The 122904-nt window shown below is 40.3% G+C and overlaps 5 protein-coding genes across 7 annotated transcripts; 2 read left to right on the forward strand and 3 right to left on the reverse strand.

The window, feature by feature from the left end:
- Positions 1-3767: 3767 nt before the first annotated feature.
- tnfrsf19 (tumor necrosis factor receptor superfamily, member 19) lies at positions 3768-25173 on the forward strand. Of its 3 annotated transcripts, none has more exons than XM_022197232.2 (10): positions 3768-4076; positions 4877-4965; positions 5587-5700; positions 10184-10362; positions 10515-10600; positions 19715-19879; positions 22407-22532; positions 22696-22798; positions 23571-23903; positions 24388-25173. In XM_022197232.2, the coding sequence occupies exons 2-9, from the start codon at positions 4900-4902 to the stop codon at positions 23887-23889; spliced, it is 1158 nt and encodes a 385-aa protein (XP_022052924.2). In that variant the 5' UTR covers positions 3768-4076; positions 4877-4899; the 3' UTR covers positions 23890-23903; positions 24388-25173. The 3 variants fall into 3 exon arrangements, with proteins under 3 accessions (XP_022052924.2, XP_022052923.2, XP_022052925.2); XM_022197231.2 differs by having other exon boundaries at positions 3774-4076; positions 22404-22532; XM_022197233.2 differs by having other exon boundaries at positions 3776-4076; positions 22404-22532; positions 23571-23860.
- Positions 25174-27721: 2548 nt separating this feature from the next.
- LOC110953295 (mitochondrial intermediate peptidase) lies at positions 27722-64312 on the reverse strand. Its single transcript, XM_022197230.2, has 19 exons — positions 63878-64312; positions 63353-63526; positions 62513-62601; positions 62234-62320; positions 61992-62055; positions 61683-61865; positions 60820-60976; positions 60500-60548; positions 59959-60019; positions 59662-59714; positions 56850-57003; positions 56588-56665; positions 55795-56002; positions 54901-55010; positions 53839-53913; positions 53170-53286; positions 48719-48840; positions 44075-44148; positions 27722-28078 (listed from the first exon to the last, which is right to left on the reverse strand). The coding sequence occupies exons 1-19, from the start codon at positions 64022-64024 to the stop codon at positions 27978-27980; spliced, it is 2103 nt and encodes a 700-aa protein (XP_022052922.1). The 5' UTR covers positions 64025-64312; the 3' UTR covers positions 27722-27977.
- Positions 64313-65586: 1274 nt separating this feature from the next.
- brwd1 (bromodomain and WD repeat domain containing 1) lies at positions 65587-97209 on the reverse strand. The gene is made up of 44 exons (XM_051957891.1): positions 96959-97209; positions 96786-96844; positions 96639-96668; positions 96371-96430; positions 95169-95319; positions 94745-94843; positions 93472-93632; positions 92989-93210; positions 90156-90256; positions 89238-89308; positions 88066-88166; positions 86273-86313; positions 86047-86148; positions 84335-84488; positions 84091-84225; positions 83417-83545; positions 83069-83217; positions 82703-82779; positions 82256-82480; positions 80485-80668; positions 79489-79579; positions 79046-79168; positions 78836-78906; positions 78364-78589; positions 78114-78230; positions 77086-77193; positions 76770-76894; positions 76336-76418; positions 75878-75989; positions 73553-73614; positions 73276-73431; positions 73004-73124; positions 72744-72869; positions 72548-72614; positions 71858-71908; positions 71563-71688; positions 71293-71445; positions 71017-71177; positions 70617-70789; positions 70101-70220; positions 69808-70002; positions 68561-68881; positions 68283-68438; positions 65587-68179 (listed from the first exon to the last, which is right to left on the reverse strand). The coding sequence occupies exons 1-44, from the start codon at positions 96993-96995 to the stop codon at positions 66753-66755; spliced, it is 6759 nt and encodes a 2252-aa protein (XP_051813851.1). The 5' UTR covers positions 96996-97209; the 3' UTR covers positions 65587-66752.
- Positions 97210-101601: 4392 nt separating this feature from the next.
- si:ch73-281n10.2 (Non-histone chromosomal protein HMG-14A-like) lies at positions 101602-105008 on the reverse strand. The gene is made up of 6 exons (XM_022197226.2): positions 104816-105008; positions 103763-103792; positions 102830-102862; positions 102680-102721; positions 102456-102566; positions 101602-102342 (listed from the first exon to the last, which is right to left on the reverse strand). The coding sequence occupies exons 1-6, from the start codon at positions 104828-104830 to the stop codon at positions 102268-102270; spliced, it is 306 nt and encodes a 101-aa protein (XP_022052918.1). The 5' UTR covers positions 104831-105008; the 3' UTR covers positions 101602-102267.
- Positions 105009-105456: 448 nt separating this feature from the next.
- On the forward strand, positions 105457-108404 carry get1 (guided entry of tail-anchored proteins factor 1). Its single transcript, XM_022197225.2, has 5 exons — positions 105457-105607; positions 106091-106256; positions 107431-107498; positions 107753-107867; positions 108002-108404. The coding sequence occupies exons 1-5, from the start codon at positions 105518-105520 to the stop codon at positions 108073-108075; spliced, it is 513 nt and encodes a 170-aa protein (XP_022052917.1). The 5' UTR covers positions 105457-105517; the 3' UTR covers positions 108076-108404.
- Positions 108405-122904: the final 14500 nt, after the last annotated feature.

Below are 122904 nucleotides of genomic sequence, written 5' to 3' on the forward strand. Positions count from 1 at the left end.
TGAATATGGAATGTATAATAAGCACATATAAAATCAAACAGAATGCCATTAAAAACAGTAGATAACGTCCATTTTACATGGGCTGGAATAAATATGCACTGTTATAATAATGTTACAGTAAACATGATAATAGAAAAGAATGAGTACACTTCAGATGGGTCATTATAAATACATAATGTTCACTAAAAATGTTTCAATACTGTAGAACAGACTAGAACACAGGAGAACTGGACAGAATAAAATCCATTTTCCACCGGATATTATAGAGCACATGCGCAGAAAACTGAGATATACTGGAGAACAGAACTTCGCAATGACGACAGCTCTACAGATGTTTAATAGCAGCCTACATTAAACACATTATGAGTTGAGCAGCAGCCCAGAGACACTATTGAACTCTGACACCAGTAGATGGAGACAGCAGCAAAGCTTGAAAGTCCTCAGTGTGAGGCAGCAGTCTGATGCAGTACCTTCCTCCCACAGCTAGAGGACTCATCTTACACTTTGCAGGTCTCCAGTCTGTAGGTTTGACCTCCATAAATGAATGCATAAAAATATTAGCCGGAGAAACTGGAGTATTTCATGTCAGACTGTACTATTGATGCATGTAGTTTTATGAGAAAGAGCAAAACTCAAAGAAGTGATGAAGGCATCATGATCAGACTTTATCTCAGACAAAGCAACCAGAGTGACATAGTGATTAAATGCTGCGTTAAAGACATTGAGAAAGTGCAATTATTATCACCTAGTGAGCTGAGTTGCAGCTAATTACATTTGCAAAACAGACACAGATTTCCTAGAACTGATATGCGACATGTCCAGACTTGTACAGTAATTGGCTACTTTTACTGCAGTGCTGAACTTTTGTCCTCTGTGTCTTTGCCTTGGTTCTGACACACACCAGCAATGCACACGGCTCAAGTTTTTTTTTTTCTTCGCCAGAGGTGGGTATGAATTTGTACACTTTGTGTCAGTGTGGTTTTTGTCAAATCACTTGCCTCAGTTATTGCCATGATCATCACAAACTGACAGTCATAACAACAAGCTTTTTTGGAAAATGAAGACAGTAACTTATCAGGTTTTGTTAGGGAAGAGAATGTTTGTGGAAAGACTTCAACCCATCTCTCCATTGATGGCATATTTACAGTGAAATTCAATTAAGCATTTAGATTTAAATGGACCAGGACTAATGCATGTCATTCTTCACTGGAGTCTTCACTGTTCATACATTTTCCAAAAAAAAAGGGTTATTCTACATAGATGGTTTCAGTTTCTTTCTCACGCTGTGTTTTGATTTTACAAAATCTAATTTGCACAGAACAAATTTGAGGGCAGGTTGAAAGTGGTCAGAAAGACTATAGAGAGAATATTTACCCTGAAATATTTGTATCTATAGTTGCATTTTCAAAAATTACTTTTGAAATGAAAATGTAGCAAATAACAATGAATCAAAAAGTCTAATAAAAGAAAACCTGAATGAGGCTTCTTTCATTAGCTGTTAGGGAATGACAAAACCAGGCTGTGGTGTTCTGTAGGTGGCGCTGTAGGCGACCAAACACATGACTGCAATAACCAGAGTCGAAGAAACTGGAAACAAAACTGGCTGATTGCCAGCTGCTAAAATCCTCACACAGAATGGAACAAACTTTGGCAATCCAAAAAGAAAAATTGAGAAAAGTCTAAAGGGAAAGTTTTAATTATTCTTTTATATCAGCTGGTATTGGACATGTTTCATGCTGTCTGAAGGAGTAGATGCGGCTAATCAGTCATGTGAGTTACATTTTTTGCCAAATTAGAACTTATTTGAAAAAGGTTTTTTTCATCTCAAATGAAGAGCATTAACTTGTGTTTTGGAAAAAGCCAAAAAATACCTCAAACTAATGCCATTTTTATTTTATTTTGTCTAGCAAAACCGTATTTTTTTTTTATTTCTAATTTTGCCTTTCCAGTTGACCTCTTCTGATGTAAAATTTAAAAATGAGCATGAAAATACATTATGGAACCATGGCTTATGTTGTGTTTTGATTTTCACAGAATGTAACTTGCATAAACAACCAGAAAGGCACATTTTTTGCATAGTTCGTAAGTGGCTGCCATCAGAAGGAAGTCCTAATATTTACTCTGAATGATTTCTATCTATGATGTAGTGTTTCCCAGGTGGAATCTACTCTAAAACTTTACGTTGGATAGTTTATAGTCCGCCTGTGCTGGGCTAATCTAGGAGCCGCACACTGAAGTCCTGATATCTGCTGTTCATGGAGATGGAAGTTTCCCAAATAATCTCATTATGTCACACAAGAGAAGCAGTAAACTACAAATGTTTTCTATTGTCTAGTAGATGACTGGGCTAAATTGCAGTCATTATGATCAATATGACATTAACCTTGTAATAATTTCTTCAGACAGAACGCAATAATGCACCGCTGCACATTAAAACACATTATTTCTAATGGCACTGTGACAATTTGGTGCTACATCACACAAAGCACAGTGTGGCACCTGGCAAACTTTCACACGTAAAGCTGTCAGAGTTCAAATTAGGTGAACTTTGACCACAACTTACTGTGACAAATTCCCACACAGCCAAAAGAAAGGAGGCATCGAGCCAGGCACGCACGACTAAACAACACATACGGTGATGCTGTTTGCCTGAACTGATTCGATACAAGTTTGCGTTTGTTGCAAGATCTTTGAAGAAATTACGATTTTGAAAACATGTTTAAACCACTTTAAATAATCAGTCGTTTCAATAGAGAGGAAGTCTGACTCATCAGATGTAGACTGAGGGTATTAGTGATCATGTTAGAAGGCTTTCTGGTCTTCGTCAGCAATCTGTGTGTGATCATTTTCAAATTTTTATTTACTACAGGAAGCGACAACAACAACCTCTGGACAGCAACCTGCCCCACATGAAAAAAATCATATTTAGCAGAGGATTTGGATTGTGCCGGTGGCAGCTCTGCTAGTTTTGTTTTTGGTGGATTATCGGTTCTCAATCACAGTGCTTGTCTCCACCCTATTTTGAGGAATCATTAAAGTTACACCCTTGTCTTATCTCGGCCGGGACAACTGTGATTGGTTAAAAGTAATACAAACAAACCAGAGCTTTAGTTTCCCCTTATAGCAGAATGATAATGAGGTGCAGTCAGACCATTCTCTACTACTGAATGGGCTGGCTTAGGCAAACTAACAGTCAGGTAGCTTGTTGTAGGTAGGGGTTTTCCTCAATATCTCTATAGACCTACAGTTTCTTAACCCTTTGATGCACAACGTGGGTCAAAAGTGACCCAAATCCAATGGAAAATGGGTATCTGTTGACCCACACCGTGCATCAAAGTGTAAATGGAGGAAATGAGATAAAGAAGCACCACTTTCATGTGCAACAATGTACAGTTAACGTAATCCGGCTATAAGTTTCAGGAACTCCTATTATGCTCTGCCTACTGCAACTCCTGGCAGTTTTCTGGAGCCAGTCAGATAGGACCGAGGAGACTCTGTGGAGGGACCGTTAGTGGTCCACCAACCACAGTTTGGGGACCACCTGGCTTGTGCTGCCGTGAAACAGCAAAAGCACACAGACACACTGAAGAGAGAGGAAGAAAAACTTCCATTTAAGTTTTGACATGTTAAACTTCATCAATTGTGGTTAGAAACTGAATGAAAGCTGCGATCGATCACCGTGAATACCGAGGGTGTGTGTGTGTGTCTCTCTGTGTGTGTGTGTGTGTGTGTCTGTGTGACTGGTCTTTGATGTGAGTCTGGCTGATCACAGATCAGATACACGCTTTCAGATCCATAAAGCCAGCCCCCCTCTCTCTCCGCCTTTGATCTATGTGTGTGTGTGTGTGTGTGTGTGTGTGTGTGTGTGTGGTAGTGTGTGTTCCTGTGTGTGTGCTCCAGCGTTAAGCTGTGCTGTGCTGTTGTGTTCTGGTGTTGTGTTGAGTCGTGCAGGACTGGAGGAGCAGCGCTGACATGGTGTGCGGACCGGTGCGGGAAACACGCCACCACCACACCTCTCACCGGTCTGCCTTCGACTTCTAACAGCCACACTTTGATCAACAGGCTCCGTCTAGCAGGTAAGAACAGATTTGAGTCACTTTTTAACATTGAAACGCTTAAAACAAACGATCCACACTTCGGGTTGTTTCAGATCTCAGCAGGAACAAACGTCCAGTCTTGAAAGCGATCATTGAGGCATGATGTATTTATTGCATATACATGACACAAGCAGGCGAGTTAGTAAACTGACACCTTTACTGTCTTTATTTCATGTGTGTGTTACGTAGAAATGTTGCGCACATGGTGTAAATATTGTGTATTTGACGCGTTTTACGCACAGATCTGATGTTAAATTGCCCAAGATTATAGTCAAAGGTGTTTTTAAACATGTTTGCATCACTTTTGAACGTCTTTCATTTTTTGTATATCTTCTTATCGAAAACTCTTAGCACCTATGTTATGCACTATATAGTAAAAGTTATAACTAAGAATTTTAAGGGGTAATTTGAATTTGAGTGGAACACCAAAACCAGTGAACTCCATGTTCTGAAGGATCTTCTGAGGGAAATATATCTTAGATTTTACACATTTATCTAAAATTTACCTTGACATAACAGATATTTCTACAAAATCTTGTAGTATAAATTAAAGCACTGATAAAGCATGGAATCAGTGGAGTTTAAGTGGTTCAACGAACCCAAACTTTCACATATTTGATGGTGACAATCAAAGTCACATTTTATTGTCAAGCCCCAGAAATGTTGACCCAAGCAAATATGTTTTTTTTCTTTTTCATAAACTGCACATAAAAGTGTATATTATAGAGAACAAACAATAAAATAGCATACTTTAGAGTTTGATTCTCCTCTTCTTTCAGCTGCGAACAAGTGGCTCATCAAAATGGTCTGGATGCTTCAACACACCTTCTCTCTGCTGCTAACTGTGCATGTCATATATTCAGCTCTGGTAAGTGCTTTCTGCATTGTATGTGTTGTTTACTTTGCTCACAACCTTTTGTTAAAATCTGTCATTGCTGTGTGCACGTCCTGCAATCCTGTAAACATTTACAAGGAAATGTGCACAAAGAAGTAGTGATCTGCTGCTTTGAAACTTCTGCAAAGGCTACAAATTTGAAATGTTTACACAAACTGCACATGTCCACTTAAAGTGCACTTCACGCCGGCGTTGCAGAGGCGGCCGCTCACACTGTGGGATCTGTGAAACCCTAGCTGTAGACACTGTCAGTGCTACGTATTGTTTTACCTTTATCCACTGCGCCGTCCTGATTGTGTTGCTATCTAGACTCTAGTCTCTGGTTTTGGTGGTCCCTGTATTGTTGCCTTCGACTCAGATTCTGCTGCAGCTGCTATACGGTTTTCCCACAGGGCTCATTAAAGTTTGATCTTATCTCATCCCAGCAGTATCAGATTTATTTTCAAGAAGGAATGGAGGGGGGTAGACCCGATTGAATTAATATGAGACGTTGTGATGCATAACTCTGGAATGCTTCGTCTTGTTTTGGATAAAAAAGTGGTGATGAAATGTAGGAATCTCTAACTTTCACCAAATCACTGTCCCCCTTCTCAGATTCATGTGAGAGCCGAGGAGGAGACCAGAGAATGCAGGGAGCAGGAGTACAAGGACCGCTTTGGGAACTGTAAACCCTGCAAACAGTGTGATGCAGGACAGGAGCTTTCAAAGGTTGGATTTTTATGTGTTTTGTTTAATTTTTTTTTTATCACTTCACCTGTGCAAACTGAAATTTTGGTTTTAAGCAGATTTCACTAAAGCACTGTGACCATTTTCCATAGAGCCTCTGAGAGGAAAAAGCACTGTCACCTGTTTATTTAGGAAACAGAGAGCGTAGATCCACAACAGATCAGTTGAATCAACTTTCCCAAGCTGGAAAAAAAAACACTGCGAGTTTATGAAAAGAATGAACATCAGTGTTTAGAAGAGTGTATCTTATCCAGGGAACCAACATTATTTATTACTTCCTCTCTTTCATGCTGGGAACAGCCAAGCCGTTATTAGCTTTTGTAAAACACCGACCCTTCTTTAATCAGTCACACCCATACTTCTGACCTTCTGCAGCTGAATGGCTTCCATTGTTTTTCCCCATTGCACCCCGTCCAACTTATTGTCTTCACTGTTTGAAGCAAGCCATGCCTAAGCTTGCTGCTCTCTCGACTGGGAATACAGTTTTTTCCACCACCTTAGCCACAGGTTTTTGTGTGCTTTGTACAAACAGGTCTCTGTAGTGTCAGTTAAGGTTGGTAAGCAAAGGCTTTCCTCTCTGGCAGCCGATACGGACCTACCTACTTTTGCGAGTGTAGGCGGTGATGTAAAGGTGGGTAAAGCACAGCGTGTGATCGTTCTGTGGCAAACAACAATGTTACTATCAGAAACTGATTTAGTCGTAACTAGTGGTACTCTTCTTTTTATTAAATGCAGCTTAGACTGTTGCTGTTAGTGAATAAATGCTGAGATAATTTTATTCCTTAATTAAAAACCTATGATGCACCAAACCATCTCTTAGAAAGCAAAAATTGAACCCACTATAGGATTTATTGCAGGGTAAAATAGTTTAAAAAGGAAGTTTTTGCCCTCATAATCTAATTTCAGCTCTTTTATTACATACTAAGGAAAATGTTTATGACTTCAAAATAAATGGCAGTCTTAAGTAAAGTGTATTCTGCTAATAAAACGTCTGGTAAATGGACTTTACACTCCACTACATCTTTGAGTACTGATGAAAAAAGTCTGTATCACCCCTTGACATCTGCTGCACACATGCATTTAAACCCAGTGGCCTTTAATCTCGGTGCACACAGACATGCACTCTGTGGTTGGTAATACGCTTCAGTAGTCCTCGTGTTCCTCTGCCAGCTCAACAGGCATGAATGCTGCTCGCCACCCTGGGGTCCTGGTTAATAATTGGCTGCCTCATTCTTTCTCTGAAGGTAGCGGGATGCCGGCTCAAAGTGGAGACCTGGGCCTGCACTCAGAGAACATTTCCCAGAGAAACAACTTGTGATCTGAGCTCTGGGTAACCAAGACAATCTGTGCATATTCTGAAAAGGCAGGACTGACTATTGGGAGGGAAGCAGACTTTCGGATTCCCTCTGTGCAGCTGCCATAGATATCCCAGAGGAATGTGGCCCAGTTTGATCTGGAAGTTTGCCTCTGGAAGCTGCTTTGAGGCAGGCAGACAAACATCAATTAGCCCCTCCGCGCTAACTGTAGCTAAAAGAACCACCCGCACACAGCGAACGTCCATTAAAAGCAGTTATTCTTTTTTGTCCTTGACATATTTCACTCTAGGTTTCATTCAGAGGAAGTCAGTCTGTTGTGTCAAGCATGAAGGAGAAGGGACGACTCGCTTTTTCAGTGCACGCTGGAAAACTGCCAGTGACAAAAAAAAGAGGCAGGAACACAACTTTGATGTGTCAACATCTTGTAGTATGTGGCAAGAGTGTAACATTTCTTCCAGCCACATTTCCAGGACAAAGGACGTCTGGCTGAAGAGAAAGAGAGGCACATAAGCAGCAGACGGGTCAAAATCACAGTGATTACATGTTTACTGCAGGATTCTTGTTGTCTAAAGAAGCCTGACAGAAGTAAAAGAGTGCTAGAGTGACAAAAACAAAGGATGAAAGAGCGAGTTCTATCCTGAACAAAGGCTTTAACTGACTTGTTTTCAGTATTGTTTCCCCACCAGGTCAGATGACTGAGCTGCCCTGCCCTTGTGATTCCCTTCTAATCTCAGAAATATCTGTGCATCTGAACATGCTTCAGGTCTCAGCCAGCGCTGCCCCCTCTCTGCTCCACACACTGCTGTTATGCTTGGCAGTCCCACTGCCAGATCAGGAGATATGACAGGGGAACGGATTGTTGAGAATCTGAATTTCCTTTATGTTTTTTTAGATGAAACCTGAGGGATCACCAGATTTGAATTTAATTTTGACATTCTTTTCTTTCAGTTTTTGCTCTTCACTGGACACTAGTCTCCCCAAATGATTTGTTACACAGAATATCATCCAGATCAAACAGAGGTTTGAATCTGTTTGTGTGTGTTTTTGTCAGGATGACATCGTGCACTGAGCCTGAAAATGTTTTTCAGGAAGGTTCAACATAATCAATATGTATGTCTTTGTCGATACTGGTGGCTGCCTCATGGTAATTATGTGTTACACATTGGCTTTACACACAGTGCGTTTCCCTTTTCATGTGAATAATAACTCCAACTTCACAGATTCCCACAGAGTATAGTCTTTCTTGTAGCTGCTAAACAAGTCTCTGTCAGTGAAGGGTGTCAGCTCTGTTGAGCTTTGTTAGCCAGGATAAAAGAAGAAAGAGATCGCTCCTTGATGGTCTGTGCTGCCTGGACCAGAGGGGCAGGAGTTGGCTCCATTTTCCTTTTGTTTCAGTGCTCTGACCTGCTTGTGTTTACATAGAATCAGCCCTTCCTGCCATGCGGTGCCCCATGGACAGAGCTTGTGCCAGTGCTGGGTTGATTGGGGATGAATCATTCCGGGGCCCCTTTTTCCTTCATGTGGAAGTGGGTCACAGAGCCACTGTGAGGTACCCTGCAGTGACAGGAGTGCTTACTTAAAGACCAGTTTCAAGTCTTCCTGCCTCACTCTCTCTCTTGAGAAAGGCAAGCTCACAGGCAGCCAAGTCTTCCTTTATGCCGTCTTTTCCCTCTTTATCACTCATCAGTCGCCCCCATCCACTCCCTCCCTGGGCTCCTGCTCTGCCCTGCTGGAGGCCTTATATGGAGAGCTCATAGCAACAGCTGCAGTAGTCCAGGACTAGCTGGTCCTCCTCGGCCAGGCCTGGCTCAAGGGTTCAGTGTCAGGCTCACATGTGTTTGGCTGGAGGGACCGAATTCCTCATCTTCTATCCCGACTTTGCGGTGCCATCACAAGATCACATCTTTGCCTCCAGGCTCCGTTTTTATTTTCTTGCCAGCCTGCTTCCCCAAACCCAACCCCCATATCAGAATCTTCTGCCCACATTCCAGCAGGACTGCATGCCCAGGCAGTGAAATGGGACACGAGTGAAGAGAGAAGAGTAGAGAGAAGCCCCGTTTGAAGCTGACCTTCACTTTAATGATATATGAGCACTCCACCCCCCTCCCCGTCTATCCTCGTGGATATGGATTGCAGTGTGGCAAAGCTGGATAACAGGAGGGCAGCTGCTACAGAGCTGATAATGAATGATCAATGCATGATGTCATCCCCGCGGGATGTATTCACCCTGTGTGGTGTACAGTAATATTAGCTGTCATGTAAATGTCAGTTTGTCATTGAAGTCACCAGTCTTTCAACATAACTTTTAGTCATGGGAACCAGTCAGGAATAAGATGAAACTAGACGAACAGTGGCAGGTGGATATAACAAGTGATTCAAATCTATACATTTGGGGTTAATTCAGTGTTGAGGTTGGGTTTCTTCAACCAAAACTTCACATTTTTACGTTTATACTTTGACAAACTTCCAAGATTGCCATTAAAGAGCAGGAAAGTGGTGTTAAATCTGAAATATGCATAAACAAGATACATATTTGATTTAACTGAAGCAATGGAACTTATTCATGTGGTTCAAATTCTTATCTTTTATAAATTAGATTTTGCTTGGCTCAGGTGGACAAATTGAAAAGGTGGTTTAGCATTAGATCATTCACACAGTTGTAGGAAGCTGTGCTTTTTAAGTGCACTTTCAGTTGTTGAACACAAAAAGAGTATTCATCTTGTTTTCTCCGTATACCTCTCCATAATCCTTCCTCAAGCGTTTCCTTTGCTTGCTGGCCTCTCAATCAACGGGACACTCACTGAGTCTGCTTGAAGAGGGAGTCACACAAAAACGCAGCAATAAACTTGCAATAATACAACAGTGGGTGTCCCCTAGAGCCTTTATTATTCAAATGCATGGCCTTTCTGGGTCTTGCAGCGGAAGGCCACTCATTCATACTGACAGAGTCAGGGAGATTATTGCCAGTGTAAGATGGACTCTCAAAAGAGGCTGGCCATTGTTCTCCTCTGATCCCGTGAGCCAAGATCATTCTTTAATTCCAGACCCCCGGTAGTCCACATTCAAGCCCTCTTTTCTCCAGCTGCACATCACCCCAAACCACCAACCCCACCTCTTACTCGGTGTATTTCTCCCGTTAATCCCTCCAGGAATGTGGCTTTGGTTATGGAGAGGATGCCCGGTGCGTGCCCTGTCGGAGCAGTCGCTTCAAAGAGGACCGGAGCCTGCAGAAGTGCAAACCCTGCCTGGACTGTGGCCTCATCAACCGTTTCCAGAAGGGCAACTGCTCCACCACCAGCAACGCCGTGTGTGGCGACTGTCTGCCAGGGTCAGAGGACAGACACAGCTCCATCACACACTTTTATGAAACGTTTTGTTTTTGGTTTTTTTGCAATAATAGTGCTGAAAAATAATGAAGTTACTTTATGTTCATGAGAACTTTGTTGGCTAACAAACCTGCAATTTTTTTTTCTCCAACAGATTTTACAGGAAGACAAAACTAAGTGGTTTCCAAGACATGGAGTGTATACCTTGTGGGGACCCTCCACCGTCCTATGAGCCCAACTGTAAGCACCTTTCCTTTCTTTGACCTCCTCAAACAGCTGGCCATACACCAGTTTTGTTAAATGCTCTCATGAATACAGGCTATTCATCCCTAATTCACAATAGCCGATGTTTTAACATGAAACAACAGGGATACAATAGTCTAAAAGCAAACATCGCCATCCCCAAAACACCATTGAACTCCTAGCCAAGCGCTACTAGAACCAAAACACAGGCTGCAGTGCCACAACAAAGCCTGCACACACACAACAAGCCAGCACAAGGCCGTTGGAGTAACCAGAACCACAGCCTTTAAAGGGTGGAGCGAGCCATATTTCATTCACTAAGTCTCACTGAGCCAGCCAGCTATGCTATATGTGCAAATAAATGCTTGGATTTACAAGCTGAGCAGTTGAAAAGCTGAAATGGATACCACTAACATAATAGTGGATTTGCCAACACTGGATTATATTAGCTCAGAACATGTCATTCAGTTTCAGCACTCAATTTGGATTAAATGAGCAAACTTCCTCGAACAAAACCTCCATTGATATTTCTAGACAAAACATATCTCAATAGCATTTTTAAAAAAAAAGCTTTTGTTTCAACACCAACACATCAGAGAGTTCAAGAGGCGTAATTTATGGCTTTTATGCAAAAAGGAGGCAGGAAGTGTGTTACAGTTTGTTCACAAAGCTCACATTCCAGCAGGCTACAGATCCAATTAACTGCTTTCTTCTGGCCTTTATAAGTAGTTAAGTGCAACCTTACGATTTCAGGTTTCCACATAAAACCAACAGGCGAACGAACTTATACGTTTGGTAATAGAGTGTGACTTCCTGATGGCAGAGGATACTGCAGCTGTTTCAGAGGAGGCTTTTGGCAACACTAGCATCAGTGCTGTCCCGGCCAGGGTTAGCACCTCAGTGATGAATAAAAGGAGACAGCTCTGGGATATCAGACGACTCTTAAAAACAAACAACAAGTGTGGCTTCACCAGGCTGTTCACGCTTTGTCTTGTTTTTAATTTTGTGCTTTTATAAAAAATGCCCTTTTGCAGCAGCCCCACTGTATGTGTAACGAACGCTGGCCTTGAGACGACTGCTCTCTGCTCATTTGTCCATCTGTGCAGCTTCCCGTTTTGATACTGGAGGAGGCCTGTGAAACAAAATGGCCATTGTGTTGGAGAACATAGCTGGTAGTTTGCTCCTACGGGGACTCTCAGTGGAGCATTTCCAAACGTTTGAAAGTCTTGCCCCCTCCCTCCAGTGTTATCTTGAGGAGGGTGGTGAAAACTTAAAGGGCAGATCATTCTAATAGGCCACACTGGCCCGGAGGGGCAACGGTGCAGCTGTGCAGGGGAGGCAGTCGCCGTCTGGGGTGGACTGTAAATCTTAAACCACCTCCCCCTCCCTCCCACCTCTCCTTTCTTCTCCTCCTTTTCCCCCAGTGGCTTTTTGGAGCAGAGTAAAAATGAGGTTGTGTTTTATGGATTCCCGCAGCCTCTTTAATGTGTTTCATCTGCTGAAGGTTTTCACTGTCACGGTAGATCTTAGAGGGCTTGACGAGCCCGTACTAACACACATATACAGGCGTGCAGACAAAAGTCAAAAGATTCCTACCTGCTTTTTCTGATCTTGTACACACGTGGACAAAATTGTTGGTACCCCTCAGTTAAAGAAGGAAAAACCCACAATTCTCACTGAAATCACTTGAAACTCACAAAAGGAACAATAAATAAAAATTTATTGAAAATTAAATAATCAAAATCAGCCATCACTTTTGAATTGTTGATTAACATAATTATTTAAAAAAACAAACTAATGAAATAGGGCTGGACAAAAATGATGGTACCCATAACTTAATATTTTGTTGCACAACCTTTTGAGGCAATCACTGCAATTAAACGATTTCTGTATTTGTCAATGAGCGTTCTGCAGCTGTCAACAGGTATTTTGGCCCACTCCTCATGAGCAAACAGCTCCAGTTGTCTCAGGTTTGATGGGTGTCTTCTCCAAATGGCATGTTTCAGCTCCTTCCACATATGTTCAATGGGATTCAGATCTGGGCTCATAGAAGGCCACTTTAGAATAGTCCAACGCTTTTCTCTCAGCCATTCTTGGGTGTTTTTGGCTGTGTGTTTTGGATCGTTGTCCTGTTGGAAGACCCATGACCTGCGACTGAGACCAAGCTTTCTGACACTAGGCAGCACATTTCTCTCCAGAATGCCTTGATAGTCTTCAGATTTCATCGTACCTTGCACACTTTCAAGACACCCTGTGGCAGATGCAGCAAAGCAGCCCCAAAACATTACTGAGCCTCCTCCATGTTTCACCGTAGGGATAGTGTTCTTTTCTTCGTATGCTTGGTTTTTGAGTCTATGAACATAGAGTTGATGTGCCTTACCAAAAAGCTCCAGTTTGGTCTCATCTGTCCAAAGGACATTCTCCCAGAAGCTTTGTGGCTTGTCAACATGCATTTTTGCAAATTCCAGTCTCGCTTTTTATGAGTTTTTTTCAGCATTGGTGTCCCCCTTGGTCGTCTCCCATGAAGTCCACTTTGGCTCAAACGACGACGAATGGTGCGATCTGACACTGATGTACCTTGGCCTTGGTGTTCACCTTTAATTTCTTTGGAGGTTGCTCTGGACTCTTTGGATACAATTCGAACGATCCGTCTCTTCAATTTGTCATCAATTTTCCTCTTGCGGCCACGTCCAGGGAGGTTGGCTACTGTCCCGTGGGTCTTGAACTTCTGAATAATATGAGCCACTGTTGTCACAGGAACTTCAAGCTGTTTAGAGATGGTCTTATAGCCTTTACCTTTAAGATGTTTGTCTATAATTTTTTTTCGGATGTCCTGGGACAATTCTCTCCTTCGCTTTCTGTTGTCCATGTTCAGTGTGGTACACACCTTTTCACCAAACAACAAGGTGACTACTTGTCTCCCTTTAAATAGGCAGACTGACTGATTATGAGTTTGGAAACACCTGTGATGTCAATTAAATGACACACCTGAGTTAATCATGTCACTCTGGTCAAATAGTTTTCAATCTTTTATAGAGGTACCATCATTTTTGTCCAGGCCTGTTTCATTAGTTTGTTTTTTTAAATAATTATGTTAATCAACAATTCAAAAGTAATGGCTGATTTTGATTATTTAATTTTCAATAAATTTTTATTTATTGTTACTTTTGTGAGTTTCAAGTGATTTCAGTGAGAATTGTGGGTTTTTCCTTCTTTAACTGAGGGGTACCAACAATTTTGTCCACGTGTGTATTGTCATTACTGCAGCATCCATCTGGATTTACACAGAAGTCAGACAGGAATTTAATTTTAGTTTTGTTCAGTCAAGGGTTTGAAAAGCAGCCAGAAAACGCCACTTATATTATTAGTCGTATGTGAAAAAATGGGGTCGGTTCTGGAGAGCGGCAGCTACTGTTAACACTTCCTTCTGCTGCCACTTATCGCTTTTACTTGCTATTGTAAAGGTTTCAGAAACAGCTTGTGACAGGGAATAACCAAAGGAAGCATGATTCAACAAACCTCCTTCCCTTTCTGATAACCTCAGCACTCCGTCTTGTAAAAAGTAATGCGTTTTGTTGCTGCTGCAGCCGGCTGACAGACATCATGCTGTCAGTTCTCACTGCAAATGGCACAAAACATAACTGGCTGGTGAGGAAACATTCCTGCCTCCCAGCAATCCATAAGAAAGCCTCCAGTATTCAAAAGCTCCTTCATCAGAGTCACTCAGACGTCAGGAACAGTGATGTCTGCTGATTGCAGAACAGCGTGTCCTCGCTGCTGCCTTAATCAAGCTATCATGCAATTATCAAACCACAACCTCACTGCAATTACGATGTTTGGTGCTGCCACATTACAAGAAGTGATGATTGTAAAATGTTGTACCACAAACACACATCTTGGGTGTTCAGTGTTGGATATTACGAATCTTTCCTGCAGACATATCCAGTTTCATTTCTACAGGATGCAGAATGCTGATTTAATATGTTCCCTACAGCTGCTTTAATACCTGAATGTCACAGGTTTTAAAAGTTCAAAAAGAGTTCCAGAGAAAGCGTTGGAAGTGTGTGGAATATATGTGCGTCTGCACCAGAAGAATTCCATGTGAACACTCTGAAATTGGTGGAAGGAACTGAATTCTTTATCAAAACTATAAGGGAATAACAGATGATAAGATGTGCGTCTCTTTGAACTGAACTCATACATTTCATATTCTGTCTGAAATGGCGACAAATCAAAAAACGACATTAAAGCTGTTCTATTTCTAAATCTTTGAAAGCCAGAGCAAAGCAAGCAATTACTAATTCCTTTAGTTAGTTATTCACTGAATTCCATTTTTGAACATGTTCAGAAACTCCTGCACAGTTTATTGTAACTTTTTCATCACATGGATTTCAACACAGTGCTTTAGTGAAATAACCTGATTTCTAATACAAATATTTATATTTTTATATCACATAAAAGTTTAGATTTAGAGCTGTATGTGTTCTTTAGATAAAAACAGAAAACCCTGTGCTCACAACTCCTAACTATAAGCAGCAAAGAGGTGTTTTTCTTTTCAGTTAGTCAGAGTAAAACAGTCCTCAGGTCTCCTAAAGAGGCTCTTAAAAGAGTTTGAACAGACAAAAGGCAAAGATCCCTCAAAGGTGCAAAGAAGTGCTTCTTTTATTTGGACTATGTGGCATTCCATAAAGTCAACAGGCAGGGAGTCTATGAAAGGCTGTGGTTTATTGGTCTGGTTTGTGTGGAGATAATATCAGCAGGTGAGCTCTCTTCAATGGGCCGCTGTTTATCTGTGTTTGCTGCAGCTGCTGGCTCTCTGATAACAGGCTGCCTTTGTGCTGCCGGGCAGATGATGCTCACCTCAGAGGAGCCGGATTTGACCTTGACAGTGAAGACCAAGTTAAAACAAAAGGACAAATACAACACGGTGATCCCAGATATTAGCCATAATGAGCCTCAAATTGTTTTTTTTACTAGTAAAAAACAGAGTTTTGGACTGTTGTTCTGCCGTGGTTTAAACTTCTGAGCCCTGAGCCTTTCTGTGTGTTTTTTTGTATTTTCCCTCACTGTGGGCTCATTTTCACTGCAGTATAAAGTCCTGCATCTCTATGGAAACTACACAATCATGGCTAGAATCAGAGAGTTCAAAGAAATCTTTTTTGTAGCATGAGACATAAGACGTAAGTGAAAACGCCAGAAATCATAAAAAAGAAAAAACTAAAGTTGAATTTATTTGATTATTTATATTACAAAAAATGAGTTCAAAAAGTTACCAAAAAAATAGTGCCTCTACATATTCCAGATGTTTTATTCACATTTTGAATTAGATTCTGTCTTTTATCTGCTCTGTGTAAACTCAGCCTGCAGTTCAGTCAAATAGTCCCTGAGTTTTGGTCACATTCGTGTTGGTTCCAGCCGGATCACGAATGGTTTCACACTTTGACAGAATCTGATTCGCACAAACAGCTTATTTTAAAATGAGCCATGTAGAATAAAGTGATTTTTGATGAAATATCTATCTGAAGTTTAAACTTGATTAATTTTCTGTTGGAACAGCACATGATGAGGACAGTCAGAAAGTAGAAATCCCAATGATTCTCTCTGTTTTACGGTTTGTATATCTGATAAATGCTGTCGTATGAATTCTTTAAAGATAACATGCCTTTCAAACGTGCCTCTGGGGTTCATATGATTTTGTTGGCGGTTGGTTTGCTTTGGCTTGTTGGTTTGTTGGTCATGACCAACAGGACTGACAAAATATAAAAACTTATCAGCTTCACTGCACACAGAGCCATTAAATATAAATAAGATTATATAAACTGTAGATTATTTAGAGCAGACTGATGTATACTGAGCCATGCTGTCTGTTCCTGCACCAGTTTTTAAGCTCTGGCACCTGAATGTGCCAATAATTTTTCATACCACCTAATAAGTCATGCTTCTGACAAAGCTCACTGCTCACATGGAGCTCATCCTTTATCGTGCCCTCTGGGTCGAACAGTGTTTGGAGCTCTGCTTTGACTTTGTCTTTTCTTTTCTCTGTCTCTCTTTCTGAGAAAGAATGTTAAAATACCCTTATCCCCTATCTGTCTGAATAAACCAACTGCCCAAAGCTAAGGCAGTGTTTACATTGCGTAACAAAGAGCTATTGGATGTGAAAAGGCTGAAACCAGTTGCCTTTATGATTAATATGCTGAAAAGCAAACAGCCAAGCTAACTGGAAAAGATTTTACCAAATAAAAAGTCATTCGTTGTATTTGCTATGATTGTTGGCCATATAGACTTACTTTCATTGTTTACTTTTTTATCAGCCCACACCCTCACTATCACGTATACACTGATAAGGAAATTCAGACTGGATTTGTCAGGTTCAGCGGGAAATGTCACTTGATTTAAGAATTCAGGCTACTGTTTTCCCACCAGCTCCTTCTAAAAGCTGCAAACTGATGCAACATTTCTGATATAACACATATCACCCTGAACAGTCACTATTTCCTTGTATTTCTGTTATTAACCCTTGCTGCTTTAGGATTTTTGTAACAAATTTGTCCATGTAAATCCTGAAAGCCTCAACAATTTGATAATGTGACGAGTCCATCTTATTCCTACAATCCTAAACCTTAGAATGTACAGCAGAGACTTTTACTTTGAAATTATGTAACTGCAAGACACAACAGTGATTTTCCTCTAGTAGTGATTTTGAGGTGGATTACTGAGATTTCCTTACAAATGTGTTGGAGGCTGGAGGCTTCATTTTTTTGACTATATAACTGTGATCTAAATTTAGACACATAACAGCTAAATTTCTATCGAAAATGATTTGTAATTTGAACAAACTGGTCTTTTGTGGCCATATGCTGTTCTCAGCCTGTTGAACACAGTGTTTAATTGCACTAATCATTTTTTTCCTGTTAACGATGATGGAAGTAATTATGTGCAACATGAAAGGAGCTGTGCAGAGTGACTAAACCACCGATAATTGTTTGCCAATTCTGCAGAACCAAGCTCTACAGCGTTTTAGTGTCTTTTAGCTCATTGTTTTGATTTTACTTTTATTTTTGGTTGACCCTCACTGCTCTATTTGACTATGACTTATTGCAACAAGCAGCTGTTTTCTACAAAATGCTCTAAAAACAAACTTATTGCTACTTCTGTGTGCAACTTTTTTCACCCTTTCGTGTTCAGAAACAACAGACACAAAACAAACACTTGATTTAGCTTTTGTTTCTCTATATTAGAATACGTAAGAATATGAATCATAAGAAAAAGAAAGCAGATTAAAAATAGCAGCTGCTGCCTGCTTTTAGTATAGCGCTTGTCCTTTAGTTTACATTGTTTGAGATCAAGAAAATTAGATTTTTTTTCCTCATGTTTTAGTTAAAGTGAGTTAGGATTAACATATTGTGTTACCACACTTAATGCAAAGACAGCATTCATGCTGGCATCTTCATTAAAGTGATCCAGAATAGTCTCATTTTACGGATGATCCATGATGATGAAGATGCAAAAAGACAGAAATACTCGACAAAATAAAAAAACATCCTATTTTTGGATCTCCAAAAATTTCCCAAATCATGTTTTGTTAAGAGGATCTGAGGTCCCACAGGCTCCCCTGTAGCTCGGAACCAAATGTCAGAAACACAAAGTTGGCAAGTAGTTGGTGAACATAGGGGAGCATTTCGCAGTTGAGGAGCCAGAGATTTTACTTGGCAAACGCTAAAAACAAAGCCCAGAGGAGAGTGAACATTAAAACATGACTCCAAATGAATTCTTCTAACGTTGCTCCATGTCTGCTGGATGTTTAAAGAGGCAGCTGTTTGCACAAACTGGCCACAGAAATCATGGAATGCAGCTTTGAAAAGCATCAAAACGATAATAATTAATTGTTCTGCATCCATCTCTGTATTAAATATGTTGTTCAGTCTGATACTGATAAAAGTTTTTCATTTTGCTGCTTTTAGCTTACACATGGATTACGTATTGTGCCTTTATCTCAGAGGAGCGTTTGAAAGAATAATTATATGCGGCAGAAGCCAATTTTTTCGAACAGCGTTGCCAGTTCATCTGTCTTTGATACTTAGTGATAAGCCACATTAAACTCTGACGTTCTGTATTTGTGGGAACTTGTAAAATGAGCTGCATTCCTGAGGCCAAAAGGCTTAATGTGAGTGTGTGTAGATGGTCCTGAAGGCGGGGGCGAGCACTGACATCACGTTTCCCCTCAGGCGGGATGGGAACGGTAACGGCAGCTCAATCCTGATGCTCAGTGACAGATGGAGGTGTAAAAACACACTCGGCGTCAGTGCTGCTGCGTGTTTTCTCCACTCACTCGTATCTGACCAGCCTGACCAGCACGTCTTGATTTCAGCGCTGTAGCATGTGAGGTAGCCTGGGGGTGGCAGGAGGTTGGAGGTTGGAGAGGAGGGGGGGGCACGTCTGTAAATCATCTTCTGCACAGAATGAGACAGAAGCAAATAAAGAGGGAATCCACCACGGGCGTTTTCTCTTTGAACTCCTCGGCTGTATTTCATTAGACTGCAGCAAAGAGATGACTGACTTGAGGCGAAAGGGAATAATTTGTCTCATGTTACCAAACTCTGATTGGCTGAGAAACGTTAAATAATATGAAGGAAAATGCATCATCTTGTATTCTTTGTTTTGCTCCCCTTGTTGTTACTATCAAATTAAGCTATTCTGGTCTAATATTAGTGGCTTGATGGTGGTTAGCACTGTGGCCTCACAGCTAGATCCCAGTTTGCGTCACAGCCGGGGCCTGGGATCTTTCTGTGTGGAGTTTGCAAATTCTGCCTCCCACAGTCCAGAAACATGCTGAGGTTAAGTGGTAACTCTAAACTGTCCTTAGGCGTGAATGTGAGTGTGATTGTTTGTCTCTATATGTATCCCTGTGTTAGACTGGTGACCTGTTCAGGGTGTCTCCTGCCTTCACTCTAAGTCATCTGGGATAGGCTTCAGCCCCTAATGAGGATTAAGCGGTGTATAGATAATGGATGGATGGTCTAATATTAACGGCAGTCATCACCTTTGAAAAAGCTGTCATGAGTCGATATTTCAGGCCCTGCACTTCACACTTCATCTCCTTCTCCTTTGCAGGCAGTGGACGTGTGAACCTGGTGCCGCTGCCCTCCGTAGTGACCAGTCCGAGGGACATGGCCCTAGCGGCGGTCATCTGCAGCGCTCTCGCCACCGTCCTGCTGGCTCTGCTCGTCTTGTGTGTCATCTACTGCAAGAGACAGCTGCTGGAGAAGAAGCCCAGTGGTCAGTCATAAAGCTCTTCACATTTTCTAGTGTGCAAAAAGTAGAGTTTTAGTTCAAGAGCATCACGCCAAGAGCTGGAGGCATTAAGACAGGTTTACATTGTGGTGCTAGAAAGACCTTTAGTGCATCGCTGTGGCAGGTTCTATGCAGCGAGTGCTGAACTTTGAACCTCTCTCATCAGGTGTCGGCATTTCAATCAATAATCAATGAGTTTCTGGCACAATATGTACTTTAGTCAAGATTTCCAAAATAAAGGAAAGTTTATATATGTTCCAAAACTTACTTCAAACAACAGAGATAAGACGGTGATAAGTTATCTCAGATGTGTGCTTTGAGAGGTGCTGAGCAGGCTGTTCCGTCAAAGACACAGTTTGAAGAGCTTTTTTTTCTCCTTTGCAGAGGTTTCAATGCCTTTAAATGTCTTGTTAACCACCAATTTACAGGCACCAAAAACATTGTTTCCTCGTCTGAAAATTATCCAAAAATTCAGCAAAATTTTTTACCAAATTTCTGAAACTTTGCAAAACCTTTAGGAAGAAAATTCCAATAATTCTTTAAAAGTTTCCCTTAAAAGTTTGATTTAAAAAAAAAAAATCCCCCAAATTTGGTAAGAAAATTCTAGTAAATATTTTCAAAAAAATCCTAAAAATATCTCAAGTGATTACATATATCAGTAAAACCTCTAATATTTTCTTTAAGAATAGTCACAGAAAAATCAACCAAAATCTAGCGAATTTAGCTGGATTTTGGTAGATTTTTTTTGTGAATGTTCTGAAGAAACATTTTTAACATTTCTTTTTTCCACCAAAAAATATTCAAAGATTTCCCAAAAATGTTGAAAATGTGGACATCACAAGTTTTCACTGTGAAAAAATATATCTTTTCCCACATTTTCAAAATGGGTCAATTTTGACCTACAATTCTACAATTTCATGTAGCAGACGCTTTTGTCCAAAGCGACGCACAACACAAGCAAGAATTCAGACATAAGGAAAAACCTGTAGTAAGTGCAAAAGTGCTTCAAGTGCGATTGGTCAAAGGTGTTACCATCAAGTCGCAGAATAATTGCCAACCCCCCCCCCCCCTTTTTTTTTTTTTTTTTCAACTTTGTCAGCGCTAAATATGCTGACAACACGAGGGTTAATGCAGCAAAATGTGAATATGTGAAAAGATTCTTCATGATGCAGCTGAAGAAGAGCGTGCATTGCTGCTTTGTTACGTGCACAAACAAGGTGCAGTATTAAACTTCATTAAACCCTGATGGTGCATATTTGCGGCAGGCTGTATAATGAGCAGCGTTCTTGAGGCCCAAAGTGTCTGAGTATGTGAAACGTCCCGGGGCAAAGAAGTCATGACATCATGTTTCCCTGGTAAACTGAAACAAAGAGTGTGGTAGAAGTTACCAAGGCGTTACCGGTTACGTGCTGTTTTGTTTTTACTGGTGTAAAAGCGAACGCTTGTGTTAAATATTCTATGAGGAGTTTCGCTCAGTGGGAACATTAACCCCACCCTTCACCGCCGCGAAACATGAACAGTTGTTTTTTAAAATTATACAAAGGAATTTTAATCGGCCTCACGGACCCGAGGGTTGTAAGTCATTTCCAGTGAATAAGAGCGTCTAAGCGGAGTCAGATAAACACTGGAGTTGGAAGGATTTTAACCTTAATTACGGGTTTACACAACAGTGGGTTAGTTAAAAGATTTCTAAATGCTTGATGGATTCATTCGCTTTTATAAGCAATTAATAAAAACAAATTTTGGGTTGCCATGTAGTTATCCCTTATTAGGCAGTAATGCTATAATCATGGTTGCAAAGTTGCTGATTATTGCATTTCGTTCTACAAGATAAATGCTGGTGAATTTGTTCTTTGTAACCGCTTCAATCTATAAAATTTTGCTTTTGTTAACCACTAATAAATACCTTTGTGAATGTTCCTTGGTTACAATATGCCTGACCACAGATCCTTTAACCCTCCTGATGTCCTCATTTACAGGCATCAAAGAATATTGTTTCCTTGTCTGAAAAAAATCCAAAAATTCAGCAAAAAATTCCTCAAGTTTCTGAAAATTTGCAAAACCTTCAGGAAGAAAATTCCAATAATTCTTAGAAGTTTCTCTTATAAGTTTTATGAAAAAAAATGGCAAGAAAATTCTTGTAAATATTTTCAAAAAATTAGTAAAAATCTTCCAAAAAATTCCTAAAAATATCTAAAATGATTACATATACATCAGTAAAGCTTTTAATATTTTCTTTAAGAACATTCACATAAAAATCAACCAAAATCCAGCGAAATTCGCTGGATTTTGGTTGATTTTTATGTGAATGTTCTTAAGAAACATTTTCAGCATTTCTTTTTTTTCCACCAAAAATGTTCAGAGATTTCCCAAAAATGTGGACATCAGAAGTTTCACTGTGAAAAAAATGATTTTTCCACATTTTCAAGCTTTAAAACAAGTCAATTTTGACCTGTAGGACAACAAAGGGTGAATGTAGTGGTTGACTGTCTCCATCATGTCTCCTCAGCAGCCTCTCTCAGGTCTCAGGACTGTCCCTACAGTGGAGCCGAGCTCTCCTGTCTGGACGCCCGCTGGCTCCACGACTTTCCCCAGAGACCCTGCTGTCAGTGTCACCTGGGCCCCGGACACACCTGCGGTAAGTTGTATTACACGCTAAAGACATTTTATACCACGATGACTACGAGGAAAGTATCGCGTTTATAATTTCTGCAGCCCCAGATCTTTTTTTTTTTGTCTAAGAGGTAATGGCACTTGAGTGAATTCCCATTTGTGTAAACTTGTAAACGTGTGATGTTTAGGTCCAGTCCACCTGATCCCGTCTCTGTGCTGCGATGAGAGCTGCAGTCTGGGCCGCAGCCAGGACATCAGCCCATTCCAGTCCCAGATGAGTCTGAGTGAGGGGTGAGGAAACTTTATGCTCACAAGGACCAACAGGCGCCAAATGTGACAGGAATTTTAAACCAAACTCCGACAACATAATCGGTGACTGCGGCCGAGAAGCTGCTGCTGCTGCCACACCCCGTATTACATGTGCTACATGGATGCTGAGCATAACACGCTGTTTGGCGAACACCTTTATCCAAACGGCCTGGCACCATGACTGCAAACATTTCTCGGCCCAGAGGGAAATGACTATAAAAACCTGCAATGTTTGCACCATGCTCTGCTGACTGAGCTGAAGCTTTCCAGCTGGCTGATGGCTAAACTCAACATTAAGCTTCCAACAAACAAAATAAAACTGCAGTCACACAGTTACATGCCTCTGCAATGTAAATAAGTTTGCATACGGCTCAGCATATAGAAGCCGAGTACAAACTGCATGTAATGTTACACTGTGTACAATTAAACACCTGTAGGAAGGAACATACTGGTGCTTCCACATGTAGGAAAGTAGAAAGATGAAAGAACTTGACAGAGTCATTCCCCAGCCACTTGTGTTTGGTGAGCCAACAGTCAGAGGAGGAACAGCTGCCACGTAAACACTAAACTGCTGCTCCACCGCCTCGAGGCAGCGCTCTAATTTCTGTTGTTTCTTCAGGGTGCTGTAGACATAATTTAATGTGGTTAATTCACTCCTTTGAAGTGCCGACAACAGACAGAGGCCACAGGGTGCGGCCGCGAACAGAGACTGGTGGTGGTAATAACCACAGATTCCTTTCCTCTGCTCCCCCAGAAACACAAACCTGAACGAGGACGGAGCACCGATGCAGCTGGAAGGACGTCCAGAGTCCGTCTGCGAGGGGGCAGGTGGGGTGAGAGGAGGCTCAGAGCCCGCTGAGTCTTTCGGGCGATCTCAGCTCAGTGCTGAACCTGCAGAAAGACTGGAAGTGGAGGGAGAAGAGGAAGATGAGGAGGATGAAGGGTGCAGGTCAAAGGAGAGTTCACCTGAGAGGAGCCAAGGGAACTGCAGTGAAGCTGTGACAGAAGCACTTCTTCCTAAACTGCACAAACCGACTCAGGAAGGTGAAGTGACATGTCTACATCAGGAATGACAGAAAGTTTATAGGTAAAGGTTAAGGATGGTATTTCTGAAAAAAGTTTGACTGATATGCTTCTTTTTGCTTCTCACTTGTCTGGATATAAATCATATTCGTCATAAAGGTTTTATCGGTGCATTAAGGCACTCAAACGGCATTTCAGATTAGTTACCTCAAAGCAAACTGCTTAATGACTCTTAATACCTTGACTGTTTACGTGAAGTGGAAAGAGTCCCTCCAGAAAACACAGAGAATGTGTGAATATACTCTAAAGCCTTTTCGAGAGCTAAAGTTGTTCATCAACTGCTCTGTAACTCCTGAGTTGCCTTTTTATAGACCGGGACACTCCTCTGTGTGTGTCCATGAGGAGCAGCTGGTAAAAGAAACAAGAGACACCACAAGTTATTTGATGTAGACAAGACTATCCTGTTTTAAGTCGGCTCTTGGCCGGCTCTGGGTAGATACGTTACTAATCACTGCATGTCTGTGTTCCTCTTCCTGCTCTCTTCCCAGGATGACATGGATTTCTTTGGCTTGTGTTCCACCCTTGAACCACCGTGGACTCAACAACAGATCCCGTTTCAGATTACTCACCAGTCCCCCCCCCCCCCCCCCCCCCCACACACACACACACACACACACACACACACACACAGACCAGCAGCAGCCACTCACAAGTGTGGTCGCGCTGCCTCTTTGAAATGCCTCCCGCTGACCTCACAGCCCTTCGTCTGATGGTCCAAACAGAATTTGTACATGCATGCAAACAGAAGCACTACTGAGGAACAGGAAAGGCCCACATACATACACACACATACAGAATGTGAACCCATTGGCCCAGAAGGTAAAATCATATGAAGTTCAAACGTCGAGGAGTGCTGACTTATTACCGTGGAACAAAGTGAATCAAAGTGAGCCTCTGCTCTGCCTCGAGAATGTCTCGCATCTTCACATGTAGGAGAACATAAACTGTACCACTCATCTAGCAGCTGGTGTTATGAAGCTTTTGTGTGTTAAAGGTGACAGTTGTAAAGTTTGAAGTGTGAAGAAGAAAAAAGTGTCAAAAGTGTTATGTTGCACATTGAAGACAATCTTGATAATACGGAACAAGAAAAGACGAGGAATGTCGAAGTGATAAATGTGTTGTAGATACTGTAAAATAGTAAATAGGTCAATATTTTTGTAACATAGACGTGAGTGACGCCATGTCTGCTTTTCTCCCCCCAGTTATAGTGTTGAAGGTTGTGAATGGTCACTTCCATGTATCATTGTTGTAAATAAACCACTCGAACAAATTTACACTCAGTTCTCTTTCAATTCTTTTACGAATTCATCAGTAGAAGTGATTTAGTGGTGCACTTTCACCAAGCTGGAGGAGTCACAAGGCAGATTTGAAAAATTCAGATAGAAGTTCGGATGGGATTTGTCTCTTCTCCGGTTTTAGCTTAACACTCCCTGCAGTGCAGCTCCAGAGTTGAAGCTATTGTACTCGCATTTTATGACCCAAACTCTTTAAAGAGGAAACATGCTATGTTGAAACAAGTCGAATTCTCCTTTAATGACCCAATTTCAAAATAAAACTTGATAGAAATTTTGGAGGAGTATTTTATATGTTTAATCACAGTATTAGCTTATTTTCTAGGAAGTTAAACACTGGACTGTGCACATTAAAGTTGCGTAGTTGCATCTTGTTTGAGGAAAGGGATTTTCATTTGCACCACTTATGGAAGCAATTGCTTAGTAGAAGTCAAACTCTGGTGGTAATTTTTCTCAATAGTTTATTGACAAAGCAATTTATTATTCTTCAAAAAGACATTCCTCATGAAAATAATCATAAGCTGCAACTCAGCTTTGACATTCCCTCACTATTAAACACTAATTTTAGGCTGAAACCATGAGTTTGTAATGTAGTCTTTCATTTAAAAGTCCATCCTTTACCTGAGATATCAGTCATGATATCCTGTTTACTTTTTAGTTTTTCTTAAGCAATTTCCACCTAATTAATAGGAACAAAGATAGAGCAGAGAAACTGGAAATTTGGGGAATGAAAGTGGGGAAAGCACATGCAGCACAGGTTCGATTCAGCTGGTTGTAATCTAACCAAGAACTCACTGCTTGAAGGCTTTGCAACCAAGTGGTATGTACCAAACCACTTGGCTATCGTGCCGTCTGTGACATTCTTTTTTTATGTTCACAAGCTCCCATCAAAACCATTTTTACTGCTGTTTTCACACAATGTGCAGAACTCCCCATGACATGCAAACTGGTTTTGATGTTCTAAATTACACCAACAATTACTAACATTTAGATCGTGGCTGCACTTCAGTTGAATTTAGAAACAGAATCTCTTCTGATATAATTTGCCTCAGGTTTAACTGGAAATAGATCACTCAGGTGGAAAACGCATCTGAGAGCAAAGTCGTGTCGGAGAGACATCATATCCACGCAATCAGTCAAAGTGAGGCTCTGCAGCTTCTGTGTGGTTGGAGCCACCCAGCTCGCTCAGCTCTCTGATGGCGTTCACACCTTGGACAGCCACATGAAGCCGCTCCTCAACGACAGCCTCGAGTCTTGAGCAAGGACATCGTTGCAGAGAGCAGCTGCAGCCTAGCCTAGCCACGCTAGACAACCCACGGCAACGAATTTAATTCTCTGCCAGGGTGGGTCTAGTTACCCTCCATAAGGCTCGAGGCTGGATTCTCCTAAAACTGGCCGGACCAATCACCATGAAGTGTAGAGTCAGAAAGCGGGCGTAACAAAGTGACGGCAGAGGAGCGACGATTCTGACAGAAACAACCGGCGCACAATAAACAGTTATCTTTCGACTCGGCTTTGGCCACAGCCCTTAAAGATTTGAAGCTAAAATTCAACTTGAACGATAAACAAAAGACGGCACTGAAGTGTTTCATTGAGAAGAAAGACGTATTTGGACTTATGCCGACGGGATATGGCAAATCCTTAATATACCAGTTGGCTCCGCGGCTCCGCTGGTTGGGAAGCTAATGGGACTTAGCCACAATCCGCCGGTGCTCTAAGAACTACGTCAGCCTATTCGTTGCGTTGATTGGTTGTATACCTACCCAATTGCTGCAGAGGGATTTGATAGACAACCTTTCAGCCCACCTCCCTCCCTGTCAAGCGTGCCTAGACCCTTGTGCCTTCAGAACATGGGTCTAGCATGGCTAGGCTAGCTGCAGCCTCGACTCAGCTGATGATCATCATCCGAAACAGTTGCAAACAGCCTCTCTGTCTGTCTGTCTAAATGTGACGAATTTCTGCTTTACGCTGAACAGCTTTAACAATGTGGTAAAACGCACTTTAAAAAAACACCAACTTCCCACAATAACGCAAGCAATTTTCTGCATTTTGCAACAACTGATAGCTTTAATTGATGAGAATTCTCCCACTGTTTAGGGCATATAGAGTGAAACTTCACAACCCTGAGTTTTAGATTTCAGTCTCCTACCTCCCTCCTCTCTGTGAAACTCCTGACAGACAAAACAGATGGAGCGGTATTAATTGAAAGCCTAAACAATGAGCACATGACAGGAAGAGCAGATTAAGTATTCTTCCATATGCTGATTTAATCAGGAAAAAACAATGTGCTGCGGTTATGTAAGCAGAAAATGGATCTTTAATGAGGGGATATCAGCTGTGTAAGATAAATTAATGAACTTTTGTAGGGAGATGTTATTTTAATGTTTGGTTTTAATGTTTAGTGCTGAGAAAAGTTTGCTGGAGGTAAATCTGTTGAAATATAATTAATAGTGGCACAAAGCAGTGTAGAGGATTAGAAAAGTGTCTGAGAATGGGACAGAATGAAGAACAATCTGCAACAACCAATATGTAGAGATCATCAGGATTCAGAGCAACTCTTTAATTCTGTTCGTGTTAACTTATGCTGACAGGGGAATATACAGAATATTAAATAAGTCAATGTGACTTTAAAGGAGACTACATATATAAAAATGCTGACAATTCATTCACAGACAAAATGAAGAAGCTGAGAATGTGAAGTGTTTCACCTCTCAGCCCAGCATCTTTGTGTGAGTCCTCATTCTCTGCCTTGTAAAGTCCGTTTCCATGCAGCCAAAAAGCATCTTTCAACTTTCAGAGTCCATGATGAAGGTCTCGAAGTTCGGGTTGAGCTCAGACACCAGCGCCTCCACGAAGTCCTCCATTGTGGGCCGTCTCTGCAGCATGCCTGTCACGCAAAAAACACAGTTGGCATTAGAGCGTTAGACGGCGTCAAGGAAAAACCTCTGGCGAGGATGAGGGATGAAATGATTTCCTATTTTCCATCCCTCAATTGCACATCGTTCTAATAGGAAAAGTACAGCTTTTCTGAGCATTTAAATATTTTAAACCTGAAGTCACTGAACTGGTTTAAAAAAAAACAACACAAGAGCATTCTGGGGTAAAAAAAAAGTTATTTTCTGGAGAAATCCTTTAGAGCAAAAGCTATTTTTACTCCAAATGAAGCTAAAATCCCATTAAGTTAATGGATACAGCTGCTGCCTTTGAGATGTATGATGTCCTTCCCTATTCCACATTCTACAATTTTGTCCAAAGCGACATACAACATAAGCAAGAATTCAGGCATAAGGAAAAACCATAATACATTTTTATGTTTTATTTTTAACACTTGTGTATAACTAGTGTAGAATTGACCTCTAATTTGTGCATTTTAAAGTAAAAGGAGAATGAATTTCCTACATTTTAAAGTGATTCATTTATTACACTCAGCTATTAAAGACTATATACACTTTATGTTATCCAAAACACACCCTCACACATTCTCTCTAGACTAAAAACAAGTGACTGGAAAGAGAAAGCAGGCACAGAAATACACTCTATGGACACCTTTAACAGACCACCACACTGAATGCAGTAAAACACAGCTATAAAGTTCTCAAAATCTTCTGTTTCCGCCTCTAGCAAAATGAAAATGTGCCTTGTACATTTGGTAGTCGTCTGTAATGTCAGGAAGATGTTACAAAGTCCCACTGGCCCGCAAAAACGTCTACAAAAAATCCTTTATTCCCACTGCAATAAGCACCCTGAACAAAATAAAATAAGACACTGAGCACTATATATTTATTTATTTATGTGTTTTTATCAGCTGCTGCTTCTTTTTAACATCTACTTTCAAACTTGTGTTTTTCATGTGTTGTTTTTTTATTGTGGAGCCTATCATAGAAGAATTTCTGTCACCGTTTGGGACAGACAAAGTTTATCTGTCTATCTATCTATCCATCTATCTACGGAGATGACAGATAAAAAAAGACTGATTAAAACAGTTGGCTCTGTGGTTGGAATCACATTGAACACATTGGAGGATGAGGAGGAGAGACGGGCACTGAGCAAGATGGAGGCCATTCTGACAAACATGGATCATCCACTTCATACCTGCCTCAGAGAACAACAAAACATCAGTGGATGGCTCCTATCCCTGCGCTGCAGGACTGAAAGATTTAGGAAATCTTTCTTGCCATCAGCAGTCAGGCTATTCAGTTCAAAATTAAACAGATAAGAACCCTGACAACTGAATTTCCCTTCGGGGATGAATAAAGTGATTCTATTCTATTCTGAACCCACACACACATATTTTACGCTATATGTGACTAGTGTCGTGGAGCAAATGTGACTGTGCAGCCGAGAGCCGGCCCTGGGAATGTCTGTGTGTTTTGAGAGCCTGTCTGCCAGCTCATGCGTAGAGGACTCCCTTGCTCGCTTTACAATTCAGCTGCACGCCCGCTTTGAAGTCAGTTCATTTCCCCTTGTGTAGCTGCCAATGTAAATAGGCAGCCTCCCCCTCTTTCCTGCATGGGTCACCTCCACTGAACACACACACACACACACACACACACACACACACACACACACACACACACACACACACACACACACACACACACACACACACACACACACACACACACACACACACACACACACACACACACACACACACACACACACACACACACACACCAGCATGTCTGCACAGGCACGCATGGCTGCAGGCGCAAAGAGTTTCACACAGCAATCCTGAATGTACAGACGCACATCGAGGTACAGACAGCAGGGAGTGGGGGAGTCTGCTGGTGCCACCCTGAAACTGACTCAGCAGGTAGAAACTGAGCGCAGGTTGGGCCTGGAGTGAATCGCCTCGCATGGGAGAAGGGATTATCATCTCCTCTTACCCACCGGTCACACCCCGGCCCTCGGCTACAAGATGACACCAAAACACGGGGGTCCTGAGCACATCGCAAACCGCAAGGCCCCTGGATCCATGGGAACCAGGCAGCAACATGAAAGCAACGATTCCCAACCAGAAATGATAGCCCCTAATCGACGCCGATGGCATCTGATGACCGCTTTAAAGTGGAGACCGAAATGCTCTGAACAGCTCAAGCTGCATTAGGAGATGTTCATACAGAGGATATTAAAGCACGCTTCAAATTACACCTCCAATCAGATTAGTATTAGAAAAGTGCTTGAGTAATGTAATTTAAATCATGAATTTCATCCCAATAAGCATCATGGTATCTGAGGGGAAAAGGGCTGAATTTAGTCCCATATTCCAGCATGGGACCTCTAACACACTGGAGGAACCTGCACTTGCATCATCTGTTATTAAAACACAAAGCAAGACCCTTTTCCAAAATTTTTAAGTGAGACACAATCAATAAAGAGGCCATATTACTGTTATCACTAAAATGGAAGTAGCATTTGTTGTGCTACATTTGTTCTGCATTAAATTTGGTAGATTTGGTTCCATAAAATCAGCCTCTACTGAGCCTTTATGATAAGGTTTTACTCTTTTTTTCCATTTTTCCAAGAGTTTTGTGTAGATGTAGAGGTGGTCTGGTGATAAGGATTACGAGACTTACTGAAATCTCACAAGTGTTTCTTATCCATAGAGCAGAAAAGTTGTTCATTTTGGCCTGACAGTCTGTATCCAACTAAATTTGGGGATGTTTTTAGTGTGTAAGTTTAAAATAATAACCCCAGGCTAGAAGATTAAAGAAACAATTACCGCCAGTCATACTTGTTGCTCTTTAAGGCACAGAAGCTGTCAGCTACATACTGTTCTCATTAACAACTAGCTTCTAGACATGGAAAAACGATAAAATATAATGATGCATTAACTTAAATGCAAATGTTATTAAGCTCCAATGACTAAAGGACAGTCATCGCCCCCTCACTGCTCAAATATGCAGCACAGGACAACAAAGAAACGGGCGCACTAGTACTCATGTCCCGACATGACACTTGTTTACTTGGTTGATTTTTACAGTAAATGTGCAGACGGAGCTGTGGGCTGCTGATCTGAACTCTCTGTACACTGTCTGCTGCATCACCAGCACTTTCTCTAAAGGGTGTAATTTCCTGACTGTGTGTTCGCAGGAGGACCTGACGTCAGGAGCCACAGGTTAGTGTGTTAAAGGGGAACTTCGGTTTTTTTCAACCTGGGGTCTGTTTTCATATGTCATTTCATACATGTGAGTGATGGAGAAATGAATTTTCGACATAGCTCCAGTATTTAGCCAGGCAGGCAGCTTCGCAGCTCAGCTAGCAAAAAGTATGGGGCAACTTGCCCCCCCGCGTCAAAGTCCGCCCTAACGTGCTTTTTGCCACACTGACCGGCTCGGATAGTCTCAACGAGTGTCCCACAACATACGAAATCGTGCGATAGCTTGCGCTGTTTTGGGGCGAGCTATCATGCGATTTTGGAATGAGATTTGCTTTCTAGCGTCCTGAGCTTTGGATACAGATCACAACAAATAGCGATCGCCAAGTAATGTGGAGGTTTTCGTTCACTTCTCATCTCTCGTATGTTGTGGGACACTCGTTGAGACTATCCGAGCCGGTCAGTGTGGGAAAAAAGCACGTTAGGGCGGACTTTGACGTGGTGGTGGGGGGGGGGGGCAAGTTGCCCCATACTTTTCGCTAGCTGAGCTGCGAAGCTGCCTGCAAAGCTGCCTGCCTGGCTAAATACTGGAGCTATGTCAAAAATTCATTTCTCCATCACTCACATGTATGAAATGACATATCGTTAGCCTAATAGCATAGTTGCCTAAGTCATGAAGGCCAAAAAATTATTTAGGCAATTATGCTATTAGGCTAACGATATGAAAACAGACCCCAGGTTGAAAAAAACCGAAGTTCCCCTTTAAACAGGCAACGTTACCATCTCAGGAGTGATGAGAGATGCAGAAGAAGGAGGAGACAGGGAGAGAAGCGATTGGAAAGGGAGGCGTGATCATGAAAGAGGTAAGTAAAGCTCCCTCGTCGGCTTCTCACCACCAGCAGTCGGTGGTATCAGCACTGGGAGCTCACACGGTGCTGACGGTAGATGACGAGAGGTGGAACAATAAGCGGCGAGGAGTGAGTCTTTCCTCAGCCCTGATCCCTGGGAGAGTTTGAGAGGAATGCACAGATAACCTCAGAGTCATAACAACACTGTGGAGGAGTATCTGATCCCAGAAGCTGCTTTTATAGATACACACAAAGAGGAGGGGCCGAGTCAGAGACGAGCAACCGTCAGGGTCAAATCTGCACACTGTAGAAAGATAAGCACTGAGGCTGAGAGACCAGAAGAGAAAACACTTTTTAAATTAGTGCAAAGCAGAGGTAAAGTGCAGAAATGTACAACTATGAATACTTGTATCAAACACACTTTTCATTTGGATTTTCATTTGTTCACCCAGAATGTATTTTCTTACCTACCTCATGATGTTACTTTCATGCGATACATATTCAAGTGAAAGGAATTACTGTTAAGGTTTTGAAGTAGGAAATGGGTAAGTGCTATACAGGATTTTATTTGCCAACTACACAATAATGAATTAGAACTGAATTCAGTTATTATGGTTGTTATGTACGGTGTTAAAGACTTCATTACCAGAAAATCAGAGGCACTGACTTTAGGTTTGAGATATTGGTCAATGAAAGGTAGTAGTAGTAGTAGTAGTAGTAGTGGTAGTGGTAGTAGTTTATTCGGTCAGCAAGGAAAAAAGTAAAGATTGTAACAATTGTGTACTTATGATAGCATCACCATCATCATCATCATCATCGTTGTACACATAAATTGTCGTTGTCAATAAGATCATTGCCATCATCGTCAACATCATCAACAAGATCAACATCAACATCATCATCCAGTGACCGAAGGGTTTAGGCTGAAGTCGAAACTTATTTTGCCTAACCTTTTTCAACCAAAACGAAAAGTTTCTACATTTCGTAGAAGAAAAAAGGAAAAAAAAACCAACAACTAATATTCACAGTTATCATTAACAAGATAAGAGGAGTCCATACAAAATCATTTTAGTTACTTTTAGTTAATTGTTCCAGGGATTGATATTTTTCAAGAGTTAATCTTTTCAACTGCTTTTTGAATGTTTTCAAAGTCTTGCATGTTTTTATTCCCTCATCAAGTTTATTCCACTTGGTAACTCCTAGTACTGAGATACATTTACGTTTTTTATTTGTTCTTACCCTATTTTGTTTTTTTAAAATACAAGAACCCCTAAGATTAAAACAGCTTTTTCTGTGTTCAAACATATTTTGAATACAATTAGGAAGATTATTATAATATGCTTTATACATGACAGCTAATGTGTTGAGATCAATAATGTCATATATTTTTAATGTTTTTAGCGCAACAAAAATGGGATTGGATGGTGCATAAAAATCAGCATGACTAACAATTCTAACTGCCTTTTTTTGAAGTAAAAATATAGGGTCAATATTGACGCTATAATTATTTCCACATATTTCCGCTCCATAACTAAGATACGGAAGGACAAGTGAATTGTATAATAACATAAGTGACTTTTTATTTAATACAGATTTCATTTTTCCTATTACCCCAACATTTTTTGCTAATTTTGACTTCATAACATTTATATGCTGTTTCCAGCAGAGGTTTTCATCAATTGTAATTCCCAGAAAATTACTGGCTTGCACACGCTCGATTGTTGATTCATTGATTTTTAGATTGATGTGGTTCTTTATTGTCTTATTTCCAAAAATAATGTATTTGGTTTTACTCAGATTCATGGACAACTTATTATTGTCAAAACATTCTTTAAGGAGTGTGAGCTCATGTTCCATTGTGGCCATGAGCCTGTGCAGGTCATTACCTGAGCAATAGAGACTAGTGTCATCAGCATACAATAAGCACTTAACATTATTTAATACGTCAGGCACATCATTTATGTACATATTAAACAATTTGGGTCCCAATAAAGAACCTTGCGGAACTCCATGTGTCATAAGTTGTTTTATAGAGTTAACGTTGTTATAATGTACATATTGTTCTCTATTGCTGAGATAACTATTCAACCATGTGGCAGCTGTGCCCCTAATACCGTATCTTTGAAGCTTTTCCATGAGTAATACATGATCGATAGTGTCGAAAGCTTTACTTAAATCAATAAAAACACCTACAGTGTATTCTTTGTTGTCAATTGCGGTTGCAATGTCTTCAACAAGAGCCATGACTGCCATTAGGGTTGACCTATTAGATCGAAATCCAAATTGATGATCACTGAGAAGACAGTATTTTTCAACAAATTTATCCATCCTATTAACAAATAATTTCTCGAGGATTTTAGAGAATTGGGACAATAGGGAAATAGGTCTGTAGTTTGTGAATGAGTGTTTATCGCCATTTTTATATAATATAATTTAATATGAGGTGCTCTTATCATAGACAAATGACAGAAAAATTCAACTATAATGATTCTTTATAACAATAAACAGTATTCCAGTAACTCAGAATAATCCATAGACTTTGCTAGAAATATTTTTCATTTCAACTTTATCTAGTGACATTAACAGGAGGGCTTCAATTCAAGATTATTTCCATATTTGTTTAATATGCCAGTTATTTTCTTCATTAATTCGAAATATTAAAGACAATGAAAAAAATGTATTCCACCATTTATCTTTCTGATTTTGTCTGACCAGAAGCCCAAATGCTGCTCATATTCAATTTATTGTCATATAAGACAAAGAAAATCTAAAAGTAAGGCTGAAATTATAGAAAATTTCAGATTTTTGCTTGAAAAATGACTAAAATAAATCACTGACTTTCAAAATAAACTCAACAAAAATATAAACACAACATTTTTGTTTTTGCTCCCATTTTTTATGAGATGAACTCAAAGATCTAAAACTTTTTCCACAAACACAATATCACCATTTCTCTCAAATATTGTTCAAAAATCTGTCTAAATCTGTGATAGTGAGCACTTCTCCTTTGCTGAGATAATCCATCCCACCTCACAGGTGTGCCATATCAAGATGCTGATTAGACACCATGATTAGTGCACAGGTGTGTCTTAGACTGCCCACAATAAAAGGCCACTCTGAAAGGTGCAGTTTTGTTTTATGGGAGTGGGGTCCACTCCTCTTCAATAGCTGTGCGAAGTTGCTGGATACTGGTGGGAACTGGTACACGCTGTCGTATACGCCGATCCAGAGCATCCCAAACATGCTCAATGGGTGACATGTCCGGTGAGTATGCAGGCCATGCAAGAACTGGGACGTTTTCAGCTTCCAAGAATTGTGTACAGATCCTTGCAACATGGGGCCGTGCATTATCCTGCTGCAACATGAGGTGATGTTCTTGGATGTATGGCACAACAATGGGCCTCAGGATCTCGTCACGGTATCTCTGTGCATTCAAAATGCCATCAATAAAATGCACCTGTGTTCTTCGTCCATAACAGATGCCTGCCCATACCATAACCCCACCACCACCATGGGCCACTCCATCCACAACATTGACATCAGAAAACCGCTCACCCACACGACGCCACACACACTGTCTGCCATCTGCCCTGAACAGTGTAAACCGGGATTCATCCGTGAAGAGAACACCTCTCCAACGTGCCAGACGCCATCCAATGTGAGCATTTGCCCACTCAAGTTGGTTACGACGACAAACTGGAGTCAGGTCGAGACCCTGATGAGGACGACGAGCATGCAGATGAGCTTCCCTGAGACGGTTTCTGACAGTTTGTGCAGAAATTCTTTGGATATGCAAACCGATTGTTTCAGCAGCTGTCCGACTGGCTGGTCTCAGATGATCTTGGAGGTGAACATGCTGGATGTGAAGGTCCTGGGCTGGTGTGGTTACACGTGGTCTGCGGTTGTGAGGCTGGTTGGATGTACTGCCAAATTCTCTGAAACGCCTTTGGAGACGGCTTACGGTAGAGAAATGAACATTCAATACATGAGCAACAGCTCTGGTTGACATTCCTGCTGTCAGCATGCCAATTGCATGCTCCCTCAAATCTTACCACATCTGTGGCATTGTGCTGTGTGATAAAACTGCACCTTTCAGAGTGGCCTTTTATTGTGGGCATTCTAAGGCACACCTGTGCACTAATCATGGTGTCTAATCAGCATCTTGATACGGAACACCTGTGAGGTGGGATGGATTATCTCAGCAAAGGAGAAGTGCTCACTATCACAGATTTAGACAGACTTGTGAAAAATATTTGAGAGAAATGGTGATATTGTGTATGTGGACAAAGTTTTAGATCACTGAGTTCATCTCATAAAAAATGGGAGCAAAAACAAAAGTGTTGCGATATTATTTTTGTTGAGTATAGTGTCAGATTCACTCATCAATAAAAAACTTAATCCTTGCATTGTTAGTGGGGACTTTCTTTATATTCTTATTTTGTATTCTGGGCGAACCACATCAACTCAGCTGAAATCTACTGTACAGATTCACCATCCAGCCGGCAGCAGCACAGATACTGTCTGAGTGGCTCTGCATAGCGTCACAGTGGGCAGAACTGTACACTCACTCTTGGCTAAGCACAGAGGAAGAACCAGAGCCAAACTAAACATAGGCAGTGCTTTGTGTCCATTGTTCAGAGAGCCTTAGGATAGAGGCTTTGCCGTGTTAGTCATCTCGTATTTAAGAGTTTCCATTTCCATTCATAATGGCTCTGACACGGCCATTGAGGAACAGGGCTTCTAGCCGTTACAGTCATCTCAGGGCCTGCATCGGCAGCCAACTCGGCCAACACAGTTTGGGTAAAACAGGAGGTGTTAAAAGACATATAATGAGCTGGAGCCTCATTGGAGCAACTGGTGGTTGAGGACTTTGCTCAAGGGTACTTCAGGAGCACTTGTGTGAGGGAAGTGAACCACTCGGTCTCTTTCCCTGCCCAGTTTGTCCAAGCTGGTGTGGGAACATTCAAATTACAGACCCTCTTCTTTAACTCACCTCCACTGCCTCTTTTTGTCTGCAACACTTCCTTTCTCTAAACAGAACAGTGGTTCATACTGAGAAACAGAGACACATTATTAATGGAGTATCAAGCCTCTCGGCTTTTTCACTTGTCATCCAATCTAATAACAAAGCTACTAAACATGTAAATCCAAATGAAGAGTAAAATCCTTTAGTGCGTTTAACCACGTGAAACGAGTTTCAATTTTACACCTAAAAACCTGCACTAGTGACATTTTTATTGTTGTGCTTGTGTTCAGTCTTACAAAAAGATCTTTCCAATAAACACAGCTTTACCTCTCACATAAGTACGGTATATACACAGCATGCACAGAGAAACTTGTTTATTTACTCAAAGGGTGGTGGACGATGGGTATCAGTCAAATGAAGACCTTTGTGGCTGACTAGCAGCTCTGAGTCTTGGTAATAATAACTCTGGGGACAAGAATTCAACAGAACTGCTATAAAATTGCAGTCAAGCCTGCAGAAACATCTGAGTTACGCCTAGAAAGAGTTTTGCGGCTACGGACAAAGAAATTAGGAGTAAACTACCCAGTGACCTACATATTTCTACAAACTGCTAAATAAAACAGTGCTCCCATTTTTCTATAACAAAATAACATGTTTAACGAGCTCCACTTTGAACGCTGGCGCAATATAAAGACCCTAAAAAGCCCCATATATTGCTTTCTTGGTTCTCTGAAAGTATGTGTAGCAAGCACTTCTATTTTTACCTGTGTTCTGCAATTACAGCACTAATCAGCATTGTTGGAAGTGTTTTAAACCAATCCAAAAGCATAGCTGAAACTGGCTGTTTCATAAGAGCTATTGATCGTAGGCCCACAGGCTCGGCTGTGCTCTGTTCCCTCATGATTTAATTGGTTGCTTTTATAGGACAATTACACCCACTTGCAGCTTGGAGGGAGCAGCAGTGAGCCACATTTGTACACTTAAAATGTGAGTAAAACTGCAGCAAGCAGTAACTCATCTCCTTTCTGGTGTCATATTCTCTGTACATATATATATATATATATATATATATATATATATATATATGTGTGTGTGTGTGTGTGTGTGTGTGTGTGTGTGTGTGTGTGTGTGACAAAATGTTGATATATTGTAAGTTACTTAAATCAGAGGAAAAGTTTATGATGCCGCATTTCAAAACACATCTCAGGCTGCTTCAGTAGCTGTGTATAACTATTCGAAACATGTCAAGGTGTTAAGAGCAGCAACCTCCGCCAGACCTGGAGGCAAACCAGGGGCTCACTGCCTCTGTAATTACACCTTTGAAGTTCAGGAAGCTTCTTCTACAAACCACACTTAAGACAGGCCCAGAAAGCAAGCAAGACAAGGGTGATGACAAACATTAGACTGGGAGGCTCTTTGTTGAGTAAGCGCCTTCACAAAAGAATTAAAAAAGAACAACTTGTAATGTTATTTAGGATAAACCTTTCTAAATTAAGCAAAGCTGCCTCTTAATTTAGGAAAAAGTAAAATAATTTTTATTAACGTGTAAATCAGATTGCTTCAACTTAATATATTGCAAAAAATGGATTGAACTGTATTTTATGAAAGTTTCTGTAAATAGATGATATTTAGTCACCAAACGATGTTGGTCTGTTGTTGATTCTTTTACTTCTTTAATCCAGACTGAAATATCTCAACAACTACTGCATGGATGGTCGTGAAGACATTAATGTTTAGCAGAAGATGAATTCTCTGACTTTGCCTTAGTTTTAGCTGCAAGTAAAAATTTTCACTGATGCTGTAAAGTACCTTATTAGCCATGTGATGGATGATACAGACAATTATGTTTCCAAGATACTGTAGTCTACAACCTTTGGACGGATTACCATGAATTTTGGTGAAGATACTCATGTCTGTCTCAAGTTGCTATAACTATGATAAATCATCACAATCTGTAGACCAAAACATCAGTTTGTCCAGCACTGATTTATCTACATCTAACCTGTTGGTCAGGACCCTCCAGAAGGGCCATGATAGAGTCACAGGAAGTCAGCAGTCAGAAGTCAGATTAATCTAAAATATGATAACACAGAAAAATAAATCTACATTCATAAATGTAACTATGACTAGTTACATGAGTGCATAAAACACTACAAAATCGCACAACCTGTAGGCTGTTTGCTAAAAACACATCGACTACTGAGACAAACCGGATTACACACGCAATTTCACCTGTGCAGCTGGAATATATAGAACTATTTCTAAATAGTGGGATCACAATAAACAATCTAAACAATATAGATCAAAAGTAGGAATGTGACAAAAACTAAGGATGATTACTACAAGTAATCGAGCATAAAACTGTGTCTTTAGTTTGCACAACCACCAACACCAGATACATCAAACATTACAAGAATAACACTAAAATACGCTGCATTAGATGTCACTTTAAAAGAACTAAAAAATAAAGCACTAAACAAGAAAACAGTCAGAGAGCGCAGCACTCCGCCAACGCTGCTCAGTCATTCATTTCCGACGGATAAGTCCCCATAAGTTCACAGCGATGAATTTGTAGTGGGATCGTAATCACGTAATCGGCAGCAGACAGATGATGTAGTGTTCCCTTGTTGTTATAGTTATAATGACGCCATGCTGCTATCTACAGAAATCCTTAACAAATCCGTGGATCCAGACTATAAGCTGCAGCACTGCCAAAATCTAATCAGGTGGTCCTTGTGTCATTTCTGACCTTCCCTGAAAATTTCATCCAAATACATTTGTCTGTTTTTGAGTAATGTTGCAGACATACAGACGTACACCAATTGTCACATAACTCTGCCGTGTTCCTTGGCGGAGTAATAAAATTTAGACGTAAAGTGCTAGATGCATGGGATTCAGAACTATACTGGTAAGTCAATGAGACACGGATCATAAGTTCTGGCTGTAAAGTATGTATTTTCCAGCTTTACCTCGTAGCAGTGAAGTCTAATCCTCTCAAGTTCACACAGAAATGTACATCAGTTTTGCTCTGGGACTGTACAGAATACTGTGCTCTTGGGGTTTATGAGTGACCATGCAAACAGTCAGAAGTGCTATTCAGTCTAGCTGCCTAAGGACAAAAACCGACTGGGGTCCAGGGACTCAGCTACCGAGTCGGAGTGGATCCATTTTCTGTGCTGTGTGGTCGAGACTATGGGAACAGTCTGGGCCATGAAAGCCTTCTCTGTAGCAGGATGTAAGGTCCAGTTCAGCCAGTCGATCACCTTTCATTCCTTCCTTCCCGTTCTCTCATTTTTCTACCCTCTCCATCTCTCCCTCTCATTCGTTCACTCTGTCCTAATGCTGCTGCACCGGATTTAATACCTGGGTTTACATTTCAACACCGTCTTTCCTGGGAAACATCAAGTAGCTGGGCAGAGAGGCATCCAGATAAAGCCCGGCCTCTGATTGGCCTTGCCAGGTCTGCTCCGGTTCCCCATGTGGCCTTGTGGCCCTTCCACCACCTCAGTGAAGGGGAACAGCAGGGAAATGTTACACACCTCCATTTACAAGGGTCTTTGTTTGAAAGGATTATGTGTAATGGGTTGGATCTGGAGTCTATGTCCTTCCTTCAGTCTTCTGCTGGCCTAAATATGGCTCTAGATAGAAAAAGGCTCTTCTAATTCACTTTAAATCATTTTCCATTCTCCAAAAGGAATTCAGGATGGCTGCTATGAACCTCCCAGCCCATCAGTGAACAACAGTGAAAACCTAAATGTTTCAGCACATGCACTGATGCAGTTTCCTAACTCTGACATCAGCTTTCATAATGTTAAGGTAAATTATGAAGATTTATGTAGCCATCAAAATGGTGAGATGGCTGAATAAGGCGTCTTTACAAATGTGAGGAGTTTTTGCTTTATTTTAAACATTTCACCAGACATCCAAAAACTTTTATGAGAAAAGAAAGAAATGGTTCTTAGATGAGCATTACAAATGCAGACGCACAGAACTAAACTCTTTAACGAGACACTGCTAAAAGTATGAGACCGGATCTACCATCCATCCATATAAAGGGTATTTTAATTTGATCTGGCTTTACTTATTTTGGCTGAGCATTATTCCCAGTGCAGACATTTGTAGCCACTTGCTTCTCCAATGACTTATGGCACGGAAATGTAGCCAGAGGGATGTATATGACCCTGATAACTATTCTGCACACAGGGCTTTGGCCTATAATTAGAGGAGCATTCACTTCAAAGAGGGCTATAAAAGAAAATACTGTCAGTTCAACAACAGTTAATTGGACAGTAGATCTTCTAACAAGGATCTGATCTGCTGGTGGTTGTAATTTCAGAGGCTGGGTGCAGTCCTGGTTGGAGCTGTCAGAGGGGACAATCCGATGCAGGAGGGAGGGGGTGACCCTGAGGGAGAGATTTACTGTAAACTCCCAAATGCTACCTGATATCACTACCAACTCCCTGTGTCTGTCTCCTCTCGCCTTCTCTCCTGTTGTCTTGTCCAGACATGGCACAGCGACTGCTCAAGGAGAGGAGGAGGTGAGGATGGAGGAGGAGAACAGGAGGACGCAAGTTCTGCTAAAATGACGGAGCTTGAACTGAACTGTAGATTGATCGTTACAAACTTAAAGAAAAAAATGAAAGACACACCAGAATACTGTTAAATACGATGAAGAGCTATGTGCCATGGCTCTTTAAAGGGGTTATCTGGAAAATTTTGGCTTAGATTCTGCTTATCAGTCAACAAACAAATATCACTGAAGCTAGTTAATTAAAGGCAGACTGCAAACATTTCCATAAATCAACCGTTATCAGTCGCCACCGTTACTCATGTAAACTGAACGCAGGTGTGTCTTCCTGTCTCCTAATGCATTTGTTGAGTGTGAAATTATCCCATTAGCTATTGAGGAGTTGAATTAACAACATAAATTGTGTGATTCTCTCATAACAACTACCAAAATGTAGCAAATGCTGCTACAAAATGCTGTACACAGATGGAACTAGACTCCACAATGATTACAGTAAAGTCATCAAAGAAAACATGAAAATATAAACAAGGAAGAGACTAAGTAGCCACAGTTGTAATTACTTTATCTAGCTTTGTGTTTCTGCTGCTAATACTTAGCCATGGCAAGTCGTGCTTCACACATGGGATGAAGTAGTAACATGAACAAGGAGTTTTATTTTTCCTCTTCCATGACAGCAAACACAACGCACTGACTGTCAGTAACAATCGTGCTTATGGAGGCACGTTCCAGCTGACTAAAGTAACTTTACTACACTTAAAGGAAACCTAGCTGTGAGTGCAGCAACATGCAGGTTGTTCTCACACATAGGAGAGTCTTGCTTCACATAATGAACCTACTAGTCTGTTCCTTCCTTACAGTGAATGTACAGTAAGGCAGTGGGTGCATTGTTAAAAAAAACAGAAGTTATATTAATTCATGTGATTATTAGATATTTGTTCAGTTAGACAAAGATGGGCAATGGTGGAGGAAGCAAAATGTAACCTTTTATCAGAGCAGAAACTGAAAAACACGAAGAGTTGTCAGATTATTGTTTCGATAACCCTTGAGCTACTAATATGTGACATGCTGCTCCAACAGGAAAATCATCCAAATCTAAGCTTAAAGTCATGGCATTTCATCCAAATCACTTTTTCTACATGTTTCATTCGATGATTTTAAAAATAGACCATCTGAACTAACCAGATTTTCTTTAAAAAAAAACAAAACACTCTTTGTTCCTCAGCCAAAACTTAAGCGACGAGTGACACAGCTGTGACCCTAAGTCACGTGACAAAAATGTGGGGATTTTTTGGCTGAACTTGGCCGATCTGCAGAGTGTGTTTACACAGAGTAGTGTAAAAAAATACATTAAAACAGAAAGTATTCAAATATGTAAAGTATGAAGAGTCATCTTCTTTTTCCCCATAATTGGTGACACTTGTGGGCACTTGAAAAAAATGTTGCACGTGTAGACTCATGGATTTATGGAATTATAACTTTGTCATACTGGCCAAAAGACCTTTTTGAATTCACTCAACTTCCAGCCGTGGTTGTGCTGTTTCCATAGAGATGCAGGACTTCAGCTAGCAAGACTCAAATATAGCTGATCTGAAGCGGTTAAACACACAGTGGAATGTACCGTCTGAGTTTTCAGTCCTGCAGAGTCAGCAGTGCTGAGCGCTCAAACCTATAATCAACCACTTCAGTCCTTCCCTCCTTCCTGATTTGTCTGTGCACAAAAAAGCAGCACGATCCATAATGTCAGTCCTTTAAAATGATCTTTTTTTAGCTATACTTTTTAGGCTGATCAAATAAAGGCTGGACTAGCATGAACTTGTGTGCTTGCTGCAGAACGAGCAAACTTGACATTTTATACCACAGCAGGATTGGCTTTGTTTCTGGTTTGACAAAGCTCCTGTAAACAAAGATAAGAAACCTTAGGAGGTGTGTTAAACTGGTGAATAGGTGCCATTGTGGAAGCTCAACCACAACAGTGGCACCTACGAACTACATGAAAAAACAGCAGCTGGACTGGCTGCTTCTATCTATGCATTTTTAATATGTTTCTGCTTTATATGAGAGAGGAGACAAGATAACTCCAAGAGCATTTGACCCTCTAGGCTGTCCAGCACATCAAAATAATTTCAGTGGCATTACGCTGCAGTAATTAGACACACCTTGTTTTACTCATGCTACAGTAAGTAAAGGATTGACACATTGTAATCTAAAGGAATCCTAAAACTCTTAAACCTATAATAAAACTCTTTAACTATGGTACAGATCAATGAAATCTGCCCATAGGGGGTCCTGTGAGAGATGGAATGCCTGTTGCCTAAAGGCTGTAGAGTCAGGCAGTTTAAATAAATGAGGCTTTAAGGTGTAAATCTGAAGTGCTTCATGGACTTTCAGTGGTAAAGATGAAAAGATTATTTTAATATTAACAACAAAAAGGTTGAATCTACCTTCCACCATCAGCATGGGCTCCTTGGCTCCTCCGTGGGCCAACATCTCCCGGCGGTAACGCTCACCCATGTCCCTGACAAAGAGACAGAGGGAAAGACAGACACAGAAGAGAAAGAGATAAGGTTACAGACACCTGTATTCTCCCCTGTCAGCTCTCTGTCAGTCTCTCCACCACTGTTGCTGCCACTTAGAGCCCAGGGCGAAGTCTCCTAAGCCACCTATTCACAGCAGACAGGTGACAGGAAACGGAGATCTGACAACTGCAGGTGGAACTCAAACAATCTCAGAGGGAAAGAGAATACAGGAAGACAGTCAGACACAGAGCAAAGGAAAAGAAAAGGGAAGAAACAGGAGGCAGAGGGAAGATGCTACTGGGCTCGACTCCATGGAGATACGGTAGAGGGTTAGCTTTCCAAAACAAAGCTTTTGCACTTTGTCCAGGGGCAAACACTTGTGATAAGGGAGGGTCGGGTAATGTGACTGCCGGTATACGCCTGTGAATCACAGCAGACACCTGCCAAGTTGGCGGGAGTTTCATATTTATGTCATGTTCAATGTCAGGCAGCAGAGACTTAAACAGTGTCCAGGGAGGGCGGCCTGTCAGGAGGCATCTGTCTCAGTGTTCTGAACGTAGAACAGGTTTATGCTTTGTGTAACTCCTTCACCACAAACACACAGACTGAAAGGAGTGATGACTGTGAGTTAGCGGAAACTTCTCTCATACCTCTGTGAAGGCTTAAGTAAAGGGGCTGAATGAGTGATTTTCTAAACTGTGCAAAGGCCTCAGTGAGCCACAACTTCTCCAAGAGCAGAAACAGAAAACAAACCTATGAAGTCAGACTTGATAGTTACAGATTAGATTCCTTGCTTGCTTAGTGTAATAATCTACAACCAAGACTCGGCAGGAGCTTTTTAGAGGTTAAAGTCAGTATTAAGGAGGAAGTTTAATGAAAAAGGCAACAGACTGTGTGCATGTTGCAGAGCAGATCTCACAGCTGGTCAACTGGCGCTTTCAAGGTAAGCTGCCAGGTACTTTGTAAAATACATTGTTGGAACGTAAATTAAACAGTGACCCCATCATTTAACCCTTTCCAATGTAATTATTTCAATATATATATATATATATATATATATATATATATATATATATATATATGAAAAGGGTCCTTCTACTCAATACTGAGCAGAGGGTCTGAGTACTTATGCCCATGTGATATTTCAGTTTTTCTTTTTTTTTTTTTCCCCTTTATTTTTATTTGGAAATGTACACGCTCATAATGACAAGATGCTTACAATACATATTTCCACTTTTTTTATAATGAAACAAGGAACCCCCCCCCCCAAAAAAAAAAAAAACACAAAAAAAAAAAAAAAAAAAAAAAAAAAACCCAGGACACATAATTCAATGTATAAAGGTTGGCATGACAGAGATAACAATAACTAAGCGTTTTCAGGGGAGGATACACTATACCTTATTTTATATATACAAATATGTGTGGGATATAACTGTTAAATATGCCAAGTATACACAAATAATAAAGAATAAGGTTATAAAACAAGACATGTACATACAAGAAACAGATATAGATAGAATGTTGAGATGGACTGGGATTGGGGTAAGACAGGTACCCCTAACAAAAGGAGCCAGCTAAATGCTGTCAGGTAAGACATCTAGTCCCCCTACATATGATAGAATTGGGTCCCATATTAAATTAAATTTACTCTTATTTCCTTTTAGTGAATATTTTATCTTTTCTAGTTGAATAAAATTCATCAAGTCGCTCAACCATGTGGATAATTTGGGTGGATTTGGTGATTTCCAGTGTAGTAATATTCTTCTGCGTGCAAGCAGTGTTGTAAAGGCAATAATGTTTTTGTGTCTCTTCCTTAGGTCAGAATGTTGTTTTTCTATAATACCAAATAAAGCTACTGTGGCATCAGTCAACAGGTTAACTCCAAGTGCCCCTGACAGCATTTTAAAAATTCCTGTCCAAAAGGTTACCAGAGCAGGGCAAGACCAAAACATATGAGTTAAATTGGCAGGACCATAACTACATCTGTCACATCTATTACTTAGTTGGGGGTATATTTTAGCAAGTTTTTCTTTGGAGAAATGAACCCGATGGAGAACCTTAAACTGTATGATATTCAGTCTGGCACAAGAAGTACTGTCATTTACTCTTTGTAGAGCACACCTCCAGATATCTTCTTCTATGACCTCTCCTAATTCCCTCTCCCAGTCTGCCTTAATTTTTTGAAGGGACACATTTTTAATGGAAGCAATATAAGAGCATATCTTAGAAATCAGACATTTTGAAGTAGCAGAGAGTTGCAGTATGATATCAAGACCTGGGGTAGATGGGATGTTTGGAAAGTTGGGGTCATGGTGCTGAAAAAAATGCCGAATTTGAAAATAGCGGAATAAACTGGATTGGGGGAGACTAAATTTACGTGAGAGATCCTCAAAACTAGCAAATACACCATTAATGTACATGTCTTTAAATTTAGAAATACCATGTCTTTGCCACATTAAAAATGCGGAATCTGATACAGCAGGGGGAAAGAGATGGTTATTGCAAATAGGACTTATTTTAAGAAACTGATGGAACCCAAAATGTTTCCTACATTGGATCCATATTCGGAGGGTATTATAAACAACTGGGTTTTTCGTCAGTTGTGAAAATGAAAGGGGAAGGCTGGAGGTAACCAGTGCTGAAAGTGATGTTGAGATACAAGATGTGGCTTCTAGCTGACACCAATCCATATCTGGAGTGTACAGCCAATACAGAATCTTTTGGATATTTGCAGCCCAGTAATAATGACAAAGACTTGGCAAGGCCAAACCACCCTGAGTTCTTGGCCTCTGCAATAATTCTAACCTAACTCTCGAGTTTTTACCGTTCCATAAAAAGGAGACGAAAGCCCTATCAATCAATTTGAAAAAAGATTTGGGCAAGTATAGAGGGACACACTGAAACACATACAGAAATTTTGGAAGCACGTTCATTTTAATACAATTAATTTTTCCTGCCAAAGTCAGATTAAGTGTTTTCCATTTCTTTAAATCTTCTTTAACTTTTTCATACAGTGACAACAAATTTTCATGATACAGAGTCTGAAAATCTCTGGTAATTTTAATACCTAAATATTTAAAGCCGACTTTAGATATTTGGAAGGGGAAATTATCTTCCTCTATATGGAGAGCCAGGTCGTTAACAGGAAAGTACACGCTTTTACTAAAGTTTATCTTATAGCCAGAGAATATACCAAATCTCTTCAGCAAGTCAATAATACAAGGAACACTTCTGATAGGATCAGTTACATAAAGTAACAAATCATCTGCGTATAAAGATAAACGGTGCTCTACCCCTCCTCTTTGAATTCCACTGATTGATGTTAATGACCTAAGTGCAATAGATAAGGGCTCTATGGCTAAAGCGAACAAGAGCGGGCTGATTGGACACCCCTGACGGGTCCCCCTAAAAAGCTGGAAGAGACAGGATCGTTTATTATCTGTGACTACGGAGGCTTTTGGAGAAGTATATAAAAGTTTTATCCAGGAAATGAAATTAGGACCATAACCAAATTTCTTTAAACATGTAAATAAAAACTCCCACTCCACTCTATCAAAGGCTTTCTCTGCGTCCAGCGAGATAACCACTTCTGGAGACTCACTGGACGCAGGAGAATATATTATATTTAAAAGCCGACGAATATTTGTAAACAAATGTCTTTTTGCAATAAAACCTGTTTGTTCAGCAGAAATCACATCATCCATTGTGGTTTCTAATCTCAAAGCGAGGGCTTTGGCCAAAATCTTCACATCGTTATTCAATAAAGAAATAGGTCGATATGAGGCACACTCTGAGCTATCTTTACCTGGTTTAAGTAGGAGAATAATGGATGCTTCAGTCAATGTTTTGGGGAGTGAGCCCTGCAACAATGACTCATTAAACATGTCCAATAAAATTTAGTTTTTCTTTTTAATAAATTTGCAAAAATTTCTACATTTCTGTTTTTTTCTGTCAAGATGGGGTGCTGAGTGTACATTAATGAAAAATAAAATGAACTTTTTTGATTTTGGCAAATGGCTGCAATGACACAGAGTGAAAAATTTCAAGGGGTCTGAACACTTTCCGTACCCACTGTATATATACTGTATATATACATTATTTTCTTCCTAATTATTTATATTAGCATAATATCAAAAATCCGGTATTTATCCTGTACTCAGTGTTTGGAGGAGTTCATTATTAAAGCCCTGTTTTCTTGGAGGAGCCCTTACGAAGTAAAAAAATCAAACATGTACTACACTCGTGTAATTAGTCAAGTATTTTTATATTGTTTGTATAAAAGCAAAGACACTTGTGACATGTTTTACAGAGAGGTTCTAATGTACCTCTTTCCTTTAGGATCAGACCACTGAGTGTGTGATTTATCAGAGGCTCCATAACACACAACCATAACTCTGCTGCCTTTCTAACGGAACACATTCTTTATGTCACAGCTGAAGATTTATAAAGAATTCAAATAAATCTATATTTCTTGCTGTGAAAAGAAGGATCAGCCTTAATTCATGGCATATATAAAAATTAAGCTTGATCGTATGTTATCTAACTTTTAACGTCGAGCTTGTGTCTCACCTGTTTAAGGGATCCTGAATGAAGCACTGCTTCCACACCATGGAGGCCACGGCTCGTGACATGAGGTAGGAGTAGTACTTGGCTCCGTAGCCAATCAGGTGGCTGAATCTCAGCTGCCAAGCCTAAATAAGAAATCAAAAATGAAGCCACTTTATTATCACTTTCAACTGAGTGAAAAGACAGACAGCCGAAATGAATCAGCTTTACTTCACTCTTAAAGTAACAGAATAGATTTGCTGTGACACCAAAATTCTGGTTCCCAAATAAAGAAAAACTAATTATATAACTGGAATACTTTGAATTAGTTGTGACCAAATGTAATGGGTTTGTTGGATACACTGAGTGTGGTGCGTGGCAGATTCACATCACAGCCTTAAAAGGTTTAAATGCTTCTGCTTTGTAAAACCTGTTAAGAGAAGCTGTTCTATGACTGCTGCTAACTATGCTTGTAAAAGACAGAAAGAAAAGCAAAAACAACTGGGACTAAACCTGCAGCAAGGACTGAAAGTATCTCCAGAAACTAAAAATGAAAAACAAAACTGAACAAAAACAGTATCCATGTTATACGCCTCAAAACCGCTGTTTATTTTTTGGCACTGCAATGGAACTGGATAATATTGGAAAAACTATCAGAGGTCTTTCGAGAAAATACCAAACACTCCTAATCTCTGAAGCTGCATCCGCTTTCTCCACTGATATCGTTATATCGGTGAAATAAATACAGCTTTCCTCTGACAAAGCTTTATAACAAAACATTAAATCACAACCTGCCATGTCCTTCTATTAAGGACAAAACATGGAAATTCCTAAATGGTAGAAAGCCCCGTTCTCCTCTCTTCTCTCCCCTGTCGTTGCCTGAGGGGGCCCCTCTCCATATCTATAAAGACAAGTTCTTTTATGATCTCTGCAAACGGGGACTCTGGGGAATTCAGCTGGCAAACACTCAAACATTCAGCCTGTTAGAAAAGACAGCAGCTGCTGTAGCTAACTAAACCATAACAGACTGCAGACACCTTCCTACACCTCCACATAAAAAGGTTAACTTTAAACATGGTAATGATTTATTCTCCAACTCAAAGTAAAATAATCATCTTAATTGAAGGATGCAGATAACATGTGCACTTAGTTTCCTCACAGATGACCAACGTGTTTCTGTAGCAGTGCCCAAAGAGCCCTCGAAGGTCACAGGGGGCCTTTTTTTAGCTACTTTTTGTCGTCTTGCATTACTATAGTTTCTAGGATTTCTCTTGATTCACAACAACAGCTAGTATGGATCTTGTTCAGAGAGAAGGTTGTCATGCAGCTCAGCCTTCCTCTCTGAAAGTACCAGAGCTAATCTTGACATATTTTTACTGACCTCTGTGATTACAGTGATTTTCATTTTTGGAAACAGAGGTTCCACCTTTAAATGATGAGAATACCGTATACAGCAGCACTGTAAGTATATCAAACTTATTCAGCTCATGAGAATTATTGTTAATGCCCGATGTGAAAAACACTTAAACCATTAAAAGGAGATCTGAGCGCCAGCACTAGCACTGAAAAATAATTCTCTGGAGTCATGACATTAATGCAAGCTGTCACCGTTTCCTTGGAGATGCCCACACGTGTGAGTTTTGCCAGTAAAAACACAATTTGTGCATGCAGTGGAATGGGAGCAAAGTGTCTCTCTTTCACATTCAGGTGCAAACTCTCTTCCAAGTTTAGAAACCACAACTAAAAAGCAGCTACTGTTTGCGGCCTTATTTTCCAGTGTCACCCTTATGACAAGACAAGGCTCTGGTGGAAGAAATTACAGAAGTTTTGGCATATTATATCAGGAATAACGTGGTAATCGGTTTACATCGACAAAAAGCCTGGGTTTAGTTCACTCAAGTTTGACCCACTCAACTACAAAGCATTCAATAATACAAATCACTCTTTAACATCAGAAAAATGCATGGTTAACATAAAAACATTAACTACAGCAGGTTTGGTTAAGTAGTTCCATGGAAAATGAGATAATTTCACTGCACATTATACTATTTATAGTTGTGTTTGTGATCAATAAAGGTCTTGAATCTCAAGGGAAATCAGACTGTGTACTTTATGAGACAATTAACATTACCTGAACAGAAATTGTTTACAAGTTATTCACAACGGATGCTTGTCATTATTATGGCTTAATTCTTTGCTTTTAAAAAAATATTAGCCTTGTTGAAAAAAGCATATGTATAAACTTTCATGATAAATAAAAACAAAATTACATTAGTGGATGACACAGTGTTATGAAATTTGAAACAGCTGTTTGAGAGTTTAAAATCTCCACCACTGGTAGAAGAACTGCATGACCTCATTTAGTCCGGGCCGTCCAACAGCGTTAAAAATACTTAAGCTCCAAAGTGTCGACTTGACAAGACTCTTCTGGGCTGTAGCAACTCTAATAAGAGTGAAAAGCACTCCTGAGAGGAGTCATAGCTCACTAAAGTTTGGGCAAGAGAACGTTGTCTGAGTTTGCTCCGTCAGCAGCAACTCAGACGTGATGCAGGCTCAGGTTGTAGGTTAGAAAATAGTTTGAACTGTTCAGTGTCGAATTAATTTGAAAGGGCAGAACACAATAGTAAGTCCACACAAATACAATTCATTGATATATTGAAAACTGTGATAAAAAAAAAAGCATAAAGGTTGGTTTTGATTCAAGTTTTAAACCTATGTAAAAGCCATCCTTTCATTTGAAGGCTCTTTGATTTTACTGTATTTCTTATGTGGTTTATGCCCACTGATATTTTGGTAACAAATAAGCAGCTATTGAAGGACTCTTTGGCACAGCGTCTCAGTCTTTGACAAGATGCTTTAAGCCCTCATCGCAACATGCCATGAAAATGATTTTTAGACTTCCAAGCTTCTCTTTGTTTTCAATCCCTTTGCTTCACATCCGATGATTAATGTCGACTTTTCTAAGAGAGTGCAAGTGGGTCACATGTCAGCAAGATATCCTTTTGATCCTTACATACAAAGGAGACAAAGTAAGCACAGGCTTTTTACTCTGTTCCTCTTGTACGTGAGATAAAAGACATTTTTTCTTTTCTTTAAACTCAACTAGTTTTTTGTTAATGGTGCAACTCCACATTTTTACAGGAGAATGTGGAACAACGTGATCTGTGGTGTCTTAAACATATTTTAAACAGAGGATCATCGCTGAAAAGAGGAACAAACACGCAGGCATTAAAGCCAAGAATTACCGATTACAAAAATGTCAACACAACGAGGCAGAGCATCTCGCTTTCTGCCATTTATTTCCAAATATTATCTTCGGCTCAAGGGTGAGCATGTGGTCTATGTTTCTCACAGCTGATCCTCTCTCTCTGTACACAGCAGGAACTGATAGCCCCGCTCTATAAACTATACACATGTCAGCATCACCCTAATGTTTATAATCTGTGGTTCTCCGTAACCTATTAGCCACTCAAATGTTCACTTTACTGTGGAAACTTTTCCTGAGCTGTGTTTCCATGAGGACAGTCAAGAGAGAGAGAGACAGATTCGGAGGACGAATCTAAAAAAAGTTTAAGTCTGTCATTGAAGGATCTAAACAAATCTGGTTTCACTTGCTCTGATCCGGTGATGATCCAATACCGAATGCTCAGGCACCGCAATCACCCTCAGTTCAGATGGGGAAAACGATCCTGCTGTGGGTGGCTGTGCACACGGAGGCAAAGTGTCTGTTAGAGCTTTCAGTGTGGTTTGTAAAGTTGAAGAGAAATGACTCCGACAGTGGGAAACTATATAACATAAACCACAACCTCTGGAGAGGGAGCTACAAAGCGAGGCACAAGCAGAAGAGTGGGAGGACTTGTGTGAGAAGGAACGCTGGCCGGGACACTGACGTTTAGGAGAATATGGTGCACAGTTCTGTAATCTCTATTCCTGATGGCACCCCCACATAATTATAACCCAGAGTAGCTGCTGCATGAAGGCCATTCCTGGCTAAATTATGACTGTATTTTTGATTCTCCTCTGCCTCCTGGCCTCATCCCCTCGCCCGCAGCTGCAAAAGTGGGGGAAATAGAGCTCTTTTTTCATTAAAGGGCTGGGACGAAGAGTTTCAAATATTTCCCGCTGGGAGAGCTCATTTAAAAGTATCCCTCTGCTTTGTTATTTTAGCAGGGCTTCAGAAAAGGCTTTAATCCTTTAAATGCTGCTGTGCCTGGGCAAAAGATATAAAACCAGACAAAAAGAGAGGATGGAAAGAGGAGAAAGACAAAAGTGAACACAGGCTAAAATGACTAAAGTTGTGATGTTTCTGTGCTGTGATAAACTAGGCAATGAGAGCAGATTCTTTTGGGGATTGTTGCATAGATTATGATAAACCTGCAACACTGTAACTGATATAAAGACACAGTAATAAAGAGACCAGCTCCTGAAAAATCATAAATACTGTGGGAAATAGCACAAATGTAGTTTGGATCTACCGTATTGGGTGTGTATGGCAAGCCGTAGAATTTCTGCTGCATGTCCTTCAGGATGTCTGTGGTGGAGCGGTTCTGAGGTTTACTGTGGTAGATCTGGTCCAAGACTGCATAGAAAATCTGTCCAGGAAGAATCAAAAAAACAGAGTAGGGTTGAGCAAAACAAATAACCTCATCTTGTGCTGATATTTTACAACATTAGAAAGCTAAAAGCAGACATTCTTGAGGCTACTCTTCCAGATGTTTTGTAGAAGTGTCATTTTAATTGAGTGAGAACTTAATCAGACAGATACACAAGGAGACATAAACAAGAACCCTTCAACATGTAATTAGGTTAGTATGGTTTTATAATTTAGCAATATCCAACAAATTCAGTAGTGGTTTACCAAACACCAAATTCAAGACCTCTGTAGCCCAATCACCTGACAGATGCTATTGTTTGTAACATTTCTGCATCCCTCATCCTTAAAGGACTGAAAGTTTTCCAACATCTTCAGCTTCCCTCAAGACTTCTTCCCCTTTATGTGTTTATCTTATCTTATTTACATGAAATTTCCCCAGCTTTTCATTGCAGGAAGCAACAGTGAAATAATTCTAAACAAAAACTGCTTCATCTGCCGGATGAACACACAAACAGGCATCACAAACTACATCGGAAAAGCTTGAGTTTACCTGCAGCTGGGTGTCTGCGGCTCCACACACCTTCTTTGACTCACACAGGCGAGCCACCATACTCTCAGGTAGAGGCTGATCAGACAGAGGAAAGCAGTCATTTGAACATCAGCTTCATTTCAGCGTTTCACCAGTTTCACCTTTCGAAGTTATGGTTAAAATCTAATTTCTGCTGTCCTCAGCCTTAATATATAAAATCGCAACTAAAATGAAAAATTAAGTTAATATTACTATAATTATGATGTACGAGAAACTATCTCTCCAAAGCGTTAACCCTCTGAACTCCAAGACCTAGTGGTGAGCTTGAAACACTTTAAGTCATGTGTATCTGAAGAAACTGTAAAAACAGAGAGAGTTGTTGAGTTGTGAACTTTCCGACATCCTTGAACATGATATTTTTGTTGGGAAATTTCTACGCTGAAAATCTATGCTTGAAATAGTCGCTTTATTCTGCACATCACATTTAGGAATTCACCAAAATAAACTTCCAAGAACTAGACACTGTAAAAAAAATTAACTAAAATAAAAAAATCAGAACTCCATTGTGCAACAATGAAGCCATGACTGACTCCACTGGATCCAACAGTCACTTTACGAAATGTCAAGGATTTTCAGCTGAACTGCCGGCTGTATTTAACACAGAGCAGACAGGAAACAAGTATGAAAACAAATTTAAAATCTAAGCAGTGAAATATTGTACATAATCATTTGCATATAGTATGTAAAATCAAAGTTTTTTCAAGCATTGGAAACTTCTGTGGACACTTCAGTTTGTTACTTTTGTTTTTTCTCTTTTTAAATGTTTATGGAATTCTAAATTTGTCCCATTGCATGAAAGACATTTTTGAGTTCTCTATTTCTACCCATGGTTGTGCTGTTTCCATATGGAGGTGCCGGACTTTTTATTGCAGTAAAAACAACAACACAGTAAAAAAAAAAAAAAAAAAAGTGATAGGAGTAGGAAAATGCCCAATAAACGCTTGGGGTTTAGAGGGTTAAAAAATGCTTTATTAGTACAAATCTGTCTTCATACTGGTTCTTATTCTGAGAGTTTAGGTCTACCTGTCCAGTTTCATAATGGCGTGCAAACTGGCTGATGACTCGATAGTCAGTGGCAAAGTACTCCATGAGGATAGAGGGAACTTCAGCAAAATCCGTTGAACATCTGGTTCCTAGAGGAGAGACAACAGGCCTTAAAATAACAGAAGGTATGACTGACTTTATTCTTCCTTTGTGGGCCAACACACAGCTGCCACTTCCGAACTTCACATGAGAGCAAAAAGTGAGTTGAAATGAGAAAATCAGGTCTTCAGCCCAAAGCACAGTCAGTAAATCCTATGTGCTATATGTGGTATTTATAGAGATGAAATAGATAATATTAAGTTACCGATAAGGCAATTGCCATGAGCTTTCATACACAACTTAAATTTAACTAGCATGTCCAAACAGGTGTAAACACCGTGTCCACTAAAGAAACAGCCTCCAGTTGAGTGAATGGATACTGTTATTAGCCTAAAATAAATACTTTTAGGATCTTGAATTACTAGTGAAGGTATCCATCAACGTTATCTGACAAGTCAAACAGTGTCAAATGACAGCTTTAGTAGCCAAGTATCATTTAAAGTGTAAGCCCTATCCTCAGGGCTTACACTTAATCGGATTTACCTCCCATTTTCAATTCACCACACTGCAATGAATCACGTATAGCTCTGTACCAAACAGCATTATTCCAGCTTGTGACATTTGGAACTGGATAGCCGTTATTTTAGGATACAGAGCTCATAAAATGTCAAACATCGATCCCGTCCTACATCGGCGGATTGTTATTACTTCCCTAAATCTTTTGTCAAGCCGTCTTGGCTCCAGCGCAACGTCTTAATTTTAGAAGCAGACTTGAATTCAAGTAAGGCCTTTAAGCCTTCCATTATGTTCAGTGGGTGTGTGCTCAGACTGCACCTGTCACATGCTGGTAGCGAGTGCGTCCCAGCATGGAGTGCATGGCGTGTCCCATCTCATGGAAGAGGTTCTCCATCATACCAGGCGTGAGCAGGGTGGGGGCGCTCTTACTGGGGTGTGGCAGGCTCAGCATCAGCACCACAACCGGCAGCTGGTACTGACTCGTTTCCTGACACCAACGGCCGCCGCGGATAGTGAAGTGACAGTCCTGGGAGGACATGAAGAAGAAGAAGAGGCGGTGAGACCAGAGAGGGATGAAATAGATACAAAATGATTCTGTGATTGAGTGAATGAATGAATGATGAATGAGTGAGTTTTTTGGACTGTTATTGTTTCTGTTTTGTTTTGTTTCTTCGTTTGTCTGTTTTTTGTTTGAACGATTTTGTGAATGCAGTATGCTAACCAGAAAAAGGGTGGGGGGAAGCAAGTTAATGGGGTGATAACAAAGACAACTCTGGCAACGGTTTATTATGCTACCCCTACCAATGTTTTTTTCATCTTTTTTCTTATTTGTTGTCTGTGGAAAAAAATCAATAAACGGTTGATCACAAAAAAAGATGTCCAAAAATTAGGAAAAGAACATTCCCTGACCGTTCTGCTTGTGTTTTAACCTCTTATGATCATTAAATTACAAAAATATGACTAATTAATGGTATTATTGTGCATTAACAACTTAGCGTTCATTTTACTATCCTAATAAAGAACATTAGATCTCTAAACTTTTAAAGAGGGAATGAACCAGAGTGTGTGAAAACTACAGTATGTAGCTGAGTGTGTGTGTTTGTTTACATACCTGATGAGGTTTATCTGACCGGTGGAAAAAGTCACAGTAGATGTATCCCAGTAATCCCTCTGTTTCATGTACCACAGCCTAGAGACACACAAACATAACCGAACATTAAACACAAGTGCACTAATTAAAGACCTTTGAAAACTGTCTTTGGTTTTAAAAGGGGCATAAAACAGACTTTGGCTTTTCTAAAAAAAAGGCTCCGACTAACCTCATTAGGACAGAGAAAAAGTGAAAACACTTTTGTCCAATTAGTAAAACTTACCAGTTTGCGGACGTCCTCGCTCCACACCTCTCCGGCGCTGGGATGTTCAGACATGAGGGAGACACCATACAGCTGAGAGAAGAGGTTGTTCAAACCCTCCATACAGGCACCAAGAGACAGGTAGGGACTGTACAGACTGGGCTCTATGTTGTACCTGTAATGAGCAGAAGACAAATGAGAACATGGAAATAAATAAAGCAGACACTCTGAATCTGCAGTAACTTGTACATACAAATATTGCTTTTTCTTTTCTGTATTGTCTTCTAAAATGTTAACATCAATATGTTTTCTAATATCTATATATAGATCAATATTCCTGTTTGTTGCAGAATCAAGGCACACAACTTATTCTGAAGACCAGAGAAAGCAAGAATGACAATGTCCACCCTGTTTTGTAAATGCTGGCCTCACATTGCTCAGCAGTCTGGCTAAAAATCCCCCGACTGTCACATACATGTAATCTCACTGGCAGGACAAAGGCACAAGACCGCCAGGGATCAGAGCTGGTGGGATTGTTTCTCTCCTGGGACCACCCAGGGTTAAAATGGATCCATTCATGCTGCTTATAAGGTATTGTAGATAAAGACCACCAAACCAAAATGGTTGTTTAGCTCCAACACCACATCTATGTATTATCAGTGACGAATAACAGACTGCTGCTGAACACGACTACCAGCTCCGCTTACCGAAAAGACACACGCACACACACACACACACACACACACACACACACACACAATCTTGACCTCCTTTCAATATGGTTTGAACACTCTCCAATTCAAATGGTTTCTGATGGAAAAGCAAAGATGAAAAGAAAACATGTGAGTGACTGAGACAAAAAGCATGAGACTGTAACCAAAGGGGAAAGTCAGTCAGAGTAATTCATAGCTTGTGGGTCTGTAGGTGTGTTAGTGTATTTGTATAGCTATATATGTGAGAAACCATTTACTTTTTAGACCTTGGGAGAGAGGACATTTTGGGAAAGTGTGGACACAAGTGTCCTGCACACATTCAAGGGGCAGTTTGAGGGTTAACACTTGGCTTCAGAGATAAGGTTAACATTAGGTGTAAGGTACAGAGGATGTTTAATATCAGTGGAAATTCAACAAGATGTGTGCATCTTTGTGTGCAGCAGAAAACAGAAGCAGCTCAGAGGAAGCAGCTTTTCACTGCAATCACACTGCATCCCAAATTTTTCAGGGAGACCTGAGGGATCTATAACGTCTGCAATAAAGATTTAGTTAGAACTTCTCCAGAACGTTATTAGCCTCTGGTGAATGATGGGAAGGAAAAGTGCACTTCATTAAGAACATAACTGTAAAATTTGGAGACACTCGACATGAATATGACAGCTTGAATTCCTTTGACTGAGTTGCTAAATCAAAAATGTTCACCGTTCAAATTAGTGTCGGCAAGAATATGAATCACTACATACCATACTAAAACTGCTGTTGGGAACCATTTCTATTGAATAATCTGTTGAATACATTTTAATTTACTGCTCTGTTCAGTAGATGTAAGAAAATTCTTTAATATATGTATTGAAAGGGGAACCTGACAGTCAAGTGGTTACTACACATAATACATGGGCGCCAGTGCCTTTGAGCAATGACTTCCTAGTTTAATTCTCAGCCTGCCAGAACCTTTACTGCACAGTAACTGACCAATAAAGGCAAAAATGCCAAAAAAAGTATAAATATTAAAATATGGATTCCAAAGTTTGATTATTTTTATTTCACGAGCTAGTAAAGGAATATACAAGTCTTGGAAAAACAACAATTCTTGTTTAAAAAAAAAGGATGATGCAGTAAACGTTTGGCATTTCTGCAATGTTAAATAACTAGTTGATCAAAAGTTTCTGTAGATCAATTACCCCAGTGACTAACTGTGTCCCTTGTACAATTTAATGTAATTTAATGCAACTGTTCTGCCTGAAAGTCAGCTTTTCAGATGTTCTGTTTGACACTATCATAGACAGAACAATTAAATTACAACCAAAATGGAGATTTTAGCACTGTTTTAATGTAATGTAATGTCATAATGTTGTATTGTCACTGTAAGATGTTATGTATCAAACTGTGTTATATTCAGAGGGGTATTTTGAACATTCCTGCATGTAAACTGACAGGATAAAAAAAAAAAAAAACGTGTGGTCAGTCAGGAAAAACTCACCAAACTTTGTAAAGGAAAAGTTTTGGGAGCTTGTTGTTGCATAATTGCAATAAATTGTAAAGGTGTACCCAATAAAGTGGCCACTAAGTGCAAACATACATGAAACTATTACAAGCACAAATGCTAAGATTAAAAGAACTACATGACATCAAATAAACAGCCTGAGCCTGGGCTGTTATCGATTTCAATAATGAAAAGAGTAAAAATGCTTTCAAAACAACACATCTCACAAGTAATTGCATAGTAAATGCTGCAGTCACACGTTTTAGCTGTAAAATGCACAAGAACTCAGTGGAAACGCAGGGCCTGCAACACACTGAGAGACAATTTTAGATATAAATACCAAATGCTACAAACACAAAAGAGAAGAACCACAAATTTAACCAGCAGAGATTGGTTTAATCATATTACAGTGTTCTGAATTAGAGAAGGAGTTAGAAAAAACATTTCAACAACTCCCATGCTTCTCTTTTAACGCTTTTTTGTAACAACTGACACCTGAGGAAGTGCTGGTGTGCAATAACAACCTGCACCATAGTGCAATATAGAATTACAAACACCTATAAGCAGCACTAAGATACACATTAAGATGACTTTATCAAATGACAACAGGCAGAAAAATAAAGATCTAAATATTCACCTTTCAGCACGCAACACACCACTGAGGAATGGATGATCCCAAGGCATCAGTTCCTATAAGATAACACAGAGAGTGCTTTATTTGGAAGAGACCATTTAAAACAGATCGAAATAAATTATTGTGAATCTAAAGCACAATGAAAGTAAATTACATTAAAATAAATCACTTTATACCTTGAAGGAATTAGGACTGATTACTTAGTGATGGAAGAAAATGGATCAGGATACGCTGACAGGAATGTTGTATGTTGAGGAAAATATGTATGTAAAGAAAATGTTGTGTAAAAAAATCACTCACAGCATTACGGGGGTTGAGTTTCTTCTTCATGTCTCTCATCATCTTAAAGTCTTTTGCTGTTCTGAAAGGTTAAAAGAAAAACACCAAACAAGTTATGAGCTAAGTGACTGGAGGCAATCATTCCTGGCTTCACCCACCTATCTCTGCTCAGGGTCAACGGGGGCCAGAGCCTATCCCAGCATGCATTTGGCTGAAGGCAGGGAAACACCCTGGACAGGCTGCCATGCTAACAGGCTCACATTCATACTTGCAGGTAATTTAGAGTCTCCTGGTCCACCTGAGTTGGATATTTTTGAACTGTTCGAGGAATTCCAAGAACACGCAACATATTTGCATGAAAACAGGAATAAAAACCCAGAGGTGGAGACGTGACAAGAACCGATCAAATCACTATCACACCTAAGAATAAGTGAAACATTGGTTTAAGTGAGCCTTTAAAGTCACTAAAAATCTAAATCAGGCCATGATAACATCTTCGACTGTAAAATTGAATATTAGATCTGTGTATCTTGTGACAAAAACAGTTAAGAGAAGACCTTACTTATCTGACAGCTTGTCTGTTAACAGCTGAAGAAAGTTCATCACTGTCTCTGCAAAGAGGTAAAAGAAGACATTTTCAGTGTGAAAACTTTCTGAGAATAGTTGAGACAGTCACAGAAACAGCAGCTTAGAACTTCTAGAGCTTTTATTCACCCTCTTAAAGGAAACTTAGTTGCTGTCTGTTAAAATTAATAACAAATGTTATTCAGCCAAAAATGAAATGTGATTCAAACTGATTTTTTAATGCTACTTCTGGTCATACTCCTAAAGCACTAACTAAACATGACTATTCTGAATCTGTAAATAAAGAGAAGCATTAACCTGGTGTTTTGGCCATCGTTCCCTTCAGGGCTCTGTGTCCATAGGACTCGTAGCCCACCAGCTTGGCCAGTTTGTGTCGGCATTTTAGCAGCTCTTCCAGACAGTCCATAAGATCTGCATTGGGATAGAGGTAAATCCTGTAGGCAATCTCTCGCACCTGCAGAAGGAAGCAAGGATAGATTGAAATCCATGATATGATATAAGATTTCATAACAACAAGAAACCATTACAGGCAACAAGTTCAGAGACGGTAGGATGATCATATTCTGACAATCATTTATTACATCTTAGCTGCATTTTTAAGTTCTCATCTTTAATTTGAATTAAACTACACTCTGACTTTGCAATATCTTATCGCTTTCTAATTTTGTCTGAACTGTTCCTATCTATTATATCTATCTCTCATCCTGCGATAGCCTGGAGACCTGTCCATGGTAAACCTTGATTTCACCCTAAGTAAGTTGGGATAGACTCTAGACCCCCTGTGACCCTCATGAGGAAAAATCGATGTATAGATAATGAATGGACGGATATCTATCGCTCAAATCAAGCTTAAAGTGAACTTAAATGAATTCAAATTGTGTAATGGCTTTACAAAAGAGTCAGAAAGTTCCATTTAAATGAATAAATTAAAGGTTGTGACTTCAAAGTACTGCTGAACTGATTTATATATCTAGCAATTTAAACAAAGTTCTAAGTTATTTCAATGTCTTGACATAAAATTTGATCATCAAAGAGGACAGAAACGGCAACTAATAACTTAGGCCAGCCTTTACATCCAGTCTATTGATTTAAGACGTGGCAAAGGCGCCACCTGCTGGCCACAGGGAGAAATACTGCAGTGACCCACACTAAACACATACCAAGTCATCTGGGGAGTCTGCATGCAACCCCGCAACTTGAATGAAGCTTCCTTCACTGGCAAACTGCAGGTGCAGATGCTCAGGAATGGCAGACCTTGCGATTCTGTTCGGCATGTGTGAGCCAACCAGGAACTCATTATTTAGATCCAACAGCTTCACATGGAGCCCGACAGCCTCTTTCCTCTGCAGGGAAAAGAGCAGAGTGGATTATCAATGCTGTCTTTACTTTGTGTCACTCAGCATTTTAACATTTATGTGCTATTAAGCTATTGTGAAATGGGAATGGCCATATATTTCTGACTAGCTCACCCGTTTGTCATCCAGATGAATTCCACTGATTTCAAAGTCAAACATGAACAATTCTGCCACTCGCCTGCGAAGAAAAAAGCATAAATGAATGTTTAAACTTACCACGCTGGACATATCATTGTTAGATATGGATAAAATTGTGGAACAAGATAAACAATGAATCCTTTATTTGCAATGTTCTCAACACTTTCTACGATGTCTACAGTAGAGCTACAGACTAAAGAAGTCAAGAGTAAAGTTACCTCGTATCAGGGTCCAGCTGGGCTACAATGTTCGGGTTGTCCAGCAGATTCTTTAGGCTCTTGCACAGCTCAACGTTGGTGTTCAATCTGAAACAAACAGTCACCAAACCTGAGCATCTGTCAAGAGTGTCTCAAAAACTTAAGCAGGCTGAAAAATCCCTTCAACAACCTGCATTATCTCGATGTTGTAAGCTGTATATTACAACACATTTTCGCACGTTGTTGTGCAGCTTTGAAAAGACATTTGTAAAGGTGAGATCAGTCTACTTTGCTTCTTACTTCTCCACAACCGTGCCAATATCTACGCAGGTCTTCTCTGCAGCCTCTCGAAACGCTGGATCTGGATGAGCTACTTTTATGAAGTCTGCCTGGAAAAGGGAAGAATAATTAAATTAACAACGACAAAGGAAGCAGGTAAGCAGGACATTTAATGGTTGAAATATAAACCACATACATTACAAGAGAAATGAGCAGCATACAATGTTTGAATTACTTTTGAAGGCCTTTTTGTTACAGATCCGCATTGCAAGAGCTTATGACTACAAACTAGTTTGGTTGAAAATGCACATAAATTAGTCCAGCTGATATTGGGTTTTAGATGCAAACATTAATATTTTAAATGAACAGATAGTAATTGAACCCTGACAAACATTTAGTATTGGAAACATTACTGAACAATTAGGTACTGAAGAGGACATTTTAAAAATCAACGCAAGAGTGGTGCCTGGGGGACAACCTAAGTAATAGCGTGACTATTTCTAAACTGCCTTGGCTTTACTGTTTCTGTACGTCAGTTTCTTGCTGGTTATTGGCCATTAAGCATAGACACCACTACATCTAAAATAACCAAGTACCTGTGGATATACTGGTGAAGGTTGATTGGTGATGTGGGTAATAAAAACTATTTTGCATCACAGACATCCTTTAATATAAGTCCTGCCCATTTGATTATAAAGCTCCAGCAAACAAAAGCAGATTATTGCTTTTCTTGTATGAAAACTGGATATTTATCAGCCTGTTAACTTGGGGTTTATTGTATGTAAATAACACTAACAGTCCATTTAAACATTTGCCCAGATATATTGCAAAGACTAGGTCCATATGGAATGTTGAACTCACCAGATCGGCCACTTTACACAAACCATCTGACAGCTGGTCAAAACACTCGACTGTCTCAGCTCCTGGAGGACAAGAACAAGCTTTTTCCACCAGCCGCTGTGTGTTCTTCAGAGCGGTCTTTGCTGCTGCCTGGAAGCCTGCAGGACAGCTGAGCTCTGGGACTCCAAACAAGCCCTGCAGGCACAGGTCAAACACACACAGACTGGGAATGTCATGACAAAACATCACCTCTAACCAATGCAGCACAGTGTTATTACATGGAGGCATTAGTCTAGCAATTTGTTTGTTTGTTTGTTTTTATTAAGATCCCCTATTAGCTTTTGCAAAGCAGCAGCTATTCTTCCTGGGGTCTTCATAATTTCATTTGTGACAACACCAAAAAACAACATGTATATAAATCAAATTACAAAATACATAAACAATACATGCAAAAATACACGTATACAAGACAAATAACATACATATACAAAACTTATACTAACCAAAAAACATACAACACATAATACATTAAAGACAAATACACACCACGTTCTTCTCAAACACATCCAGTCTCCTGTGAGGTTTGGCATTGAAAGCAGCTCCAACAGGCGACCATGTTGTCACATTTCTCCGGACCTGTGCCCAAAGGCTCCTGTGCTTTACCAGGTAAAGCAATCTTTTACACGCAGACATTTTGTATGAAACCTGCGTTAAGTTCAGTCAGTTTTTGTCCACAAAGGCTAACAGAGCTGACAGTAGCTAAACACAGAGGACATGCTAGATTTCAGCTCTGACGTTAGCCCGTTTTCAAAAGCCGGAAATAAAAACAACGTACCTAAATAACGTTTATGTATTTAAAGTTCTCTGTTCGGGAAAACTGAACGCATAAAGTATTTTTTGTCATGTATGAAGCGTAGTTGTAGTAAACATAGCTGCTCACATGTTAGCTCACTCACTGGCTGTCTGTCAAAGTAAATCTACCCAACTGTAGCTGCTGGTACTTTCGCGAAAAAACAAGAACGCATAAAATACAGATTAAAAAATTCTAAATCATAGCAAAAAAGGTAAAAGCATGTAGCTATAGTATTAGGAACAATGAAGCCTTTGAAAATATTACTTCCAATAAAAAATTGACTTTACAATTCTAATCTGTCGAAAGTGCGACTAGAAACCGTAAACTATGGCCGGAAGCGACGCTTTTAAAAAGTAAACAAAACAAAAAAACCTCTTCATAATAAAAACAGCTTGTTTATATGTTGTCTGGGGAAAAAGAGAATAATAAGCCGATGAAAAAAATGCTAAGAAATAACATACAAATTAAGACATCAAAAAGAATAAAGGCAATATGGTTTCTTTATTATTTTATCTGGAAACTGATGGATGCAGGCAAATTATAACGAAAAAAAATAGTTTTGTTCTCTGGAAAGGCTTCAAAATATTTTTCATGGGTATCTGGCCATGGTCCATTTAGAAATGGAGTGGAAAAACGTAATGCAATATGACTGTCTTTATTTTATCATCACTTCTGACTTAAATATATTACAATTAAGATAAAGAAGTGTCATAGGAGACTTGAAAATAGAAATAAATGCATTTAAAATAAATTGCTCACACACATAAAAAAAACCAACAAAAAACATACTAATTGTAACTCTTGGCCCTTTCAGATTCTAGCATCTGAAAACACAGCCAAACTGAGGGAATACACTCTTTTCTTGTCTCCCTATTAAGCCCATCCCATTTAATAGGTATTCAATTTTAAATATTTATTTTTACAGTCTCATCTATACTGCCAGTTTCCGTTTTTTTTCAATTGTTTGTTTTATTCTACATTATCTTTTACATCATTTTTCTTTTAGTATATCAGTTTTAATTACCGTGTAGAATTTGTGTGCACTTTATTCTACTTGTCGTTTTTTTTCTCTTTTTTAGCTTTGCCTATACAGCACTTTTAAATAACTGTGATAAAGTGCTGGACAAATAACCTTGCTTGCTTAGTTGTATTTTCCTGAAAAACAAAAACCTGTGTAAGGTAATGACGATGCTATGGCTGTACAATAGGGATATTTTTTAGGTAACTGTGTTGTCGCAGTAAAAGCATTTGGTTCACATTATATTCAGTTAAATAACACCACACTAATGCTTGCCCAGCAAGAGATAAAGTAGACAGAAAATAATTTGCTATGTTTAATAAATATAAACAGGGGTACTATCCTCATGATGTCAGTGAATATGATTAAATTAAACACAGAATGCACCTTGAAATTATGTCTTTATTAACAGGAAGAACAACTCCTCGCACTCCACGACCACATTGCGTTAATAGTTTTCCTGTGAAATCTGTTTATTAAAGGTGTAGTACGAAAAACATTAAGCAAAATGTCATAAAGCGACTGCATTTAGAAACCTCCCAATAAACAAAATGAAACCATGTGACTGGCAAAACGTCTTTAAGTCAACTCTGAAAAAGAATTTAATACTGAAAGTAGGTAACACAGGACAACAATAAAAGGTCTTCCCAATATGAGAAATGACAGCATTTTGCATTAAGTACTTTTGGTTATTTGTACTCGGCAAAAAGGTACCAATTTGTGACATATGGCAAGACAATGCAGTTACATGTAAAAAACCCCAAAATTAAAAAAAAAAATGAAAACAAAAGCTCAAATTTAAATAAACGCTTTGCTACAAACTGATCGCCAAGCCGTTCAGACAATTTTGTTCTTAATCACATATTTACATCTATTCACTAGAATACAACACAAATCTCATGAAAAAAATGAAATGTATGGGGGAAAAAAATCATTTTCGTTCATTTGGCTCATATAAACTCACAATACAGTCAAGCTTTAAGTGTGTGGATTTACAAAGGAGTGCTGTAGTCAAAAGTCTGAACATGGATTTGTTTTGTCCCAGTGAATGTGCTTGGACATCTGCCGACCTGGAATAGTTTCTTGTCCTTACCTTAGCTCAAAACACAACTGCATGTCTGAGACTACAGTAAACTTAGTTGACCCCTGAGTTTCTAATGCAAAACTAGTGTATGAAATACCTCATTACAGTGTATCTTAGTGCAAGCCAGCAATATGCTTGATTAAACAGAGGTATATTAGATAGCACCCAAGCTGACAAGACTCCCCAGAATGGTTACTCTGCTGGCCAACAAGCACAACAAGCAGTATGGGAGGTGGTGTTTTGCTCTGTATCCTTGTGAAAACCAGCAGTTCAAATGCTTGAATTTGTATTACATCTATAAACATGTTTTTCATAGAAAATATAAATATCCCTGAATGAAACAGATTCACAGCATTTTCTCTCGAGGACTCCAGTGCTACTACCATAACGTGGCCATCAAGTGTCTAAGGTCTCCAGTTAATGTCCGTCTTCCTCCTAAAGCCTGTACTTCCAGCCGCTACGTCCTTCATTCACTGTCTTGATAATTTACCGTCCGCTTCCCCCGGTTCCGGGTGTTCACACGCGTCTTTCGCCGCGGCTGGCCGTACGACTCGTCACTGTCGTCTTCCTCTGAGGCAGCCTGTCGGCGACGCTGCCGTAGCTGGCGGCTGGCGGTCCTTTCACCGATCCCAGACCGTACGTAACTTCTCCTCTTTGGACTGCTGTGGGACCCTGAGCTGGCAAATGAGTTTTCAGAGGCTGAAGACGACTGCTCGCTTTCTGAGTCTGAGCTGTGTTTGCTGCTGCTGTAGCTTTCCTTTCGTTTGTGTTTTGGCTGCCTCGCGGTTTTCTTCCCCCTCCTTGAGCGACCAATATCTTCCTCCTCCTCCTCACTGGAATCAGAGTGGGAAGAAGTCTCCTTCTCGTTGCTGTTACCATCCTCTTGTTTGGATTCCCTTTTGGAGTGCTTCGAGGAGCCTGACCTGCTATTTTTATTGTTCTTGGGCGCTGGCTCTTCCTCGCCGTCTTCAGAATCTGAAGTGTAAATCCGTTTTCTCTTGGAAGACAGCTGATTCTTGGTTTCACTGGGAGAAGTTCTGGTAGACACTCTTGCATTTGACCTGTCTTCCCTCGACTCCACTGCTGTTTTGTTACCATTTCTCTGTCTATCCTGGTTCGCAGAAGCAGAGTCCTCCTCGGAAAGAGAGTTGTCACTGATGTATTTCTTTTTTGGCAGGACTCGGAGGTTCAGCCGCCTGCTCGATGTGTTGTCAGAATTATCCGATTCCTCGTCTGATGAGCCAGTGGAGCGTTTCCTCCTCGACTTCCTCTTGGGTTTGTACTCCTGCTCAGAAGTCTCTGAAGCCGAGGTGTCGCCACGCGGTCGTTTACATTTGCTCTTGTTTCTCGTTGACCTCTTCGTCTTCGTTTCAACCTCATATTCCTCACTGGAGTGATTGCTTTCTACTTCCTGCTCTTCTTTTTTCAGTTTTTTCTTGCGTGGGCTGGATCTCTTTGGAGAATCACTATTTTCATCTGATTCTGCACCATCCAGTTTACTAGCTGAGGCAGACTTTTGTTTGTCTTGGCTTTTTGACGGTAAAACTTTACTTTTTTTCTTGGAGTCCCTGTGGATTACCTCCTCCACATTTCTTCCATTTTGGTGTGGGTGTTTGTGGGAACTGTGGTCTTTGTCCTCGTCATCTGAGCTTTCAGGAGGTTTATGTCTGGTGGTCTGGCGTTCAGTGTCCTCGTCCTCCTCACTTGTAATCCTACTCTTCCTGGCTGGAGCGGCTGCGGCTCTTTTAGAGGATTTCTGAGACTTTGGTGCCTGCACCTCCTCCTCTTCATCCTCAACTTCGCCAGAGCTCTCCTCTGCAGTTTCCTCTTGCTCAGAGTTGCTCTTAGACTTGTGATGTTTCGCACTGTGTCCGTTCACGTGGGACAAAGCATCTGCACAGGAAGAAACGGGGAAAAAAAAAAGCACCTGATTAGAGCAACTTTCAAATCACCACTAGCAAAAAAAGGAAACACGATTGATGAGGACATTTCTCACAGTTTCCCTTTGTCTTGGCAGCTTGTCTTGATGTTCTCTGTTTGATGGACTTTGTGTCTCCATTCTGCTTATTCTGGGAGGAGGATGAAGAATCGCTGTCATTCCCATCCTCCTCATCCTTGGACTCACCACCTGATTCCTTCGTATTCTGAGAGGCTAGAAAATACAGGCAGACCAGAGTAAAAATCTATCCCCTAAGGAGCTGAAAAAAATGAAAACACTCAAAAACGTGTACTTTCTGGTGCTGTACTATTTCTGACTGAAAAGCGTTCGCCTACCCCTCGCTGATGACTCTCCATCTGAATCGGAGCTGCTTTGGATCACTGCAGTGCGTTTGACGGCCCAGGATGTGTGGCGGAGACGGCTGCTGCTCCTCGTTGGCTTCTTGTCCTTCTCCTCCTCATAGTCTTCATCTGACACTTCGAGGAGTTTCATCTTGTTAACAGCTGCCCTTGCCGTCTTTCTCTTGAGTGACCTGCGCCTCGTGACTTCCCCTTCCCTGTCAGAGCCCTGAGACGTGGCTCTGTCAGAGTCTCGGCGGTGACGCCTCTCCCTGCGAGACGACCTGCTGCTGTGGCCGTTCATTTCAGCTCTGCCCTCTGAAAACAAGCCAGCCAGAACAATGATGAAGCACATTTAATGGTGGGTTTTGCGGTTTACTCGATTTGAGGCTGTAGACTAGAGGTGTCAAAAATGCGGCCCGCAGGCCAAAACCGGCTCTCAAAGTGTAAAAGTTACAGAGAAGACATTAACTGCAAAGTTTAAATTTGTAAAACTATAAATTTTAAATAAATTCTGGAAAAGTTGTTTTGATTATAAAGTAAAATAATACATTGCTCATTGTTTTTTTGTCGCTGTGTCTCTTTTTTGTAACATTTTGTCTTGTTTTTTTGTCCGATTTTTGTCGTTTGTCTCATGTTTTTGTCGTTTTGTTTCTTTTTTGTCACACTTGTATTTTTGGCCTTACTTTTCTCATTTTGTATTTCACTTCATTCATCGTTTGTGTATCGTTTTGTGTTTTTGTCTTGCTCGTGTAATTTTGTGTCTCGTTTTTGTCGTTTGTCCATTTTTTTTGGCGCTTTGTAACTTTTTGCCTCTTTTCTGTTTTGTTTTGTCTCTTTTTGTCGTTTTGTTCTCAATGTTGTCATTTCTGCCTCATTTTTGTAATGTTTTGTCTTGTTTTTTGTCTTTTCTTGTTTCGATCATGACTAAATGTTTTGTTCCTTTGTAGACACTCTGATCTGTAAGTTGTCATGTGTAAATGATAAACTGAGGCATAATATTGCTGAAATTGAGTTTATTTTTCTAAAGAAACTTCAGGTTGTTCATAATGTTTTCTTCATTAAACGCTAACGTTTGAAGAATATACTTTTTTGCATGAAAACAAAGGAAAAAATTGGAGTTTTATGGGTTAATATGCTGTAATGTAACTAGTCCGGCCTACTTAAGATCAAATTGGGCTGATTGTGGCCCTTGAACCAAAGTAAGTTTGACACCCCTGCTGTAGACAGTCAGTAGCGCTTACCTGTCCATTTTCTGTCTCCAGCAGCGCTGTTTCTGGTCAGCCGCGTACTCCTGCTGCTCTTATTCCTGCTGGGATAGCGACGATCTGAAGACTGGGAGGACACCTCTCCATCCTCTCCCTCTTCCCCTTCACTGTCAAATTCTTCTTCTTCATCGTCTTCTTCTTCTTCCTCGTCTTCACTGTCGCTTTCAGCAACTAGTAACAATATATTTCCCAAGGAGAATTTACTCAATATACAACTTAAAAGGCACATTTATTTTCTACTGTATCTGTGGAAATACTTCATTCCTGACCTTTTTTCCTTGGCTTGGCACGGTGGCTTCTTGTAACTCTTGCTTTATGTCTGCGTTGATGGTGCCTTGAGGAACCTGGACGTTTCTCCTCCTCCGACACGCTCAGCTCACTCTCAGATTCTGACATAAAAGAGCAGAGAGCAGGGCAGGAAAAAAAACACATTAATGAAAACACATGAGGACCTAAACTGGTTCTTGCAGTGGAATTACAGGTCCTTTTTATCCCAACACAATTAAATGGCATTCAGCAAGTAACAAAAGTTAAACACAGCCCCAAACAAAAGCCCTTCATGTGTCTCTGTGAGCTACAGTATTAAATTTCACAAGCTATTGCATGTCAAGGAACCATTTTCAGAAGCAAAGATTGTTCAAACTGCCTTGAGACAGCTTTGAGTTATCAAACCATTTCAACAGTAGTTCTGATATCTTAACTATGATTGTTCAACTCTGCTGTTAGCAAAGTCATGATAAAGTTACTCAAACAAACCTACTAAAGCATGACAGTTTCTTTCGTACCTGGTGTTGATGAAGCACCTTTGGAGCCGGAGTCGTCGTCTGAGGAGCTGTGACCTGAGCTGCTGCTTCGACTCCTCCCGGCCCTCTCTGGAACAGACACTTTGGCTGAGGTAGATTTGGTCACTGACGTCGACTCCACTTTTTCCTGAGTTTTCAGTGCAGCCCTCTTTTGACTTGAGGAAAGAAAAATCCAACATTTAAGCTGGAAACGGACTAGTGACACGTTAATGGTTCCAAATTAAATGTAATTACTGGAACACTTGAATTGTGTTAGCGAGCTGTCAATGAAGAAAGAAACAAGCAGCAACAAGAAAGCATTTAGGTAAGGTTCTAATGTGTCGCCTTCAGAGTACAAAACATTTTCAAATGATGACTTTTGATAAGCAGAACTCACACAGACCTTGTTGTGGCAGAGGGCTGATCCTGCTGCTGCATCTTCTTACGAAACCTCTGACTGCGGCGGAGCCTGTCATTGCTTTTAACAGCAGTTTTGTACTCAGATATGATTGTTCTGATTCGCTCCTCAAAGAAGGCAGAGAGCCGCAAGGTCATACTGTAAATCTAAAAGCAAAAAAAAAGAGAAAGTTCAGCAGACGAGCTAAAATATGGAGAATAAAGGCAAACCTAAGTGGTTTCAATACATGAACATTCCTCCACACAGCTAATTACATTATACCTTGGAGCGTTTGTTGGGTGTGTAGGCTTTAGCATTGGCAAATATCAGCCGGGTGTCTTTGCACAGCTCAACAGGGTTTTCATAGTGGTCTTCCTCCAGCGTCCTTTTCACTGTGCCGAAGTCCATTGGTGTATCAATGATGTCGTGGTAGTCCTGGACACAAACCAAACAGCATTTCGATTTCCAAAGCACTGGACACAGAACTAAAAACATAATCTGCTGCTGTTTCTTCAGTTATACTTTAGTCTCAAGTGTACGGTGTTTACTTACTGGATAGTTCTGAGGATTCACAGGCTGCCTGAACGGTTCTGAGTCCTCACAGGTAAATATGTAGTTGAGCAGACTCTTGCATTGTTCCTTCCAGGCATCTCTGTCTGGTAGCACCTCTACAGAGCGCTGCACATGTCAAGGAGAAGGAGCGGAAATCATTAACAAGAAACATTTGCAACCAAAATCTAATGTAAAACAATCATATGTTTGACAGTGACAGTACTGATGGCCTGTAGTACAGCTTTGAGCTCCATAAATAGATCCTTGGATGTATCAGTTCTATAAATGCATTTACCTGACGCAGTCTGTGTCCAGATGATGTTCCTGGTGCTTCTGTATCTTCTTCCTGTAGGCACCAAACAAATTTGGATTATTAATTTGTGATAATTGCATTTTCAAATGATACGATCACAGATTAGGACCTTAAACTGGAAAACCGCCTTCTTTATAATCAGCCACAACTGCTTACATGCACTTCAAGTTTACCTAGTCTCTTCTCTCAATGATCCACTTGGTATTTGCTCATACAGAACTGTGCAAAGCTAACTTTAGAAGTTTAGAGTCTAACTCATAGTGCAGTATCATCAGGGAGACAGCCGATTAGTCCTAAATTTATTCTGACAACAGCCGTAAATATCCAGCCAGAACCATCTGCAACAGATGGTATGACCCCCACAGAGCACTGAACGAAACATCATCGAGTGAGGCTGGAAATATATGAAGAGCCATGAGGAGCCAAATCAACTGCAAAATGCTCTAAGAATGAGCACCAACATCCTGAAGAGGATCGGTGCCGGAAAACAATCTCACACCAAATACTGATATTTATTGATTTTTAAAAATCTTTTCTTTACATTTACCGTCAACAACTTATGTATGGTACTGGATTTTTGAATCAAACTCATATTTTGACAGCAGCACATGGAAAAAAAAAAATCTACAAACACATTAATAACATAAAGTTTGTTAATTTATCTAGACTTACCTCATCATCTTCATCCATATCTTCCACAGCACTGTAGATCTCCATGATATCGGTGCAGCTTGGATTACTGAGGAAGTAAGAAAAGGTGACAAATTATTAGCATACAACACTATATATTTGAATGATAATGTGCTTAGAGTATCATCACATGATCTACAGCAGATTATTTTTTAGAAAAACATTCAGTAACACGTACTTGACAAATTTCTGCAGGACATTTGTGATGATTTTTGCAGAGTGGGCTATCTTGCTCCTTGGCTCATTGAAAGTGCGGGCGTTGTGTGCAATATACCTGGCATCCCAAATTAATGCTGAGAGGCGCCTGCAGACCACCAGAGGTGAGTAAATATACAGTGCCTTCAAAAACTGTACAAAACATTAGTGTTTTGGAAAGCACAGAGTTCCATCAGCGGTAAACCTGTTTGGATTATCAGCAAGGCAGAAGGAGGAACTGACCTGTAGAATCTGTTAATGAGTCGAAGTCTGATGGTGCCCAGATCTGTGGGATAGGCGATCACGGTGCAGTAGGTGGGATACTGGATCAAGTCCACAGGACCAGAGAACGGAGCTGCAATCTCTGTAGCAAAAACGTACAAGACGCTGGGTCAGAATAACTGGCGAGAATCTGTTCTACAATTAAAGAAACCCTGATGTGTGAAAAAAAGACTGACCAGAAACGTGAAAGTGAACCAAAGGTAGTTAAAGGATGTCTACTCATGTGTACGCACCGACAGTGATGAGATGATCGATGCCAGCGATGATGCGCTCACACTCCTCATCCCTGCTCCTCTCACCCCACTCCCCTGGCAGAGGCTTGTACATCAGCTCCTTCATCTCATCTGCTGTCACAGGGATACCCCCTCCTTCTGTCTCTGGCTGCGGGTCTGCACAGCGGAGACAGACTTTTTCAATATGACATCAATCCCATTACGACCCAGACTTTGTAAACAGACTCCAGTATGATGTGTTTGTGACAGCAGTAAGCTGGGGAGACAACTTTATTACCGTCATCTTGAATAGGTTCCACATCCCAAGGACTCAGTTTCTCAGTTTCCCCGTTGTCCCATCTGGTAAAAACAAACAAAAAGAAGAGTTTACAGTAACTTTTTCTTCAGTTATCCTATAATTACTAATAGTTAGTGAAATAAAGCTTCTTCCAGTTAAGGCAGCTGGCAAAAATAAAACCTTTTCTCCAGAGACAGCACTTTGAAACAGTGATCCACGCCTTTGTGACCACTCGGCTGGATTACTGTAAAGCACTTTATATGGGGGCTAATGGGTTCTCTATTGTTCATCTCCACTTGGTTCAAAACGCCGCTGCACGTCTGTTAACTGGCACAAGAAAGTTTGAGCACATTTCACCGATTCTAGCTTCACTCCACTGGCTGCCCGTCCACTTTAGAATTCATTTTAAAATTCTTTTATTTGTTTTGAAATCCCTAAATGGTGTTGCCCCACCGTACCTCTGAAAGCTTCTACACCCCTATACACCGAGCCGATCCCTCAGGTCAGCTGCTCCTCAGCGTGCCCAAAACAAAGCTGAAGCTCAGAGGGGACCGAACGTTTTCTGTTGCAGCTCCAAAATTTTGGAATTAACTGCTGATGCACATCAGACAGGCATCCTCACTGTATAATGTCAAAACGTTTCTTATAACCAACCTCTTTTCTTTGGCTTTCGCGTCACGTTAGGCTTGGGCAGTATTACGGTAATACCGTATACTGCCGGTGTTTAAAAATAGCAGCGGTATCAGTTCCAATACCATCATGAAAAAAACGCAATGCTCTTATACAGGAGATAAGTGTTATGAGAGTGTGTGGCTCCGTTATGAGAGAGGGAGAGCGAGCAGCGTGTGTGTGTGTGTGTTTATTTATACCGGTGGGGACTTCAACCTGACTACTGCTATATAGGTGGGGACTCATCTCACAGTGGGGACCTAAAATGAGGTCCCCACGGGTGGCAACAGGGTTTTCTTGGCCATGTTGTTGTTACTAAAAAATGTAAAAGTGCAAAAACTGTATGGTTCAGCCGCTGTTAATTTGCAATAAAGGCTGCAGTATTCTTCAATAAGGCCGGGCTCCTGTGTCTTTGCCTTCTACGACTGCTGAGGAAGTGAAGGGGGTTAACCCTGAAGCAACAACAATAACTTCGACCCTGGAGAACTGTCCTCCCCTAGGCTTCCTGACCACGGTCCGGAGCCGACCAGGAAAGGTTAACATAAGGATTAAATAAAAGTCATTTAATGCCTAAAATTGATTCTCTGTCTAGTAGCACTTATGTGTGGTTGAATTTTCAGTTTTACTTAAAGAGTTATGTTTTAGCCTACTTTTGGAGACTTTCCATAAAGTTTATGGAAAGTCTCCAAGGGGGGGGGATGGCAGATCCCGCACGGTGTGAATTGGTGTCAAAAAAGAACAACTTCTGCAGTTTGGGAGTATTTCGGGTTCCAGGCAAACGAGAGAGAAGAGCCGGTAAACATTGATGAAGCAATTTGTAAATTCTGCAATCAAAAGGTGATTGCGAGAGATGGAAACACCTCTAACCTGAGGACGCATCTCCGAATCAACCACCCACTCACTGCTGCGAGTATTCAATTTCCGAACGTGAAGGCACAAGCCAGTAACAGTAATAGTCACGGTAATACTGTATACCGGTAAAATGTGAAGGAAGTTTGACGGTATCAAAATTTGGATACCGCCCAAGTCGGTTTGTTGTTTTCATGTGCATGTATATTGTATCTGGAATGGCAGCCCAGTCTGTTTAGTCTATTTATTGTTTATGTTTTATTATGTATTTTGTCTTCAGTTCTATTATTTTTATCTTCTGATCATGTTTTTATCCTTCTGTACAGCAACATGGTCAACTCTGGTTGTTTTAAAGTGTTTTATAAACTAATATGACTTGACAATTATCATACAAACTAATAGGACACTGCCATTTCTTATTTGGTCTCATTTAAAAAGCTGATAATAGAAATATTACTGCCATTGCAAGGACAGACATGACGCTGTTATGCTTCTTAACAACCACTAGAGGACAGAGACAAAGCCCAGCTGGTCTCTAAATATAAAAAAAAAAAACACAGATTGTCTATCATTTAGAAATTTGTATTCCTATGTACGCTATGATGCCACTACTGCAGTCTCAGTGAACCTAAAGAATTTCAGCCAATCAGCCTGCTGTCTGGCTAAAGCTTTGATTTATACAGTAAAGACATCAAAAGCACAAAAGCAGTAAGTGTTGGAAACCTGAATAGACCGGTATTAGTGCTGGTGTCATCATCACAGTGTTTCCACAGTGACTCTGTTCCAACAGTTCGGGTGTTTTCCCACCTGACTTTGAAGCACTGGAAGAGACTGTCGGGATACTCCGGCTGGTAGGGCTCCTGACAAACGATGGTCCCAAACCACCAGGCATCGTCTATCACCGAGCGGAACCGGTCATCTGCAAGAAAGAAAATAACGCCAAATCCAGGTGATGGAGAATAAACGCCTGGTTCTGTTTATGCAGGCGACTGCACTGATTCATCACTAGAAGCAGAATCTATGCGAACAACAACAAAACTTTATTTATCCTTGACTGAGAAATCACAAAGTGGAAATAATAAAGAACTCTCAATGTGAAATAAATAATCCTTTCTAACAGAGTAGCTTTTAGACTAAGATGTTTACAAAGTTGTAAAATAAGTCTGGTTTATCCAAACAGGAGCTGAATATAGAAATGCAGAGATGCTACTTGGCAGTGAAAGAAGGAGAACGCATTTCTAACAGGGAGAATCAGGCTCACTTACTCGGCTGCCAGTTTCTTCGAAGCGCCTCATCATAACTTTGCCTCAACACCAGGAAGTCTATCACATCTGGCATGTCATGATACCTGTAGAAAAAAATATGAGTTAATTTGATGGCAAAATACAAAAAAAAAAAAAAAAAAAAAGACTTTGTGTCTATAAAACTGATTCTTACCAATACACAGTAACAGTAGGTGAAATCTAGCCGGCAAAAACAGCATAATCAAAATAAAATAAACACAGCTTATGATCAAAATACTGTAGGCATTATCATTTCTATGCTATAATGACCTAATTTTCTTAATTATATACTTAATATACATGCACTAAATTTAGACATGACCTCGGGAAAAGCCGGCTGCTTATGACATGAAGAAAAGCAACATTTTTTATGTGTTTTTCAGTAAAGAGATGTTTAATGAAGCTGAGCTGCTTACTTGACAGAAAACGACTTGTCTGTGATTTTGCCGGTGCCGTGGTCAATAAGAGTCAGCTTCAGACAGCAAAGTGTCGGAGGGCAGACTTCATATTTGATTCCAGTGATTTTCACAAACTCTTGGTCCTAGGAAACAAACAAGGTTTTTCATTTAGTCTGTAACCCCAATATTTTGAGTCAAACTGAAAATCTACATTACCGTTAGCGTTTGTGTTCTCGGTGAAGACTCAAGCAGCTTTTAAAACTTGATATCTTTTGCTTTAAATTTATCTACTGGACACATTTTATTATCTTCTTTTTTGTTGCCTTAGTCTTACCCGCAGCTCCATTTTCCTCCAGGGCTGTTTTTCTAAGTTGATGGGGTAGAGCTCACTCCGGCTCACGGCCTCCACATAGGCCTCGTGTCCCTGCCGAAAGTAGATCACCTGACAGACACAAGATTTAAAGCTTAGAAAGGAACTTTTGTAGAAGACCTGGTGATTCTAGAGTCCTGCTGAGCCAATAAAACATTTGCCAAAAGTAATAAACTACATCCATATCTGTGTAAGCAAATTCCAAATTTTCCATTTTCTTAATTTAGTTTCTTTAAACACTTTATCTTCATTTGTCATGGCAAATTCATCCACATTTGCTTCTCTGCTATGTGATTGCAGTTCTCTAACTTGGCATAAAGAGCACCATTTCTTGCTGTCCCAGTGAAAGTGTGACGTTGACCATGAGCACTTTGCTCCCAAATCAAACCAGGCAAAGTAAATATACTTCACCTTTTGGCAAAAAACTGAGCAATTAGGTCACATTTGCAAAACCAAAAGATGATCCACTACTTTTTAACTGGCTTACTGAGTATCTGAAGATAAAAAACTACATTATTCAGCTTTTTAATAATGTATTTGCTGTGTAGGTCTTTTTTTTAATCTTGTTCAGCCAAGACTCAAAAGACTACCTTCAACTACCCATGCTGTCCCAGTATTGTTGCTCATAAAGGTGGTTCCACTACTGTTTTTGGTTTATCTTTTTGGGATTCAAATTTGTGAATGCCAATCAGCAATAAAGCAATAAAACGCAGAAGATTCAAATACTCATTTAGTGATGAAAAAAGGCCAACTGAAAAACTGGCTGCTGGGTCAAATGTATTTAATCCCAGAAAGCTTTGCAATGCCATACTTCTGCCAAACCTGATTTCTACTTTAAAAATGTTTCATTAAAAAAACAAAAAACAAAAACAAAACACACATACACTGCAATTTCCCATGTACTCCCGTGAACTGTTTGGAAGGCAGTAAGAAATAAAACAGACCTAAGCCGATCTCACAGGCCCGTAAAAGCCTCAACCAACGCTGCATACCTCATCGCCCATCTGGGGAACAAAAGGAGACTTTCTGGGAATGACATCGGTGATCCAGGGCGACGGTCTGAACTCATTGGACACTTCCCTGTTAATGGATGGTCTGGCCTTTGGACGCTGTTTGGAAAACCATGATGTAAAATGTTTAATACTGAAATATTTGTCACAATATTTCCTGTTATACTTTGTCAGTGACAGAGCGTAAAGCTGTATCTTGGCAATAACTAAGCAGTAGGATCGGTCAACTCACCCTGGGTGACTTATTCTTTGCTTTCTTGGTCTTCTCTTTGCTTTTCTTCCCAGGTTTTTCCTCCTCGTCACTTTGCTGCTTTTCCTCCTCCTCTTCATTCTCCTCCTCTTCCTCTTCAGAGCTGCTCAGTCTGCGCCTCACTCGTTTCCGTGACGACAGCGGGGTGGAGGGCTGCAGGTTTATGCCGGCGTCTGCAGTCCAGTCGGAGTACTCGCTGGAAGTATGGCTGTCCAATCAAAAGCAGTTAGGATTATACTTTAAGCGACATGCAGCAGATGACAACAGAAAACACAACAGACTATCTTGTTGAATTGACGCCTAAGATAACACAAAGTCTTAACATTTAAGTGACTACTTTTTTGGTCTATGCAAACCATGTTTGATTCAGGAAAACGTTTTTTTCAGGTACTTTGGACGAGTTCAAAAAAAATCAAAGAACAATTTGCGGTGACTCATCTAGAGAGCTTCATACCTTGAGCTGTCACTGTTCCACTCATCTTCATCATTGGAGGAATCCAGATCAGTGCCGTCCAGTTCATTGTCCTGAAGAGAAATAAAAAATACTTTAAATACTTTAAATTACTTTTAAATAAACTTTTTTTTTTTTTTTTACAGAAAACTACATGAAAAAATGCCACAGATGCTTGATTACCATGCCATGGGAGAGTAGAAAATATGATACCTCGCTGTGTACTTCTGAACTTGCCGTCTCTTCTCCCTCTTCGCACGACAAATCGATGAATTCCAGCGTATCGCTGCGGCCATGTGTTCGCTTTGCAGAGGATGGCTCATCGTCTGAATCGTCCTGGAGGGACAAATGGGACTGACTCAGCATCAGTGGGGAACATGTATTGAAATAGTTGTGAAGAACAAAGAAAGCAACCTGAAAACACCTGTTTTGATTTCTGAAAATGAACAATGATTCATTTCAGAGGAGACTGTGAATATAGAGTGCATTTTGTCCTTTGAGCCTGCATGTTATCAAATCCATCATTTACTTGTTACGATGATGCTGTAGCGTTCACTTTGCAGACTGCTTCAAGTTTCACACATAAGTCAAAAAACTGTTCACAGCTTTAAACGGAAACATTTTTCAAACTTCTAATTATGAAAAGAGAAACCTACTCGACAGCTGCTGGAGATAATGCGTCTCTTCTTTGCATTGTACTGCAACACCTCCTCGTCTCCTTTGGCTATTCGAGTGTCCTCTTGGTCCCTGGAAAATTATTTCCACATCGTTTAAAATTTATGAGGAACAGTAACAAAACAAAGAAAGAACATAAAATCTCCAAAAGTATGAAAGTCACCACTTCTTAATGGGCTTAGTCATAAATAACTTTTTTAAATAACATTTTTTTGTTAATGTCAACCAGGCTGCATTCACAACACATCTTTAATCTTTCTTAAAGGATTGCGAAAAGACTTTTTGTCTGACTTTCTTAAGACCAACTCTCACAAATTAATAAAAGTATTTCTTGAAAATGGTGAACTCTGTTGGATATTTACAGATTTAAAAGTCAAACATTATTACTACTCCTGAATAGTATCCCGCCAAAACAGCCATGACCCTCCAAGGCATGGGCTGTGCAAGACCTCTGAAGATACCCCGTGGTGTCTGGCAACAGGACCTTAGCGCCAAGTTGCGCTGCCTCATGCCAGATTTGCTCCAACACATCCACCTACAGTCTGTCGCTGGTTTGTTCCTCCTCCGACCACTGTTGGTTGGTACTCATCCCTGCTGATGGTGAGCATCCCGCCATTTCACAGATTCTCTGACCCAAAACAATTTGGCTCTTGTCTAAGTATTCATGTCTTTACACCTGCCTACTTCTCTCACATCACTACAAGGACTGACTGTTCACTTACCATCTATTATATCCCAAACCTGGACGTGTGCAATAGTTCCAAGATAATCAACAGTACTCATGTCTTCTGTGAGTGGTTACAATAGATACTGATCAGATCAAAAATGTAAGTAGGATCCATTTCCATGCAGGTCTTATTAAAATGTGACACTATAAAACAGTTGTATAACACGCTGTGCTTTGGGTAAATAATGTGTCGAGAAAAAAAAAAATCTCACACATCTCATATTTTTGGCTGATTAAGGTAAGACTCTACCTATAGCTGCTGGGTGGCAGTTCAGGTACCACCACCCTCCTCCTCCAGGCCTGCAGGTCTCTCTCGGTGGCCATCTGGCTGCGAGGAGCATTCTGGTGCATCTGCCGAACGCCCTCCACCTGTCCACTGCGACGCAGACCCACGTTAGGGGGCGACTGCACATCTGCTCGGTCGTTCACGGACACTGCAGTCACAGAAAAATGAAACATAAATCACTCTTTGTACATACATAAAATCCACACAGTTTACGTCCAACAGCTCATTCCATCAACATTGAACCTTTATTTAAATTCAGAGGATACTGAGGCGTCGAGGCCTCATTTATAATGTAGCTGAGAAAAGATGTAGGCACAGGAGGCACAAAGTCAACAAAAACGACAAAAAATATTAAAAACGAAGTTAGTTAAGTACCGTATTTTCACGACTATAAGGCGCACATAGAAGTCTTAGATTTTCTTCAAATTGTGCGGCGCGCCCTATGGTGCAGGGCGTCCTGTGTGTGTTGTTGTAAGGCGGACGTAGACCAGGTGGTTTTTTCCACGCATCACCATCGCTGTTGATCTGTGACTCTATGCGTGCCCATCTCACAGCCGATGTGAAAAAACAAGTGAAGCAAATGAACTCTGAGCTTGCTGTCATTCCGGGAGGCCTGACAAAGGAACTCCAACCGCTGGACATCGGTGTGAACCGGCCGTTCAAAGTAAGGCTGCGAGCGGCGTGGGAGCGATGGATGACCGATGGAGACCACAGTTTCACTAAGAGTGGAAGGCAGCGCCGGGCGAGTTACGCCACAATTTGCCAATGGATTGTAGATGCTTGGGCTAACGTGTCTGCTGGCACTGTTGTTCGAGCTTTCGCAAAAGCCGGCATCATTTCCGAGGCGCCACACGGCACGGAAAGTGACTCTGACAGTGAAGAAAGTGAACCTGGCATGTTTGATGGAGATTTAGCGCAGCTGTTCAATTCAGAAACAGAGGATGAGGACTTCCATGGGTTTGATTGATGACGATTACCGGTAAATAAAATGTGAATACCAAACTCAGTTTTGCTCCCGCTCTATTTTTAAATACGCACACTTGTGTGCTTGTTTTATCCGTGTGTTTTACCATGCCCGCGCCTATTGATGATTAAAAAAATGTTAGTACTTTGTAATCAATACTTAAATAAAGCACAACCAAACTCAGTTTTGCTCCCGCTCTATTTTTAAATACGCACACTTGTATGCTTGTGTGTGTGTTGTTGTTGTAAGGCCGACGTAGTAGAGGACACCATGAGAACGTTAAAGGGGGAAGTGTGGGCGTGGATTGTATATAAAACCCTCGCTATATAATCAGGTGCGCCTTGTGTGTGTTAAATACAGTAATGGCACACATAACTGAGACTGCGCCTTTTGGTACAGTGCGCCTTTTGGTCGTGAAAATACGGTATTAAAAAAAATGTAATTAGAGCATTTAAGATTTAAAACCAAATGAATTAATTAAACTAGAGCAGCAAGAAGAAGTAAAATAAGACAAAATCAAAAGCCTGAGCTGCCCTAAGGTTAGAATGTGTCAAGCTTTAAATTATTCTGCAGGTTATTCCAGGTCATAAGCACACAGTGAGTAAAACTGGATTTTCCAATCTCAGTGAAAAACAGCCGGCACCTGCAGTGTAACCCAATTATTTGAGCATGTATGACCTGCGTTAATGCAAAGTACTGAAGTAATGCAAGTGTGCTAAAAATAAACAACAAGGGCCTTATAAATAGGCGATATGTCGACTAAAACAATACCTCTGCGTGGTGTGCTTGGTGCTGGTGGCAGCACTGGACCGTGTGGCTCGGCCTGCCCATCTGCTCCAGAACCCGGCGCTTCCTCTGTCTCGGGCTGGTTGTGTCGGTCCTGTTGCTCCTGAAGCTGTCGGATGGCCTCATCCAGAAGGCTGCTGCGTCTTATCGTAACCTCCTCGTGTTCTGCAGTCTGCTGGCTGATCACCTGCTCCACCACCTCACCATCACCTGAAGATGCAAGACAGAGGGATCACGAGAGGAGTCGGGCTGTCAGAGAGGTTTTATCACATCACCGCAAGCAGCTTTAAGAGGGAAATGTAGAGTTCAACTGTTCCTACATTTAGCAAGCTGATAAAGCAGTGAAAGTGGATTTGTAATTTATATAGTACAAAATACATGTGTCCTCCATTAACTTTACTAGGGCTAGTGATGGTGAAAACATGGCCTTACTGGTGGCTACGTATCCCAGCTGAGGAACCAGGTGCTCAGAAGCAATGTTTTCCCGCCCCGGGACAAGACGCTGGTACCTAAACATCAAATGAAAATTTTAACTCAAAAGCATTGGAGAATGAATCAAGATTTAAAGAAACCAAAGCTGAGTAGTTGTTACTAGTAGTAAAATTATGACTGCTGCTGCTGTGAATTACCTACACAAAAATGAGACATTCAAGGACAATACGACAAAATCAAAGAATTTAATTGCATTACTCGGCTCAGTTTAGACATCAAGAACCCCGACTTAACATTCACACAGCTGAACCCACAGTGAACAACTGAAGACTGCACTGCAGCTGTATAAAACAAAGAGATCTCTACCTTGGAGGATGAGGGTTGCCATCTACATCCACCAAGAACGGTGGGGGCATGAGATGAGGCGCCTGCTGCGTCTGTTCATCAAGCACGAAGCCGTTAGCGTCCCGGATCAGTGGTCTGTAGTCTGTGTGGAAGAACACCTGGTCTGGAAGCTGCGTGGAGGCCAGAAGAAAGAGCAGTTTAGGAAATGACTTCACTTTACAGCTGCTATATTTGTATGTTAGATAAGGAAGTGCTCCTTTTTTTGGATGCCAATGCTGCACATTTATACAATACAGTGAGCATGTAAAGAGCTACAATTCAAGGCATATAACATTTTCTCAATCTGTAAAATATTCCAATTATTCTTGCCTTTTCATAGGGCTTGGAACTACCAAACCCAAAGATGAGCAGATGGCCATGGGAGTCTGTGCAGGCAAAACGTTGGCCATCAGGAGTGAATTTGCAGTCGAAAACAGCTCCGTGACCCTGGCCTTCAATCTGGATGGAAAACACAAAAAACACCCCAGGTAACAAAACTCATTAGCAAGGTGACAAACCCGGCACAAAAGCAGGATTATTAAAAGCAGCACCTGTGTTTTTTTATCTTAGGTTTGTAATATCTGTTCACAATGTGTCTCTGTCTGATTTCTCTCCTTTCAGATTCTGCAGGCCCTCAGAGTAAATGTTCTGTTTCCTTCTCTTATCCACTATCTGCCAAGATTCCAAAAAATAAGAGGAGGTGAAAAGAAAACCGCCTGAAAGGACTGGAGACAATAAAGCAGCAGATTCAGGAGAAACTAGGGGAAAAGTTGCACATTCAAAAACACTTGAGAGCACACTGTGTGACACTGGCGGTAGACCTCTCCTGCCATTCAGACAAATAATACATTAAACTAACTCAGTTTTAAAGCTATGTTTCTGCATATTGTCATATGAGTTAATTCATCATGGCTTGTCTCTAAATGAGTGCTCATCATGCTGCATATTGGTACGTGTACTATTCGGTAAATGTGAGGTTGTGGCGGCGCTGCGTGTCACTGTACCATGTTGAAGTAATGCTGTGTGTTTGTCCCTCGCAGCAGATCCCATATGAACACATTCCCATCATGGCCGGCAGACAGGATGATCCTGGGGTCGAAAGGGTGTGGCTCAAGGACAAACACCTCAGCCTCATGGCCCTGAAAACAACACCCAGATTACTGTCTGGTTTAAAATGAACCAGTTTCAGAGGTAAAACTATTTTTCTTTATTTCTTTTTAAGAGAGACAGAACACTATGCACAATTACTTTAAGGATATGTAGCAGCTGTCCTGTGTAGGAGTTCCACACTTTGAGGAGATGGTTGTTCACAGCCGTGATGACTGTATTGTCATGGCGATCCCACGCTACCATGGTGACTTTGGGTTTGAAGTAGCTCTCCTCTTCACTCATTGGTTCAGCACTGAGAGAAAAAGAAACACCTCATCAGACAATATTCACTACATACATAAATGACAATAAAATATCTGACAGACGCTATTTCTAGAAAGCAGACCCATGTTTTTCACAAGTTATTACAATATGCAGTTTCTCCCCGTTCCCCTTCGACAGGATTATTCTGCGTACTCATGCTTTGTCTTTCACTTTGAAGATTACTACCAAGTTGGTGGTTTCGCTTGTGTGAAAAAACAGTGTCACTCTCACCATTTCATGCCGTAATAATTCATCACATATCTGTAATACGGAACAGACTGGATGCATTACATGTGATGTACCAGTGGCTTCCTCAGCTAAACGAATAACTGAAGCTCTGCGGTCGAGATTATTCTCATATTGTGTCTTTGCCAATTGTGGCTTTCACGCTGCTCCAGAGGATGAAAGTTCATACACAAAACCCTCTTTACGCTGGAAAAATTCCCACCTCACGAGGAATCCATTAATTAGAGTGATTTCCTTTTAACTCAAGCACGGAGATAGCATACTGCTAGGAAAAATGTAAATTATTTTTCATAATAAAAATGACTTCTGAAAGGCAATTTCAACTTTGGTTTACAACCTTTGGCAGATGAGCCAATTTTAGAAACTGACAGTGAGGCTCCTTTTTAGTTCTTCCCAAGACATTAAGTCTGGGTGCACTCCAAAAAAAACATGGAATGAGTTGAAGCTCTGATATACTTTAGCGAATTGCTGCATCAGCACATTCATTTCGTATGTAAAATTCTGTAGAAACTGAACAGTGAAAGAAGGCCATTGTTGTTTGGAAGCACGACTAATTTGAAACTGAACAAACTGTCCAGAAGTATGCTCTGTTGGAAAGCTACAACACAGAGAACACAGAATCTGTCTTATCAGTCAGCTTAGCTAGAGGATTAATACTGAAACATTTGGAAATGTCTGAGCTTTCCCTTTTGTTAGTCTCCAGGAACAAATACTTAGCTTTAGCCTACAGCTAAGTTTTAAGGTTAATGCAGGTACGGATGTGCTGCAAGACTGAATATTAAACCAGGTAACAAATGTGTAAGTGTAAATAACAGAAAAAAGCTGTATTTTAAAAACTGTAGTATATCTGCAAACAAAGGTTTTCAAAAATCTTTTCATATAATTTCATTGCAGTGACAAATTCAGTCAGTCAAGCCTTAGCTGGAAGTGATGCAAAATTTTCACAACCTGTTAGTCACAGTTTTTTAAGCAGATGACAGAGCCAAGACTTATACAATCTGACAACTGAGCAAATAATACATTCGAGCAAATGGATTCCTCAGCTCACATCAGCACCTGGTTTACTTGGACGTGCTCCGGCAGCTCTTTGAGGCAGCTTACACAGCAAATGGTTGCTCTTCATTCAGCAAATCAGATGCATTTTTATTCCAAATGGGATTCTTGCTCTTGCAAATCCGACTGCTTACTCAGTGTACATCCTCGTACCAGTGCACGATTACTGAGGGCGAACTCGAGGCATTCACACCAAGATAAGACGGTTTTCTTTCAAACTGGAATAAAACCACAAAGTGAGTCCTTACCCTGGAAGAGTGGCGGACATGTTGAGCAAGATGCACCTCCACTGCTGCCGCTGATGGAGCTTCCAGATCCGCGCTGTTCCATCTCGACTTCCACTCACAAACCTAAAATGGGACACCGACAAAAACCTTTCACCATCACTTGAAACACTGCTACATTTCATTTAGTTTTACCTCGTGAAATACGTGCATTGTGCAATATTCAATTATATATAAAACGCTTTTATACCTTTCACCTGAGTGGCAAAATTGGATGCTATCAACTTTGTCCTGAAAAAGAGTAGATATACGGAGAATGATAAGTAACAACAGCACACACTTCTCATGTTGAAAAGTAGATTTGCAGCTAACCGTTCATGGCAGTCTACTCTTTACATACAGTGCCCTGTGAAAGTATTCGGCCTCCTTGAACTTTTCAACCTTTCCCCACATTTCAGGCTTCAAACATAAAAGATATAAAATTTTAATTTTTTGTCAAAAATCAACAAGTGGGACACAATCGTGAAGTGGAACGAAATTTATTGGATATTTTAAACTTTTTTAACAAATAAAAACCTGAAAAGTGGGGCGTGCAATATTATTCGGCCCCCTTGCATTAATACTTTGTAGCGCCACCTTTTGCTGCAATTACAGCTGCAAGTCGCTTGGGGTATGTCTATCAGTTTTGCACATCGAGAGACTGAAATTCTTGCCCATTCTTCCTTGCAAAACAGCTCCAGCTCAGTGAGGTTGGATGGAGAGCGTTTGTGAACAGTCTTCAGCTCTGCCCACAGATTCTCCATTGGATTCAGGTCTGGACTTTGACTTGGCCATTCTAACACCTGGATACGTTTATTTGTGAACCATTCCATTGTAGATTTGGCTTTATGTTTTGGATCATTGTCCTGTTGGAAGATAAATCTCCGTCCCAGTCTCAGGTCTTTTGCAGACTCCAACAGGTTTTCTTCCAGAATGCTCCTGTATTTGGCTCCATTCATCTTCCCATCAATTTTAACCATCTTCCCTGTCCCTGCTGAAGAAAAGCAGGCCCAAACCATGAGGCTGCCACCACCATGTTTGACAGTGGGGATGGTGTGTTCAGGGTGATGAGCTGTGTTGCTTTTACACCAAACATATCATTTTGCATTGTGGCCAAAAACTTTGATTTTGGTTTCATCTGACCAGAGCACCTTCTTCCACATGTTTGGTGTGTCTCCCAGGTGGCTTGTGGCAAACTTCAAACAAGACTTTTTATGGATATCTTTGAGAAATGGCTTTCTTCTTGTCACTCTTCCATAAAGGTCAGATTTGTGCAGTGTACGACTGATTGTTGTCCTATGGACAGACTCTCCCACCTCAGCTGTAGATCTCCGCAGTTCATCCAGAGTGATCATGGGCCTCTTGGCTGCATCTCTGATCAGTCTTCTCCTTGTTCGAGGTGAAAGTCTAGAGGGACGGCTGGGTCTTGGTAGATTTGCAGAGGTCTGATACTCCTTCCATTTCAATATGACTGCTTGCACAGTGCTCCTTGAGATGTTTAAAGCTTGGGAAATCTTTTTGTATCCAAATCCGGCTTTAAACTTCTCCACAACAGTATCTCGGACCTGCCTGGTGTGTTCCTTGGTCTTCATGATGCTCTCTGCACTTTAAACAGAACCCTGAGACTATCACAGAGCAGGTGCATTTATAGGGAGACTTGATTACACACAGGTGGATTCTATTTATCATCATCAGTCATTTAGGACAACATTGGATCATTCAGAGATCCTCACTGAACTTCTGGAGTGAGTTTGCTGCACTGAAAGTAAAGGGGCCGAATAATATTGCACGCCCCAATTTTCAGGTTTTTATTTGTTAAAAAAGTTTAAAACATCCAATAAATTTCGTTCCACTTCATGATTGTGTCCCACTTGTTGTTGATTCTTGACAAAAAATTAAAATTTTATATCTTTATGTCTGAAGCCTGAAATGTGGCGAAAGGTTGAAAAGTTCAAGGGGGCCGAATACTTTCACGAGGCACTGTATGTAGCATGCTGTTCTTACGGTGTGCTCATGGAGCTCTGATATCTTTTCTGGACTCCCGCTTCCCACGTAATATATTCTGATGACATCATCAGTACTTCCAGTTGCTAAGAACATACCACCTGAAAAACAAAAGTTAATCAGAAAACAAGCTTTAAGTTTTTAACCCAACCTTCAAAGAAACACGTCTATAAGAATTATCTGCTGAAAAGCTAGTCGTACTGAGAACTGTGTATATACAGGTTTGTTCACCAACAGGACTGCATACACAATATGGATTATTATTCTATGAAAACTCAATCAGGATCTGTTTTCTGTTTTCAGATAATTCACCAGAGAAAACTTTAAAAAGTGCTGTAAGGGTGAACTCACCTTATGATTGTTAAAAACAAGTGATTACATCTGAAAAGTCATTTTACCTACATACTAATACCAGGCTCAACTTCCAGCCATGATGCCTCCTGATTCCAAAATAATTTACTAATATAGTCACATTTGTCTCTTTCTATTACTTTATAGCATAGGCATCAAACTGACCCAATGGGAATTGTTTTCAGATTTGGTTGGTTTGATGGACTGACCTAGCCTAGCCGCGCTAGACCCAGCTCTTAAGACACAAGGGTCTAGGAACGCTTGACAGGGAGGGAGGCGGGCTAAAAGGTTGTCTTTCAAATCACTCTGCAGCAATTGGGTAGGTATACAACCAATCAGTGCAACGAATAGGCTGACGTAGCTCCTAGAGCGCCGGCGGATTGTGGCTAAGTCCCATTAGCTTCCCAATCAGCGGAGCCAACTGGTATATTAAGGATTTGCCATATCCCGTCGGCGTAAGTCCAAATACGTCTTTCTTCTCAATGAAACACTTCAGTGCCGTCCTTTGTTTATCTTTCAAGTAGAATTTTAGCTTCAAATCTTTAAGGGTTGTGGCCAAAGCCGAGTCGAAAGATAACTGTTTATTGTGCGCCGGTTGTTTCTGTCAGAATCGTCGTGCCTCTGTCGTCACTTAGTTACGCCCGCCTTCTGACTCTACACTTCATGGTGATTCGTCCGGCCAGTTTTAGGAGAATTCAGCCTCGAGCCTTATGGAGGGTAACTAGACCCACCCTGGCAGAGAATTAAATTCGTTGCCGTGGGTTGTCTAGCGTGGCTAGGCTAGGACTGACCCACCAGTCTACCTAAAATTGACGGATTACCTGGACTGAATGAGGAGCACACAGTCTGAACTCCTGGCCTCGGCCGCTCTGTAAACTTGTGTGGCCGATCACTTGAAGAAGAGCAAAAAAAAAAATGTTACGTTTTCAGTTGAAGCAGGATTATTATCTGTGACATGCATCACATAGGAGCAGACTGTTTTATAACATCTGGTATTTGTGAGATTTGCACACTCAACCTCATTTGCCTCCATGTGCCCCTTTGGCAACGCGTAATGAAATGCAGCGTAACACCACCACTAACCTTTGAATCTCGGGTTTACCTGTTCGCTCATTCTTCCAACAAAACTGTCAATTATTGTTTCAAACAAACTCACCAGCATTTCAGCTTCAAGACTGCAGATGTGATTACAGCCAGGCCACATGTCTCGATAACATTCTTTTGTCAGCTAAGAATCATCCACATACTTGCATATCTTTTAATACCCATTTTGTCTCTCTTAACATCTTATTGGTGTAACTATATACTTTTCCCTGGTGGTTCATTGTAGAACTCTATGCTTTCTATTTCAATTTTCATCAGATAATTCCATACCCCGACATGAAAAGTTCAGCGTTAGACACAGTAACCAGTGTTGGGACAGAGAATACTTTCAACCCAGTTTGGCTTGTTTTCTAGTTACGCCTCAGGCCTGTTGCTGATTTCAATTAGGAGAACCATTTGAAGTGAACTTTCAGCTCACAGTTAAACTGACACACAGACCAAAACCGTATTTTGTATTTCCTTCAATACCTTAATACAATATCGTCAGTTTGGTTGTTTTTTTTTTTTGTCAGAACTTAAAAATCACAATAAAACACACTTCGTCTGTAGTAAACAACAACCTTCAAATGCATGTAATGGATTAATTATTTGACCAAATGTCAAATCTCACCATTTGTCAAACAAGCAGAGCTCACCTGAAGTTGATGTTGTGGACGTCCCACTGCCAGAAGCAAACAGTAGCATCAGTTCCAGTGGACAGCATGTAACGCTTGGAGCCCTTGGCAAAAGGTGAAAACTGAAAACAGACATTCACAGATCAGACAACTCAAGTACTCACACACTTGTATACATATTGAGAAATTCCTGCTGCATGGCAGATTAAATATTAACATTTCAGTCCCTGTCTGTTCCAGTCAGGCCTGATCTTGAGCCAACATGCAAAAGAGCAGGTTAAGTTTTATATTCTGGTGTTCCAAAAAGCATTCACCGATTCAAGTGAAGGCATGAAAATAGCACCAACTAACAGACTGACTTCAGGACATTAATTCATCTTTAGAATAGGGCTAAATGAAATTCAAATGGCAAACAAATGATAGAGCTTTAACAAGAACTGCAACAGAAAGTCTATTTCTATCAACCCACGCTCATGTGCAAGGAGGGTGTTGTCATAGTGATAAAGAGAAGATGCAATGAAGGCGGAGGAAACCCGTTTTTCAAAAAAAGCAACACCTTGTCAGATCAGCTGTTTTATTTTAAGCTACATATCAGGCAGCCCCTGCATTAAAAATGGTATAGTGCTTGAACTTGTGGAAATAACAAAAGCCTTCACAGGTGGAAAGCAGACAGACATGCAAATACGCCAATGTTACAGATGCTCAAAATTATGCAGTTTCTTTAAAAGTATCTGACAAAAACAAATACCTTAGACAGCCTCTACTGAAAACACTAAACAGAAACTCACTGCACCAAAAATGAATACTGTAACCACTGACACTCAAGTCAGTAAACCTTATCATGACGTGAGACTTCACAAAGATGGAAAAGGATACACTAAAAATCAACCAAAACACAGCTTAAGTACTAATCAGGAGGTAAAGACCGAACCACAGCGTCGCTCGCAGTCGCAGTGGTGTCCTCCAAACATGAAGCCACGGACATTGTAGTGCTTGCTAGCTGTGAGATGGGCAAGTACTTCAGACTTGGCACAGGGATTGTCAATGGAAATCAGATTTTCTGTGACAGCTCAGACAGCGTAAAGGACACTGCATAATGTCAACATCTATGGACGGCATCCAAGAAAAGAAAACTTGCTTGCCCTTCGGCACAAATCTGAAAGGTTAAACTTTGCTACAGAACATGAAAATAAGTCTCATGAGTACTGAGAGCACATTCTTTGGTCAGATGAGACCAGATAAATTTGTTCGGCTCATATGGGGCCCAGAAAGTCAAGCACAAGCCTCAACAGGACTACAACAGTGAAAGCACACTACCGACAGGGCAGCAAGGAGGTGGGAGTGTGATGATGTGAGGCTGCATGAGCTGTTGGGGAGATGACATTTATAGATGGCACCATGAATGCCTGTGGATATACCAAATACTGACTGACAAGATGACACCCAGGAATACTGCAGCATAATTATAATCCACAGCACACTGCCAAAAAATCATACCAGAGTTTCTAAAGAAAGAAAAGTGATGATAACCACCTGGCCAAATATGTCGCCTGACTCGAATCTAAGCAAACACCTTTGGGGTATTTTATAAGAGCCAGGTAGAGTAACACAACCCCTCCAACAAAGAAAACAAGTACAAAAGTCACTGACAAAACATCGCTCCAGAAATCTGTGCAGCAGTGGTATCCTCAATACCAAGGAGGACTAGTTTGATCATCAACAATAAAAGGCGGACGATGAAAAAAATAAAAGATTTGAATCTTAGTAATGAAAAGCACAATGACTTTTTTGGCAACGATTTCCTACAGCTGGGCCGGAATTTTTAAAATAGTGAATCTAATCAGCTTTTAATTTCACATGAAAGCACATACTGAACTGTTCAACTCTGAAGGAATGCAGTTATTGTAAGGCGATACAATGTTGAATCATTTCATTGTACAGGAGCTTAATCACTTCTGCTGTATACTGCATCTGCACCTGCCTGATTTTAGGGGATGCAACACTACATAAAAATCACAGTGAGGTCGAGAAAGCAAATGGAATGCATAAAACACCATCAAAAAGTGGTTACTGAGGTAGTTAATGCAGTCAAATTCTGACATTTTGTAAATAAGAAAGAACAAATAACGCTAATGTCAACAATGCTCTATTGTAAGAGACTGACCTGTACACCCATAAGGTTAAAAATGTCTTAAATGTCACAATGAACAGAAGGGCAACATATTAAAATTTTACTTCAATTATTTGTTACAACTGCAGTGCCATGTTAGTTTTAGAACTGCTCAAAGTATTGCTGACTTTTTCTCCTTTTGTAAACACTGAGGACACTGCCATCTAGTCTGATTAAACTCTACTGGGACTGACCGAGGACCAAACTAACCAGGCAGGTGTGCTTAAGTTAGATTCGGGCTGTGCAGGAAGGCAGTTAAAATCATTAAGTGTGACTTAACACATCTTGCAAGATTAATAAAACTCATACAGTGTGTGGCCAGCTTTCAAGGCTAACCCTGCTGGCATGCTATAGCTGGTAGACAACTACTGGTGCACTGCCAAATTGTTCAAGGTGGAACTCATGTTCTACATTTTCTGTTCCACGAGGCGAGTACATACACTAAAATAGGCTATTCTCACAGCAATACTTTGAATCACAGGATGTACTGAACTGAGGAAATTTCATACCAAAGCGGAAGGCACCGTTACACCCCTATGTCCAGAGTAAGAGGATGCCAACTGTCTCATTCATAGGATGATAAATTATCTTTGTATAGTATGGCACGGAAAAAGGAACCTTCCCTTCTTTGTCTTTACACAAACTGAAAATAACGGTATATATTAACGACAGACATGACTTTACCTGAAGGGAGGTAATGGATCCACTGTGTCCCTGCAGCACAGCCACAGGGGCACAGGTACGAAGGCACCATACACGGATGGTCTTGTCACAGCTTCCTGCAGCAATTAGTGTGTTTTCATAGTTGACCGCCAAGTCTGTGATCTCTGCTGAGTGTCCTCGCAACGTCGAATGAAGTCTTCCATCAAATGAAGACCAAATCTTCACCAAACAGTCATCTGAGCCCTGCAAAGAAAAAGTGGTAACTTCCACTTTAGTGTACATTATAAGGCAAGTTTGGGGCACAAAGTTAAGACAGTAGCCTCAAGCTTGGTTGGTATAATCCACCTGAATTAAATCCTAACAACATTAACAATGTATGTGCAGTCACAGTCAGCCAAGTGTCCAATTCATAAATAATAAAAGCTGAATCAAAAATGCAATCACAGCGCATAAAGGATAGATGTAATTCTCCGTAGGGGGATACATTGATAAAATCCATCTTACTGTGAAGATCCTGAGACCAGTGCGATCAAATGCGATACAGTACACTGCAGACAAATGCCCCAGGATCCGCCTATGCAGACGCATGTGCTCATAGTTGCTGACAGGACTGATGGAGCTGAAGCGCTGCACTCCCGTCAGCTCCCTTCCTCGATGCACCTTCACTGTTGATAACAGGATGCAAACCATCAGAAAAGAGCGATAAATTTACAGAGCTGCAACAAGACAGGAATCAACACAAATACAGTGGGCGTGAGATATATTTACTCTAATGTGGGCAGGAGTGGAGGGGCATTGTCATCACAAGATGAAATTAAAAGTGAGAGGTTTCTACTCTTGGGCTTAACCAAGCATGTAAACGTATTGTGTCCCATTCAAGCTTATGCATCTAAATACAGCAATAAAAGTTAAGTTCCAGAGTAGTTTGCCTCTCTCATTAACTTGCTTTACCGTTCCTTTAATACCAGATATGACAGACAAACTGGTTTGATTTAAACAAGAGCACTAAATGAAACGGACATCCTTAATTCATATTTGAGCCGTAAACAATAACAATATCACTGCTGGTCTAAAATCTGCCACATCTGGTTTGTATCTGTTGCTATGGGAAACAACAAAATATCACAGAAACAAGACCACCATCAATGAGATTTTTTTTGTTTTACATTCTTACACCCTCAAGCTGCAGTTGTTTTTGAGTATTTAATGAGACTGATTTTTAGTTTATTCCTTATAAAAAGTAGCTTACTAAACAGCTAAGTAACTTCAATAACATTTTTGTAAAATTAAAAAAAAAAAACACCCTAAAGGCCTGTGTATTAGTTTCCCTCAAAAATAACAGCCTCCAAATTCAAAACACTAGCAAACAAGTGTAACAACTTCAAGAATCTTTACAGCAGTGTGAAGTAGATGGATGCCTTAACTGCAACACCAAACAGTGAATCCTACAGTATCCAAAGTATTACAATAATTCTGCACAAACCTCTAGATGAATGACTTATTATTTTCACTTAGCTGTAGCTGACTGCATCAAGGCTAAGTATATAGCTAAGTACTGACAAGACACCAATCTGATATTTGTCAAAAACACTCAGCTGAATTTGAACTGAACAGTGAAGTACACTGAAATGTGCACATCACCCAGTTACTCAATGACTTAGCAAACATATAAAATGAATTATTAGTGAAGATGGGCAACAACTCAGCAAGTATATGCAACAAGAACATCATCTCTTACAACACAAAACAGAGAATCTTTGAGTGGGGCCGGACCTACCTATTTGTGGAGGATTCTTGCAGTTCAAAGGCCTCTCTGGTGGTCTGCCCCGGTGAAGGGCTGCATATGATGAAGCTTTACACCGCACACTGTCGCAGTCTGAACATTTAAACAAAAAGCACATAGGACAATACAGCTGACTGCCAGCACTATGAGGGAAACAGATAGCATCAGTTCTTGCAAATGGAAAAACAAAAATCCTAAGTGCTTCAGTAAAAGGCAACTGGGCTCAGCTTTTTGGTTCTTGAAAACATATTTTCTCTCATCCAAGACATTTCTTCAATTCTAACTGACTGGTGGCAAGTCAGGTTTAAACCTTAACATTATGTAAACTAAATAGAGAAGGACATATGATTTTCACTGCACAGACTGCATGGACAAAATAGCACATCATGAGAAATCAACAGAGGTGAAGGCTGTGTACCTTTTGCAGTTCGAAGCATTGACTGCCTTCCTGACCCCAGGAGAGAATGTACTCCTGGGACACATGATGGCACCTCTTTGTCAAGAATTGGTCCAATCTGCTTACATATCTGTAGCAAATGGTCTGGTGCAATATGTCTGTTGGCTGCAACCTGTCAGGCAAAACAAAAACACAGAAGTGGCATGATGATGCTGAACACAGACCACTGCTGAATAGACTGGTCAACTGACTGACACAAAAATCAAAAGCAATTCTGATAATAAGTTATGAAACTAACATTTTGAAAATCAGTTTTCTTCACAAGAGTATCAACCATGGAACATACTTACATTTGAAGTCAAATTAATGATTTATAAAACCACTTGCTGAAAAGGTTAAAGAGTGGCTTAAGGCAAACCAGAGCTGTCACCATTTTCACTATTTGTAGTTGTTTATTTTCCCTTATGTGTCACAATGAAGGGGTTTTGTCATTGTACTATCATGACTGTAGAATTATTGGTGGTTTTATGAGAATTAAAGCTGTATATTTTTGTAATTGGACTGTATGTAAAAGCCCAACTAGGACAAGAGTTCCAAATGAGTAATAGCTGCAAACTCTGTGCAGGACACCAGGTCCATGCTTTGTTTCTTAAATATGTTAAACTGCACTGTCCCTATCAAAAAAAAAGTACACTCCGTTCTACTACTAGACAACCCTATTAAATGTCTGGAATTTGCTTTCAAAGATTTGCAGCAGTTAGGCCACAAATGTCTGACATTGTTGTTTCATGTGCTTCTCTAAACTCCTATTCCGAGAGGTGTGGCTTCTTATGCAAAGTGTTCTTTTTATGGACCAATCACAGCGCAGGTCACATGCAAAATAACGCAGCGACAGTGCATCTCGGCCTCTGATTGGCCAGAGGAGCCGTCTCGACAAAGCCAAAGCCGAACTACCCACCCTATCTGCAGTACAACAGTCGGGGCTAAATAATATAAACTCCCTGTCCAAATACCGTTTTTTAAACGCCATACAACTGTTCGATCTGAAAAATCCAGTCAGTGGGAGCGAGTTGTGACCTTGTCAAACACCTCAACTCAAAGATTTCCAACAGCAGGCCAGCAGGAGAAAGAACAAAGACCGTAAACAAGCACAGAGCATGGACACAGAGTCCCCCTGTCATAAGACAATAACAAGCACCGACAGATATGAAGTTAAAGCTCACCACATCTTCATATGTTCTCGGGTGCTCGTTTCCCAGCCAGTCCAATCTCCCGGGTAAGAGCTGTCGAAAACAGAGTTCGGTTAAGCGGAGCCACCATAGAAAATGCCAGCAGGCACACATTAGGCTAGTAAAAAACCGGGTGATGTCAAACTAGGAGTATTAGAAAGTCCACTGAGTGAAACAAGTTCTAAGCCCAGACTCAGTCAAGACCGACGGATAGCAGCTAGTTAGCAGTTAACAAGCAGACAGACACAGCGGAGATACACACCTGATATTCCTCTAGTTCGCTCGCCAGGACCTGCAGAGGATTAAAAGGCGTTTCAGATTAGAATGCTTCTATTAACTCTATTATCAACTAGCTAGTCAACTATTTAGAAATACAACACAGTGTGCCAGTCAAAGCACGCCAGCTCACCTCAGCCGCTCTCCGACATGGACCCGTTGTTAGAAAACGAGAAATCAAGTAATAGAGCTCTGAAATTGAACAGTGAGGACATTAGTCGTCAGAAAAGCAGCTGGGATATCAATTAGCAACGAGCGATATCGTTGTAAATGAAGCTATCAATTGGGTTTACTTCTGCGGCTTACCCGACTCAAGGAGCGAAATGTTCCGATTTTTGGCCATTGAATCGGCCGTGATTTGGAGAGGTGGAACAAATTTAAGGCTAACTTTATGGCTACGGAGAATAGGATATATTTATTTAATTTCAGTCGCACAGCTCTGACCCCCTCCACGGTTGCTCCCGCTTTCTGTTCAGCCTGTTCGCAGTCGCCATTGGAAGGATGAGGCCTCGGCGATACGGCTTACTTCCGCCACAGCGGAGCAGCACAGGAAAAAGGGGGTGGGGAGGAGCTCTCTCAACAAAAGGCAGAAAGTACACGTTAGCCTGTGAGCTAGTAACGCTCACTTTATTTGAGCGCAACGTCACGTTTTGTCACGCGTTTCAATTCACGCGTAAACAATAATTACCCAATTCTTTAAAAAAAAAAAAACTAACAATGCAATAATCCACCGCCCCCCCCCTTAATCACCAAGGTCGTGAGTTCTACAAATGACGTCATAGATAATGGTTGCCAGTTTGCTTTATCAGTCTATTGACTGTTAATTTGCTGTATCACTTAGTCTACAGTTTTAGACGGTGCTAAGACGACTCCCTTAAGAGCACTTTCTATTTTCTTTTAAAATATATACGTTTATCAAATATTAATATATATGTATGCAAGAAGTATGCTTAAGTGTGCAAATTTGGAAGGTAAATAAATCAACGGAATGCAGTTTGTTAATATAGCTAAATATAACTGTACAGTTTATAAATAATCTTTCCCAAACTTATTTGGGCTATTTATGCATACAAATAAATACTCTTTTATGTTGCTTTTACTTGAATTTGCAACCTAGATTTTAAATAGCACATAGAAATTCCCATAATGGTTTGATTATTGCCAGTTAACTGGTGGGCTTATGACAAAAGTTATAACTTTACTATAACTTTTTGTTGGTCACTAATATTTAAATTCCTTATATGAAAATAATTTCAAATCACCAGGGTTGCTTAGCCTACAGTAGAGAGGAATTTATTCAAGTGTTACATTTTTATATATCACAAAAATGCACTTGTTAATGTTTGTTCAAACTAATGGTCAATCCTCCATATCACTCTCATTTAGACAGTACGAACAAGTTTGGATGCATATTCTACTTTTTAATTAGATTTATTTTGCTTTGTCAGAATGACATCACCCTAAAACAACAGAAAAATGTCCATGCTATATCAAGATTAGCAAGGACACTATCATCCAAGAGAAGACCTGATTAAATGAATGAATCCTACTCTAGTTAACCATTAAACTGAAATTGCCAGATTTTGTCAAGGAACCAAATATTCCATTGCTTGCACTTTGACTTTTGCATAGTTTATTTAAAATAAATAAATAAAATAAAACAATAATATGTACACTTGTGTTCAAAAATTTGTCCTCATTTTTGAAAGTGAATCTTTTTTTCAGTGACGACTACATTAAATTAATCATAACTACAGTCTAGACATTGTTAATGTGGTAAATGAGTATTTTAACTACAATTGAGTGATTTTTAATGGAATATCTACGTAGGGGTGCAGAGAAACATTTCCAGCAACCATCCCTCCTGTGTTCTAATGCTACATTGTGTTAGCTAATGGTGTTGAAAGGCTAATTGATGCTTAGAAAACCCTTGTGCAATTATGTTAGCACATGAATAAAAGTGTGAGTTTTTATAGAAAATGTGAAATTTTCTCAGTGGGGTAGTGGTTAGCACTTTTGCCTTGCAGCAAGAAGATCCCCAGTTCAAATCCCGGTCTGGGCCTGGGATCTTTCTGCATGGAGTTTGCATGTTCTCCCTGTGCATGCGTGGGTTTCCTCCAGGCACTCCAGCTTCCTCCCACAGTCCAAAAATATGCTGAGGTTAATTGATGACTCTAAATTGCCCGTAGGTGTGAATGCAAGAGTGATTGTTTGTCTCTATATGTAGCCCTGCGACAGACTGGCGACCTGTCCAGGGTGTGCGCTGCCTTCGCCTTCGCCAGCTGTGATAGGCTCCAGCCTCCCACAACCCTAATGAGGATAAAGTGGTGTATACATAACACTGGGGAACACTAATTTTGTTGCATTTAAAAAAAGACTTTTCTATAGTCAATTTGAGTGTGCTGATTTCAAGTCTGAAGTCGGTTTTTGTCTGCAAGCTACAGATTTTATGCAATTTGACATTTTTATTTATTTTTTAATGTAAAAGAACACACTTTAGACGGTGTTTTGAACTGTCTGAAAAGAGTCTCCATTCAGCAGGACTATAGTAAGGTACACCCAGTTCTTTGAGAAGCCCTGGGATGTCATGGCAGTAAACAAACTTTCTGTCTTCTGAAAAGAAGGTCAAAAAAAGCTGGTCACGCTTTCTGAAATATGATACTTTAACAGAGTGATCAACACGATTTCTGCCTTGTAATCTTGATGCCAAAAGCTCTGCTGCTTTCTTTGAAAGACCTATATCCCGCACTAAACCATTCAGTTCAGCCTGGGGAAGAGGTTTACACAAGTTCACATTTGTACAATTTCATTAACCTCAAATTGCATACAAACTAGAGCTTGTAGAGAAAAACTAATTTCAGATTTGAAATCGGCGCCTAAAACTCCTTCAGAATCAGTGAAGATATCCAATGCAACTCAAAGTTACTGAAAAAGTGTTCCCCTGTGTAATAGATGGATGGATGGATGGTGACATTTCCTGGGTGACCCTGTTGTGGAAAAATTAATCCACTGCTGTGTGTGTATCTGAGAGCAGGCCCTTTGCCCTCTGACTGAAATGGTTTACAGATAGCCTGTAGGTTGTTTCCTCTAGGATAACTGCCAGTATCAACAAAAGTATTGTTTGGAGATAAGGGTGCAGGTGTTCGTGTGAGAAAATTTGGGGGAGGCTGCCTCCCATGGGGAAAAGTGCCGGCCGCCCACGAGTTTCCAATTAAAATTATTAGGGAGTAAAGATTCGCTCTTTCCTTAAATTATGCAATACTGGCAGCTGGCAGTGGCAAAAAGAGGGATGGGTTAAGGGTGTGAACTGACCTCTGCTCAGAGGGTTTAAAGGGTTTAGTTGTCAGACAGTAAGTTCAGAGGGCTTCCGGAACCTCTCTCAGTGTTTTGACCTGTATTAAACAGAATAAACACTTTTGGCATCTGAAGACTTGACTCCTGGACTCCTTTGATGATTCTATGGTGAGACTTAGATATTTTCAGACCTAGAACTTAGAATTAAATCACAGTTGTTAATACATAGAGTGATCAGGTTAAACATAGATCTTACATAGTGGGGCAACTGCCCCCCCCCCCCCCCCACACACACACACACACACACACACACAACCCCAAACTTTGGAATTGTAGTGTACATTCTAATTTTTTTATGTTCTTACAACTGCCTAATTTTGTGTGTTTAAACCCTTAAAATGGTTAATAATTCAGTCTTGTGAAGAGAAATGTCTCTTTGGTTGAGTTCCTAAAAAAAATTAATCTATTGGTTGTGCGTGTCCACATTAAAGGCTAATGAGTGGTCACAAAGCTGGAGTCACTGAGTACAGATATTGCCTACAGACAATAACAGCATTCTGACATGTATAGGTAGATAAGGTTCTAATGGAAAGATATGCCTTTGTATCCTCAGTATGTTAAATCTATATTCTTCTGGTTTCTATTTTATTTGTCTGTTATTACATAAAGTAAAAGTAAAGGGACAGTCCGAAATAGTAGACTCAAAGTTATATAGAAACATCTCGGATTGGAGCCTGAATTATCATCTGGGCCAAGCAGACAACCACATTGGGGGCCCCTAAGAGCCCAAAAGTTTCTTTACATGACAAACATTTGTCATAATTGACAACTTTTGTAATATGGGAAAATGGTTTATACTAAATAATCCACTGACCATAGAGATTATGAATGGATTTTTCTTCATGACTGTCTCATTTCAAGGCTTTCATTAAATCAGCTCATACAATTCTTACATGATGCATGTTCCTGATCAGTTTTAAATGCACAGAAAATGTAGAGCCATATAGCATTCTTGTGCATAATATCCAGAGAGGACAATAAATGCTGAGTGGCATTTGTTTTGCACAGTCTTGATCTAAGCACAACAATCTGGCTATGCTCTTTTAGCAAAGTTTAACAAGAATATCCATCCATTCTCTATACACCACTTTATCCTCACTAGGGTCGCGGGGTGTGTGTGTGTGTGTGTGTGTGTGTGTGTTGGAGCCTATCTCAGCTGACTCGGGCGAAGGCAGGGGACACCATGGACAGGTCGCCAGTCTGTCTGCTACATATACAGACAAACAATCACACTCACACCTATGGGCAATTTAGAGTAACCAGTTAACCTCAGCATATTTTTGGACTGTGGGAGGAAGCCAGATAACAAGAATATGTAACAACCTGTTTAAAAAAAAAAAAAAAAAATGCATCGACCTAATATGCAGTAATCTCCAGTAGTTCTCTTATCAAGCGAACTGAGAAATGGAACTGCAAGATTCAGTTTAATGGGCATAAAGGATTCTTTTCATATTATCCAGATCTCACTGAAGTGACTCAAAGAGAGCAGCAGTACATCATTCCAGGCAACAGAAAAGAAACATCTGAAATCTGTCCTGGTAAACTGATCAATTCAGGCAGGCTTGAATACAATATAGCTAATGAAAGACAAACACTTAAAAGAAATTCCCCACTTTAATTGGCATTTCATACCATCCAAAAACAAAGAAAACATTTTTTAAAGGAGGAAACTGTACATTGGTAGATAAATCCCAAAACCATATCAAATATGACTAACTTTGTAATGCATTTGTTTTGAGTATAGCTTACGTAGAAGATTGATTAATTTAACCGTTCTCAATTGTACCTTAAAGTGAAAACCAAACCCCAGACTCCTTGTGAAAATGGTGAAAGTGAACACTGTGAACAAGGTGTTTTTTTTAAAGCACAGAATACAAGCTTCAAACTTTGAAATCATTCCATTATCAAACAAACAGTATTTTGATGTGTATTCCAACACAGTACAGGTTACAAAATCTCTTAAGATTCCTCGGGAATGTTTCAGGTATACTCTCCCATTCCTGATGAATGGCATTATTGCATGTCATGCAGAAAAAAAACCTACAATCTAACAACAAAATGACCAAAAGAACATAATGACAGACTTTCTCTTCACACAAGCCATGAGAGTGAATGGAAGTTGTAGTATTTAGAAAAAAAAAAAGAAATCACATCCCTAAAAACATTGTTGTCTTAAGAAAATAGTAGATAAAAATATTCTCTGCATTTTACAACAAAGGAGGTACAGGGAGCATTGGCAAATGAGTTCAGAGGTATCGCTTCTACTTGGCTTCTTTTTCCTCTTCACCATTCGGCTGTTCCTCTTCGTCATTTGGCTGTTCCTCTGCAGCCGTGGTCTGGAGATGGAGAAGACGGCATTCAGCATTTTGTTCTCTTTGCCACAACGCAAATTCTACGCAGCATTGGTGAAGGAAAAAAACAAAACAAAAAAGAACAGAGCTTTTCATACCTCCTCAGCTTTGGCCTCCCCGTTTTCTGCAGGAGCCTCTGCCTGAGGTTCTTCTTTCTTCTCCTCTGGCTTAGCCTTTGCTGTTTTTTTCACATCTTTCTTGGCAGGTGCCTAACACGTAAGCAACAAACCAAGCAGCAAGTCAAACACATGCAACAGAAAATAAAATGTGTATTCTGAATGCATGCAGTGAAATTTTGCACGAGGGAGATTTCTCTTTTTACCTTTTTCTTTTCTGTTTTTTCTGGCTTTGACTCCATCTGTTTCTGTAACACAAACCACACAATTATGAGCCATGTCACAGAAACAACAACAACAAAAAAAAATGCATAGTTAAAGAAGAATATACACACAATTTTATTTGCAGAACTTACCATTTTTATCAATCTTGCAGATTTTCTCTTTGGCTAAAGAAAAACATGGAATAAGATGTTAGTTCCTGATGAATACAGAATCATTGAAGTCACAAAGATTTCGTAACTCACTCTTTGCCATAAAATTTGTGATCAAACAAATTACATATTCCATGTGGGGGTCATATAATGAGCACAAAAGGGAAGTAATGAATGCCTCTACACATGGTTTTCAACACTGGTGCATACCAGAGTGTTAGTTTTACAAGTACCAAAGCTACAGTTAAATGTCTGACTCAGAATTATACTTCTGCCTTGTTTAATCTATAACATATGTGGAATTTAGTTTGTCACATAAAGTAGGAAGTATTGACTATAAAAAAAGAGTTATATTAAACTGCTTATTTTTCAGCTCATCAGAAGTGTCAAACCCATTCCGTTTGTGACATTTCAGATTCTTCAATTACAGAAACAAACAAAATGTCATTTTTTTGACATCTCTGCACAATGCACACTCTAGGGAAGTATGAACAATTTTACTGTTAATGTTTTATCCAGGCCTCTTGTGAGCAAAGACGAAAAATTTGCACTATGAGATTGTGTTGGCTACATTCATGCCACAGACTCAAAGTTTATTGTTAGAATGTTTGAGGGCATCACAGTAGAAATTGCAAACGTGCGCCCCCTACAGGCTGCACAGCTCCTCAAACCCAACAAACTGGACGATGATCTGCAAATTAAAGCAACTGAACAGACACAGTCATCAATAAAACCTCAGTTTCTCATGTGCAGGCTTATAACTGGGTTAGAATTAACTATATTAAAGGCCATCTTGTACCAATTAAGACTTTATCTTTGTCGGGGCAGAAAGTAGAACAAAATGTCCATTTTGGTGTCAGTTGGGCCACTGGTATAAGTTTGGATCAGTTTGAATATTCAGACTTGGATACCAACCTCAGCATTTGGGTCTGCATAAGCGCTAGCCTGTAAAGGATAGAGAGAGGGAGAAATAATAATAATAATAAGCCAGGAGCAACAACCATTCGTGAGTGCGCTAAAGTGGGTGTGTAATGTAAAGGGGGATGGGCACCTCTCCCTCCCCTTAAGTCACAAAGAAAAATTATGCAATCTGTACATGGGGAGGGGTCCGACGCCTTTCGGAACTGGAAAGGTTTGGCCACTTGCTGCTAATTTTCTCATCACTCATGATCAAACATGTCCTCTTTAAGTGAGCGTGGTGCTGCAGCTACTTTGGGAAGAGGGAACGGTTGCTCCACCTCCACATGCGCTCCAAACATCAGTGTCTGTTTATGTCCCCAACGTGACCAAACATGACGATTGTTGCATAAAAGAAAAAAACCGTATCCGCCATTAGCTGCCTCAGTAGTCACGCTGTCTTAAGGGTAGGTGAGCTGCCATGGATCAGAAAAGACTGAACACCTTTAGGAGTGACGGTGCGCACAGAGGTCGCAATCTGAGCAGTGCGCACCGCAAGGACATGATGTAACAAGTCCACGAATCCAAATAGCTACCTGAACAGTTAAGCAGGTCAAATCTCCAGAGGCAATTACGCAAAAAAATTTCCTTGAAATGGCAACCTGTGCATCGACGACGGTGACACCCCTTTGTTTGATCCTGGTGAAATATCACCAAACGCAGCCAGATGCGTATGGATATATATCTAGCAGCCGAAATGTAAAGTAGTTGGAATGGAAAACACAACGTGACGCGCAAACTTGTTCGACGAAAAAGCGTGTTGCGCTAAGTAAAAAGGCGCCACTTCCCTGTATCAACAGCACAGACACGACAGACCTGAGAGCAGCAAAGGTGGACTCCTATGAATGCACACGGACGCACTGGAACGTTTCTAACATTACAGCTCATTTACTGTGCGTAAAAACACACTAACATAGAAAGAACAGCGTGTGCATTCGGAAATGTTACATCGATAAAATGTTAAACACGCCATATGTATCACTTTTCACATAATATACATATTCGACTTACTTGTTTCTTTCCCATCGTTGCTTAGGTTGCACAGATTTTACACAACAGCACAGCTTTTTAGGACAATCAGCGTAACGCGGACCAGCCTTACCACCTCTGTCTTATACACCTCTGGAGCAGTCTGTAACTTAACATAAACGTCCGACCAGTACCAGAACTAGCTCAAACCGGATTGGATCTCCCTCTCGCTATATTTTATCCCTTATCCTACCAACCCAGCAGGAAGAGTAAAACCCCCGCCCCCTGCTCCCAGTGATTGGCTTTCAGGTCGAGGCAGCATATTTTTGAACCATAACATCTTACCTGTGTGGGCAGGACAGTATGCCAATCAGTCAGTCCAGCCAACTCTTACTTTCTGATCGACGGGGTGTGTGCAGCAGCTTGACTTGGTGAATGCCAAACAGTCATGGCGTTGATTAAAGAATGTATGTGGCACAAACATGAAACAACAACAAAGCCTCAGAGCACTGCACTTTCTCAATTTTCCATTTCAAATCCCTTAAATTCAGTCAAATTACACCGATAAACCTGCAGATACAGTGAAAAAAAACAGAAATTTTAAAACCACAATTTTAATATGCTATCTAATACACGTACTACCTATTTTATTAGAGTTTTAACCCAAGGTGTTTTTAAAAATGGCCTGAGTCACTTTGTGAGTGCAGCTGCAACAGGGAGGAGGCTGACTGTACGAGAACAAACATGGCGACCGGCTATGCGTGGTTCTTGGTGCTCGGCTCGGTTTTCCTGTGCAACCTCATGAAGACTCTCCTGCCGAGCATATCATCTTTCGTAAGTTGTGGTTTTTGTTGGCACACGTGATGCGCTTTGAAACGGCTTCAGCTACGTGCTGTAAATATGAGAGTGAAATGTGTAGCCCCGGTTGTTGTGTACTAGCTTAGCGTCTGTGAAGCTAACTTAGTGGATAATGCTATATGGCTAGTTAGCTAGCTCGAAAAAACGAAGCTGTTCGGCCAGAGGGTGGGGTTTTCCAGAGAACCCGGTTGAGTTGCTACACAAAACTGGGAAATATTTTGTCCTCCCTCATTGTTTAAAGCTAATGAAACCTCTGTAACGTCAGGGTGTTGTTTGAATAGCTGTATTTACAACTTAGCTCTACTGCTAAAAGACAGCTCGCTATAATGAAGATCTTTACTCAGTGACACTCTGAAGTCATGTCACCTCTTTGTCTAGCAGGGACATTTAGAAACTCCGTGATACAGCTTCAGTTGTCTACATCACGCATTCTTTAATAATAATCTCGCTTCTTTCCAGCTCTCAAAGATGGTGCAGAAAGATGCTGAGCAGGAGAGCGAGATGAGGGCTGAAATCCAGGAGATGAAGAAGGAGCAGTCGTCTATTAGCATGATGGATGAGTTTGCTAGATATGCCAGACTGGAGCGCAAAATCAACAAGACAACAGACAAACTGAAAACACATGGTGAGCTGTATACAAAGAAAAATAAAGACTAACTGGATTCAATATTGGTTCTTCTCAGGTATGCCATAAAGGAACCATTTTTAGTTCCACTTTGACTGTTTTAGCAAAAGATTCTCTGTTTTTTAAGCAAAACAGTCAAATGTAAGAATTGCAGCATTTCTAGGTCTTTTTCTTATTATTTTTGGCAAGAAAAGATATCAGCTTAGGGTCTGGGAACTTGTAATGGTCTTTTCCCACTGTTTTGTGATGTTTTCTAGACCAAATTTATTAATTGTTACTGAAGATAATTGTTGGTTGGAGCTCTATTTGCTTGCACCTGCCACCAATCTTCATAACTGCAATAAAATGACAAACCTTTCAAGTACGTGAAGAACTGCCCCCTATATACGGAGGTACTTCAGTTGGTTATGGTGCCTTGAAGAACTACGGAGAGCCATAGGGTGATACACTATAGCTTTGACAGTCAAAAGCACACATTGTATGTTCCACACCTGTGCATGCCCGCTACAGGAGATTCACGCATATAAACCGCCAACCCATAGGAAATGGTTGGAGGTTTTGGATACTTGAGTGTTCGTTGAGAACAGCTGCTGCCTGTAGTTGCCTGTTGCTGTCCTTCATCCCCACATTGTGAACAAATAGGATGTGTTTAAGTACAATGTAAATAAAATCTCATGTTTCCAACCTATACAGCCCATATTGTATGGTATATAACTTCAACAAATCATTATTTTCTGTTTGTTTCAATGGCTTATCTCAAACTGCTGAATCCAGCCTCAGTCATTGTATTCATGAAGGGGAACCGTTTGATGTTGGAAGTATTTTTATGAACTGTCCAAAATGAATTACTACTCCGCATTTACAGGGGTGTATTCATTATGTGCATTTTTAAAATGCACTCAGTCTTACTTAAGATCTTACAAAGAATGCATTGTTGTATGACAGAGTGTATCACGTTAATTGGGAATGTACAAAAAAAAAAGACTCGTAGCCTGTTTTCAGATCACTGCCCACATTACAGATGCTTTCAGTGATTCAAGTAATGAAGTAAAACGAAATGGCATTTCAATCTGATTAAAGGCTAATAGCCTCTGGGCTACAGTTAAAGAAAGCCATGTCACCACAGAAATCAGCATATCCACTATAGCAGCTGTGCGTTTCTTTTTCTTTGCAGTGAAATCACGGACAGCTCAACAAGCTAAAATGAAATGGGTTGTGAACATCGTCTTTTATATACTCCAGGTAAGTGGAGATTGTAAACCAAAGCATACATGCATTTAGTAGTAAATTTTAATGTAAATATGAAACCATCGATTCGTCTGTACCATAAAATGTAAGCATGGACCATCTGTCACATACACACAAGACCTCCACTTAATGCTGTTTGAGTAGTTTATTCTAATTATCTTAGATATAAATTAAATTGTCACCATAATGGTACGCTAATTAAGTAGGGATTTCTCATTAATTAATTGTTTCTCTCTGTTATTTGTCAGGCTGCTCTGATGATCTCATTGATATGGAAGTATTACTCTGATCCAGTGACTGTGGTCCCCAGTAGATGGATTGCCCCTGTGGAGCGCCTTGTGGCTTTCCCAACAGGAGTGGCAGGTAATCAATCCCTCTGAATTTATTAGGATTAATTTATAAGCACTACATGCAGAACAACTCATTGATAGAAACATACTACACATAGTATATACATATATATATAACTCATTGACAGAGCTGCTCTTTCCTTTCAGGTGGAGTGGGAATCACATGCTGGTTGGTGGTCTGCAACAAAGTAGTTACATTGGGTCTTAGTGCTGTCAGCTAAAGACTCCAGATAATGACTTTACAAGTTAAAATTGTCGGTGTTCTACTTTTTCCCCCTCAACATTTTTTTAATGATGAAAGCTACAGTTTTGTTCCATAATTTTTCTGTCAGCTGATCCCGGGTCAGAATGTAAAAATGCAGTGCATTTTGTTGATTTTTCAAATGCAACAGTAATTTATTATATAGTAACTTTTTGTCGAAATGTGTTATTTTTTTTAAGATTAATTTGTTTTAAGATATTTCTGTGTATATTCTGATTGTGTATTATTTCAAAACATACAGGTTTTGAAATGCTGTTATTCCCTTTAAATAAAAGATAACACAGGAAAGCTTTGTATTGATTTTAACTTGTAAACTGGGAATTATACATCAAAACCAAGTCAGGTAATTTTGTCAAAGTAAACTAGCATTAAAAGAAAGTAGACAACAGATTATTTTGTGTAGTTTCTAAGGTTAATAACATTTGTTCAGAAATTTATGTTAATAATGAAATGTTTGAGAAAATCCTAGTCTGCTTTTATTTTTTTCTACTTTTTAAACCTTTATCCACTGGTTCACTCAAAGATTTTCTTGTGTAGCTGCTACACACGTGGACAAAATTGTTGGTACCCCTCAGTTAAAGAAGGAAAAACCCACAATTCTCACTGAAATCACTTGAAACTCACAAAAGTAACAATAAATAAAAATTTATTGAAAATTAAATAATCAAAATCAGCCATCACTTTTGAATTGTTGATTAACATAATTATTTAAAAAAACAAACTAATGAAATAGGGCTGGACAAAAATGATGGTACCCATAACTTAATATTTTGTTGCACAACCTTTTGAGGCAATCACTGCAATTAAACGATTTCTGTATTTGTCAATGAGCGTTCTGCAGCTGTCAACAGGTATTTTGGCCCACTCCTCATGAGCAAACAGCTCCAGTTGTCTCAGGTTTGATGGGTGTCTTCTCCAAATGGCATGTTTCAGCTCCTTCCACATATGTTCAATGGGATTCAGATCTGGGCTCATAGAAGGCCACTTTAGAATAGTCCAACGCTTTTCTCTCAGCCATTCTTGGGTGTTTTTGGCTGTGTGTTTTGGATCGTTGTCCTGTTGGAAGACCCATGACCTGCGACTGAGACCAAGCTTTCTGACACTAGGCAGCACATTTCTCTCCAGAATGCCTTGATAGTCTTCAGATTTCATCGTACCTTGCACACTTTCAAGACACCCTGTGCCAGATGCAGCAAAGCAGCCCCAAAACATTACTGAGCCTCCTCCATGTTTCACCGTAGGGACAGTGTTCTTTTCTTCGTATGCTTGGTTTTTGAGTCTATGAACATAGAGTTGATGTGCCTTACCAAAAAGCTCCAGTTTGGTCTCATCTGTCCAAAGGACATTCTCCCAGAAGCTTTGTGGCTTGTCAACATGCATTTTTGCAAATTCCAGTCTGGCTTTTTTATGAGTTTTTTTCAGCAGTGGTGTCCTCCTTGGTCGTCTCCCATGAAGTCCACTTTGGCTCAAACAACGACGAATGGTGCGATCTGACACTGATGTACCTTGGCCTTGGAGTTCACCTTTAATTTCTTTGGAGGTTGCTCTGGGCTCTTTGGATACAATTCCAACGATCCGTCTCTTCAATTTGTCATCAATTTTCCTCTTGCGGCCACGTCCAGGGAGGTTGGCTACTGTCCCGTGGGTCTTGAACTTCTGAATAATATGAGCCACTGTTGTCACAGGAACTTCAAGCTGTTTAGAGATGGTCTTATAGCCTTTACCTTTAAGATGTTTGTCTATAATTTTTTTTCGGATGTCCTGGGACAATTCTCTCCTTCGCTTTCTGTTGTCCATGTTCAGTGTGGTACACACCTTTTCACCAAACAGCAGGGTGACTACTTGTCTCCCTTTAAATAGGCAGACTGACTGATTATGAGTTTGGAAACACCTGTGATGTCAATTAAATGACACACCTGAGTTAATCATGTCACTCTGGTCAAATAGTTTTCAATCTTTTATAGAGGTACCATCATTTTTGTCCAGGCCTGTTTCATTAGTTTGTTTTTTTAAATAATTATGTTAATCAACAATTCAAAAGTAATGGCTGTTTTTGATTATTTAATTTTCAATCAATTTTTATTTATTGTTACTTTTGTGAGTTTCAAGTGATTTCAGTGAGAATTGTGGGTTTTTCCTTCTTTAACTGAGGGGTACCAACAATTCTGTCCACGTGTGTATGAGGAATGAGTAACCAGTTCAGTGACTTCACTTAAACTATCCTCTTCAGCTTTCTGCTGGGCTGCTGTTAACTCCCACTGAGAGCTATCTACACCAGCTCTCCTGGATTTCTCTCCTGACAGATGAAGGTCATGAATCCCACTGCTGAGGATCCTTGCCTTCTCTGTGTGGTATATTTGTGTCTGATTTTGGGGACTGTATCCTTTTTCATTGGGTTCAGCTGAATTTTGTGATTTTGCAAAATGTAGGTCACTGAGCTTTCATGTTGTGTTTCCTGCTTCAAACACCTATGTTTTTTTTTGATGCCTCTTTTTGTTTGGCACAGTCTCTGTGATTTTGGTGTTCTGGACTCTCTTCCGAACAGCTGCTATCCTCACTGGTGTCTGAAAGTCCATCCATCCATCCATTGCTTAATCCTCATTAGGGTCACAGGGGGCTGGAGTCTATCCCAGCTGACTTTGGGAGAAGGCAGAGGACACCTTGGATGTGTCACCAGTCTATCACAGGACTGAATTGAATGCATTTGAAAAATCAAAGAACATGATTCTCACATGAACCTGGAGTTTATGTGAGAATCATGTTCTTTGATTTTTCAAATGCATTCAACTCCATCCAACCCACCATCCTCATAGACAAGCTCCCAGAGATGGGAGTGGATCCTTCCTGTGTTTCATGGATCACAGATTACCTAACAGGAAGGCCACAGTTTGTCAGGCTGGGGAACTGTGTTTCTGGGACGTTAATGAGTAGTACTGGGGCTCCACAAGGAACAGTCCTGGCTCCATTCCTGTTCACTCTGTATACATCTGACTTCAAATACAGCACTGAGTCCTGCCACATTCAGAAATACTCTGATGACACTGCTATTGTGGCATGTATGAGAAATGGACATGAAGCTGAATACAGAGATCTGATAAGTGCCTTCAGTGACTGGAGTCACAAAAACTGCCTCAAAGACAAAGGAAATGATCATAGATTTCCGCAGATCCAAACCCCCTCTTCAGCCAGTGAACACTTGTGGCGTGGACATTGAGATGGTGACATCATATAAATAATTAGGTGTCCACCTTGATGATAAGTTGGACTGGTCTACAAACGTAGACTTCATCTACAAAAAGGGCTAGAGCTGACTTTATTGCCTCAGAAGACTTCGATCACTAGACATCTGCAGTAAGATGCTGCAGATGTTTTATCAGTCTGTGGTAGCAAGTGTCCTGTTTTATGCTGCAGTCTGCTGGGGAGGCAGTATAAAAAACAAGGATGTAAGGCGTCTGAACAAACTGATTAAAAAAGCTGGCTCCGTGGTTGGAATCACATTGAACACATTGGAGGATGAGGTGGAGAGACGGGCACTGAGCAAGATGGAGGCCATTCTTACAAACATGGATCATCCACTTCACATCTGCCTCAATGAACAACGTAACATCAGTGGACAGCTCCTATCCCTGCACTGCAGGACAGAAAGATTTAGAAAATCTTTCATACCATCAGCAGTCAGGCTATTCAATTCAAAATTAAACGGATAAGAACCCTGACAATTGAATTTCTCTTCGGGGATGAATAAAGTGATTCTATTCTATTCTATTCTATTCTATATAGAGAGAGAGACAAACAAGCACTTTTACATTCACACCTACGGACAGTTTAGAATTATCAGTTAACATCAGCATGTTTTCGGACTGTGGGAGGAAGCCAGAGTAAAAATCCACGTGTGCACCGGGAGAACATGCAAACTCCATGCAGAAAGATCCCAGGCCCAGGCCGGGACACAAACCAGGCAATGGTGCTAACCACTGATCTACTGTGCAGCCCATGTCTGAAAGTAAATCCTTATTTTTTTCAAAACTGAAAGACTCCAAAACAAAACCCATTCAGTTTGTTCTTTTTGTTTCCAGCATTTGCTGTCGTGGATTAGTGCCACTAGAGTATTTTTTCCCACAAGCATAGCATAATGCATTGATTAACAATGGTTTGCTATTATACAGCATCTGAAAAAATTACCTTCAGTAGTCCTTTAGATGATCTCCAGTTTCCTCTCTCTATCCTGTACTAGAAGAAACAGAAGGTGTTGTCGGTCTTTAAGACCTGACATTAGATCAGATAAGATAGTATGGAACCATTACCATGATAATTTTAACATATTTTAAAGACTGTCCCTTCAAAATTAGAACTCAGTGTCAGTGGTAACCATCAATGACCATGAAATACACATTTGAACATTAAGCGCTCTGTATCAGCAGCTCACAAATGGACAATCTTCTGTGAAAAACACTTATCCAGATGTCTTTACTTCTCCCATAAATGCTCAGTCTGACTTAAATTAGGATGTTCCTAATATTGTTATTATTGGATGCAACTAAAACTCCATATACTTAAAACAGAAGAATAAATTTGTAATATCATTTTTCTTTATAGTTTGTGCAATATTGTTATTTGATTGTCATGTATAATATTCCAATCTCATGTGCATTTATTCATTACAGTGTGTTATGACTGGCTCAAAGGTGGCAATCTGATTTGAGACACACCAGTTTCAATGCAAGCAATAATTACATTTAATGACCAACAATGATAAAACAATACATAGGGACAAACAAAGGAGGGGTATTGCTTGGAAAAAGGGAGCCAGAGAGAGCGTAGACAGTGTGAGGAACTCCTTAAATAGACCTTACCCCTCTTTACTCGGGCATTAATGTTCCACACACTCAGAAGCTGCACCAAGAACAAAAACAAACAGAACAGATGCAGGCAAACCAACAAAGGACACAAAGTACAATGTTAAAACCCCTTCCCTTAAGATGACAACCTAGCTAGATTGTCAATCTTAGTGACCATTCTTTATGTGGTAGTTTTGGACAATCAGGGCCCAATGCTTGAGTCAGTGGTTACTGTTATGCATTTGAGACAAAAGCACTATATAGTTGTGATCTGTAAAAACAATCACTGGCTGTGAAGTTGAACCAACCTAAGCCTCAAGGTACTGACCAGCCAAAAGCATTGGCAGTGCTTCCTGTTGGATTGTCATGTATTTTCACTGAGCTGCAGAGAATTTCTTAGGAAAGTAACAGAGCAGGTGATATTCCTGTTACATACGGCAGAACCTCCAGTACCAGTTGAGTCAGCATGAATGTCACTGAAAGGTTAAAACTACTGACACTGGGGACTTACAAAGGAACATTTTTACAGTCTGAAAGATCTCCTTGCAATTTTATTTCCAAAAAAAACTCTTATTGGGGCTCAGGAGCACTGTCGAAAGGGCCACAACGGAAGCAAAGTTACAGCAAAACCCTCTGTAATAGCCAGCAAAGCAGAGGAAGTGATGCAATTCTTTCTCAGCAGTCAGAACAGGGAAACTGGTGATGATTGTCACATTAGTATCTACTGAATGCACTTTGCCAAACTTCTTTTCTAGATTGCTGACAGTAGCCTTAACAAACTCGAATTTTACAAGGACCCAGGTGAAAGATGCTCCTCTCAAACGCTTAAACATAGTATACAAGGTCTGTGTATGGGATTGCCAATCAGTAGTGTAGACTGCCATATCATCAAGGTATGCCTTGACAGATTGCGACTTAAGACAGCATCCTCCACATTAGATGTTGGAAGGTAACTGGAGCATTGCACATGCCAAATTATATGACAGTATACTGGACGAACCTGTCTGGGATGACAAATGCAGAGATTTCAGAGGCACAGCTTGTCAGGGGCACCTGCCAATACCCCTTCAGCAAGTTTAACATTGTAAAATGGCAAGCAGCTCCAACCCTATTTATGCAATCATCCAAACAAGAGGAAATACACCAGGCATGGTTACACTGTTTACCTTGCTGAAGTCTGTAAAAAAGCCTGGTGTCCCACCTGGCTTTGGCATCAGCAAAGCAGCTGGAACTTGGAAATGCAAGACCATGTTTTTGCAAAACCTCAACCTCTTTCTGCTTTTGAACTTTTTGGGGGGAGTTTAGGCAGTTGGTGTGCCGCTTGGTAGGGGGAGAATAGCACACATCAGTGTTGTGGTATAAAACAGTGGCTTAGATGGAAACATCTGAATACCATTCATGGTGTTTTTAAATCAACCCAATAATGTCACTTTTGTTGAACCTGGAGAGATAAGACACTGTTTTCTCACTCACTTAAGATTTTTGAGTTTTGCAATGGGACACTTAAAACAGAAGCCTCTCCAAAGGTCAAGTCATTGTCTTGAAAGAATTGTAAAGGCAACACTGATCAAAGATACAGGCCACACTTCTGTTGACTTGAATATCAAAAACCGAATCTGTTTCAATAAGTTCTTTCTCAACCATGTTATGGAGCTGCAAACTAAGAATCTCCCACACACTGCTTATGCAAGACTGACCAAACACCAGTGCTGCAGGACTGAAACCAAGTGAGTCCTAAACTGTTTATCTGATACCAAAGAGCAGGAGAGGTATGTCCTCATTCCATTCCTCACCACTCTCCAGACAATAGGTTTGCAGCATTGACTTGAGGGTTTGGTGGAAGCACTCCAGTGCCCCTTGGCTTTTTGGATGATTGGCACTATGGATCTGATGGTTCAAGCTCACTCTTTCAAGGCCTGAGCAAACACTTTGACATTAGTACTCTGGTTGCTTTGAATGAGTTTTGGCAAGCCAAAGATGGTGCAGAATTTTGCCAACTCCTTCCTCACCGCCTTAACTTTGAGAAGGCAGAGAGGAATTGCGACAGGGAGACAAGTCTCAGAACAAGTCAGATGATACTGGTCATCAAACTTTGAAAAAAGTACAGAATGAAGTGGAAATCTGAGGAATCACTGGTTTTAGTTTCCCAACCATTTGACGTACACGAAAAGACTGACAATACTTTAAAATATTGCTTTTCAAGTCCAGCTAGAACAACTGTTTCAATATACGGCTGTACTTAATTGTCCCCAAGTGACCAGACAAAGCATTGTTATGAGGCATTAGGTAAGCTAATTATCTGTTTAAACAACAGGAACAATGGTACAATGGATTTAGCTAAGGAAAAATTTTACGTCTGCGCTGCTATAAGCTGCTTCTAACCAAACTGATGTCAAACTCAGGCAAAAATGATAGTAAGGACAGGGTAACATCAGTAGACACAGCTGCAGGAAAATGAATAATCTGATTAGCCAATTGAAACTTATTAGTTGCAGTGGAATCGGAAGACACGGGCTCTACAGCCAACTCACCAGATGTGAACTCCATAGAAAACCTGTGACATGTTGTCAAGAGGGGAATGGGACGAAGCAAACCCAATAATAAGGAAGAGTTGAAGACCATTACCTGGACATCCATAACCCTCAGCAGTGCCTTTGGCTGACTGCCTCAATGTCACGTCCCATTGCTGCAGTAATTCAAGCAACAGGAGCTCCAACCAAGAGCGTACATAAACACATTTGTCAGAGTTTGGATATTTCTGCAATACAAACAATTTTTTAAAATTGATCTCTGTAGATCCTGTAAAATATTCTAATATTTTGAGAGGGATTTTGAAGAGGTTTCATGAGCGGTAAGCCGTTATCATCAAAGTTAAAACAAATGAAGGTTTGAAATATTTCAGTTTGTGTGTAATGAGTCTAGAATACATACAATGCTCTGTTCAAGCAATGTCTGATGAAAAATACTGAACATTTTCCAAAAATATTTATTTTCATGTATTATATGAGACACTTGTATTTTGTCTCAGGGTGTCCTGTGCACACAATGAGTTGATAATGATAGCTATATGATGATAACTACCAGAGTCAACCTGTGAGAAGCTGTCCTCTGAATCTTGGAAGAACTGCAATGCCACCGTGTGGCGATGGTGGATGCTTCAGCAGTTTGTTCTCAGTCCTGGCCTTTTTCAGCCACAGCAGCTGCTGCAGATCCCACACCTGGTTCTTCAGCTCCTCAGTGGAGTTCAAACTGGCAGACTGGATCTTTGGCTTTGACTGGAGGCAGCTTCAGGATCTGATGATCTGAAATGTAGTTCCTCTTCTGGGCTCCTCAGGTTTTCTTGTCTATCTAATCTACATTATAAACATATTAAAGTATATATATTTTTACAATGTTTTTTTCCCCCTTCCAGATTGCTGGCAGGACATTTAGAATCTTGCCTGTAAGTGAGCTAGCTTTGTCTTTACAGTCAGATGAATATTGTAGATTCTTGGAGCCACAGCTGAGTCTGGAGGATGCGGACCACCTGGAGGTGTGAATGCTGCAGCTCACAGCAGCATCATCACCCTTCATGAGATCAAGAGCCTACCGTCTCACAAAGCTGGCAGCAGTAAAATGGGAAAATATGCACGATAAAGTAAATGTATTAAAATAATAAGCAATACAAAAATAAAGCATGAACAATATATCTGTGTCAGTGACATTTAAAAGGAATTTTCAGAGTGCTCCGAAAACTAATTTTGTGAATGAATTTATGTAGCCCTAATGAAATACCAAGCTGATCAATTTTAGTGGAGAGTGAACATTTCAGTAAGAGAAAGGGGGGCATCTAATAACTTCCAGGTATAAAAACAGCACTGACACTGAAAAATCGATTGCTTGTGTAGTTGGTTTTGTAGGGAAAAGCGTGCATTCAGGTACATCTCGTAAACTGAGAAATCTATACTGGAATGGCCTCAAAGGGTGTTGAAAAAGGGAAAGTTGTATTTTTCCTTAGTTTTTGACTGCAACATTTTAAAATAATTTTACACTTAAGTCATACCCAATAAGCATGTACGGTATATAAAACCATACATGCAGATTTCCATAAATAAATCATTATCAGCAAACTTCACCTTATTCTTGTTAAATGGGCACCCTAGTACGTGTGATGATTTTCAGCTTGTTTCACAGCAGCTTTTTCTCTTTAAATTAAAAAAAAAAACACAACAATATCCTTTTCGGGTATATAGTGGTATATTTCAAGAGATTAAAAAATGTATCAAATAAAATTAGTTCAGAATTTGTCAGTGTTTTTCAATTTGGTGAACAAAGAAAATAGATGCTGTTTCATAATGATTTTAACATATAAGAAAAGATTTGAAAGTCAACTTGAAAAAAACAAATCAATTTGAAAATTATTGTAAAATACTTCCACTATCGCACTGCTGCTATGTCTCACCTTTTAACCCAAGCAATAGTAATAACAATAACAATAATTGCACTTTAAAGTAGGCTACCATTAATCTATCATCTATTTTGAGTTACTGATTTGATGAAAATAAAACATTAGATAAAATTCTGTCATTACCATCACATGGTTTTAGAGTTATTTCCAGCTGAAAAAGCAGAAATGTGTTAAATTTAGTTTTGATGGTATTGCTATTACTTGTACTTCCTGGATTAACCGATCAGTTGTTTGGTCCATTTAATGTCACAAAATGGTGAAGAATGTTTATCAATGTTTCCGAAAGCCTACGACAATGTCCTCAGATGTCTTATTTTGTACAAAATCCAAAGAAAATCAGTCAGGAATTTAAAATAAAAATAATAGAAATAGAAATATCCCCATAAAGAAGCTGGAAAAAGAGATTTTACATTTTTTTGAAACACAAAACATAAATCCTGACCAGTGGCAATGATAAGCTGCATCCTAAACTACAATAAATGCAACAGAAAAGATTTACTGAAGAATAAAATTAGGAAATTAAAAGTGCTCCAGTTTACCACTGCAGGCTTAAACATCCTTTAGCTTTAGTTTCTAAAGTCAGTTTTAGATCACACTACTGACCATTAAGAGAACTGGAGAATACTCCCAAGCCGAATACCAATGATATTTAAAGGGTATTTCATGGCAGTTTTATTTTAGTTTGAAACACCTTCATGACAGTGAGAGAGAATGAGAGAAAATAAAATTACACGGCGAACGGAGTCCACTGTATTCTTGTCTGTGTCCGATCTGCTATTATTTCTTCTACAGAACTTGTGCTTTGAGGAACCCTTTCTTCTAAATGGATCATTTCCATTGGTGAGGTGAACTGCTGCTGAAGCATACTGGTCTCTGCAGAGGTGTCCTCCATCAGTTGCTCCAGGGAGTCCTCATTTGGTGCAGTGGTGACCTCTTTGACATCAGGTGACTCCATTGGTGCCACTGGGACTATATCACATTGCACTGAGGAAAACTGTGTTTTAAAAAATCTTTTAATCCTCATTCCAAGTGAGAGTTTGCCAGTATTTGTGGAGGTCCGATCTATCCATATTTCCCTCATGTTTACTACTAATTCGCAGAACATTTCAGTTGCCTGCTCAAGCAGAGCGTCAACTCTATGCTTAGGAGAGACATGCTGCTCAATTGTGATCTCAGGCCTGATCTCTGAAGCAATCAAGGCTGAATTTACTCTCTCTGTGACATCTTTGACAATCAAACCATGCTCTCAGAGTCAACTGCCATGGTTTTGTCCAGAACTTGAACAAAAATTTGACAAAGTCCATCTCCTAGACATTTGAATACGGCCTCCACAGTGATTAGGGTTTTGTGGTTCATCTTGTCAAGCATTGCCTTGATTGACTTAGCGATGAGTACTGTTATGTCCAGTAGCAGCTGTTTTAGCATATGTCTGGTGGCATCATCAAGTCTACCTAAAATGAGAGACGACCACTGTTTGAAATGAATTTCATCAAAAAATGTTTCAATTACTGGGCGGACCAAGTCCATGGTGATCGTCAGGCTGGTCTCTGCAGCTGTGTCCTCCATTGGTTGCTTCAGAGGCTCTTCTTCGGGTCCAGTGGTGACCTCGAACATCCAGTGACTCAGCTGGTGCTACTGGGACAACATCATGCGGCACTGATAAAAAACGTTTTCTAAAGAACTGACTTATCCTCGTTTTGAGTGAAAGTTTGCCTTTTGATTTTAGCAGAAATCCATCAGTTAGCGGCAGGACTGCATCCATGTTGACTGCAGTGAGCTTTTCCTCGCTATATGGTTAGATGAAGTTTTAAAGTTCAGGTTTGATTTTTGGTTGACTTAGTTTTTAGCCCTCATGGGACTGTAGGTTTAATGAATAGTGAGTGTGTGAAAGGCCTGCTGTAAATTACTGGGTTCTGGAACTCACAGTGGTTATCTGTGACATCACACACATCAACATGGACTGCTCCATAAGCCCCGCCCCTCGCTATAACCCCCTCAGTCATTCCGTACATCAGGGTTACTCCATCCCTCACTGCGGTAAAAAGTAAACCAGACGCCAGACAATCCTCCAGGAAATTAAACGTTTTTATTCTCTAATTTGTCAGGATTAAAGCTATATTTGAGGCTGTTTACGGCACGTTTCGTAATGGTGACAGCAGCTACTGGGAACACCTGGATTTCTGAGTCATGTTTGCTATAGGCCTTCCATTTAACACTCTCTTCGAGGGCTGGTGATGGCCACACGCGTGCACTAAATAATAAAGTATTTGGCTGAAAGACCAAACTATGCATTAATCTCATAAAGTGTTGACACCCCTTCCGTGGAGTTAAACAATGAGAATAAATGAGACAAAAAAACAGAGAAAAATTAAATAAATAAATAACAGTCTCTTCGCCTCATCTCTGACTAATTTTGCTCTTGGTCTCGTCAAATGTCAATAATGATTGTCATAAGCTATTTAAAAAGAACTGATTTACAGTGCACCCTCTGCACTATCTGTATGTTTACCACAAAGAAGTTAGACAGGGTCTTAATGTCAGCTAGAAACTCCATAATGACTTTTCATGTTGAATATGTGGGTTTTCTAACTTTTCCCTTTACATTTTCTAGATGATAAAAAGCTGCAGTTGTGGTTTTATCATGTTTCTGTCAGCTGATCCCAGGTCAGAATGTACCTTTGTGTGGAAATGTGCTATTATTGTTAAGATGATATTGTCCAAGTTTTGAAATGTCTTAATTCCCTTTTAATTAAAAGAAACATAATTAAAGCTAGTATTTTTATAACTTTGCAAATTGGGATTTATACAACAAAAACAAGTCAAGCATTTTTTTTTCTAAATAAAAAAGGATTAGAGCAAAGTAGATAAACCACAATGGATTTTGTATAGTGATTAGGTTAAAAAGTATTTATTCAGAGATCTCTGAATACTGAAATGCTTGAGAGAATCACAGCTTATTTTTATTCCTTTTTTAATTTTTTTTAACACTTTATCCACTGGTTCACTCAAAGATTTTCTTGTGTAGCTGCTATGAGGAATAAGTAACCAGTTCAGTGACTTCACTTGAACTATCCTCTTCAGCTTTCTGCTGGGCTGCTGTTAACTCCCACTGAGAGCTATCTACACCAGCTCTCCTGGATTTCTCTCCTGATAGATGAAGGTCATGAATCCCACTGCTGTGGATCTCCACCTTCTCTGTGTGGTATATTTGTGTCTGATTTTGGGGACTGTATCCTTTTTCATTGGGTTCAGCTGGATCCCGAGACTCTTCCAAAATGCAGGCCACCTTGCTTTCATGATGTGTTTCCTGTTTTTCTTCAAACACCTGTAGGGCTTTTGATGCCTCCTTTTCTTTAGCACAGTCTCTGCGATTTTGGTGTTCTGGACTCTCTTCTGAACAGCTGCTATCCTCACGGGTGTCTGAAAGTAAATTATTGTTATTTAAAATACTGAAATACTCCACAACAAAATGTGTTTGCTTTGTTGTTTTTCCTTGCAGTATTTGCAGTGGTGGATTTGTACCACTGTACTATTTTTACTTACAAACACAGTGTACGCGCCTTGATTTGTGGGATACTTCTGTTGCATAGCATCTGAAAAATGGGCGTGCATGTACCACAGTCTCCTTTTGGTGATTTTCTTCTAATGTGACTTTTGTAGAAACCCTTCTTCCAGGATTTTTTATAATCAAAGAATCTGTCTGCACTGGAGCGAAACAACCCTGAAATGATGCAAAAAATGTTATCAGTATTAACTTCAAATTTGAATTTATTGCAGTGATAAAACTAATTGAGAAATGTCTTGAGGTGTGTTCTTGTCCCAACATTCAGCATAAATCAACAAAGTGAAAAGGCAAAGGAGTAAACAGAGTGCAAAATCTGTGAAAACGCACACAATACATACAATATTTGAACTATCCATGCTTTCGACAGAGCTCTCCTGCTGTTCCAGCCTCTCCTCAGTCTCAGTATGTTCAATCTCCAGAAGTCTTGCAAAATCAACTAAACCATCTGTTTGAACCATCTTGTTTTTCCAGCCTAGAAATCAGAAATAAGTTTAAAGACAGACAAAAACTAGATGAGCCCTCAGTAGAGGGCAGAACCACGCCCTCTGCTGGCGAAAACCCTGTCCTCCCTATACAACTGATGCAATATGTATCAATTTTGATCATCGTACGTATCTCCCTCCCTACTTGATCTGCTGACCTGTAACTCCACAACTGAGCAGGGGACCTTAGACTGATCTTCAGTGCCAAGTTTGATTATCCTGACTTCAGTGGTTGCAGAGATATCGGACCGGACATAGCCACATACGTACATCCATACATAAATACATACATTCTTACCCAGTTTACTGGATTCAGCTGAAACATCAGACACTTAAACCTGCAAATAACATCAACACTGGTTCCAGAATTATGTGCCTCATGTCATTTTATATATAATATTAATTCATCTTAATAGGCTGTCAAGTGCTTGTAAATTTAGAATTACAATATAGAAGACCCTTCAAATTCTTTTCAACTAACCTGATTTTTTATGTTTAACTGATATATTTGCTCTTGCAGATGGCAGGTCAGCTTTCTTTCCTCAGTGATCTTTCTCTTTTCAGCAACTATTTGGCGTTTGAATGAAGTTTGGCGCAGCTCTAAATTCTTCTCCAAGTACTGGAATACAATGGAAAGAGAAAATGAAGGTATAAATTAAATGTATTCGTTTTATAATTTCTACTCTCATCCTGCTATCATCCTGCTGCCCTGTCCCTTCATACCAGTATCCTCTCGTCCTTCATCTCCAGCTGAGCAGTGGCCTCAGCCAGCCTCAGGGTGAGATCCTCCCTCTGCAGCAGGCTGTGGTTCTGGCTGAGCAGCTGCAGATGCTGGAGAGAGGCTTTTGTGTTCAGTAACCTGTTCTCTGTGGCCTGTAGCTGCCTTGCCAGGTTATCACGACTTCTGTGGGTCTCGCTGAGGAGCCTCTGAAGACCTCGGACCTCATTGTTGTGCTTTTTTTCAATCTGTGGACATGTGTAACCAATATCATGTGAGGATTAATTGTGAATTTAAAAAAATAAACATCAGTATTTTGTCTAAGAGTGACAGAAATCTGAGCCAACCAACCTGTGAGATGCTGTCCTCTGAATCTTGGAAGCCCTCTAGTGCCACCCTCTGGCAATGCTGGAGCCTCTTCAGCAGTTTGTTCTCAGTCCTGGCCTCTTTCAGCTGCTGCTGCAGATCCCACACCTGGTTCTTCAGCTCCCTGATGGAGTTCAAACTGTCAGGCTGATGCTTTGGCTTTGGCTTGATTGGAGGCAACTTCAAGATTGGATGATATGCCCAGTAGTTCTGCTTGTAGACCCCTCTGGCTTTCTTATCTACAGAAAAGGAAAAAATAAGTCAGTTTACTCCTCACAGCGCAATGTGGAAAATGTTTACATTATTAACACATTATTATATTTTACATGCCTTTTTCTCGAGATCTCTCCATAGACTGCTTCGATCCTTTCC

Source organism: Acanthochromis polyacanthus, chromosome 13 (genome assembly GCF_021347895.1).
Source record: "Acanthochromis polyacanthus isolate Apoly-LR-REF ecotype Palm Island chromosome 13, KAUST_Apoly_ChrSc, whole genome shotgun sequence".
Taxonomy (NCBI): Eukaryota; Metazoa; Chordata; class Actinopteri; family Pomacentridae; genus Acanthochromis; species Acanthochromis polyacanthus.

Bases quoted from the DNA above. Each gene is read 5' to 3' on its own strand.
- tnfrsf19 (XM_022197231.2), top strand. From the start codon at position 4,900: ATGGTCTGGATGCTTCAACACACCTTCTCTCTGCTGCTAACTGTGCAT. The intron at 5,701-10,183 runs GTTGGATTTTTA...TAATCCCTCCAG, and splicing joins CAGGACAGGAGCTTTCAAAG to GAATGTGGCTTTGGTTATGG. The intron at 19,880-22,403 runs GTCAGTCATAAA...ATGTCTCCTCAG, and splicing joins GCTGGAGAAGAAGCCCAGTG to CAGCCTCTCTCAGGTCTCAG.
- LOC110953295 (XM_022197230.2), bottom strand. From the start codon at position 64,024: ATGTCTGCGTGTAAAAGATTGCTTTACCTGGTAAAGCACAGGAGCCTT. The intron at 63,527-63,877 runs GTGTGTATTTGT...CTGTGCCTGCAG, and splicing joins ATGTGTTTGAGAAGAACGTG to GGCTTGTTTGGAGTCCCAGA. The intron at 56,003-56,587 runs GTATGTAAACAA...ATGTCCTCCCAG, and splicing joins GGTCAGATAAACCTCATCAG to GACTGTCACTTCACTATCCG.
- brwd1 (XM_051957891.1), bottom strand. From the start codon at position 96,995: ATGGCCAAAAATCGGAACATTTCGCTCCTTGAGTCGG. The intron at 88,167-89,237 runs GTAATCCGTCAA...TTTGTTTTTCAG, and splicing joins GTGCTCCTCATTCAGTCCAG to GTGGTATGTTCTTAGCAACT. The intron at 68,439-68,560 runs GTAGGCGAACGC...TGTATTTTCTAG, and splicing joins TGGAGAGTCATCAGCGAGGG to CCTCTCAGAATACGAAGGAA.
- si:ch73-281n10.2 (XM_022197226.2), bottom strand. The intron at 102,567-102,679 runs GTAAAAAGAGAA...CTTACGTGTTAG, and splicing joins AAAAAACAGAAAAGAAAAAG to GCACCTGCCAAGAAAGATGT. The intron at 102,343-102,455 runs GTATGAAAAGCT...CTCCATCTCCAG, and splicing joins GGGAGGCCAAAGCTGAGGAG to ACCACGGCTGCAGAGGAACA.
- get1 (XM_022197225.2), top strand. From the start codon at position 105,518: ATGGCGACCGGCTATGCGTGGTTCTTGGTGCTCGGCTCGGTTTTCCTG. The intron at 105,608-106,090 runs GTAAGTTGTGGT...GCTTCTTTCCAG, and splicing joins TGCCGAGCATATCATCTTTC to CTCTCAAAGATGGTGCAGAA. The intron at 107,499-107,752 runs GTAAGTGGAGAT...GTTATTTGTCAG, and splicing joins TCGTCTTTTATATACTCCAG to GCTGCTCTGATGATCTCATT.